Source organism: Mustela putorius, unplaced genomic scaffold (genome assembly GCF_011764305.1).
Source record: "Mustela putorius furo isolate JIRA1106 unplaced genomic scaffold, ASM1176430v1.1 tig00003867_pilon_pilon_pilon, whole genome shotgun sequence".
NCBI classification, from domain to species: Eukaryota; Metazoa; Chordata; class Mammalia; order Carnivora; family Mustelidae; genus Mustela; species Mustela putorius.
Genome location: NW_025422019.1, coordinates 24,067,352 through 24,211,530, shown reverse-complemented (window position 1 = coordinate 24,211,530; position 144,179 = coordinate 24,067,352). Strand labels below are relative to the sequence as shown.

Below are 144,179 nucleotides of genomic sequence, written 5' to 3'. Positions count from 1 at the left end.
TAAACCTAACCAAAGAGGCAAAGAATCTGTACTCAGAAAACTATAAACTACTCATGAAATAAACTGAGGAAGATACAAAGAAATGGAAAAATGTTCCATGCTCATGGATGGGAAGAATAAATATTGTGAAGATGTCTATGCTACCTAAAGAGATCTACACATTTAATGCAATCCTTATCAAAATCCCATCCATTTCTTTCAAAGAAATGGAACAAATAATCCTAAAATTTATACGGAACCAGAAAAGACCTCAAATAGCAGAGGAATATTGAAAAAGAAAGCCAAAATTGGTGGCATAACAATTCTGGACTTCAAGCTCTATTACAAAGCTGCCATCATCAAGACAGTATGGTACCAGTGCAAAAACAGACACATAGATCAATGGAACGGAATAGAGAGCCCAGAAATAGACCCACAACTCTATGGTCAACTAATCTTTGACAAAGCAGGAAAGAATAGGAAAAAAGACAGTCTCTTCAACAAATGGTGTTGGGAAACTTGGACAGCCACATCCAGAAAAATGAAACTGGACCATTTCCTTACACCACACACAAAAATAGACTCAAAATGGATGAAGGATCTCAATGAGAGAAAGGAATCCATCAAAATCCTTGAGGAGAACACAGGCAGCAACCTCTTCGACCTTAGCCATAGAAACATCTTCCTAGGAACATCGCCAAAGGAAAGGGAAGCAAGGGCAGAAATTAGCTTTTGGGACTTCATCAAGATCAAAAGTGTCTGCACAGCAAAGCAAACAGTGAACAAAACCAAAAGACAACTGACAGAATGGAAGAATATATTTGCAAATGACATATCAGGTAAAGGGCTAGTATCCAAAGTCTATAAAGATCTTATCAAACTCAACACCCAAAGAACAAATAATCCAATCAAGAAATGGGCAGAGGATATGAACAGACATGTCTGCAAAGAAGACATTCAGATGGCCAACAGATACATGAAAAAGCACTCAGCATCCAGGGTATACAACAAAACCACAATGAGATACCACCTCACACCAGTCAGAATGGCTAAACTTAACAAGTCAGGAAAGGACAGATGTTGGCAAGGATGCGAAGAAAGGGGAACCCTCATACAATGTTGGTGAGAATGCAAGCTGGTGCAACCACTCTGGAAAACAGCATGGAGATTCTTCAAAAAGTTGAAAATAGAGTTACTCTATGAGCCAGCAATCACGCTACTGGGTATTTATCCTGAAGATAGAAATGCAGTGATCTGAAGGGTCATGTGCACCCGAATGTTTAGAGTAGCAATGCCCATAATAGCCAAACTGTGGAAAGAACCTAGATACCTAGATGTCCATCAACAGATGAATGGATAAAGAAAATGTGGTATACACACACACACACACACACACACACACACAAAATGGAATACTACGTAGTCATCAAAAGAAAATCTTGACTTTGCAATGACATGGATGGAACTAGGGGGTATTATGCTGAGTGAAATAGGTCAATCAGAGAAAGATAATTATCATATAATCTCCCTGATATGAGTAATTTGAGAGTCAGGGTGGGGGAGTTGGGGTTAGTGAAGGAAAAAATGAAATAAGATGGGATTGGAAGGGAAACAAACCATAAGAGAATTTAATCTTACAAATCAAACTGAGGGTTGTTGGGGGGAGGGGGGTATAGAGAGGGTGGTTGGGTTATCTACATTGGGGAGGGTATGTGATGTGAGTGCTGTGAAATGTGTAAGGCTGATGATTCATGGAACTGTACCCCTGGGGCAAATAATACATTATATGTTAATAAAAATAATTAATAAAAAATTAACAAATGTTTTTACTCTAATTACTATAATAATTTCTGTAACTTTTATAACATAGGGGATGTAATTGAAGGAACTCAGTAGTTTAAGAAAAAGAAAATAGCTTCCTTTTTACTACTTGTGTGGTTGACTGCATTGTGATTCCAAATCATTTGCATCTCTTTCTCCTTTTGTCTTAGAGGTTTACATATCTTGGCACATTGCTATATGTCTTGCATTAGCTCACTGTAGGTAAAATGTATTTTTTTAAAGATTTTATTTGTTTATTTGACATGCAGAGAGATATCACAAGTAGGCAGAGAGGCATGTGAGGGGGGCAAGAAAACTCCCAGTTAAGCAGAGAGCCTGATGTGGGACTCAATCCCAGGACCCTGAGATCATGACCCCAGCCGAAGACAGAGGCCCAACCCACCGAGATACCCAGGTGCCCGGTAAAATGTATTTTCTTTCTTCAGTGTTAAGTGTGTCCATGTGGCTTACTTCAGCCAATAAAATGAGCTAGACATAGCACAAGTCTATTCTTAGAGGAAGCTTCATGTGCTATTGTCTGTTTCCACAAACTATCTTGTTCTTGGGGTTCTGGGGTGGCCAATTAGTTAAGCCTCTGACTCTTGGTTTTGGCTCAGGTCATGATCTCAGGGCCCTAATTGGTCTTCATGCTCGGCATGGAGTCTACTTGAGATTCTCTCCCTCTCCTTCTGCCCCTCCCCCTGCTTGCACACACACTCTCTCTCTCTTTAAAATAAAACGAATAAATAAAATCGTTTTTTTAAAAAAAATCTATCTTTCTCTTTTCCTTTTGCCATGAAAATAGCATGTTTCTGATGGGGCTCTCTAGTTAGACTCTGCTCTGAAAGGTGATGGCATATAAAGTAGAGGTTAAGTAGATGACAGCCATAGACATATCAAGCAAGAATCGAACTAATGTGATTATATGCTGTTAAGGTGTTAGGGTTAGGGGCGCCCGGGTGGCTCAGTTGGTTAAAGCCCCTGCCTTGTGCTCAGGTCATGATCTTGGGGTCCTGGGATTGAGCCACGCATCAGTCTCTCTGTTCAGGAGGGAGACTGCTTCCCTCCTCTCTCTCTGCCTGCCTCTCTGCCTACTTGTGATCTATGTCTGTCAAATAAATAAATAAAATCTTTAAAAAAAATAAAAGATGTTAGGGTTAGTTATCATCATTGCAAAATTTCATGAAAGTTGTCTAATACTAAAGTATATAAATGATTTATCCTAATACAAATCTATGCAAATTAAAGTTTTCCTTTTTTTAATCTGATGCTATGAAAATTTCTTGATAAGCAAACATGGTCTTTAATGTCACTTGCACCTGAGGGTCATCTTTATTCTTTTTCCTACAGGTACATTTTAGCCATTACCAGAGATTGTATTTGGTGAACTCGTCCTACAGAGTGCCCATTGTTATTTCTGACACAGGTGAGGTGAAATGAGGGGAGAATAAAATGTCTAGAACTGCTCCTCTAATTTCTCTCTTCCTTTTTAAATGTGAATACTCATCCTTTCTCTAAATTCTCCTATTAATAAAGAAACAAGAGATGAAGCGTAGTAGAAATCAAGCAGAAGGCATTCAAGTGGGACTTTCATTCTTTCAGAAGTATTTGAACTAAATCAAAGTTGCCCAAGGAAGAATAAAAATGAGGTATTCCTCTCCCTGTAACCCCACTACATTGTCTGCACATGCCCTTAAACATCTCACAAATTTTACTGCTACTAATTAAAAAATGAGAAGAAAGTTACTGGAATTTTTATTGCTTTTGAGGGGCACCAAATGAACTGATTTTAAAAATCTCTGCATAAGTTGGCAGGCTACATTTTTATCAGAATTCAAAACAAATGCATTTAACATAAAGAAAAGAGATTATTTTAAGAAAATACTTTTGGGTACAAGATTTAACTCTTGGACTTAGGATATATACACACACTTTTCCATCTTTTTCTCCCATCCTGATTCCACTTCAGTAAGTCAATCTTTGTGTAATTCAGATAGCTGGAGTTTTGTGGGGGGTTTTGTTTATTTGCTTTTTTATTTTTTATTTTTTATTTTTTCAGAAATAAGATTAGGCACAACAAAGGTAGAGAAATAGATCTAGGACTGAGTGATGTCACAGGCATTCTTAAAAAAAAAATAGCAGTCATCTGATCTTGAAAAGGAAAACATTTTAGGGAGAATGTACAAAGGAAAGAGTACCAGAACCATCAGAGGAGCCATAGTTTCCATGATGAAATACTGTCTTAAACAGAACTAATCACTTTCAGAAACTCAACTTCTTTGGGTAGAATTCATTAAAGAAATAATTTATACTAACTCTCATGAGATAGCAAGCTGTAATGGAAACAATGCCATAAGCTTGTTGTGGTGGCAGAATATTGGCTCTCCAAGTGATACATGCCCTCATCTCCTGGACCTGTAAGTATGTTACTTTACTTGGCAAAAGGGCCATGCAAATGTGATCAAATTAAAGGCCTTAAAGTGAAGAGATTGTTCTGGATTATCCAGGTAGGCAAATAGAATCAAATGGGTCCTTATAATCTTTCCCAACTATGGTCAGAAAGAGATATGACTGGAGAAGGATCACGAGAAAGATGAAAACTTGGAAGATGGAAGAATAGCCTATGAGCCAAGGAATGCACTGGTCTCTAGAAGTTGGAAAAGGCAAATAGATTTTCCCTAGAAACTCCAGGAAGAAACACAGTTCTGCCAACAGTTTGATTTTAGCCCAGTGGAATTCATTTCATACGTCTGTCCTTCAGAACTATAAAATAATAAATCTGTATTATTGAAGCCACTATGTTTGTAGCAATTTGTTGTAGCATCCTTTGTTTGGTAATATACTTACAAACTCCATCACTAGGTTACAACAGTTGAGAACCACATTTCTCAGATTCCCTGGAATTTAAGTGACACTTAGGGCCATCTACAAGAGCATGTGGACTATACAGTCTTGGATGATCTGCACTTAAGAAGGGCATGTGCTTGGCCTAATGCTCTGTTGTTACAGTTCATGAAATTCTCAATAATGTTTGACCAAGAGGCCCCACAGTTTCATTTTCTACTGGGCCCCCAAATTATGTAGATGTTCCTGTTGAAACTATAGGACCAGGGCCTGCCCAATGACTTTGAAAGAGATGATATATGCTGCTTTGGGGGATGGACACTAAAACAAAATAATTAAGTTAAGTTAAAAACTTCCCAATTCTTATGTTTCTCTTTTATCATTTGCTACCAAGAATTAGAGGATCCAGTTAGGATGCAGAGGTCCCAAGAAATGCTGGGCCCACTAAGCTGGGAAGGCTAACAGGAATTCTTTTTTTTTTTTTTTAAATTTTAAATTTTAAATTTTTTTATAAACATATAATATATTTTTATCCCCTGGGGTACAGGCCTGTGAATTGCCACGTTTACATACTTCACAGCACTCACCAAAGCACATACCCTCCCCAATGTCCATAACCCCACCCCCCTTCTCTCAACCCCCCTCCCGTCAGCAACCCTCAGTTTGTTTTGTGAGATTAAGAGTCACTTATGGTTAGTCTCCCTCCCAATCCCATCTTGTTTCATTTATTCTTCTCCTACCCCCTTAACCCCCCATGTTGCATCACCACTTCCTCATATCAGGGAGATCATATGATAGTTGTCTTTCTCCGCTTGACTTATTTCACTAAGCATGATGTGATCTAGTTCCATCCATGTCGTCACAAATGGCAAGATTTCATTTCTTTTGATGGCTGCACAGCATTCCATTGTGTATATATACCACATCTTTTTTATCCATTCATCTGTTGATGGACATCTAGGTTCTTTCCATAGTTTGGCTATTGTGGGCATTGCTGCTATAAACATCCGGGTGCACGTGCTTCTTCAGATCACTACGTTTGTATCTTTAGGGTAAATAACCAGTAGTGCAATTGCTGGGTCATAGGGCAGTTCTATTTTCAAAATTTTGAGGAACCTCCAAGCTGTTTTCCAGAGTGGTTGCACCAGCTTGCATTCCCACCAACAGTGTAGGAGGGTTCCCCTTTCTCTGCATCCTCACCAGCATCTGTTGTTTCCTGACTTGTTAATTTTAGCCATTCTGACTGGTGTGAGGTGATATCTCCTTGTGGTTTTGATTTGTTTGTCCTGGAAGCTTTTAATCTCTCCTTCTATTTTCAATGATAGCCTTGCTGGATATAGTATTCTTGGCTGCATGTTTTTCTCGTTTAGTGCTCTGAATATATCATGCCAGCTCTTTCTGGCCTGCCAGGTCTCTGTGGATAAGTCAGTTGCCTATCTAATATTTTTACCATTGTATGTTACAGACTTCTTTTCCTGGGCTGCTTTCAGGATTTTCTCTTTGTCACTAAGACTTGTAAATTTTACTATTAGTTGACGGGGTGTGGACCTATTCTTACTGATTCTGAGGGGTGTTCTCTGCAACTCCTGAATTTTGATGCTTGTTCCCTTTGCCATGTTGGAATAATTTTCTCCAGTATACCTTCTGCTCCCCTCTTTCTTTCTTCTTCTTCTGGAATCCCAATTATTCTAATGTTGTTTCATCTTATGGTGTCACTTATCTCTCAAATTCTCCCCTCGTGGTCCAGTAGCTGTTTGTCCCTCTTTTGCTCCGCTTCTTTATTCTCTGTCATTTGGTCTTCTATATTGCTAATTCTTTCTTCTGCCTCATTTATCCTAGCAGTGAGAGCTTCCATTTTTGATTGCACCTCATTAATAGCTTTTTTGATTTCAACTTGGTTAGATTTCAGTTCTTTTATTTCTCCAGAAAGGGCTGTTCTATCTCCCGAGAGGGTTTCTCTAATATCTTCCATGCCGTTTTCAAGCCCGGCTAGAACCTTGAGAATTGTCATTCTGAACTCTAGATCTGACATATTACCAATGTCTGCATTGATTAGGTCCCTAGCCTTCGGTACTGCCTCTTGTTCTTTTTTTTGTGGTGAATTTTTCTGCCTTGTCATTTTGTCCAGATAAGAGTATATGAAGGAGCAAGTAAAATACTAAAAGGGTGGCAACAACCCCAGGAAAATATGCTCCGTCAGGATTTTGTGCTCCATTGCTCCGCCGCTTGCTGGGAGCCGGCCCCTCCCCCTGGGGTCTATCTTCCCGTTGCTTTGGATTCACTTCTCCGCCAGTCCTACCTTTCAGAAAGTGGTTGTTTTTCTGTTTCCAGAATTGCTGTTCTTCTCTTCCATCTGCCGATGGATTTGCAGGTGTTTGCAATCTTTAGATTAGCTATCTAGCTGATCTCCTGCTAGCTGAAGTAGTCTCAGCCTGCTACTTCTCTGCCATCTTGACTCCTCTCCCGGCTAACAGGAATAATTCTGTGTTCCCTGGGCACTATGAACAATGTGTGAATTGAAAGGTGCTGCTAGGAAAAGGAAGAGGCACACATATGGTACATCAAAGCTCTGTCTGGGCACTTGCTCCACCTGCCCTTTGACTTACCTTATATGACACCAGACAAAATATTTAAAAATTTCAGGATGTCAAAAGCAGAACTGAGCACAGTGCCTTTTTGACTGGGGAGACTTCTCCATCTACATAGGTTGTAAGCCCATGAAGCTGGCCTAGACTGGTTTCTTCTCTTTTCTTTTCTTTTTTCTCTTTTCTTCTTTTCCTCCCTCCCTTCCTTTTTTCTTATTTCTTACCTTCTTTTTCTTTTCTTTTCTGTTTCCTCTCTCCCTCCCTTCATCCCTTCCATCCTTCCTTCCTTCTCCCTTCCCATCCCTTCCCATCCCTTTTCTTCCCTTTTTAAATGAATAAAGGGAGAAAGTTCATAATCCTGCTGACCATGGCCTGACACTGAAAATACAGCTGAGAAAAAAAAGAAAGCATATTTAGAATTATAGCATTTTGTTACAGAGCTAGATTTTTGGCTATCCTGATTATCAGATTGAAATAAGAAATAAACTATTTTAAGAACGATGTTAATGATCAAAACAGCTACTTCCCTTCTTCCCCTCAACCACTTTCAAAGATGTATTTATAAAAACAAAACAAAACCAAAACCAGATGAAAGAAAGATCCCCTGAATAACACAGTGGAGCAAAGCCCCATGATTAGGACTGTGATATTAGTTAGAAATAAATTCTTACTATATTATACTTTAGGATACTACTTTATATTATCCTAAAGTATATTATACTTTTCTCTTTGTATATTATACTTTAGGATAATATACTTTAGGATACTTTAGGATTGTTTATTAATAGTAGCTGGCCCCTCTGATTAAACACAGTTTATATGAAAACAAGAGGCTTTAGTGTAATTATTACCTGAGCAAGAAATAAAATTTCTAGATATAAAAACAGAGATAATGCCAAAAATAACAACTATTCATTAGTTGTTGTAGTTAAGAAATAAGAATAAAAGCCCTGGGGCACCAGGCCGCTCTGTCAGTTAGGCACCTGAATCTTGGTTTTGGTTCAGGTCACAATCCTAGGTTTGTGAGGCTGAGCCCTACATTGGGCTATGTGTTCAGATGGGTGTTGCTTGAGATTCTCTCCCTCTCCCTCTGCCGTGTCCCCCCCTTCACACTCTTTCTCTCTCTCTAAAATAAATAAATAAATAAATGTTTTTAAAAAAGAATAATCTTAAGAAATATTAGAATAACCTAGACACTTTTCCTACCCCACTCTGATTCCTCCAAACTATAAGGTCTACTGGCAAGATAAAATTAAATTAGGATTTTATTTTTCTATAATCCACACCATGGAAAATAAGCCATTCCCTGGTTTAAGGCTGACTTAGAGAGTTAGTTCTTCACAGTGATTTTATAACTACAAGATTATATTAACTTACTGTTTTGCCTTACACTTTTTTTTTTTTGAGAAACCTCACTTCCCCCCCCTCCTTTTTTTTTTTTTGTAACTATGAAGAGAAATAAGAGAAAGCTACCATGTCAGTGTTTAGTTACTCAAAGTCAAGCTGCCTTAACACAAAATTTCTGTTCTCCTCTTCCTTCACTGTTAATTAAATGTTAATAGTAGCTCTCCAAATGATAAATAAATTTATATGCTACCATAAGCCTTCACGAAAAGTGGTTAAATCAGGAGTGTATTTTTAAGTATACTCCTCGGTTATTATTCTCATCATTGCCTTTGTTTCCATCTTCTAATCAGGAACACAGTTATGCAAAATGGCCTCAGTGAGAAATAGGATGTCAGGAAGAAGGGGGAAAAAAGTACATAATTGAAGTTTTGTAGCTGTTAAGAGATTGAAGGGTTCAGAAGATATTTTGCTATTATGGGCATGGTTAAGATGACTTAGATGTTTTGGTTCTTGAGCTAAATGAAATAAATGTACAATGTGCCAGTAGTTCCAAACAATGATTCTCCTTTTACTTTTCTGCTCCAATGAGATGAGTGACTTTACTGTCAGTGAAACTTATGACAAGGTTGGAAGGGAGATTGATTTTGGGGTGGGAGGGATGATGCTGGAAAACCAACTGAGATTCACAGAACACAAAACTGCACATTAAAAATCACAGTTGTGCTTTTCTACAAAGAAGTATTAATTGATTGAATACTGCATGCCTAGCATTGACTTAGTAAAATACAATATAGGAAAGCACTTTTCTATAAATAAACAAAGCTCTTTCTAGTTAGGATTTTAAAACACTTTGGAAGAAAATGAATTTACTTATTTTAATCACAAAAAGCTAGTAGCTAAAAATCACATGAAACATGAATTGTAAAGCAGAAGAAATCCATGATTTAATTATTTGTTAGCTTGGCAAAATCTAATTATGGCTTTAGTTTTTGATTATATTTCTGTGGGTAAAGAGAAATTTTTATTGATTTTTAAATTACCATTGGTAAAATGTACAACAGTTATATTTTTTATGTCAAGACTACTTTAATGGTGACCAATGTTTGAAAATTGCAGACAACACAAATGCATATTTCCTCTTTATCTGGACACATCATTAAAATAATGGTAAAATACTAACTAGTATAAACCACTACAATAAAAATACCAAATGGAGGCCGTAAAAAATGAGAAATGCTAGTAAATTTCTAGAAGACAGAAAACAGTAGACATAGTATTGACTGATGATATGAGAAAGCCAGTTTAGTTGACAAGCAAAAAGGGTTGTAACTGATGAGCTAGCTGAACTGCCTTGCCAGGCTACAAAGGCAGGAGTACAAAGTAGTGTTGATTACAAGTTCATAGGAATGGTTGTCCCTGCCTGTCTACAGTTCCACCACACAACTGGGACAATCTAAAATTAGGTTTCATTGCTTTAAATAAAACTAAATTGGGGATGACTTACTTGGCATTATGATGACTTCATGGGCATTAGTGCCTCCATTCCTATTCTTGCATTTAAGTGTTCCCTAGCAAAATGACCTTGTGCCTAATCCTCATCCAGAAGATAGATTCTCCAGATGACAAAACTCACACAAGTATACATATCTGTAAATCAACCTTTATTTGGCTCACTTAAATATGAAAAATTAACTGTCATAAGATCCTAACATGAAAGACAAAGACCAAGATAAACAAAAGAAAACCAATTCTGAAGCAGATAAAAATTAGGAAACAGAAAAAAATAAATAAAACTAAATAACACAAACCAAAATTCTAATTTAAATTTTCAGATAGAGTGAGAGAATATATATTTGCGTCTACACATATACATATATATGTATATATTGCATCCAGTAAGAAAGGTACTATGAAAAAGAAATAGTTACAAAATAAGTTTCCTGGAAACTAAAAGCAAAATATAAAAAGACTAAAAAATATGTTTGAAGAAATCTCCCTAAATGTAAGACATAAAAACAAATTTAAGTAAAAATATCACATAAAAGATAAAAGATAAAAAAATTTCAACTATGAGATTAAGAGTCACTCTGTACCCCTGGGGATAAAAATATATGTTTATAAAAAATAAAAAATTAAAAAAATTTTCAACTATTAGAAAGGTCAGAGAAAATTATTAATAATAACAATAGTATCGATACAAGAAAATTTCTTAAATACTTTCACATTACGGAGGCCCGAATCAAACACAGTGAATGAAAAATTATCAAAACTTAGATACACAGGAAATCCTAAAATTTTGAGTTGGGGTGGGGGGACAAATTCACTGCAGGTGAACCCAGCATTATTCTTATAAGAAAATGAAAAAAAGAAAATGAATCAAGTTATTTCTTTGTAACACTAACTGAGCAAGGATTTCCAACCCAAAATATTTTTCATGACATGCCTTCTGGACTGACTTTTATATTCTAGTTTTAATTAAAACTTTTATTGAGATAATTGTGTATCTGCATGCAGTTACAGAAAATATACAGAGAGATTTCTTGAATATTTTGCCCAGTTTCTCCCAATGGTTGATGTGTTTATGTTTAGGTTCATATGACTTCCTGGTATTTTAATTATTTCATCAATATGTAATGACCCTCTTTGTCTCTCATACTTTTTTGCTCTGAAATCTACTTTATTATATGTTAATATACCTATTCCTGCTATTCTTGCTTAATGTTTGCATGAGGTGTGTGTGTGTGTGTGGAGAGAGAGAGAGAGAGAGAGAGAGAGAGAGAGAGATCTGTACTTTCAAATTACTTCTGTTGCTGAATTTGAGCTCATTTCTCATAAGCAGCATGTGTCCAGGTGTCTCAACACTATACCTTTATGTGATGATTTGTTAGCAGTATCCACAAGATTCAGCATATAGTCAGATTCACAGCTATGATATATTAGAGCAAAGCGTTTATTCATCAAAGGGAAAGTCACAAAGTAAAATCCAGAAAAAAATCAGGTGCAACTCTTGAAGAAAAGTCCTCTCCCAGTGGAGTAACACACTGGTTAGTTCCTCAAAGTGTTATGGTAACAAGTGTGGGAAGTTTTCCAGCAGGAAACCTCCTTAGAAACTCAGCACCCAGAGTTTTTTTATTGGCAACTGGTCATGCAGGCATCTTTTGCTGGGTGTGTACCAAAATTCCAGTCTCCTCCCACCCCTCAAAAAAGCAGATGTTTGGTACAGACCATATTGTTTACATAGTTTGAGCACAGAGGGACATTTTTATTAGAGAAAACCAAGTTTCCAGACATCAGGTAGGGGCCAGTCTTACAAGCTGGTTCTTTAAAGGATAACCACTTCAAACCTGCTCTTAGCCCTTTGCTGAAAAAACATGCATATAGTTCAAGTCATCCTTTTATGTGCATTCTGCCAATCTGTCTTTTGATTGTTGTATTTAGAGCATTTACATTTAAGATAATTATTGATATATCAGAGTTTCAATCTGCTACTTTATTTGCTTTCTAATTGTTGCTCTTGGTTCTTATACCACATTATTCTCTTCTTGCTTTACTGTAGGGTTGTAGAGATATTTTTTAAGATTCCATCTTGATTTATTTAAAATGTGTTTGAGAGTATCTCTTGGTATAGTTTCCATAGTGGTTACTCTGAGTATTAAAATACATATATGTGACTTATAGCAGGCTACGGGCATCAACATTACACCAGTTCAAGTGAAGTGTGGAAATCTCACTTCCATTTAGGTCTCAATTTTAAATATCATTGTTTTGAATATGAGATGGTATTATAATTTTTGTTTCAATCATCATATGTGATTTATAAATCTTGGGAAAAAAAGAATGGCTTATTGTATGTAGCCCTATTTTCTCTCTCCCCACTGTCCCTTCTTCTTGATGTTCCATGATTCCTTCTTTTATGGTTTCCTTACTGTTTGAAAAACTTCATTTGGCCAATCTGTCTGTCTGCAAGTGACAAATTTAGTTTTGCTTCATTTTAGAATGTCTTTATTTCCTCTTTATTCCTAAATTATAGTTTTACCAGATATTATAAGATTAGTAACCACAGTCATCTTCTTTCAGTACTTAGAAAATATTGTGGCACTTTCTTCTGGACTGCACATGTTCAGATGAGAAATCCACTCTAATCCAAAATGGTATTCCCTATGGGTAATATGCCATCCATCTTGGCTGTTTTCAATTCTTTTTCTTTTTCTTTAGTTTTTAAATGTTCAGTTATGATGTGTCCTGACATGATTTCTTTGGGTTTGCCTGTATAAAATTTGTTCAGCTTCTTATCTGTAGGTTTGTCTTTTACCAAATTTGGGGAGTTTTCAGCCATCATTTTTTAAAATGCTCTTTCAGTCCAAATTTCTTTCTCCTATTCTTCTAGGATTTCAGTGATACAAATATTGAACCTTTCATTATGTTTCACAGGTCCCTGAGTCTCTGCTTATGTTTTTGTTGCTGTTGTTTCTATTTATTTTCTATTTTTCAGATTGCATCAATTATATTGTTCACTCATGCTATTGTCTATCATCTCCACTCTACAATTGAGCCCATCCAAGATTTTTTATTCATTACATTTTTCAGTTTTATAATTTCAATTTGGTTTATTTTTATGGCTTCTATTTCTTTGTTGAGATTTCCTATTTTTTTTAATTTGTTTCAAGTTTTTATAATAGTCTGTTGAAATATTTTTATATGACAGCTGCCTTAAAAGTCTTGTCAGCTAATTCCAACATATGATATATTTTGGTGTTGGCATCGATTGATTGCCTTTTTTTACTCAAGTTGCTTTTTCTTGGTTCTTGCTATGATGGGTGATTTTTTTTTTAATTGTATCCTAGACCTTCTGTCTCTTATATTAGGAGAATCTGGGGTCTATTTGACATTTTATTTTTTTTAATTTTAGGGGACAGATTTAACACATGGGGCTTGGTCCATATTTGTGGACTTTGGTACCAATGTGAATTTAAGTATCAGAGCCTTTGTGGTATTATTTTGATCAATCTGGTTCAGCTGTTGCTACAGTGTCTCCAAGCTATTTCCTGTTTGTGCTGCCTCAGCAGGGGAAGAAATTTCCTTAGTCCTGGCTGCCAGGTATCTCTCAGCCGGGAAGGTATTGTGGGACTGTCCTATGGGGATTCCTCTATTCCAGGGTATTTCTGGATGGAAGAGGAAAGTCTTGTGCCTGCAGGGATATAGGTGCTTCTCACACTGAGCCCTTGATGTAGCTGGGTTCTTTATCCCACTAGCCCAACCCAGTGACTCTTGCAGAAAGAAAGAATCTAGGTTCCACTGAAGCAAAAAGACTTCCTGAAGGAAGGCCACTTACTGTGGCTACATCCATTTTCCCATTTCCAGTTGCCCATTCCCCTTTGCTGGGCAGAGAAGGTGAATGTGGGTACAGCAGGTACAATAAGGCTTCCTGAACCAGACCACCTGCAGTATATTGGCTCTCCTTCCAACTCTGCCTGCCCACTTGGTTACCTCTTGGTGGATAAGGGGAGTTTCAGGCCTAGTGGGAAATGAGAAACCTCTCCTGGCTATTTATTTGGGGTAGGGTTTCCAATTGGCCATCTTTTTTTAGTAGTATTATGCTTCCCTGCTTTTGTCAGAGGGAATTCTGTTTGGGGAGAAATGACTTGCCTTCTGTTGCCAGTTTAGATTTGAGAAATGCTGGGTCTGGGTGGCCTTCTTCTGTTGGGTGGGGAACCAAGATGCCTTGCTGCTGCTGTGTTTTTCCCCCAATCCCAGTGTCCTTCTTACCATTCTTCAGAGTTCATCTCATACCATTTCCAGGGTATAAAGTTGTCCTTAGAGGAGAGATGCAGGGAAAAACAACTGTAAACGATCTTGTCCAGATTAGAAGTCTCTTAATTGATTTCTTAGTATGTATTGATATATAATACTTCAGAAAAATCACCTTGTGAAAAACTAGTTGAATGACTTTTTTGGGAAGTAAATTAAAAAATTTTAACTTTGACCCTGTTTTAAACCATATAAGTTCACATGGTTTACTAACATCTTCCGGTACTTTCTTGGTTTAAAATTTTGTGTTGAAATAACGGCAACAACTATCATCTTTACAAAACTCATGCAGGTAAACAATGTTTTCCTTTTTGAAAGAGGAAAAAATCTGAGCCACAGAGAGATCCACTGAATGAGAGAAGTGTAAGGCTAGATAGTGTTGTCATGGACAGAGACTCAAATTTAGATTCTATATAGTTTAATAAATTGTTTCTTTCCTTACATTCTGCTTTTGTAATTTTGGACTCAGCCTTCTAAAATTCTATACCATTTTATAATAAAATGTTCACTTGAAAATCCTCAATATACATGAATTTGTTTGTTTGTTTTTAATTAAATCTATTCTGGAAATATATTCTGGAAATACAGACCTATAAAATGTGGTTTGAAGTCCGACTTTTCTTTCCACATATCCAGGTTTCTCCATTTATTAACAATAAAACCTTGGATAAATTATCTAATATCTCTGGTTCTCAATTTCTTATTGATAAATTGAATTTGATAATATTCATTTCATCATGCCATTCATTGTAGTAATAGTTTAGTGACAGAAGAACATTGTAAAACACCTAAAATGAGTTCTGACCCATAAAAGGTACTTAATAATGATATATTATTATTATTATTATTATTTTATTATTGCTATTGATATATGTTGATAAAATGGTGAAGAGGAGTAGGAGGAAGAAGAGAAAGGTTCTTCAAAAATACTAAGGCAAATAAAGGAAATAAATATAATTTTATAGAGTCAAATCAAATTTTTCTCATCAGCATTTGCTTTCCAGATAAAGGCATATTGGGAAATTCATATTGGGAATTCAAAGGGAAGGAAAATTATGCCTTGAACACATTTAAAATATTCACAAATTCTTAAAAACAATGAGTTAGAGGCTCAGAATAGATCACTGGCTAAACAAGAAAGGTCTCAAATACACAACCTAAACTTACCCCTAAAGGATATGTAGAAAAAACAACACATAAACCCCAAACCAGCAGAAGAAGAGAATTAATAAAGATTAGAGGAGAAATCAATGAAATAGAACCCCAAAGAACAGTAGAACAGATCAACAAAACTAGAAACTGGCTCTTTAAAAAAAATTAATAAGATCAATAAAATCCTGGCCAAACTTATCAAAAAGAAAAGAGAAAGGACCCAGATAAAGAAAATCATGAATGAAAGAGGAGAAATCACAGCCCACATTGAAAAGATACAAACAAATATAACAACATGCTATGAGCAACTTATATGCCCACAAATTAGGCAATCTGGAGGAAATGGATGCATTCCTGGAAACATGTAAACTACCAAAACTGAAACAGGAAAAAAAATAGAAAACCTCAACAGACCCATAACTAGCAAAAAAATTGAAGAAGTAATTAAAAATCTCCCATTAAACAAGAGCCCAAGGCTGGATGGCTTCCCAGGGGAATTCTACCAAACATTTAAAGAAAAATTAATATCTATTCTTCAAAAGCTGCTTCAAAAAATAGAAATGGAAAGAAAACTTCCAAATTCTTTTAATGAAGCCAGCATTATTTTGATCCCAAAACCAGACAAGGACCCCAGCAAAAATCAGAATTATAGACCAATATCCCTGATGAACATGGATGCCAAAATTCTCACCAAGATACTAGCCAACAGGATCCAATAGTCCATTAAAAGAAATATTCCTCACAACCAAGTGAGATTTATTCCTGGGCTGCAAGCTTATTCAACATCTGAATATCAATCAATCAATGTGATACACTACATTAATAAAAGAAAGGACAAGAACCATAAGGTCCTCTCAATAGATGTAGAAAAAGCATCTGACAAAGTACAGCATCCATTCTTGATCACAACTCTTACAGTGTAGGGATAGAGGGAACATACCTCAATATCATAAATGTCATATATATAAAGCCGACAGTGAATATAATTCTCATTGGGAAAAACAGAGATCTTCCTCTAAGGTCAGGAACAATGCAAGGATGTCCACTATGACCCCTGTTGTTCAACTTAGTAGTAAGAAGTCTTAGCCTCAGCAATCAAACACAAAAACAAATAAAAGACATCCAAATTGGCAAAGAAAAAGTCAAACTCTCACTCTTTGCAGATGGCATGATACTCTATGTGGAAAACCCAGAAGACTCCACCCCCAAATGGCTAGAACTCATACAGGAATTCAGCAAAATGGCAGGATATAAAATCAATGCACAGAAATCAGTTGCATTTCTATACACTAACACTAACTGAAATAGAAGAAAGAGAAATTAAGGAGTCGGACCCATTTACAACTGCACCAAACACCATAAGATACCTAGGAATAAACCTAACCAGAAGTGAAGGATCTTTATTCTGAACACTATAGAACACTCATGAAAGAAACTGAGGAAGACACAAAGAAATGGAAAAACATTCCATGCTCATGGACTGGAAGAACAAATATTGTAAAAATGCCTATAATATTTAGAGCAACCTATACATTCAATGCAATCCCTTTAAAAATACTATCAACTTTTTTCAGAGAGCTGGAACAAATAATCCTAAAATTTGTTAGGAAACAGAACAGAACCTAATAGCCAAAGGAATGTTGGAAAAGAAAACCAAAACTGATGGCATCACGATTCTGACTTCAAGCTCTATTATAAAGCTGTAATCATCAAGACAGTATGGTACTCGCACAAAAGTAGACGCATAGGTCAATGGAACAGAACAGAGAACTCAGGAATGGACCCTCAATGCTATGGTCAACTAATCTTAGACAAAGCAATAAAGAATATTTTATGGAAAAAAGACAGTCTTTTCAACTAATGGTGTTGGGAAAATTGGACAGCCACAAACATTCCCTTAGACCACACACAAAAATAGACTCAAAATGGATGAAAGACGTCAATGTGATCAAGGAATCCATCAAAATCCTTAAGGAGAACACAGGTAGCAACCTCTTTGACATCAGCTGCAGCAACTTCTTCCTAGAAACACTGCCAAAGGCAAGGGAAACGAGGGCAAAAATGAACTATTGGGACTTCACCAGGATCAAAAGCTTTGACACCGCAAAGGAAACAGTTAACAACTGTTAGAATGGGAGAAGATATTCGCAAATGACATATTGGATAAAGGGCTAGTATCCAAAATCAATAAAGAATTTAATGAACTCAATACCCAAGAATAAATAATCCAATAAAGAAATGGGCAGAAGACATGAACAGACATTTCTGCAAAGAAGACACCCAAATGGCCAACAGACATATCAAAAAGTGCTCAACAGGGGTGACTGGGTGGCTCAGTGGGTTAAAGTCTCTGCCTTCGGCTCAGGTCATGATCCCAGGGTCCTGGGATCTAGCCCCGCATTGGGCTCTCTGTTCGGCAGGGAGCCTGCTTCCTCCTCTCTTTCTGCCTGACTCTCTGCCTACTTGTGATCTGTCTGTCAAATAAATAAATTAAAAAAAATAATCTTAAAGAAAAAAAGTGCTCAGCATCACTTGACATCAGGGAAATACAAATCAAAACCACAGTGAGATACCTACCACCTCACATAAGTCAGAATGGCTAAAACTAACCAGTCAGGAAACAACAGGTTTGGATGCTGAGAAAATGAGAACCTTCCTACACTGCTGGTGGAAATGCAAGCTGGTATAGCCACTCTGGAAAATTATTAGAATTTCCTCAGAGAGTTGAAAATAGAGCTACCCTAAGACCCCACAATTGCTTTACTAGGTTTTTACCCCAAAGATACAAACAAACATAGTGATGTGAAGGGGCATCTGCATCCCAATGTTTATAGCAGCAATGTCCACAATAGCTAAACTATGGAAAGAGTCCAGATGTCCACTGATGAATGAACAGATACAGAAGATGTGATACATACATACATATATATATATATAGTCAGCCATTAAAAAAATGAAATCTTGACATTTGCAATGACGTAATAGAGCTAGACGTAGATAGATGCTAAGTGAAATAAGTCAGTCAGAAAAAGACAATTGCCATATGATTTCACTCACATGTGGAATTTAAGAAACAAAACAGAGGATCATGGGGGAAGGGAGGGAAAAATAAAACAAGACAAAATCAGATAGGGAGACAAGCTGCAAGAGACTCTTAAAGATAGGAAACAAACTGAGGGTTGCTGGAGGCATGTGGGGTAGGGATGGGGTAACTGGGTGAGCGACATTAAGGAGGGCATGTGATATAACAATCACTAGGTGTTATGTAAGACTGATGAATCACTGAACTCTACCTCTGAAATTAACACACTATATGTTAATTAATTGAATTTAAATTTAAAAAATAAAAATAAATAAAAATATGAAGAGTGGATTTGAATAATATTTCAGAAGTAAAATTAGCAGAATTTAGTAATTCATAAACTTAGATGTTAATGAATAAGACGGTCAATAAAATGTCATCCTCTGATTGATCTTCTATGGAACTGTGGTGTGCGGCATTGCCACTATTTATAATTTAAAAAATCAGATGTAATAACATGTTTGGGGAGAAATAGTCGATTTCATTCCAGGCATGCTGAATTGAGGTATTGATTTCTTCAGTTTTTCTTTGTGTTTCATGACATTGATAATTTTGTAGAGAACACGATAATTACCTTGTACAATATGACTTAATTCTGTTACATACATTTTTTCAGGAATAGTAAAGAAGTAATACTTTCTTCTTGGTGCATCACATGAAGATGCGCTTTGTGTGGATTTGTCCTATTACTGATAATATTAACTTTAATCAGTCCCTTGGTTAAAATGATGTCAGTTGGGTTCCTTAGCTGTGAAGTTTTTGATTTTTTTTCCTTTGAAGTAAGTATATAATGAAGAGATGCTTCCATTTAATTGATACTATTTCTTCCTTATATGTTTGGTTGAATTCATCAGTAAAGCCGTTTGGCATGGAGTTGTTATTGTTTTGGGGGACAGAAATCATAAATGTTTAAGGAAAAACGGAATTTACTTAAAAACAGAAGTAACTTGGGGTATCTATTTCTTCTTGTGTAATCTTTGGTAGTTTGTGACTTTCTGAAAATGTCTATCATCTAAGTCATCACATTTTTGACACATTTTTTAACATAAAAAACTTTGATTCGTAAATGTCTATGTAATCTGTAGTGACATTTCCTCCCCACCCCCAACATTTCATATTATTGGTATTCTATCTCTCTCTTTTTTTTTCCCTTTTTGGCCTAGTCTAGTTAGAGGCTGATCAATTTTGTTGTCTTACAAATAACCTGTGTTTTGTTTCCTGACTTTCTTTACCGGTTTCTTGATAATCTCATTGCTTTTTGATCCCATATTAATTTTTTTTAAAGATTTTATTTATTTATTTGACAGACAGAGATCACAAGTAGGCAGAGAGGCAGGCAGAGAGAGAGAGAGAGAGAGAGAGAGAGAGGGAAGCAGGCTTCCTGCGGAGCAGAGAGCCTGATGCGGGGCTCGATCCCAGGACCCTGAGACCATGACCTGAGCCGAAGGCAGCAGCCCAAACCACTGAGCCACCCAGGCGCCCCCCATCTTAATTGTTTTATTTGTTCTGCCTGTTTTGGGTTTAGTTTGCCCTCCTTTTTTTCTACTTTCCTAATGCAGAAGCTTAGACCTTTTTGTTTTCTAATATAAGCATTTAGTGCTACAAATTTTCTCTCTAAATTTAGCTTAGTCCCTCAAATATTAATGTCTTATTTTATTTTCATTTACATTATTTTCTAATTTTCCTTGTGATATATTATTTGATACATGCATTACGTAGAAGTGGATTTTATTTATTTTTATTTGAATACCATCAGTTGATTGTATGATTTATATCTTTTTGAATTTGTTGATTTTTTAATGTCCTAGAATTCTGCATATCATGGTGAATGTTCCATGTGCAGTTAAAAAGAATGCATATCCAGTTCTTGGTGGGAAGTATAAATACCAGTTAGATGACATTGGTTGATAGTATTGTTCAAGTTATCTTTATCTATATTTTACTAAATTTTCATAGGCTTTTGCAATCAGTTAATGAGTGGGGTACTGACTTAGCCAAGATTTGCCTATTTCTGATTTTGCTTTACCATTTTCAGTTCCAATATTTTGAAACTGTGTCTGATACACATTTATGATCCCAGGTATACTAAGTTAATTAAATTTTATATCATATAATGCCCCTCTCTATACCTGAAAATATTTTTTTGTTGTAATTTTACTTTTCTTGTTATTATTATAACCAGCCCACTTTGTTTTTAATTAATACTTACATGGGACATATTCCACATTTAAAAAAATTAACCAATCTCTATTAACATTTCAATTGAGTTTCATATAGTACAGATTTAGGTCTTGCTCTCTTTTGCAATCTGAAAATCACTGTATTTAAATAGATGTTGTTTAAAGCATTCAAATTTAATGTCAATTAAATCTCATCATAATGCAATTATATTTGGATTTGAATCTGGCACTTTACAAGGTGTTTTCTGTTTTTCCTATCCATTCTTTATTCCTCTTGTTCTCTTTTCCTGTCTTCTTTCTGGATTTATTGGACATAACTTTTCATATTCCATTTTATCACCACTATTGGTTTTCCATATATGTTACTTGAAAAAAAATTTTTTGGATGATAATTCTTGGACAGCATTTGTCACCTTATTACCAACAACATTTTTGAGTCAGACAATTCACTTTGTTGTAAGGTCCATCTTTTGTACTCTAAGATGTATAACACATCCCTGGACTATATCCAGTAGACACAGGAGCACATCTCAATTTCAATGACCAAAAATGTCTTCAGACATTGCTGAATGTACCCTGTGTACGTTTGTGTGAGTGTGTAGTGTATGTGGGTGTGTCAGGAGGTGGAGGAGTAATCATATTCATCTGACAAAAACTGTTCTGAGGTAATTATAGTGCAATTTTGAATAATACTATATTATTTCCATACAGTATAAGAATTTTAGAGCCATCCATTCCTGGTACTGTTGTTGGCATACCTTTTATTTTTACATGTGTATAAATCCCATAATACATATTTATAGTATTTGTGTAGCTTATCATTTATAGTATATTTAAAGAATATATCGATTATAATTATTTATGTATTTTTCTTTTTCTAGCTCTGCTCATTTCTTTCTATACATCTATTTAGCTTCCTTGATGATACTTCTGACCGATGAGCTTCTCTTATTAATTTCTTTCTTTCTTTATTTTTTTAGTTTTAAAAATCCTTATTACTTCCTACATATATTCCCACAGCAAAATTGAGGGAAAAGTACAGAGATTCTGCACATAAACCTGCCGTCACACATGCATAGCCTCCCTCATTATCAACATCCCCTTCTAGAGTGTTACATTAATTATAGCTGATGAACCTACTTTGACACATAGTCACCCAAAGTCAATAATCTGTGTTATTGTTCCCTCTTGGTGAATCCGTATTATGGATTTAGACAAATTTTTAGAGGCATGTATTCATCATTATATATCATAGAGTATTGTCACTGCACTAAAAATCCTCTCTGCTCTGCCTATTCATCCCTCCCTCCTCTACCTCCTCCCTGGCAACTACAGATCATTTTACTGTCCCCATAGTTTTGCTTTCTCCAGGAAGTCACATATTAGAATCATATAATATACTGACTTTTCATATTGGTTCCTTTCATTTTGTAACATGCATTTAAGGTTTATCCATGTTTTTTTCATGACTTGATTGCTTATTTCTTTTTAGTGCTGAATAACACTCCATTGTCTGGATGTACCACAGTTTATTCATGCATTTACTAAAGGGCATCTTGGTTGCTTCCAAGTTTTAGCAATTATGAATAAAAATGCTATAAACATCTGTGTTCAAGGGAGGGCTTCTCTACTCCCTTGGCTCTTCCATCATCTTAGACAGATTTTGTGTTCCTGGGTCTTGGGGTTGGGGTTTTGTCTTAGGTATCCCTGAGTCTTTCCTGTAATGACACCCAAACTCCGCCTTGGTTCTGTTTTGAGTATTGAGCAAGATATAGTTTCTTGACCCACCTCCAATACTGATAAACAGATATCTAAGATTTCCTCAAATTGAGAGGCAGAAACCTTATTTAGAGAGGTCTTGAGTTGTTCAATTTATCATAGCCACTTCCATTTACTTAGTGTATATCAGACACCCACTACTTGACATATTCTTTACTTTATTTGTCCTATTCTTCATGGACATTTCCATAAGGAAACCCAAATATAAATAAACCCATACCACTATAAAATTTTTCTAGATAAAAACTGCCATACCCAATACATTTCAATAATTAAAGAAATTCATAATGAGAGAGGAAGTATGGCATACTACTATTACTATTGTTTAGGATTAAAAAATAAACTCTAAAGCCCAACTATACCTAAGTCCCTATTAGTCACTGGATAAGTTGTTTAACTTGTTGGGACATAGTTTCCTTATTTTTAATTCAATTAAATTTTAAAAATTAGGTGCACTTGTGCAAGTACTGTATTGAACTGAAGATGAAGAAAATGCAGTATTTATTCCAAATGAGTTTGCACTCCAACCCATGTATTGTTTGGGTGTCTCTCTGTGCTCAACAATTATATGACTTTAGATTCTTATGTACAAGAAAAAATGAACTCAGATAAAAATAAATAAAATCATTTAACCATACAAGAAAATATTTGAAGTTAATAATACAGTATTCCTTAATTCAGCCTGACGGAATCCTATTGATTTTAGTTTATATGAGGAATTTGATTTATGTTCCTTTTGTCTCTTTTGATTAATACACTATCTCAGCTTATCCAAAGATTCAGTCATCCAAATTCCTCCTGTGTATTCCATTTCAAATAAATTGAAAGTTTTGTTCCAATGAAACTTGGTTTAATAAATAAAAGAAACTTTAAAAGCTAGTTTGGAGCACAGAAACTCCATATTTTAGGTAATAACTGCTTTTTCATATTATTAGATGTATTTTATAAAAATTTTCATTATCTTAGGTCTCTTTTTAGCTGGAAAGAAAATAAAAAGTATTATGGGCAGTCATAATCTACTACTTTTTGCTACAACTTAGAGTGAGATATTTTCTCAGTATAGTTTGTCCAAGATGTTACACTTATAAGACACCAAAATGACTCTTCATACTATCTTGAAATATAATAATTGACATTAGGTAATTTATATGTATTAATAAAATGACATCTTAGTCCATTAAAGAAAACTGTGTATTGACAATGAAAAAGTCTGTATGCTATAATCTCAAAGTATTTGTGTTTGTAAATGTGTTTGAAAAAAGAGTAAATATACAAGTGTATCTATATACCAATCTATGTATCTTATCTTAACTATCTGGGGTGTGAGAAGGATTGTGTTTCCATTTTCTGATTTTTCGACTCTCTGAGAGGTTTCTTTTTCCTCCTGACACCAACACTGATTCTAATAACAATTGAATGTCCTACAATTCAATTCTGACACTAACTATATGGAATTAGAGACAGACTTCCTAAGTTTAAGGGCTCCATCCCACAAAACTGCATCCTGCCTGAGATGCTGGAAGTACAGACACGATACTTCTGACTGGCTATCATTTGGAGACTTTCACAACTACCTCCTAGGATTTGATGACAAAAAGTACTTTACTCCCATTTACTGGTTTATTGTAAAGGATACAACTGAAGAGCCAAATGGAGGGGTATATAGGCCAAAGTCTGAAAGGATCCCAAGCACAGGAATTTTTATTGCTCTGAAGTTGGGGTGTGCCATGCTCCTGACATTTGAATGAATTTGACAAACTCTCTGAATCCCAGCCTTAGGGGTTTTTATAAAGTTTTCATTATATAGTGTGATTAATTAAATTATCAGCAATTGGTGACAACTCAATCTCCAATTTCTCTCTCTTTATTGAAGAATGAGGCTGAAAGTTTCAAACTTATAATCAAGCAAGACTTGGTCTTTCTGGAGATCAGCTACCAGCCTCAAGCTATAGTAGTAATCAAAGGAACCTCATCAGAACACAAGATCTTATTACCTTTTTTAAAATAAAGATTTTATTTATTTATTTGAGAGAGAAAGTTACAGGGAGTGTGTGTGTGTGTGTGTGTGTGTGTGTGTGTGTGAGAGAGAGAGAGAGAGAGATAGAGAGAGGAGAAGCAGGGGAAGAGGGAGAAGCAGACTCCCAGCTGAGCAGGGAGCCTCATGCAGGGCTGGATCCCAGGACTCTCAGATCATCACCTGTTCTGAAGGCAGATGCTTAACCGACTGAGCCACCCATGTGCCCCAGATTCTATCGGCCTTATCACTAAGGAAACTCCAGAGGTTTTAGGAGATGCCAGGAACCAGAGACAAAGACCAAATACCTTTCTATGAGACCACACCCTGTATCATTTAAAAAAATAGTGTATATACATATATGTGTGTGTCATTTGTATAAAAGAAAAATAATAAAACATAAAACTTGTTATTTAGCAAAATATGGTACTCAGATGAAATATCTGTTCAATAAATGTAGAAATTATAAATATTTGGTTCATGCAATGAATATCTCTGAACTGATTTATTTCTTAAGAAATGCTTAAAATATCTCAGAAGGATTTTAGGGTGAGTTAAACCAGGTTTACATGGTCATTTATGTGGTATGATCTGAGGGTCACAAAACCACCACTTCCTCATTCCCACCATTGCCATTGGCCTTGCCACAGAAGTTGAGTTACCACATAACATGTTTTTTCCTTAAGTCTGTTTCCTGCATGAGACAGCATACAAAAGGAACACCAACAGTGAAAATAAACTCAAGAACTCATTCATCTTTCACTTACAAGTGTCTACCCTTTAATAACATCTCCTCAGTACCTCCTCCCTCATCCCAGCCTCTGGTAAGCACCATTCTTTTCTCTGTTTCTATTAATTCAGCTTTTCAGATTTCACATTTTAGTGATATTATGTAGTGTTTGTCTTTATATAACTTGTCTCATTTACATAATTCCTTTAAGAACTATCCATGTAGTCCTAATACATCTTAACCACAACATTCATAAAACATTTGAACTAGAAGTAATTTGATAGATTACCTAGTATACTTTCTAATAAGTGTTTGATTCCCTCTAGACCATAAGTTGGCACTCTATTGTCCTTGGGCCAAATCTGGTCCACCTTCTGTTTTTTATGAATAAAATTTATTGAAACACACTCACACACATACACGGAACCTTGAAGAGAATGTAGTTCTTGACTTAAATTTCACAAATACTGAGAAAGATTCCACTCTGGTTTTTCATTGCTGTTATTATCATTTTTAATCTTTTAAACTCCACATAAAACCTCTTCAAAAGTCTGAATTTGCTGAGCATAGTAAGCCTATACTCCAGATCCCATAATTAGCTCTTATCTGTTAGTAGCTCTCAGATCTTACCAGTAAAACTCAATCTAGCCCATTTGAGGTCTTTTCAGTTAGACTCTACTCAACCTGGTCAACTCAACAATAAAATAAAATTTGGGATCCTAAGCCACAAAACATTTTTGCTTCTTAGAAGGCAAAGCAGTGGCTAAAGTTGTTACTATTCATAATTCTAGTTTTAAATTTACTTTTAATTGTTATTTTAATACTAAAGTTTGGTTCAGGAATAGTACAAGCCCCAGTGAAGTTCAGATGTTCAATTCAGGTTAGAATTAACATTTACCAAGAAACCAATTGCTTAATTTCAGTGACAGAAAAATAAATAAGACATAATTTTTCCCTCAAGAAACTCACAATCTGGTAAATAACAAAAGAGCACAAACATAACTTTAATACAGAGAGAATAAATGTCATAATCTATCATGCATCAATATCATAGTATATTAAATATATTTATAGGTTACTTGGCCTTGTACTAAATAGACTATTTATGGGATAAAAAAAAGATAATTATATTTTGTTTTCTAGGTGAGGGTGAGCAAGGACTCAAAACAGAAGGTGTTTTCTGAGAGGATAAAAACAGAAATTAGAAAGACAAAAAATACACTCTTTAGCTTGAGTGGAAGCTCAATGAAGGAAAGAGGTGAAAGAAGAGATGTCAGTGAGACTGGATAAAACCTTGGAATCCAGGATGATATGCCCAAGATAGAGATTGATGCATATGTGTCCTTGGATACTGTCAAAGTCATTTGGAGATAGTTGAGAGCTGGAGTAGAGTTCTTAAAATCACTCAGGTGTTCAGCTTCACTTGGTCACTAGAAATGGCAGACCATTTAGCTTCACAGTCTCAAGCTTTTTTTTTTTTTTTAATAGCTTTATCAAAGTATAATTGATACATAGAAAACTGCTCATATTTAATGATTTTGGACATACACTCATGAAAACATCACCTTAATTAAGGTAATAAACATATCAATCATCTCCAAAAGTTTCCTCATGCCTCATTGTGTATGTGCATATCTTTGTGTGCTAAGAACACTTAAAGTGGGATCTACACTCTTAACAAAATTTTAAGTGAACTATAGAGTATTGTTGACTACAGGTACTGTGCGATATAGCAGACCCCTACAACTTTATGCTTGTTGGAAAACAACTCATTTCCCTCTTCCCTCAGTTATTGGCAACCACCGTTATACTCTCTGCTTCTAGGAGTTGGATAATTTTAGATACCTCAAATATGAGGTATCTAAAATTATCCAACTCCTAGAATCATGTGATATTTGTCCTTCTAAGACCTGGTGTATTTCTCTTAGCATAAGGTCCTCCAGTTCATTCATGTTGTTGCATATGGAAGGATTTCCTTTTTTGAGACAATGATAGTTTACATTATCTGTATATGCCACATTTTCTTTATCCGTTCATTTGTGAAGTTTGATTGTTTCTACATCTTGGCTATTGTCAATAATGCTGCAATGAACATGGGAGTGCAAATATCTCTTTGAAATCCTGATTTTAATTATTTTGCATATATCTAGAAATGGGATTGCTGGATCATATGATTATTCTATTTTAAACTTTTTATCTCCATACTGTTTCCATAGTAGTCATATCATCTTACATTATCACCAACAGTATGTAAGGGTTCCAGTTTCTCCACATCCTTGACAATTATTACTTGTTTTTTTTTTAAGTAATTGTCATCTTAACAGATGTGAGGTGATATGTCTTTGTTGTTTGATTCATATTTCCCTGGTGATTAGTGATGTTGAACACCTTTACATATACTGAGCTTTCTTTAAGAAGTTGGTATATTTATTTAAATATTTCCAACAACACTGAGTAAAGCACAGCAAAAAACAAAGCAAACAAATAAAAATGCCAAAAGAACCCTACAGACAAAACAAAAAATAAAATAAAATAACAAAATTACTTTGTGATTTTCACAAAAATTGCTTTTCAGTGGATTATCACAATATTCACCTGAAATCTGGGACAAAATCACCAAGACTACTGAGAGGAAAATTCTGACTCCAAAATCTGGAACAGCCAGCACAGCTGTGAAGCCAAGTTTATGGGGCTTACTAGGGCAGCAGCTGGGCAAGGACTGAACAAAGAGAATAATTCCAGTGCTTTGGAGCAAAGTGCAATGAAAAGCACAGCTTAATCTTCTCTTGGTGAAGCAAGAAAATCACATTTTTTTTTCAAATCACAAAGTGATCAGCACATTAAATAACAATGTCATTTTTAAGGCACTCTGAAAAGTTCATATTCTTCATCTCCCCCACACTCATTACTGTCATTCACAAATCACTGCGAAGTCAAATTTTCATCTCCCTTTGATTTTTAAACTGGGCATTAGAGAAACTTAAACAATGTTTCATTTTGTTGGGAAAATTTGATTTAAAATAGAAAAAGCAAATGAGGTCCATGTTGACAGCATAACCTTTGGGAAAGAGGGATTAGAGGATGTGGCATTTCTTGTGTGTCCCTAACATTGGACTTCAGTGCAAAATGGTAAAAATAGACTGTGAGGAAGAAGTAGAAAGTCTGACAAAGACGTGTTAAAGTTTACCTTGGTTAAATTACCTCTTCAGTAGTTCTTTTACATAATATTTCAGCCTTCTGCTGATTATCAGAGGGGTCTTGAAAAAATTTAAAGTATTGCCATGTGATGTTAAAAATAAATCAGATTATCAATGAATAAAATCAGGGAGTATATGGCTTAAGAGCAGGAGTGGTCTAATAAATCCCACAGAATAGGCAAAGCTTCATAATTGTCTCACACCTCTCTTTTCTAAATCCCGTTTATATGTCTCCTATAATACTCCCTCCTCACCTCCAACTGTCAGGATCCTTATGCTTACTTGAAAGAATAATCAACAACAACAAAAAATTGAATTTAATTCTTTCAAAGAAGTAATACAATTCAAAACAGATTTGTATGTGTGGAAATAGACTCATCCATTTTATTGAGGTGTATAAGCAGTCTCATTATTTTTATGAGAATCTGATGGTTGCGTATATGTGGAATGATGATTTTATGCTTCATCTGGGCATACCAAAACTTCTGAATATGAGCTGATTAGACAATGGTAGAAACCCACACTTTTTTTTTCAAAGATTTTATTTATTTATTTGACAGAGAAAAAGATCACAAGTAGGCAGAGAGGCAGTCAGAGAGAGAGGGGGAAGCCCCTGATGCGGGGCTCGATCCCAGGACCCTGAAATCATGACCTGAGCCGAAAGCAGAGGCTTAACCCACTGAGCCACCCAGGTGCCTCAGAAACCCACACTTTGACCAGAATAACGAAAGAGGAGAATCACCCAGGATCCAGGATGTTCTGTCCTAAATGTCATGTACATGGAAGCTACTAGTCAAACTAATTCCACAAGTATTTCTGAATACAGTGAAAGTATATTTATATATTATGAGATATATTAACCACTGTTTACATGTATGAGATATGTGTAAGGTATGAGTTTGTGGGATGTCAATAAAAAATTGTCCAACACTCAGAATTAGACAAAAGAGATCTATTGTTAATATTAATGTTCTTCATCCCACGGGTTAGGTTTGGATGGAATCTCAGAATAACCAAAAATCTTCATAAAGATTTTGAGATTATTGCCTCAATGATCGTATGGAAAGAAAATCCTCATATTGGAAAGAAAACACTGAACCGAAAGTTACAGATCACTTTCAGTTTTTTCTCTTAACTATCAGAGGAAAAGGAAAGCATTAAAGGGTGGGGGATGGGATAGACTGATGTGTGTTTTGATAACAGACTAGCTCTCTGTGTAATTCTATAGTTGTCACTTTATGTTATCTTCTTTATTAAAGCTTGCTTTATTAAAGCCTGCTGGGACCAATATTGGTTGGACTGGGTGGTAACCTTCTCCAGGAAATGAATCTGATTCTAGAGGGATGATGGTATAGTGGAGAGAGAAGTGAGAACAATAAAGTACAGATATTGAGTGTACCAGGCTCAGGGTCTTTGGCTGGAAGATAAAGTGAGCTTCAATTCTAATGACTGAGAAGTTGACAGAAATTTATACCCCTTCTTAGATAAAGATTATCCCCATGTAAAAAAAATGAGATATATTTCTACTCATCTTAAAAATCAATCATTTGAAATTTTTATGCTGAATTATTTGAGTAAATGAATCATAAAAGGCAAGATTTGGGAAATTTCCTATGAGTATGTAGGTCAAAAACTTTAATGTCAATAAAAAACCCAAATAAGACACTGTGCCAAACACCACAAAGAATATTTTACTAATTTTAATCAGGAACTATTATAATTTTCTAAAGTCTTAAATTCCCAATAACAACATACCAAGTTCCTGGCAAGATGATCCACACCAGAGAATCTAAAACAGTTCAAAGTCTTAAAGAGGATGCATTTTATCTATAAATTTGAGCAGCAGAGCTCCCCTCAAAATAACTCAATGTTATTTGGAATCTACCAATCAAGTAGTTTCTAAGAGTGGTATTACTCTGCAATGGATGAAATAACTCACTTTCATTGTCATTTACTCTCCCCAACACTCAGTTTCTTCAGATATAAAGCAAGAACAATAACAAAACCCAATAAATGAGGCTGTTATAAATATGTGATATATTAACCTTGCCCATAGAAGTGTTCAATAAAGGGCATTTCCTATATAAATAAATACATGCAATTAATTGTGAACATCCAATGATGATATAAGTAGTAGAATACCATACTTAAGTTTTTATTTTATTAAGATAACTAAGGCATCAGTTTGCATGATAGTAGGCACAGAAATATGTTGAGAAGACTATAGTTTTGGAATGGTCCAGATAAAAGATTATGAAGCACCAATTTAAGGAAGTAAAGGTTGAGAAAAAGAAAAAAAAATTATACCTGTGGGAGTTGTTAAGAATCTAAAATTGCCAAAGTTTGATTAGAGATGGTAGAACAAATGAAGGGCATAGAGAAGTCAAACATATCCAGATTTCTGAAATGGAAAATGGAAAATGCTAATAGGGAAAATCTAAATACCTTACAGGTTCTTAATGATCTGCTTCTTTCCTACCTCTCTGACCCCCGTTTACAGCATAAATAATAGAACAAAGAGAATTTTTAAAAATATAAACCAAAGCACATCACTAATCTACTTAAATCGCTCCAATGAATCCCATTGCTTTTAAGATAAAGTCCAAAATTTCCATATGGTCTAGGATTGTCATGACTGAGTTCCTGTGCTTATATCTCTCGGATTATTTTATGCCTCATCCCTCCTGAATTTCTTATGTCTAAATCACACTGCTCTTTTCTCATTTGGAGAACACAGCAAGCACTCTCCCAACTCAGATTTTCCCACTTGCTGTCCTTGTGCCTTGAAGCTACTCTTCGCAAGCCTGCACAATTCTCCATTTGGCCTCACCTTAAATATTATCTCCTCAGAAAGAACCTCCTTGCCTACCCAGTTGTTGTTTTTCTTTTTAATTGAAAACTAATTTTGTTATTATAGCATTGTATTTATCTTTCTGAAAGGCATTGCTTAGAACATGTTACATACATTTATTCATTTGTTTGATTGTTTATTGTATTAGCACTTCCAAAGATTTCCAGCTGCATGAATGCAGGGACTATGTCACTCCGCGTTAGCCACTCTGTGCCTGTCCATTATCATGGCACCCAGCATGTAGTAGGCATGTAATACAAAAATCTCCATGAAAGGATGAATCTCCTTTTTCAAGCCATAGAGTTATTTGTGGCTTGAAAAAAATATCTAAATGGAAATATGGATTTATAATCATTGCCAGAAAGTAAGTAAAACCCTTGGATAAAACATGATGACTAAAGGAAAACAAAGAGAAGGAGATGTGAACTAGGATTAATTCTGGGGCATTCCAATACTTTTAATAAAAGCTTTTTTTTTAATTCATAAAAGAGACACATATTTGTTGGAAAAATAATAAATGTTCTACTGTGCACTACCCAAACTAGTCTTATAGATAGCTACTGTCAACTATTCTGTAAATATCTCTGAATATGTATTTTAAGAATATGCAAATCCATAGTTTCAATAAGTAAAGAGAAAATGGCATTTGCCGGAGTTTCAGGTAGATCAAGATTTTTGGTCTGGAAAATATCTTTCACTTGACAACTCACCACAGAAGGTAAGATCCCCTAAGAGACTGAAAGAACTGAAGTCTGAGCAAAATGAAGAAGGAGTTTCAGTGAAGAAGAGGAATAATTTGTGTGTGTCTCTGAGGAAATAAGAAGTTAAAAAAGTTGAGATAGAAACAAGGATGATGGCTAAAATTTCTGGGACCCTGGACTTAACATTTCTCTTTTTACCTCCTTTCAAACTTTCATAGTTTAAAACAAACAAAACAAAACAAAAACTTCACAGTGTGTGTGTGTGTGTGTTTGTACTTCAAATCTATCTTCATGCTTGGGCAGAGATTGGGGGGAAAAAAAACACATGAGAACTAGATAAAGTGGAGAGGACATTTATGTTCCAGATAACAGAATTAGATCATGGCTGAATTTTATAAAATTTTCTAGTAATAACTGGATAACTTACATATACTTTTGTTTACTTTCATAGAAGCATATTTTACTACCTGTTCTGCAACTTCCTTTTATCATTTTGTCACAAAATTCATTCCATGTTAGTAAAGGCAGATTTTATTAACCTTTTTTTTGTCATTTATTTTTTAAATTTATTTTTTATTTATTTTCAGCATAACAGTATTCATTATTTTTGCACCACACCCAGTGCTCCATGCAATCTGTGCCCTCTATAATACCCACCACCTGGTACCCCGACCTCCCACCCCCGCCCCTTCAAAACCCTCAGATTGTTTTCAGGAAGTTCTATTTTTAATTTCTTGAGGAATATCCACACTTTTCTCCAAAGAGGCTGCACCAACTTGCATTCCCACCAACAGTGGAAGAGGGTTCGCCTTTCTCCACATCCCCTCCAACACATGTTGTTTACTGTCTTGCTAATTTTGGCCATTCTAACTGGTGTAATGTGATATCTCAATGTGGTTTTAATTTGAATCTCCCTGAGGTCTAGTGATGATGAACATTTTTTCATGTGTCTTATAGCCATTTGTATGTCTTCATTGGAGAAGTGTCTGTTCATATCTTCTGCCCATTTTTTGATATGATTGTCTGTTTTGTGCGTGAGTTTGAGGAGTTCTTTATAGATCCTGGATATCAACCCTTTGTCTGTAGTGTCATTTGCAAATATCTTCTCCCATTCCGTGGGTTGCCTCTTTGTTTTCTTGACTGTTTCCTTTGCTGTGCAGAAGATTTTGATGTACAGAAATCAGTGGCTTTCTTATACACTAACAATGAAAATGCAGAAAGGGAAATTAGAGAATCGATTCCATTTACTATAGCACCAAGAAACATAAGATACCTGGGAATAAACCTAAACAAAGAGATAAAGGATCTGTATTCAAGGAACTACAGAACACTCATGAAAGGAATTGAAGAAGACACAAAAAGATGGAAGACCATTCCATGCTCTTGGATCAGAAGAATAAACATTGTTAAAATGTCTATACTGCCTAAAGAAGTATACTTTTAATGCCATTCTTATCAAAATTCCACTGGTATTTTTCAAAGAGCTGGAGCAAATAATCCAAAAATTTGTATGGAATCAGAAGAGACCCCGAATTGCTAAGGAAATGTTGAAAAACAAAAATAAAACAGGGGGCATCACGTTACCTGATTTCAAGCTTTACTACAAAGCTGTGATCACCAAGACAGCATGGCACTGGCATAAAAACAGACACATAGACCAGTGGAACAGAGTAGAGAGCCCAGATATGGACCCTCAACTCTATGGGCAATTAATCTTCGACAAAACGGGAAAAAATATACAGTGGAAAAAAGACAGTCTCTTCAATAAATGGTGCTGGGAAAACTGGGCAGCTATATGTAGAAGAATGAAACTCGACCATTCTCTTACACAGTACACAAAGATAAATTCAAAATGTATAAAAAACCTTAATGTGAAACAGGAATCCATCAGAATCCTAGAGGAGAACATAGGCAGTAATCTCATCGATATCAGCCACAGCAACTTCTTTCAAGATATTAACTTTTTTTAAAATACCTGAATCAGGTATTTTCAATACAGATTGGCCTCATTTCTCAAAAAAACTTCTGCTAACTATGGATTTCACACAGTATTCCATACAACACTACATCTAACCAAAAGACATGTGAATGTGTATATATGTGTTTGTGTGTGTGTGTGTGTGTGTGTGTGTGTGTGTGTGTGAGAGAGAGAGAGAGAGAGAGAGAAGAGCATGTGGCAATGACTCAGTCCTATGTAATATGTGGGCCTTAAGATATGTCCCATCATCCACATGCAACTGGCCTGGTAGAAAGTTTCATTGGGCTGCTGAAGGCTTAGTTAGATGACCCAACTAAGCAAGTTTGGGGTGAAATCCTAGAGACTGGAGTATATATCTCAAACTATTACTCAATATTTTGTGCCTTTCCCCTAAAACCCAGATAAAAGAAGCAAATGGTAGAGGTAATAATGGCTTACCAGAAGAATTTGTTCCCCTTTCCTCATGAGTTTTGATTCAATGAATTTGGCAGTTCTTATGCCCAAGGAAGTAATGTTTCTGTGAGTGGACATGTCCGTATTTTCCATAAATTGGAATTTGAGACCATCTTCAGATAATATAACCTTTCACAAAACTGAACCACTAGGAAGAGAAGTATTTTACTGGCTAAGAGGGTTGATCCTAATTATTAAAGGTCAATGAGTTGCTGCTATAAACTTTTTTGTAAGAGGGCTATGTCTGAAACTCAAGGAATTTATTTGGAGTACATCTTGATAGTTCCTTGATAAATAGTTCTGATCACTGGAAATCTGCAGCAATTCAATAGAGATAAAATAATCAAGGATTCAGATTCTTTTTTTAAGATTTTATTTATTTATTTGACAGAGAGATCACAATAGGCAGAGAGGCAGGCAGAGAGAGAGGGGTAGCAGGCTCCCTACTGAGCAGAGAGTCCATTCCTGGCCTTGATCCCAGGACCCTGAGATCATGACCTGAGCCGAAGGCAGAGGCTTAACCCTCTGAGCCACCCAGGGGCCCCAAAGATTCAGATCTTATAAGAGTAAATATTTGAGTCACACAATCAGGTAGAGAACCCATTTAGATAAACTGGGGACAGAGGATAAGATGACTTGGAATGAGTTGAAGAAATCAGCTATGCTATTTAACATAAATCTTATGATCAACTACAAAAACAGTTTCTCTATAAATTGTGTTTTATGGGGTTAAATTGTTTATATTCTCCCTTTTTTAATCCTTTGCTTTATTTAGGTTTTAGAATATGACTAGACTGGCAACACTTTAAAGGGGAACCCTCTTACACTGTTGGTGGTAATGCAAGTTGGTGCAGCCAGTTTGGAAAGCAGTGTGGAGATTCCTTAGGAAATTATAAATAGAGCTTCCCTATGACCCTGCAATTGCACTACTGGGAATTTACCCCAAAGATACAGATTTAGTGAAAAGAAGGGCCATCTTTACCCCAATGTTCATAGCAGCAAGGCCACAGTCACCAAACTGTAGAAAGAGCCAAGATGCCCTTCAATAGATGAATGGATAGAGAAAATATTATATATATATATATATATATATATATATATATATATAATGGCGTATTAAGCCTCCATCAGAAAGGATGAATACCCAACTTTTGTATCAACATGAACAGGACTAGAGGAGATTATGCTGAGTGAAATAAGTCAAGCATTGAGTGTCAATTATCATATGGTTTCACTTACTTGTGGAGCCTAAGGAGTAACACAGAGGACAGAGGACACCGAGATGGAGAGAAGTGAGTTGGGGAAAACTGGAGAGGGAGACCCCCCATGAGAGACTGTGGACTTTGAGGAAGGAAATTGAGGGTTTCTTGGAGGGGAGGGAGGGCAGGGAGGTGAGGGGTTGGGTGAGCCTGGTAGTGTGTATTAAGGAGGACATGCATTGCATGGAGCACTGGGTGTGGTGCATAAACAATGAGCCTTGGAACACTGAAAAAAAAAATAAAATCACAAAAAAAATAATAAAGTGATATTGCAGTATTGCAATTAATGGGACTTCATGCATTCCCCATGTTAGGGACACAAAGTTTACTGGGATGAAGGACAAGAATGGAGCATGAAGTGTAAGAAAGGAGTGATAATTGAGAGGCAAAAGACTGAAATTTACTGAAGATCTTTTGTTTTATTCTCCAAATACATGGTTCATCTTTCCTACCTTGCTGTCTGTCCAGAGATGATAACAAATATGGATTACATCAAAGGGATGGTCAGAGATATAGTGAGAGAGCTGCTAGGTTTTCAAGTGGCCTCTTAGGATAATAAACCAAACTGAAAGTATCAGCCAAGTCTTTATTTACTGAGATAGTATAAGAGACCATAAAGAAGTTGCTGGCTTCCCAGAATTCCATTTCTCCTCCACAGAATGACACTGAGGGGAAAGTCAGGTGAATCAATGCAGATGGAGGGATCATCTCATTGCCAAGGGAACCTCCAACCCAAAAGGCTCCTATCATTCTACAGACCTGGAGCAAGGGGAAAATGTCAGGAGTGGAGAAGTACTGGGCACTGAGTAAGCACAGATGAAAATGTCTTAAGGCCTTTGCCAGCTTTAGAGGTCTCCAAATGTAGGCACCTGAGCCAGTAATGCAGATATACATGAGAGCATGGATGGCTGACCCGTGGGAGTTGGCAGGGAGGAGTAGGTCCTTTACTGTAATTCCCTCCAGAGGTTGCAATGTAACCGGTTGTGTACAAACTCTGGTATGAGGTGGATGGCTTCTTCCCATGATAGCCAGGGAAAGACTTTATAAGTGCCCATTGTTGGGCCTGAAAGATGATATAATGGATTCTGGTTTTCATCTGGACTCCTCAGAGATCTCATATTCTCTAGCTTCTCACTGAATTGAGCTAATCGGGCCTCAAAGGAATAGGAAGGAAGGAGGGTAAAGTCCAGTATTTATTCCCTGGTAATCTCTTTCCCTACCATGAGGCACCTTAAGTCAACTGTGCCCCTGGACTGAAGGTTGCCCTTCTTTGAGAGCAATGGAGCTCTCACAACTAACTCTCTGTCCATCCAGGTTCTGGTAACTATTATTCCTGGTCTCAATCCTTAGAGCCTGGGATAGGGACTAACTGAAATTTTATTAAACCTGGGGGTCTGCACCTTTGTCATGTTTTTCCCCTACACCTATACCTCATAACAAAATCCTTTTTGTGGGTTGCCTGAGTGGCTCATTTGGTTAATCGTCTGCCTTCCGCTCAGGTCATGATCCTAGGGTCATAACATCGAGCCCCACATTGGGCTCCCCACTCAGCAAGAAGCCTACTTCTCCCTCTCCCTCTGCCTGCTGCTTCCCCTGCTTGTGCTCTCGGTCTAATAAATAAATAAAATCTTAAAAAAAAAAAAAACCCTCTTTATTATTGTGACATCTTGAATGTCTTGAATGTTTTAATTACCTTGCCTGAGATAGCTTTACGGACATTCCTTCAATTTTCAAAAATTCACCTTTTTTCCCCTCATTTAAAAAAATAACTCTGTATTCATTGATTTATTACAGAAATATTTATTCTCCACTTACTTTAGTCAGGCTTTGTTCTGGGCTTTATAGACTATGTATGAACAATCCAGCAAACGTGAACTTACATTTAATGGGGGGAAAGGGGGCAGACAGTAAATAAATAAACATATTATATGCAAGAAGAACATAAAGAAGGTCAGAAGTAATGGTGATGGAGTTGTTGTTCTATATAAGGTGGTGAGATAAGCCTTCATCTATTTTGCCATATTTGAGCAGAGACTTGAAGAAAATGAGGTAGTAAGAGTCAGGCAGGTAACTGGAAGATTATAGGAAGAGCATCACAGCAAGTAAAATGGCTCTAAGGAGGAAATTGTGCTTGGCATGTCAGAGGAATAACCAAGAGGCCAACATACTGTAGTGGAACAAGCAAGGGGAAGAGTGGCTGAAAAGGTAGCCAGAGTGGTGGCTATGGGATGGGCCATGGGACAGTTGTTTTCACCTTAGGGTGCATAATCTTAAAAAAAAAAAAAATCAAAGCTTCATATCATTCAAATTAAATCAGAACCTGTGGATGAGGGCTCTAAAATTCATATATATTTTGAAGGCTTCCCAAAAAATTTTAGTGTATAGCCAGAATTGAGAGCCACAGGTAAAAAGAAAAAATATATATATCGTATACTCCCCCCCAAAAATACTTTGGCTTTTGGGACACCTGAGTAGCACAGTCTTTTAGGGGTCTGACTTTTGGTTTCAGCTTAGGTTATCAGGGTCCTGATAGAGCCTTGAGTCAGGCTCCATGCTGAACACAGAGTCTGCTTAGACTTTCTCTCTTCCCATCCCTTTGCTACTGCCCCTATTCTCTGTTGCTTTCTCTCTCTCTCTCAAGTAAATAAATAAATTTTTAAAAAAAGATAACTTGGGGTTTTACCCTTAGAAAGACAGGAAGTCACTGAAGGGCTTTGAAAAAGGGAGAGATGTGATCTGATTTCTGTTTTCAGAGGATCTCTCTGTCTCCTGTGTTTAAGATAGACTGTGCTGGAAGGTGGATAGGAAGAGCAAAGCAAGAAAACCAATTAAGAGACAATTGCCACCCACATGCCCAAGATGATGGTGAAAGTGAAAAGTGAAAGAGACAGAAGTAGTGAGCTTCTAAGGGTATTTTAAAGGCAGAATTAACCTAATCTGCTCCTAAGTTGTCTGTGAAACATCAGATAAAGAAAGGACACAATAGTATCTGCAAGGCTTTTGATCAAGGCAAATAGGATAACAAAATTCCTAAAATTACTGAAATGAGGAACATTACAGGTGCAAATTTGGGGATAGAATGGGATTTTTACATTCAATTTAATACATATTTTAGCTTTTAAATTTACTTCTTTATTGAAACATCCATTTAAGTTTGAGATGTCACTTAGACTTCAAGTGAAGATTTCAAATAGGCAATTTTATGTGCAAATATGAAATTGAGAACTGTTGACCACCAATGTAACTCATTATGTCTTCAGCATACAAGCAGTATGCTATTACCTGAGTGGTGATGGAATGAGGAAGTGCAGGTCCACAAGAAAGCAGACACCTGAGGACTGAGCTCTAGGACACACCAAACATGAGAAATCTTAGAGTTGAAGACAATCCAGAAAAGGGAAGTGGGGTGGGGGGTCACATGGGAAGAGGAGAACCTGCAGAACGTGCTATCCTAGGAGCAAAGTGAGGAAAGTCTTTAAAGAAAGAAGAGTGAGTAACTATGTCAAAGGCTGCTTATAAGTTACAAATAATAAGGACTTCAAAATCTCATTAGATTTAGCAAGATAGAAGGCATTGACCACCTTTTGGTGAGAGCTGAATGGTGGAGTGCTATGGACAAAAAAATGACAGAAAAGAACTGGTGACTGCAAAATAGGCAACTACACATTTATTCTAATGGCAGGAAGAGAAATGCTCTGATAATAGCACAAGAGCTGTGAGGTTATAGAAGGGTTTTGTTTGTTTGTTTGTTTGTTTTGTTTTGTTTTGTTTTGACATGAAAGATGTTACGGCATGGCTGATGGAAAAGATATATTTAGACTTACTCATTTGTCATCAATTCTGCAAATATTAATGTCAGTGTTTGTCTTTTGATATTGTTGCTGAAAGCACTAATATTTAAAGGGAAGAATATGAAGAATTAAACAAAATCTGAGAATTCATTAGCCACTACACAGAGTAAGACAGAAGACTGCCAAAATCATGCATCTGGAATATATAATAGTTTTTTTTTTTTTTAAAGGAAGAAGAATGCAGAATAGTTTAGGAAGTCAAACCAAGACAGGGCCAAGGGATAGAAGCTATAAGAGATTTATATTAATTCCAGGGGGATTTCATGAAAGTAAGTATTTGGTAGAATTCTTAAATCAATCTCTTCTCCCAGGCCACTTGGATCTTCAGGGTAGGGTGTGTGTGCCTGTACATAAACTGAAGAGGAAAGAGAAAAGGAACCTTAGTGCTTGAAACTGGCCGTGTTTAATCTTTCTCTCTATAAGTGAGCTTTAATGCTCTTCGATCACCTGAAGAAGACGCCAACATGTATATCTCTTTTAAGACAGAAGTGGTATATATTTTGAAGATCCGATATATAAAAGTAGTAAGTCTTTAAAACCATTCTGCATTCTGTCATTTTACAGAAAACATGTATATTTCTAAAAATAAGACAAAACCTAGGTTATGGAAGTCCTTAGCCAGAAGTTTAAAGGCATTTACATATGCATTTTAATATAAAAATGTAGTCACTTAAATGCATACTGTATCCATCACAACTCAGAGCCCTCTTAAACTACATAATTGCAACAACTCTTCTATTGCCATCTGCCATGAAGACAGAATTCACTGAAAAAGAACCAGATGTGGTAAACAAATTAACACGTGCACCATTGTCAAATGCTGCTGTTCTAAAGCGTATAAGTGACATGGCAATTAATGCCTGTGAACAGCTGGTTTTAAAGAGTATGAAAAGTGATTACTTTGTCCCATAAATGGACAAATCCACAGATGTTTCAGGTTGTGCTCAGTTGTTGGCATTTGTAAGATATATTTTGGAAAACACTGTGAATGAAAGCATGCTATTTTGTAAAACTTTGTGGGATCGCATAACAGAAGAAGAAAACTTTCTGAAATATTTCAAGTGACAGCACAGATTTTAGGGTAAGTGGAATCCAGTTTGCAGTTCTTAATATGGACGCCAGCAAATCAAAGATTAGAGGTAAAAAAAAATAATCTTTCTTTACAAATGCCTTCTGGATATATTATGCTATCCACCACAATCATCTAAATGACCATGTCTCTGCAGAGATGAGAATAAATTCCATCACTTCTTGAATCTCTTCAACTTGCAGATCTTCAATGACAATGATGGAAAAATTTTAAATCATTGCTAATTAAAATGAGCTCATATGTTGCCTTTCTTTCTTGATCAAAAATTAAACTTGGTCAGATTCCTGGAATATCCTTCCTTTCTCACCTTTTTTTAAAATTTATTTTTTATTTATTTTCAGCATAACAGTATTCATTATTTTTGCACCACACCCAGTGCTCCATGCAATCCATGCCCTCAATAATACCCACCACCTGGTACCCCTTTCTCACCTTTTGAATGATATAAACATTTTTGAGCAAAGGTAATTGCATTCAATTGCTGACACAATTGAAACTGCTATAGAAGTTAGTCAATAAAATTAGAAGGCAAAATTAGGTTTATCTTCTGTGGAAAAATATATATAACCACCCACCAGATTGATCATTTAATAATCACTCATAAAGCAAATTGGAAAATATTGTATGGTAAGAAAATAGAGTTGAGTTTCTCAAAATAATTATATTATTTTATTTCTAGAATCACTTTATAAATATGAGGTTACATTCCATATTTATCTTTAAATGTGAGTTCTTTATTATTTATCAAAATAGAGTCTCAGCCTTAATATTACACAGCATCACACAACAATTTGATTATTGATTGTATTTCAAATGCATCAGAAAATATATTCAGATTATATATATAGCTAATTTGAGAAAAAACAATATAAGTCAACTGTTTCACATGTCGAAGAATTATTATAATTATGGTAGTTGAGTGGCATAAGTTCCTACTCATGGTTGTAAATTAAAAATAGAAGAGTGCAGCATTAAAATCAGAGAAGAATGTGGATTGTTTTCTAATTCACCAAGAACCAGAGTTCATAGATATAAAATGACTCACTTTCAATCAAACATTCTTAAGTAATACAGTTAGAGATAGTGATGCATGAAGAAGCCGATTCAAAACCACCCAAAACAAACCAGAGTCATATCTTTCTACTCTTCTCCCACATTGACAATATCTGCACATTCCTAGCCACCCTGCTATATCAGCTGCTTTCTCTTAAGATTCTAGTTTAAGAAAAAAATCACATTGGGTCCCTCTCTTATTTTATGTGTCTGAAAGAAAGAATAGACATCAACTGATTGAAAAGAAAAGTGAAAGAAATGGATTAGTTGTCAAATACATCTAAAGTTTTTCTTTGTATTAGTATGAAAAGAACTAAAAGAAGAACTAAAATCTCTCTCTATATATTTTCTTATGGACACAGCAGAATAACAGAAACAAGATTTACTTTTCTACTTTAAAGAATTAAAAAAAAATCTATAAAATGACGGACACTAGACCACAGGCATAGCAGGATAATAATCTTGGAGAGAAGGAAAACAAAAAGAAGTGAGCTCTTTGATAGCTCTGGGATACTATGTAGACAGCATATTTAGAAATGTGAGTTGAGAGACACAGTTTGGATTTCAAGAAGGCCAAGGCAAGTAGAACTGCACGACGGAATATCATAGGGACAGAGCTGAAGATGGAGGGCAAGGGAGAGGGAGAGAGATCTAGAGAAATACAGTTTTCCGTTGAGACTTCACCTGAGTATAATCAACTCATGCTGGGAAAAGAACTTAACAGAACATTCTCAGAGTTTACACACAGAGAGAAACAGTTAGTTTTAATTAGAAAATAGTTTAGTCTCACTAGAAAGATCTTCAAATGATGTGCTTTGAGTAGAATCTTAGAAAATTGTTGTTTCATTAATAAGGCCATATTAAAACAACATCATTCTAGATCCACCTAGCATAGTGAATTTCAAAAGAATCAAATTGCTTCCAACTAGCTTAACTGCACACAGAATAAGATTTTAAGATACATAAAGGCACAGAAAAACTATAGCACCCCAATCATGAAATCCATAACTGGCATAAGAAAGAGAAGGACGGAAGCAAGGAAGGGAGGTAGGGAGGGAGGGAAGGAATAAATTACCAGGCATATGAGGAGGTCAAGCAAATATAGCTCATAACGAGACGAAAATTTAACCAACAGAAACAGAACAAATGAAGGAGAGAGACACAGATAGTAGATAAGGAAAATAAAGCTACTATTATAAATATGCTTCACTTATGCAGAAAGATAAAGAAGGAAGCATGAATATAAAAGGGAAGGGCAGGTAAGATATAAAAATGGCCAAAATTAATTTCCAGTTATAAAAAATTACATCTGAAATGAAAAATGCATTGGATAGGATTATAGTAGATTATATTCTGCAAATAAAAGATAAAGGAAGTTAAATACACATGAAAATAAACTATATAAGATGAAAAACATACAGAAAACATAACTTAGTACCATACTAATAATGTAAGATGTTAATAATAGGGAAAGCTGGTTGTGGGGTATAGAAGAATTCTCTGTACTATCTTTGCAACTTTTCTGTAAATTGAGAATTATTCTAAACTGCATATTGCATTTAAAAAATTGAATGGGGGCACCTAGGTGGCTCAGTGGATTAAGCCGCTGCCTTCGGCTCAGGTCATGATCTCCGGGTCCTGGGATCGAGCCTTGCATCGGATTCTCTGCTCAGCAGGGAGCCTGCTTCTCCCCCCACTCTCTGCCTGACTCTCTGCCTACTTATGATCTCTCTCTCTGTCAAATAAATAAATAAAATCTAAAAAGAAAAAAAAATGACAATACAAAATTTTAAAAAATAAATAAATTAAAAAAAAATTGAATGGAGAATAGTGAGCTGAGGGAGAGAATCAAGCAGCCTATATTTATGAATTAGGGTCCCAGCAGAGGAGAAAGAGCTGTCAGAGGCAGGAAAAAAATATTTGAAGAAGCAATGGTCAAAGCCTTTCTAAATTTGATGAAGCTACAACCTACATATTAAAAAAGCTCACGGAAACCCAGGTGAAGAAACATGAAGGAAACCACTCCAAGATGCATCATAATCAATTGCTTTAACTGTTCATGATCCATGTGACAAGAAGAATGTTGTAAATTCCTTTTCATTTTCTGCATATCCATTCATACATTGACCTCTGACTTCCTCTCTAGAGTCTTATCATACACTATTGTCTAGATTTTTTATACAACTAGAATATTCAGGAAAACTAATTTATAGTTTCATGTGTTCACTTCTGCATTAAATGCATTAAATGATTTTCCTGTTCTTATGCAATCCAGGACCACATACTTTTTTCTAAACATTCTGCTCAAATGTCACTTCTTAAAAGTCTTCCCCAAGTTTATTCCATGAGCTCTGTAGGTCCTCTGGGAACGTTTGCTGAATGAATGAGAAGATGGATGTCTAAATGGAGTTCTCTAAGGCTTAAAGCAAGGAAAAAGGACACAGAAATTGAGAGGAAGTTAGATCATAAATCTAAGCCAGTACATTGGTACAAATGTCCTTGAAATTCCTTTGAGGAATGAGCACCACTGGATTAGTGGGTGATTATTGCAATTTAACAGGAAAAGATGGATTCTTATGGGAATGCTTTCTCAGGCTCTTTGCATTCAGTTTCATCTCTCTTATGATTGGGTGAGAATGGAAACATTTTCTTACAGTTCCTTCAGTTTCTGCAGAGGAATCCACACACAAAAGCATGCTGATGCCTGCATAGGTTTCAGCAGCCATGGAGATAATGACGTCAGGGTGCAGTCAGGTCTCATGATACCGTTTTGAAAATCTAGATTTCATGGAATAACAATAGTAACACACAATTTGTTTTGTAACCAAACTTTTTCAAGGGCCGAGGGTGGGACTAGGGTGATAACAATGATGTTACTTGTCTCAGCACAAAATTTAAAGAGGCACCAAAAATCTCAGTAATCATACTCATTTTTTTTCTTTTTCCTCAGTCCTTAATATGTCTCAGAATGATGCATTCACTGGTTCTGGATAAAAGTTATGATTTGACAAAAAAAAAAAGAAATGAAATGAAAAGAAAACAGAAACAAAAAACTATGTCCACACCCTTTAGTTGTATACCCATTTAAAATGTATACTTGTTACTTAGCTGGGAGAGTTGCCACTTCCTTTAGCTCATCCCCTGCCCCCGCTCCCCGCAAAAACAAGTTGGAAACAAATGCCACACTGAAGTCCACCTTCATGGTCAGGTTATAGTTGGCCAGTCCAAACAAATGCCTGAGAGGATACAGACTCTTGTCTGACTCTGAGTTTCCTTAGGGAAACCAGTTGTCTTCAAGATCTTAATCTTTTAAATGGATAGAAATAGTACCATGCAAACAAACAAGAAATACAAACAAAAATGCCCGTGTTAATCTTAGGGGGTTACCACACTGTGAAATTTAAAAATATATATATATTGCCTGACCTTTATTGACTTCAAATATAAGTGTCCTTAATTTCAAAGTTAAGATGAATTTTCCAGTAAAAAGTTTGACCTTAGCTAGCTCACCGATCTGAAAGCAAATACTTGCAGAAATACAGCTTTGCTTGGCTGAGTTCGTGCACCAACATCCGACAGTAAGAGTGAGGCAGCTTTAGTGCACTGTGCTGAACAGAACTGCAAGGAATACCACAGCCTCAAACTTACAGCCCCCCTTGACCAGATGCCACAGCTGTGGAGTGTGATCTGTGTCAGACCAACAGAAGGGACAATGGAATCAGAATTAAGTTGATGGACTTTGAACTTGGACTTAGAGTGCAATACACACTAAGGCTATAGGCTGAGCACAGCTCAATCACACAGCTCTTAGCTACCAAGAGCTGACTCTTCCATGCTGCTTTACTGTTTATAAAATGTCTTCATCAACAACTCCTTTGAGCCTCCTAGCTCAAATAAAAGAACTGATGTAAATAATGTAAGCATTGATATCACATACTACATGAAGAAACACGAGACCTGAAGTAGATTTGTTCCAATTTCAAAATGGTAAGATTTGGAGTAGTTCCTGAAGCTATCTGGTCCAAATTCAGGATATTTAAAATTTTACATCCTTCTCTGCATTACATTGTCATATGCAGAGTGGAAAGAACATCAAATTTCTTTTTCCTTTTCTCATATCAGTATATGTTGAAAATGCCTTGCCTTTATTTTTGTAAACTTCAAATCTTTAATTTTGAAACAAACTCAAAGGTACAAAAAATTGCAAGAGAATAAACAAATAATTTGCCCTTTATCATTTGAAAGAGTTATTTACAATGATCCCCCACGTGTGTAGTTTTAAAACAAGAACACTGGGGCACCTGGGTGGCTCAGTCTGTTAAGCATCTGCCTTTAGCTCAGGTCATGATCCCAGGGTTCTTGGATCAAGCCCCATGTCAGGCTCCCTGCTCTGTTTTTCCCTCTGCCTCCTGCTCCCCCTTCTTTTGCTCTTACTCTCTCTGTCAAATAAATAAGTAAAATCTTTAAAATAAATAAATAAAACAAGAACATATTTTCTATGGAGCACAACAGAATCATCAAAATAGAGAAATTAACATTAACACATCACTACCATTTACTCAACAAAGTTGAATCCAAGCTGCCATCTGAGTCTTACAAAGTGTTCCAGAAATGTTCTTAACTGCAAAAGAATACAATTCAGAAAACTGCGGGGGGTGGGGGGTAGGGGGATGGTGTTTGTATTTAATCTTCCTCTTCAATATGAAACTCTTTATCAATCTTTCATTAGCCTTCATCACACTGCATCTTCACAGATACAGGCCCAAAATTTCATAGACCATACCTCAATTTGAGTTTCTCTGATGTTTCCTCACAACTAGATTCAGACTGTACATTTTAGGAATATCACAGAAGTAATATTGTGTTCCCATGGCATCTTATTAGATTGAACAAGGTTTCAGTTTGCCTTATTACTGGTAATGTTAATTTTGATCACTTGGTGAAAGTGATATCTACCGTGCTTTTCCACTACACAAACTTACAGTTTATTCATTATTTTTGTGTATCACTATGAGTCATGGTTCCCTATTTTATTCAGTAGGCTGTAATCCACTAACATCATTATTTATTTTGATATTCAATTGTCCAGTGGAAGTCCTTCAAGCTGCCTTCTATGTTCTTTTGTTTATGCCCCTTCATTGTTTGAGACTTTTATTATTCCTAGTACATGGTGTTCTAGACTCATGTTGTCCTTTTCTGGCCTACCTCTGGGATGAGATTTTCTGCAAGGATTCCTAGTTATTTTGGGGAAGAACAGAATTTAGAAACAACATCTGGGCTCAGAATGTGCTTATTTTTTTTTTAAAGATTTTATTTATTTATTTGACAGAGAGAAATCACAAGTAGACAGAGAGGCAGGCAGAGAGAGAGAGAGGGAAGCAGGCTCTCCGCTGAGCAGAGAGCCCTATGCGGGACTCGATCCCAGGACTCTGAGATCATGACCTGAGCCGAAGGCAGCGGCTTAACCCACTGAGCCACCCAGGCGCCCTCAGAATGTGCTTATTAAGATTGGGATGCCCTTGTTTCCGGACTTTCCACATGAAAAAAAAAAAAACTAAAAAGAACATATATGAAGACATACAAATTTACATCTCTATTTATTCCTATATTTATTTCTATACTGAAAATTGCAGGTTTGCGTTAATGTCTTTAATTTCAATATAATACTGCTAAGTTCTTGTTAGCTTCCCTATTTCCATATTTGTAATTTCCATCTCTGATGGTGAAAAATCCAGTTCTTATTATCCCTACCTGATATATTTATTTATGTGATCAATCGCCCTCTGTGCAATTGATCTCCTAATACTGCTGCCATCTTCTTTATGCACAGATTCCTCTCTCATCCCCCTTTGGCTCCAACGCTTTGCACCAGGCTGCACTATTCCCACCACATATGAATACCTTTCTCTCCATCCTTTGCTCCCATTTCCTGGACAGGGTTTCCCTATTATACAGAAAATGTTCTCACTCCATCCTCCTTACCCCACTTAGGGTCCAATACCTCCTGATGATTTGGTCTTCTAGGTAGAAATACTCTCTCCTGGCTACAGTGATGATAACTATGTTGGACAGTCATTCCACACAGATGCCCTTCTCAACCCACTTGGACTTGCACACCTAGTGAAGAGATAACCCTGGGGATGACATCTTCAGACTGTTCATAATCTGATCCTTCATGCCAAGATTCTCTCCTCCTACACAAGCTGGAATGTTCTCCTTAGGTCACTCAAACATTGACACTGCACTGGATTAACCTCTTCACATGCCCCTCAGGCTCCAACACCCATGCCAGGCCATGCTGTAACTCCCACATTTACATGTGCTTTTCTTACCTTGCTTGAGCCCTGAAGACTCCCCACCACCCTCTGCCCTGCTTGAAATTCACCTCATTACTTTTGAGATTCAACATCTAGCATAGGGCCAGCCTCTACTCACCACATGAACATCCTTCTACACTACTTGTATCAGAAATCCTAAAATATCAGCCATATGTTCATGGGGACATGCTTCTCACCATGTTTTGGCTCTCACATCCCAGGTCAAGCTGCCTCTTAGTGGGCATTCCTAAAGAGGTTTGGGTTTTGATCCTCCCCATTGGACCATCTCCTCTTGGAAAATCCACTTTATTCACACTGATTATAACACCCCACACTGAGCACTGTGCCCCCACCCCTGGCATGGACTTTTATTGTTGGAAGACTGAACTTTTCAAGATGAATCAGAAAATGGAATGGGAAGAGGAAGAGTAAAGCTTTGTGTCGAAACACAGATAGGATGACTTTCTCTTTTACCATTGCCCTCTTTGTTTTTCAATAGGCATTTTATTCATAAAACTGATTTCCAAGTTCTTTCATCTGATCAGAAGCCATAGTCTCAGGTTGCTTACTAAGTCACATCAGGAAATGATGTAAATGAACTAAGTGTAGGAACCACATTCTTTAATAAATCAGCAAAATAAGCACATGTAGGAAGAGAAATATTCTTTTAGAGGAATATATTTTAAAAGATGCCTTGGAAAGAATGCTTTTTTTATGACACCAAATGATTAGGAACCATTTTCCATTATCTTAATTCTTTTGAGAGAATAATTGTCAGCTGACAATAATTAATTGGAAAAGTTTTGTTAATTGGACAAGACTGACTTTACAAATGAATAAAACCAAATGATTTTTTGATTTATTAGAAAAAATATGAAAAATAATAGGAAAAAAGCTTTCAAGCTGTAACATCAGCTGGGAATTATTTTGACAGCACACTTTATAGGGAAAAGTATGTTTGAAATATGCTGGCCTAGTTGTTCTTTTTCAGAACCTTATTTCATTTTTATTTTTAGACTCTTTCCTTACTGAGTATGTTCTTGGCCTTTGAAATACACTATATTGCTTTTTAAAGTGTGTTTATATGTACCTTACTTTAAAGAAACTGGACATATGTGAGAAACAGAGCTCAGAGTGAAGACTTAAAGCTTTCTGGGTTGCAAAGTCTGATGAACTCATATGGTTTGTAGGGTCAGATCAACTAAGGTCATTTTTAGATGATGCATGGTAGCTAAGTAGATCCCTATTACAATGTCACCAAGACTAAGATGGCTAACCTGCTTCATTATTAGGTCACTCTTCACACTCTGAGCAGCATATCAGAAAGGACAAGAAGTCTAAAGTGGGATGTGTATGAAGACAATCTCAGCATCACCTATCCATACACACTATTTTTTTCTCCCACATCAGCACCTTTAGATCAAGGCAAAGAAATCTGGAATGAAGGAGGCTGAGATAGTTAAAGTACTGTATAGCTAAGTCTTCTGAATAAAACAAAGGGCACAAAGCATTGCTGCTTTTACGATCAAACATAGAAAAGTACATTGTAGCAATGGTTACAAAGGAAATGCAAAATATTTATATATACAATGGCAGAAAATGTGCCTGGAAACCAGGACAGACTAGCACTGCATTCATGCCACTGCATATGGTACATGAGGTTTGCTGCAGAGGCAGCCGTAGAAAAATGTGCCACCTAAAAATAATTGCAAATGGTACAAACCCAATACTGCTGTTCTGATCTTATACAAAAATCTTCACAGCACTTTTTCTACATACAACTCTGAAAGACTTAGAAAGACCTACATGTAAAGATTCCAAGTTAAGGACATGTCAGAGAGTTTCAACTTTATTCATGCTCTTGAGTTTATTGTTTACTGGTCACTTTTACTCTAATTATATCACACTTAATTTGTTGTGGACCAAGGAATCCTTTTTTTAATATATGAGTATCCAGATTTATTCAAAACATAAATTCATGAGTTTATAAAATTGCTATATATATTATATACATATTATATGGTTTTCCCCAGTAACATATATGGTTATATAAATTGCCATATATATGTTTTATATTATGTATTATATATGGTTCTCCTAAGTAATGAACTTCCTTTTGATTTCTCACATTAAATCACCGTACTCTGATCCAAACTTTGACAGCAGTTATCTCCCACTATCTCTTCTTGCTTTGACTGCTATCTGGCCAGACTCTAGACCTCAGCCAATCTTCTTGGCTTGCTTGATTTGAAAAGATCTGTCGGCTTCACCACCACTCAAATCCTCCTGAACTACGCCTGGTGGGACTTCCCCTCTGTGCTTCCCTTGAAGGACAAAGGAGTGGAAACTTTTAGTGCTGGCTGTACTTCTTATTAATGTCAAATGAGGCTAAGTAGGATTTTCCTTGTCTTCCAAAAGTGAGACCCAATCAGAGGAGATTGTATAATAAAAAACTAAAATGAGACAAATCCTTAGGGAATGCTGTGAATATTATTAGAGAAAATTATTCTCCTTTTCAAAGCCAAGGGATCACCCACTTAAGAATGGATGCCCAGAATAAAGGGAGAGAGTTTTGTTCCCCAATGGCTGTCTGCTTAGGCAGTTAACTTGCCACAGTATGATAGAAGCAGAACGAGAGAATTAGAAATATATGCTAGAGCTAAGAAAGATGGAGCTGAATGGAGCTCCTTATCCTTCAACAGTTGTCAATGTGTGTTGTAAACAGACAGAAAGAAGTACATCAGTAAGAGATCTGGGGTAGATTGATGTTAGTGGGAAATGAGTGGCATTGGAATAGGTCTAGCCAGAGCCTTATTTCTGGTATCAAGAAACTGCTATTTAACACCACTTTGGAAGGGAATCTTTTTTTTTTTTTTTTAAAGATTTTATTTATTTATTTGACAGAGAGAAATCACAAGTACACTGAGAGGCAGGCAGAGAGAGAGAGAAGGAAGCAGGCTCCCTGCTGAGCAGAGAGCCCGATGCGGGACTCGATCCCAGGACCCTGAGATCATGACCCGAGCCGAAGGCAGCGGCTTAACCCACTGAGCCACCCAGGCGCCCCTGGAAGGGAATCTTAACATCGAATAGGTGTCCTTCCAAGAAAGCCAGTATTTAAGTAACTGCTATATAAAAAGCAAGAATAACCAGTTTCAGTTTTCTAGAGAAACAAGTATAATCAACCTAGCCAAATTGCCATCAGCCCTGGTTAAGTACAAGGAACACTCTCATTTCTCTCTCTCTATTCCTCCTTCTAACTAGCCCTAGAAAGGGAAGTGTGTAAATAGTGATCCTGTCAGATTTTCCCTCTTCCTGCTCCTCTTTCAAAACACTGAAGTCATAAGAGACTTTGCCTGGGATGGTGGGAGGAAGAATAAAAGTTTGATTCTAATTTAATGTGAATGCTTATTAAATAATGGGACAGCATACTAAATACTGAAATGAAACTCTTCTAATTACTGAGAAATGACTAAGTTTATTGAAAATCCCAAGATATTAATGGACTCACTGCATAGTAGTATTTGGATACATAAAACTGTTACTTGTTTATATCATCAAAAGTTGATATTTCTTAATAAACTGTTTTACTAGGTAAGTGACCCTGACTATTCATTTACACTTTTTGAATTTTGGAGTTGAAAGTGTGACTTTAAATTTGGACAGCTAAAGTTATAAACAATGGAAATCCATGAAGGAGAGCAAAGAGCTGACAGGGTGGAAATGCTTTTCCTTCTGCCTTTAGTCAGTAAGAAGAAAAAGGGCTCTACCGCATGGATTTGAAGGTCAACATTGTATGGTAAAAAGATTTAACTGAATTTAGGACAGAAGGAGAACACTGAAGGAAGACCTATCTCAGGCATTAGGAGGTAGGAAATGACATTAAATGTCCAGAGCTGGGTAAGACAAGCCACAGAAAGGGAAAGAGGGGTATGACAAACCTAAAGCCAAATGTCAAAGCAAGACAATTTTTAGAATTAAAAGCAAACAAAAAAATAAAACTAAAAAACGCAGAGGCACAAGTCTTGAGAGGCCCAAAGACAATTAAATTGAAATACTCTTTAGGCATATTTTCATTTCACTAAACAAGTATCAATGAGTATCAAACCTGCTAATTAATGGGACTTTAGGAGTGAACATGATACAGTCATTTCTTGTCCCCAAATTGCTTATAATCTAGATAAACTGAAAGAGCCTAATGTTTTCTCTCTCCCATTTCTTGCCAATTAAAATGTTTTATAAATTTTATATTAATAAAGTATTTTTGATTCTCTCAATGTAGATTATTTTTTAAAATTTCATTACAAATTCACTTTTTAATCCTGTTAACAGCTGAATTCTATCAAAATTCTTGTCACTGGGGCAATGGTTTTTGCAGGCAGTCAATCTAGACAGAATTAAGCATAAGACTCGCTTGGAAAGCTATAACTGTACATAGAGGCCACTGATTTTGTCTATCTGGACCACAAAATACTGGTTGCCACAACCAGGCAGAGTTGGCTTAGCAGGGTTGCTAAATATAGGTATTCTATAGTCATTCATTAAGTTGAGGATTGTTCAGTATGGATATATGATGATAATTACACCTGTCCAAACGGTATGGGTGGAAGAGGACTGTAATCATTTCTCTTTGGTTATATCCTTCAGTAAGGTTCTTCTGATTTCTCTTTCACAAAGTATATGGTGAGAGCTCTAAGGGTTGCATTTCTTTAAAGTTTTTGTTGGGCTACCTTTTCTCTTTGAATTGCTCAAGTCTATTATTTCATCTCTGGTATATGTACTCTTTTATCCTGTCATGTACAAGACATATTACTACTTAAGACAACTTTTGGTTGTTATATTTTGCATTTGTTCACAATAACATTCCTTAAGTACAGAAGTTTTGCTTTGTATAACAAACTTTAAAATGTTACTGTTTTTTCTTTACTTATTAATGGGAATGGCCACAGTTACTGTGATCTAACTCTAGTTTAGTTAAACATGTTATCTGTACTCTACTTCCTACATATTTTCACTCTGCCACCATCACCATCATGCATATCTGTGAAGTCTCGGCCTTGTTACTACTTGGGAAAATTTTGAGGGGACAATTCATTCCATAGATGCCCACGGGGATGGCTGACTTCTGTTGCATCTACATTACAATTCAACTTCTTCCTCTGTCCTGTCCTATTCCCTTCATATTCCTACAGCTGTTGTTCCAGTATGTCTTCCCCAGTACAGTTTCTGCACACAAATTCCTATCCTAGATACTGTTTTTGAAGACTGTGATCTAAGCCAATTGGTGTCAAGAGCGCTTCTAAATAGTGAACTATAAAATGGGATATTAGAGCTAGGCGACTGGCTGGCCACCACGGTGAATCCTATTACTGATAGTACAGGGGGTACTGGTAAGCCCTGGTATGCTAGAGCAATGCAATTCACCAGTAGTGAATAAGTGAAAATAACTGCATTAGGTAATACGATATCTCAAACATTTCAGAAATAAAAAATAAGTAGTCATTATAATGTAGGAATTCAGTGTCTCTCATGGGGAACTATCAATGTACTAGAAAAAGACAAAGACTCTTGATTGATCACTGTTGTAAAGCAATATGTTAAAGTTACAATGTCTCTTCAGAAATACGCACAAAATATTCATATTTTCTGAAGCTAGAGAACATGGGTTTCGATAGAGTAGAGTAGAATCCTGAGATTAAGGATGTTGATATCTGCATCAATGGTCAATGATCCCTAGAACCTTGACACTTCAGAGAACCTTAAACTCTCTGAGCTTTCAGAAATGTCTCACTCCCCCCTATTCAAAAACTACCTTTTTATCTATACTTCATGATGATGCAGACACCTCTGCTTGCAAGACAACGCATTCTCTTCTCAGGTTATGCCTCCACTTCTGCTCCTTGCTAGATTAAGTTGGCTGAGGAAGTGCTGGGTCTGCTTAAGGATAAAAAAATCATTAAGTGCCAAAGAAACTGTAGGACCTAGCCAAGATTACAGACAGGACCCTGGAAATTTCACACAGGATTAGATTGGAGGGTGCTAGAGCAAGGATAACAAACGATATGGTTAAATCAGGGACAGTTTCCTCATATAGGAACATTTTTTGTCACATAGAATTGAGCCCTTTGACAAGGACAGGGGGAGATCGTGCTAGTTACTACTGGGTGGCTTGTGAAAGGCTGGAAAAAGTGTTTGCCTTTCACTAAATAAAGAGAAATGCAGAGATACCTTGGTAAACAGTGGGGAAAAGATATAATGTTCACAAACATGGGCAATAGGAGTACCTAAAAACATAAACCTGTGAAACCTTATGGGAACCCTGAATGCAACTCATTTAGCAAAGTGGGAAGAAAAGTGTTAGTGAGGGGTACACCAGTACTGTAAATATCTGTGATGGCTATCCCCTGTAGATTAGGAATGATTTTAAAAGATGTTATTATCTGATTGAAAGAAAGGTGATGGAATGCCACATTAATAGAGGCCAGGTGGCAAGACTTAATTGTCAGGAGAAAGATGAGTGAAATTATTGAAATATGTATCAAAGAGTGGAAGCCAGGGACTGAATTGGCCATCACTATGGTAACTGTTTATAGAACACAGTGCTTTTGCGAAAAAGCTATATGGTAGCCAACAGTGACATTGCTTGATTTACAAAATAAAACAAAGCAAAGCAAGCATTATCCATACTGGTTGAAAAGGAAATCAAGAAAAGCAGCCCTAATGAAAGTCATGATGCCTTGCCCAGTTTGTACACTCAAGTCAGTTTATAGACTTGGAACTCACAGGGTGAATGGGAGGCTGGGTCTCTAGCACCCTGTAACAGCATAGGAAATGTGCAATGGTTGTCTTAGTTCTTCCCCCAAATAATTTCTGAATATTAACTCAATAATCATTTCCTGGCAGTATATGGCAGAGAAATAATAAATGTATAATAAGTGAATCTGGCTCAGGTTCATTTCACTCTGGCTTCACTTGTTCCACAGACACTCCAGTTAGTAATTTTCTAAGTCCTCAAACATACAATCAAAATGCGCACCATATTTGTTAGTTGATAGAATCCTTTCTTCTGGTTACTATTGCATATCACAAATTATCCCAAAGCTTAGTGGCTTAAAATAAAAATTTTGTATATCTCATGTTTTGAGGATCAGGAATTCAGCAAGAACTTGGTTGGGCAGTTCTTACTCAAGACTTCTCATGCTGGTGTGGTCAGATGTTGTCTGAGACCATAGTCATCTGAAGACTCAAATGGATTAGATATCCAAGATAACTCACTCACTTGGATACCATCTGATACAGGCTGTTGTTTAAGAGCTCAGGTGAGGATGTTATCTATAATAGTATATGTTAAGTCTCTAGGGTATTTGGAGTTCTTACATGAAAGCTGTTTTTTCCCAACAAGCATTTCATGGGAAATAGGTGGATAGTGCATGGCCTTTTCTGACATAGCCCTGAAAGGCATATAGCTTTACTTTCACTGCATCATCTAGTGATCAGACTACCAAGATTTAAAGGAGACAGAATAGGTGGAGTCTGAAAGATTTTTGAAGCAATGTTATTAGAATTGCCATGCCTTCCCATTGATCCTGTGAGGTAAATTATAATAGGAAAGGCCATAGCAAGTTCCTGGAACTGTCCCTTCAACAACTTGACCAAGACAGTAAATTAAAATCTAAAAGGAATGGTAGATTAGTGTCACCCTTGTAGTCTTAAAGGACATGGGAGTGGTAGTCGTTATCATGATCTCATTTAATTTACTAGGTAGGGTAGTCACTATAAAAGCCAGAGGGATCCTGAAGTTTAATAACAGACTATCAAAAATTCAACTAAGAAATAGAACCCAACTGCTGTTTTCCTGGTAGGAGTAGTTAAAGCACATTAGTGTAAATTTAGGTAAATGAGATGTAGTCATTATTTGAAGAAAATATTTTATTCCCTCTCTATCAGGAAGGTGAATCAGAGGTCGCTAACAATCACATAGAATGAAAAAAGTATGTATTGTGATATGTATGTTAACTCTCCTTCTTTCTATAATATGATAGTCCAAAAGGACCAGGATCCAATGGATATTCTGTAGAATTGTAGTAATATGGTTGGCATTGTGTTACTTGGACATGATGAGTAAGAAGTAGCATGCTGTCTACTTCGGTGAAAAAAAAAAAAACACATGGTCAAGAAATAGGAGTTTAAAACCTAGAGAGATTTAGGAGTTACCGATATTAGTGAAGTGTTTATGTGTCCAGTGAACTGGAATATACCAAAATATGCCATCCATAACAAAGAATAAATTATTGCAACTAAGATCTCCCATTACCAAGAAAGAAGGACTGCCTTTATTTGGTTTCTTGAGGCTATGGAGACAGCATATTCCACACTTGGGAATATTGTTCTTATTCATTTAGTTGGTGAGGCAGAAGCCAGCTTTGGATGAGGGGCTGTGCAAGAAGGACTTTGTAACAAGGTCAAAAACTGCAAAGCAAGAAGACTTGCTAGTTTGGCCACTTAACACAGCAGACTCAAACTATGACACTCAAGACAAATCTTGCCAGCTGTTTTTGTAGATAAAGTTTTGTTGGAACACAACGGTGCCTATATAATTACACATTTTGCACAGCTGCTTTCACCCTGCAATGTCAGGGTTAAGTACAGGCAGGCCTTGCTTTGCATGGTTCTGATGTGTACAAATTTCAGCGACCACAGTTTATTTAGATAACACCAAGCTCCCAAGAACATGGTTCAAGTTTCAGTTACCATGTTATAGTAACTGTAATTCCATCAAGCACAAACTTTTCTGCTAGCTCTTCAGTCCCCAAATCACTGTATAAATAACAAATACATACCATAATCAATGACCAATCAACAAATTATCTTTGAGCATCAACTATTCAGTTGATACATAGATAGAAAGCATATTGTTGTGTTACTACCTACTTTTCTAGTGATAAACTCATGTGGGATTTTTTTTTAAATGGATAATCAAGAGAGAGAGAGAGACTTAGCCAAAAAAGATGAAAGTGTTTGAAGAAATAGAAACTAATAATGCTGATGTGAAATTTGAGTATAACAAATAAAACTAGAGAAGCAATAGAGGACCATGAGAATGTTAACATTACTGTCATTAGAGATACTCTAGATATAGAGTCAGAGACGAATTTGATGAAGGAGAATTTATCAACATAGTAAGTAAAGTGGGTGTGATGAAAATGATGAAGATGTCTCAAAGGAAGTGATGTTGGCAAAAAACTCATAACCAAAGAAAATTTGGAGATATTTTATTGAAATTGAAAGATCAAAAGATAAAATATTGGCAGCTGATGCAAACTTAGAAAGAAGTATGGCAATTTACCAAGGCACAGAGAAAATGTTCATTCCATATATTTAGTTATACAATAAGAAGAGAGCAAGTATTGTTCAAACTACTTCTAAGTTTTTTTATTCAGTCTTTTCAGAGAATTGTAAATTCACATGCAGTGCTAAAAAATAATCAGACGGATCCCATGTGCCCTTTATCCAATGGTAAACATTTCCAAAACTATAATATACTATCACAAACAGAATAATAATTTTTTAAAAAATGTAATTGTCCACATTTTCAATGTCTGAAGTCACAGTATTCTAGATAAACATTGGTTCTACTATTTTTTAGAATCTCCTGTACATTTACAAGTGGCTATGACTATTTGGTGTTTTGACAAAAATTTTAAAGGCTACGGAGCAATCATAATTTACCCATTAATTATTGAGATTGCTTTGCAGTCTCATAGTCTGCATAGTTATTGTTTTCAGGACCTTTTACTTTTTAAGTTCTTTTTACCCTGCAAAGAAAGGACTTCTGAAGGTCTGACAGAGTCTGTATGATCCATACAGCCTAAACTATTTACTACCAGGGTTTGTACAGAAAAAGTTTGTCAACCTTGAAGTATGCTATTAGTAGGCCTTTTATGTACTCTAAAATATTTCCATTTAGCGGGGTATGTTATCTGAAAGAATCAGATGATTTTTGGAAAAATCATTAGGAACTGTCAAGAAATTCACATCTAGAATATAAATAAGAACTTAAGGTATTTGAAGCTGTAAAATGTCTAGCATTAGAGAGCATTATAGCATTCATTAAAACGGGGTGGATTCTATTGAGTGGCTGAATGATTTGCATCTCGCCCACCCCACATACCTCCACCAGTATATGTCTGGAATTATTTTATTTTTATCGTTCCTGTCATGTCTTTATGGGAAAAAAATGGTAAGATAAGAACTGCATGGTACTGAGATTTCAGGACAGCTCTTTTAAACTTACTTCTTTGTTGATCTGTCTAGTTTAATAAAAGTGATTATATTTTACTTGTACAAATGTTCTAAGACTGAAAGGTTTATGTTTTCCCTACTTTGCCTATACAATGTCTTTAACAAAAAAGTTCATTTTATTCACTTATATTAAGATATTGTGAGTAATTTTAAAAGTAGAAAAAGAGTCACTTCACAGAGCAGTTTTTTTTATTAGCTCTTGCCTTTCAGTAATTAAAAAAAAGAATAATTAATTACATATGAATTTGCATTATTATTTTGGAATTTTGAAGAGCACCACAAGTGATATTATTAAATAGTTTTACAAATCAAAAAAAAAAAAGGAAATCAGAGCATTAGGACAGGAGAGATTCGGATTCTGACTGTGTCACCATCCGTGTACTCTTTATCCATGATGACTTACTGTCACCATTAGAATGTCAGTGCTCAGGAAAGCATAGGATACAAATTAATCACCATAAAAAGTGTTACTCAGGCAACTCATCTTGAACAATATTGAGTTGAGTCTGCAAAAAAATGATGAAGACAAAGGGGAGAGACTCTACCAATATGCTTTTTATACCCTTAAAAGACCTACTGAGACTTTTGCTTTTCATTTATTTTCACCTTGCTGTGTGACTTTGGCCAATAAACTTAACACCTTTAGTCAGTCGTTTTCTTATCTGTAAAAGAGAGGTAATAATAGTACTTACCTCAAATGTTAGCTTGAGAATTAAAAGAAATACTGCTTGTGAACGCTTAATACAAGGGTTGGCAAAAAGAGTTCTGGTAATTATCGCAGCCTATGAACAAGCTCTGAGTTCAGCCAGCAGTCGCTTAAAAAAAAAAAAATAAGCTAACTCTAATGTGATATGATAAGTATTACAAAACCCATTTGATGTAGTACACAGTCAGAAGCCACTTTACCTATTGACCATGATCTGCTTTCTGAGGCAGCCAAGTCAATAACCTCTCATCTTGTGCTTTTTAAAAAATCAAATTGGTGCCCACATATCATAATGATGCAAAAAATATCAGGGTCAAAATAACAGAGGAAAATTATAGGTTGGGAAGTCATTAAGAAAAACTGCAAACACAGATAAAAGCCAAGGGAGTAGTATACTCTCTGTGTGGCAGCTTTTCAAGCACAGTGCCTAGCGAAGAAAGACCTGAAAGACTTATTCTCAGTCATCAGTCCTTGGAAATAGGAGCCCTTTCCTCGATCTAACAGAATCATCATTAGAGCAGAAAAATTTGGTCTGTGGTTGTTTCCCTCAATGTGTCCTTTTGCTTACAGTCTGAAATGTAGGAGACTGAAAATATTCAATAAACATTTGCCATATGGGCTTTAAGAAGCATTATCAGCCTAAAATGTGGGGGAAAGTACATGGCATTGAAAAATATTCTGCTAAATAATCTTGGCACAAGGAAAAAAAGACAAGCATCATTTGGAACAGTATTTTGTTATTAAAGAAGTAAATATTTTAAATCACTTTTTTTCCCTTTTCAATATATTGAATTAATTATCTTATCAAATAAGAGATGGAAGGTGAGATGACATAACTTAATGTAGAAAGAAATGTGACTGAGGGAGTGAGATGGATGAAACACACTTATTTAAGGAAAATAAAATAAAATAAATTAATATCCACATTATAGTTAAGAAAGTAGAGATTAAACTAAATAAACATGCAAGTAGTATGGAAAACAAATCTGACATGCTCTCCCATAAAGATAAGTAATAGGCTAGAGATACTTCAATGATCAGAGAAAGAATGGAGAACTTCTATAAATTAGTAATAAAAATACAGACATCCCAAAATGATCAATACATGTTTGAAAAGGTGCTCAATATTATCATTCATTAGGGAAATGAAGATTAAAACTACAAAGAGATACTACAGCATACCTTTGGAAATGACTAAAATTTATAAAGACTGGCCATACTAAATATCACCACTGATGTGAAGCAAATGTAATTCTTATATATTGCTGGTAAGAATATAAAATTTGTAAGACTATTTGACATTTTCTAGTAAACACAACACATACGCTGAATGCAATATCTATGACATAGCAATTCCATTACTAGGTATTATGAAAAAATACTTTTACATACGCAAAAAGCTGTGTACAAGAATGTCATAGTGACTTTATTCATAATGGTTAAAGATTGAAAGCATCCTAAATGTCTGCCAAGAGAAAAATGAATATCTAAATTGTATTCATAAAGTGGAATACCACTTAGTAGTAAAAAAATAATAAACAGTATACACAACATGAATGAGTCTTCAATATGTCATGTCAAATAACATAAGACAGTTATAAAAGAATAAATGATATATGATTTCATATATAAAGGTCAAGAACAGGCAAAACTAAGCCATGGTGACAGAAGTCAAAATAGTGCTAACTTTTATGGGTACAGTTGGGATTGACTGGAAAGGTCATGAGGGAACTTTCAAGTATGATGGAAATATTGTACTGTGATTTGGGTGGTCTTATGCTGAGTATATTATCAAATTTAAGCACATAATTTGGTAAGTTTTGACAAATGTGCTAGATCATATAATCATCACCACAATCAGGACTTATATCTATTCTGTTCTATATGGTGGCCAATAGCCACATGTGCTAATGAGCACTTGATACTAAGAGATGCTGTAAGTATAGACTACACTCTGGGTTTTAAAGATTTAGTACAAAAAATGTAAAATACTCATTAATTTTTACACTGGTTACATGTTAAAGTGTTTAATCCTTCTCTGTTCTTACCTTTTGTTCTCTGACTAGTTTCTTTTCCTGGTGCCTTGGTGTGGTTTTCTTTATGCTTATTCTGCTTTGGGTTCTTGGAGTTTCTAGGATATTTGGTTTTATAGTTTCCATCAGTTTCTTTTCATTTTTTCAAAAGATTTTATTTATTTATTTGACAGACAAAGATCACAAGTAGGCAGAGAGGTAGGCAGAGAGAGAGAGAGAGAGAGAGGAGGAAGCAGGCTCTCTGCTTCGCAGAGAACCCGATGTGGGAATGGATACCAGGATTCTGAGATCATAACCTGAGTTCAAAGGCAAAGGGTTAACCCACTGAGCTACCCTGGTGCCCTCTTTTCATTTATTTTTTAGTTTTTAGTTTTTCGTCAAGATTTTTCTTCTCTTTCTTTTCTTTCCTCCCCTTAGAATTAAATTATGAATATTACAGTACATTTAGTAATGTTCCTCAGGTCACTGACCTGCTAATTGCTTTGTTTATATTTCTTTTCTATGTGCTTCATACTGGTAGTTTCTAAGTCCTTAAGTATATTGATTTCTTCAATATCTAATCATCACTAATTTCATTATTTTTTCCACTATCACTATTGAACTTTATCTCTCTAGAATTTGCATTTGTATATTTTGTTTGGTTTTTATTCACTTTACTCTCTTAACAGGTTTGTGTTTTCCCTTCAATTTTCTGAATATATGGAACACATTTTATTTTTCTGGATCTGTTTTACGTAAAATTATAATTAGAATTTACAATTTAAAAATTACCTCATCTATGTAATTTTTTAGTTTGCATTGATTGAGTTTTATCCTCCTTATGAGACCAAATTTCCTGCTTCCAAGCAAGTTTGGAAATTTGGATGTTCAACGGTATGAATTTTACATTTTTGAGTTCTTGCATTCATGTAAATAGTGTTGGACTTTTTTTTACAGGTAGTTTAAGTTACTTGGAATTTGTTTAATACATCTGACATTTACTTTTAAGCTTTGCTGGTCATTGCAGAGCAGTCTAATCCAGGGCTAATTGAGCTTTATTACTAAGGTGATTTTTTCTGAGAATTCTGTCTGATGCTTTATTTATTGAGATTTTTCAATTTTTGGCTGGTGGTAATATGAACTATTCCTAGCCGTGTGTGAGATTTGGAAATTGTTCAGTTTTCTCTTTTCTGGAAGTTCTTTCCCCAACATTTGTAACTTCCTTTTATCACATGCATTGAGTTGTACTCAGCTGAAGAGTTGAGGGATCTTCAAATCTCTTTACCCTTCCTCTGTGCAACAACCTCTCTTCAATATTGAGTCACAAATTATAGGCACCATAGCTTCCATAAACTTTGATCTATGTCTCCTCATATTAATGACCACCACATTCTTTGTAAGCTTTTTTTCTTTTTCTCCCGTCACAACCCCCAAACTTTTTCTAGGCAGGAAGCTGAGGTGATCAGAGGGTTTACTTCATCTGTTTTCTGTCACTTAGGATCAGCATCCTATGCTATCTGTTGCCCAATATCTGAAAAACATGGTTTCTAATATTTTATCCTATTCTCCTGTGGTTTGAGATAGGGACATAAGACTTTTTATTTCATACAGATGTAAAATTAAAATCAGTAATTATCTTTGAATTGACTTGTTTCCATATTTAGCAGATTATACATTCAGGTACTCTTTAAGAGGCTCAGAAACCCTTATTAATTGATTCAAAGAATGCAGAAAAATGTGCCCCCAAAAAGTGTAAACATTAAATAGAGAACCATGAAAAGAAATAAAAAGTTGAAAAATAAGCTGGTAAATATTTCAATATTTGTATGGATAATTTATCAGCTTGTCACTCAGCAAAATTTTGGATTCAAAATTAGGAAGTGCCTCTTGAGAATAGAGATTGTTAAGAGATAATATAGGTTACTAAGAGAAGTTGTTCTAATGTTATTTTCCCCTGGAAATAAGGAAGAAACTTTTCCTCCATAAATGTTTTAAATAAAGTTTTCTGGAAGAATAATGCTGAACAGGATAAATGATTTTTTTCCAATTTCTCTATTTTTATAACATGCTTTCTCTCAGTCATCTAAGAATGCTTAATCAGCTAATTTCTATTTTCACTGATTAGCCTTCTGTGTGCCTGGCTCACTAAATAATCCAGTCACCATCTACACTTTGAGAATGATGAATCATGACACATATTCTTCCTACCCTTCTTCTTCTCCAGAATCTCCTTTTCATCAAAATCCTCTTAATGAAAAAAATAACTTATTTATCAAGGAATGGCATTATATAAGATTTTAGTAAAAATGAATATTCTGTATGACTGAAAGTTACCTCTTTGTTTATCTACACTTTAAAATGTTAAGCAGCTGTGTTTTGCATGTTTTTTTCTATTTGATTCTTAAGCACAATGCTATTTGATATCTGTAGTACCAGAGTTACTCATTTGTGAACACCAAAAGCTGTGTAATATTCTCACATACAGTGTGTGTGACTCTTGACTCTTTTCCAGAGGGTTAAGATTATGGAAATTAGACTCCTGGATGAATGACTAATTACTGCCGAGGTGGATGCCTATGAAACTATATACAATGTTTTTATCAAGGAAACTAAGGATGATATTAAAATTTTTATTCATTAATTCATGTGTTTGATAAATATTTATTGAATTCTTATTATGATTCAGAGACTACATTTGAGTATATAATGATAAATATAAATATTACAATTTTTTTACAATATATAATTACAAAATGCCAATTACAAATATGAAACAAGATGGGATTGGGAGGGAGACAAACCATAAGTGACTCTTAATCTCACAACAAACTGAGGGTTGCCGGGGGGAGGGGGTTTGGGAGAAGGGGGTGGGATTATGGACATTGGGGAGGGTATGTGATTTGGTGAGTGCTGTGAAGTGTGTAAACCTGGTGATTCACAGACCTGTACCCCTGGGGATAAAAATATATGTTTATAAAAAATAAAAAATTTAAAAAAAAAAAAAAAAAAACAAATATAAATATAAATAAGTAAAAATAATTAACATTAACACCTTTATTCTCTGCATTTAACTTTCCATAATGGGTTAGCTACACTCTATTTAATATGTAGTAGTGAAGTTGAATTTTTTGTCAAGAACTCTTTACTACTCTAATTTACTGTATTTACTCTTCTAATCCTAGGTATAAATTATCAAAGTGCTTGAAGTTCTGGGTAGTTTTGAAATAATACCTTTAAATAGTGATAGAATGTAGTTTACCCAGTATGGTTTAAAAAAATAAAATACATTTCGAATTTATCGTTGTGTACCGTGTAAGAGAATGGTCGAGTTTCATTCTTCTACATATAGCTGTCCAGTTTTCAAAAAAAAAAAAAAAATAAGCATGATTGATCTGACTGTGGCACAAATAAGCCTCACTTTTCAATTTCCTAAAGTCCTAACTTTACATTGGCTCTCTGGATAGTATGTTTGAGTCCTAAACCTCACACTAGAGTAATACTAATGATTTATAATTATATCTACAGTGAAATGGGATACTCAGAAGCTTCTTTCAGCAAACGTCCTCCTACAGATGTGATCTGGTTTATGGTGGCTATTTGGTATTGCACATTTTTTACTACAAGTCTCAAAAAAAATCTTGATAGAGTATTTCTGTAAGTAGTTCCAGAGGATTATTGATGACTCTGCAAGGATGCCAGATTGCCTCATTTTGAGACAATTAAAACAGGACTTTAGGCAGCCATTATTTGCATCTTCAGGAGAAAAACCCATTAGCACAAGGCCAGGGGTTCATTGGGGCCTGGAGAAGCTACCTTGAATAATAATCCTGGACCCCAGTAAACTTGAGCAAGCAGAGCTAGTTGATGCCTGTTAGAGCAGTCTGCATGTAGACAGACGGGCACAGAAACAGAAGCTGGGAGTCTTTTAGGATGATAACTAATATATTTTTTATGAGGCCAACTGAAATGAGACTCCAGAGAGAGCAACAGAAAAGACTGATCAGAAAGAATAAAATTGGTGACAAGAAGATTGGAAAGTAGAATTCATTGTAAAACATATAAACCATGGGGAAGTCTGTGCACAGAAACAGACTAAACTTCAGAAATCCATATTTTGCTAGAGGTCAGCTTAATGAATTATCAATGTGAATACTTAAAATCTTTAATACTTTACCAGATATGGGAGAAGACCAGTTGTTGACTAGAAAGAAAATACCATCTCTCTGTCAGGGGGGTCAACATCGTATTAGGAAATACCCACGCACAGATTTGGAATAAAGAAGACAGGAAGAATTCTTTCAAAGGTACACTTACAAAACAAAACAAAACAAAAACCCCAAAACAAAAGACCACAGTTCTTGGTCTCTGTGTTAGCAAACAACATACAAACTGACCCACTCCCACAGTCAATATTGACACTGATATTTCCTCTTCCTGAAGTAGACTTAACTAATGCTAGATGAAATGCAACCAATGTATTTTAACAACCAAGGGCTAGGTGTTCTAGTAGGGATAGACATGGTGAGGGGGACAGATGAAGTGAAGTCACCGTTATTATTATTTTTTTTTTGATGTCCCTAGTTCTTGGCCTAGCCACCTCTTCTCATATAAAGTTTTACAAATAAACTACTCCAAAATCCACTATGTTCAGGTACTATGCCAGGCACTGGAAAAACAAAATTATTAAAAATTTGGTCTTTTTCCTCAAAGAACTCATAAATGAGGAAACAGATAAACAGTGGGAATTGTGTTTGATAAGTATATTACATATCTTGGGTTTCTATGCCTGCAATATAGTGGTGAAATATGAGATAATTACATTTCATTTCCTTCTTCAAGAGTTGGAATACTTGCCTGAAGAAACAGAATGCTAGAAAATTTCATCGCGCTAGCCAATACAAATGTAAAATAAAGCCTAAAAGACTAGTTTTATTTCCAGCAAAATTCAGAGAAAAATGTGACAACTTACAAAGCTATTTATTCTAAAGACTATACATATATATTTTAATTAGGAATACTAAATCTCATCTACTGTAACAGGTTCATTTCATGCTGTTCAAGCTTCATTAAAAAAAAAAAAGGCAAAATGAACTAACAATAGAACACTTGATTATAGCTGCAACTTAGATGGAATAGGATTTTGTAAATAGTTTTTATGGTGTTTTCATGGATATTTAAGACCCTAATAACAAGTATCTTACTAGAAAAAATATATGTAATATTAGTTTTTCTATTTTGAAACAATGTAATATAAGCTATGTGTACAGTATATGCACAGTACATTCATATATAAATATGTATAATGCATATAACATACACACATGTATACACAGGCACATTTATGAAATAAAAGGCTGACTCAGAAAACTAATGAAATTGCTCATACCTATCAAAATTCAAGGGGCATTATTCTTCACAGAGCTAGAAAAAATAATTCTAAAATTTGTAGAGAACCTCAAAAGATCCTGAATAGTAGAAGTAATCTTGAGAAAGAAGAACAAAGAAGGAGATAACATACTCCCTGATTTCAAACTATACATAAAAGCTATAGTAATCAAAACAGGATGGTATTAATATAGTAACAGACACACAGACAAAAGCCCAGAATTGAGAGCCCAGAAGTTAACACATGAGAAAAATTAATCTATGACATGAGAGCCAAGAACATACAATGGAGAAAGAGCAGTTTTTTTAATAAATTTAAGGAAAAGTGGACATTCACATGCAAAAGAATAAAATTTGACCACAATTTTACATTATATACAAAAATTAACTCAAAATGGATAAAAGATTTTAATGTAAGTCCTGAAACTATAAAAGTATTAGAGAAAACATGGGTGGTAAACTCATTGACATCAGTCTTAGCAACATATTTGTGGATCTGTCTCCAAAGTCTAGGGAAACAAGGGCAAAAGACAACAAATGGGCCTACATCAAACTAAAAAGCTTCTATATAGCAAAGGAAATACTCGTCAAAACAAAAAGGTAATCCACGAAATGGGTGAAAACATTTGCAAGCCATAGATTCAATAAAGGGTTAATATCTAAAATATGTAAGAAATTCATTCATACAACTCAACACACACACACACCAAAAAAAAAAAAAAAAAAAAAAAGAGTAAAAAATGAGCAAAGGGGGAAGCCTGGGTGGCATAGTTGGTTAAATGTCTGTCTGGCTCAGGTCACTATCTGAGTCCTGGGATCAAGCCCTGCATTGGGCTCCCTGTTCAGTTTCTCCCTTTCCCTTCTCCCTATTCCTCTGCCACCCGCCCCCAACTCTCCCTCTCATGAAAAGATGCTCAATATCATTAATTTTCAGGAAAATGCAAATCAAAACCAGGACGCATCACCTTATACCTGTCAGAATGGCTGTTACAAAAAAGAAATAACAAGTGTTGGCAAGGTTGTGGAGAAAAAGGAAGCCTTGGGGAACCTGCGTGGCTCAGTAAGTAAAGCATCTGCCTTTGGCTCAGGTCATGATCTCAGGGTCCTAGGATCAAGTCCCACATTGGGCTCTCTGCTCAGCAGAGAATCTGCTTCTCCCTCCTCCTGCTCCTATGCTCCCACTCACTCCTGCTCTCTCTCTTTCTCTTCTCTCTCTCTCTCTTCTCTTTCTCTTCTCTTTAAATAAATAAAATATTAAAAAAAAAGATAAAGATAAAAGAACCCTTGTGCACTATTGGTGGGAGTATAAATTGTTACAGTCACAGTGCAAAACAATATGGAGGCTACTCAAAAATTAAAAGTAAAACTTTCTAAATAAATAAATAAATAAAACTACCATATGGTCCAGTAATTCCACTTATAGGTATTTACCCGAAGAATACAAAAAACAAAAACACTAATTTGAGAAGACATATGCACTCCTATGTTTATTGCATCATTATTTTCAATAGCCAGGATGTGGAGATAACATAGTGTCCACCGATAGATGCACGGGTAAAGGAGATGTGGTATCCATATATACAATGGAATCCTGTGCAGCCATAAAAGAGGATGAGATCATGCCATCTGAGTTGACATGGAAGATCTAGAGGGTATTATGCTAAGTGAAATAAATAAGTCAGGCTAAGAAAGAGAAATACCACATGATGTCACTCATATGTAGAGTCTAAAATCAAGCAAAGGAATAAACAAACAAAAATAAATAAAAAGCAAACAAAGCAAGTGAATAAACAAAGAAACAAAAGGCAGGGTTATATTACAATTATAGAGAACAAACTGGTGTTTGCCAGAGGGTGGTAGGTCCAGGTGATGAGCAAAACGTGTGCAGGTAAGTTAGTTGACACAGTCTTCTGGTTACAGAATGAGTAAGTAACGGAATAAAAGACCCAGCATTGGGAAAATAGCCAAGGACACTGTAATAAAGTTACATGGTGACAGATGGTAGCTACACTTGTGGTGAGCAAGGCATAAAGTATAGAGGGGGTGAAGCATTATGTTGTATACTGGAAACTAATGTAACATTACATGTCAACTCTACTCAAGTAAATAAAAATGAGTACAGAGTATATGTAAAATGCAATGGTATAAACAGCTGATCTTTTAAAATATTTTATTTATTTTTATTTGAGAGTGAGCAAGCAAGAGAACACGGAGAGCACAGAGAGAGAGGGAGAGAAGCAGACTCCCTGCTGAGGAGAGAGCCTGATGCAGGGCTCAATCCCAGGACCCTGGGATCATGACCTTTGTTGAAGGAAGACACTTAACTGACTGAGCCACCCAGGTGTCCCAAAAGCTGATTTTCTTTTTTTTAACTGAATCCATATTCCATAGTTCTCCATGTCTTCTTGCTCACTTTTCAGTTTCTAACCTCAAGTCCTTTAAAAAAAAAATTCTTCTGCCTTTTTGATATCAACTACCAAACCAAACCTGTTCAGCTCTCTATGGCTTCTAGATACAGTACACTTTACTATTTGGGAGTAGTAATATAAATCCAAACGTTTTGCCTCCAACACTAAGGCTGAGAAGATTTTATCAAGATGACTGCTGATACCCTGATCTCTGTTCTATAATAAGCAGGACATACTGAATATCAATAGCATTAGAGAAGGGAACAACAACAGCACTATGAGCCAGAGACCCAGATCCTAGTGGGAACCGATGGCACAGGCAAGCAAGATCCAGAATCAAAAGAAAAGTAATGGAACAAACATCAATCAGCTTTTATCATAGAGAACAGAAGTTTTCTTTCAGACTTGTTTTACAGCCAAACTGTGTCTGAAGGGCGGGACCTGTACACCTGTGCCTTAAGATAATTCTAACACTGTCCTACAGTACTGTTGATACAATATAAAATAGAACAGGTATAGATATTAGAGTCAGGGTTCTTCACATAAATTTAGAAAACAATTCATTGAAATCAGCTTATTTTTTAATAGGCAAAATCTCATCAGATTGTTATGACAATCAAAAGGAATATTGAAAGTAAAATAAGTTATCAGGGTTTAATACATTCTTTGTCTTCTTTTCTAATAAATAATATATAGAAGAAGGAGTGGGCTTTTAGGAGCCTCCTCTAGCTACTAGCTGCTGATTTACTGATGTGCTTAACAATATTCAAAATATTGTGTTAGAGAAGTAGAGGCTGCAATAGGTCCACAGAATCTGGTTACAAAGAAATAGCATCTGGGATGGATTGCTACATCACCCAGCAAGATAATCTTATTTGATCCTCAATGTTTGTGGGTTTCACACTTGTGATTAAGGGGATGAGAAAGTGCTTTAGAAACAAGGAGAACGCTTCTTAGCACAGGTAAAGAACACCTGCCTCATGGTGCCACCAACTTGCTTGCCTCACTCATGCTACCTCTGTGGTTCCTGACATCCTTATTTAATACACTTCAGCACCTCATCCTTCCCCGCTGCAGGTAAGAAAAATGTTTTTTGTTTGTTTGTTTATTTGTTTGTTTAAATACCATCTTAAGTAAATTAGTGTGTATAAGCATGATTTGTATAATTACAGCAGTTAGTAATTAGTCTAAGTAGAGATCATGTCACTGCTAGTAAACATCATTAAAGCATACAAGCATAGACAAGCCTATAAGTTTTTTGCAAGAAAAAAAGTGCATTACGTGACTTTCCCAATCACCTTTTGGAACAAACTTGACTTCAAACATACTGTACTTCTCTCTAGGTAAAAATTATTGTATAGGAATGTTTCTTAGGAGTACTTTTCTTCACAGATTTTAAATAATTTTTAAAATCAGAAAAATAAAATACCAAAAATATAAACTTTTTCTTTCCTTTTTTTCCTGCTTCCATGTGAAAGAACTGTCACTTATACTGTCTCTCGGTGGGAAGTTTTATTTAAGGTTTCACCCTTCTTAGTGCCCTAATGGAAACTGACTTTTTGTGTTTATCATTTACTACTTTGTATAGCTATTAAAATGTATGAATGCTAAATTTTCCCACCTACACTACAAGCTCTTTTGAGTATAGGAATCTTAACACTTTTACATTCCTTATGCTCACAGCCCCAAAGATGATGCCTTCCAAATATCTAGTAGCTGCTAAGTCAATTTAAAAAAAAAAACTGAGTAAAATGTGTATGCTAGTAGTAATTATTTAAACAAGTTTAATTTGTCTCAATAGATCAAATCTATACAAAGAATAAAAATTATTTGTTCAGCATATTTAAAGTACAAAAAATGTTTTGTTTTACACTAGCCCTTTGTGTCTTTATAACTGCCTCATGAGGAAATTATTTATACAAATGAAGGTAAAAACTCAAAGAAGTTACAGACAATGTAAAGTTATAGCATGTCATTTGGAATGCAACTGGTGGAGATATAAATTAAATTCAAGAACTTCAACTAGTGAATACCTAAACCTGAATCTATTTAATTACATAATAACTAAAATATATGAAAGAGAATTTATGTAAAAAAGTAAATCTAACTAGCTTTGTGAATAATAAATACATCTTTGAAAGAACACTTTTTCAAGAAAATATATACATTTGATTCTTATTATTCATTATAGCTATGTTCTGTAAAGTTGCTGTAAACAGTGAGATAGCAAACCCTGAATCATTGCTCCTTGAAAAAAAAAGCAGTGCTAGATACCTATAAGACATAGCCACAACATTTTCCACATGTAACTTTGTTTTACATGTCTTTTGTTTAGACACCTTATTTAATACATATTGTTGATTCATTAATATTGAACCCACAGTCAACAGCACTATACCTCATGCCTAAATAAAGCTTGCCCAACACACACAGTCTCAGTAAGGCACAACACAACCTTTTGTAATTAGGAACAGTAGACAGCACTGAACACTCTGCTCGGTGGCCATTTTAAGCAATGACATCAATACTAAAATATGAAAAGATGAAAAATCAGATGTCAATAAATAACTCATAAAAGTATGCTTGTTTATAGCGGGATAACCAAAATAAGAAGGCAAATTATCTCCTGATTTGATCTTAGCTGGGAAAGCACATTTTGGGTGATTCATATTTCTCACCTCTCTGGACATATGCATGTCTCCAAATTACTGTGAAAGTATTATGAGCATTGATTTGGGGATTGCAAATAAATTTTAGTCAGTAGGCAAATTTGTAAACAGAGTCCATTAATAATGAGAATCAACTATATTAAATTCCCAAACAAGAAATATCGTGCTATACATTAAGGAAGATGAGTAAAATATTATTGCTGATTTTGAAAAGTTCAAAGTCTCTCTGGGGAGATGGAATATTAACAGGTAAGGCCTGTTCAACGTAATTGTGTTCTTATCATTGGAGAATCACAAAGGAGAAAACAAGTTGATCTCTAGTTTGCATGTGACTATGTCCTTCAGTTTTACATATACGGAATAATGGGGTCAATGCCCACTGCAGTTCTTATCATTTTCAGTCTATGAACCAGCTCTTCCTTGTTGATATGAAAGAAACCTCAAAAAGCACTGCCTCATTGTTTTTCTACCCTTTTGGTGCTCAGTAAGGCAAATTAAGGTCTCATGGAAATTTGATTTTAGAAAAGTGAAACATTTCTTATATCCTTGTATTATATATCACTCCTATACATTTTCCCACTGAACTGGTTCTATAAGCATTATTAGAGAAAAACGCCAGTACCCTCTTTCTCCATGAAGACAGTGGTACACTACTATAATATAATTACCTCTCCTTTCTTCTTCAAGACTTATCCAAATGAGATTTGTGTGTTCCATAAAAACCTCAAATTTCTTACCTTCTGCAACTTAACAATTGATTATATTTCCTTGAGTAACATAGTGCTTTCTAAAAATAACTTTTTAAAATTATTCTAGATCTGAGAACTAATCCCCTACATATTAATAGATTTAATACCTGTATACCTGAAAATCTATAACTCCAGGTATGTTTCCCAATTTTCTGGCCTGGGCCTGTACCCTGAAAAATAAAGTATAATTATTTTGCTATGTTATATTGTTCCTATGACACACCTATTTTACTCTGGGATCTAATTCTTTTCCTTTCTTTTCTTCACTTTTCTTCTTTCTTTTTCTCTCTTTCTTCCAATTTTCTAGAGAATTATTTTGCCCTTCAACTCATCCTTTACACTCTCTACCCCATCTATAAAAAGACAAGACCAATAACCTTAATATTTAAACTATTGTTCATGTAAATAAGACTCGATCTTAATAATCTTTAGCAAAACTCTATCTTTTGTTGGAAACGTCTCATTCATTTAACCTTGCACTTAACACCAGTGCCTTAGATGGCAAAACATGGTTTAAACTCATCGCTTCCAATTAATCATGTTTAAATTTCACACTGAACCATGGACGCCTTTGGTCTGTCCCAATTTTCAACTGCCTCTCATACTACAGTTGTGCAGATTTCCATCCTCTTACATTTTTGTACATCTGTTAAATTAGCTCTTTATTTCCACTCCTCTACCATGAAACCTGAGTTTGCATTCTCTGAATTTGAAATTAACTTTTAGCTAATATTTGAAAAGTATTTATTTAGGTGAATTTGAGATACATATTTACTTTCTGTACTAGAACACTGAAACTCCAAAAGAAACCATTTTACCAGGATGCCTGGGTGGCTCAGTTCCTTAAGGGTTTGCCTTCGGCTCAGGTCATGCTGGGATCCAGTGCCTCATGGGTTCCGTGCTCAGCAGGGAGCATGCTTCTCCCTCTCCTCTCTGCTTGTCCTCTCTCTCACTATCTCTGGCTCTCTCAAATAAATAAATAAATAAAATCTAAAAAACAAAAAAAGAAAAGAAACTATTTTACCCCCAAGACTGTATGTTACCTAAAGCATTTTGAACATTACTCTCCTCCAGTGCTATATCACTGGACCTCATACACTTGTTGAAATGGGATTCATTTTGGTCAGATCTAAAGTTCTTTTAACTAGTATTTTTATAAATTTTCAATTTGATTTGATCTCCTATGATCATCCCTGTGACATAGAAAGAGATTATGCACTTTGGTGAGGTTTGTTCTGTAAAATCTCACAGATGATTATCATTACTCTGTCATTTAGAAAATTGAAAATTATTCTGGGATGTGTTGGCAGCAAAAATATATTAATATTTTACAGTTTTGTATCATTAGAGGAAATAGAAGTTTTTGAAATATCATCCTGTTAATCAGTTGATCTTTCCCCTCAATAATTGGGTCTTTCAATATATTTCTAAAATTATTGGTTATGGTTTTTCAGGTAATATAAAGTAAAATTCATTTAATAAAAAAATACCACTTGAAAATAATGGCTTTTTTTTTCTTGTATTGAATTCAATTCTCTCAACACTCTTGGTGGCTAATTCATTGCGACTATCATTTAAAAGTTTGGTCTTCTAATTGTTAACGTTTAAAATTGAGATAATTAGAAATTACATGATAATGACTAATTAGAATATGAAGAGCACTATGCCTGAAGCACAAATAATGAGTGGGAATGCGTTGTATTTTTTTAATGTTTGGAATTATATTGGTATTTGAGACATGCAATTATCATTTTTAATAGCAATTTTGTTCATACAAAGAAGTTTTAAAACAGAATTATAGCTTGAAACCTCCCAATCTGTACAAATTTGTTAAAATCTCACTTATGTCCTTTTAATTTTCATATATATAAACTGTGAATTTGAAGCTGAGATTTTCTGTCTATTTTTAAAAAGAACATTTGGGGTTACATTAAAATATGTGTCTCATCTCATTTTTGAGATATATTAGACAGCAGGCTAATTCATTATGGGCCAGTTGGTTGGCAATGGTGCAGCTACTCAATGAATAAATCCAACCTCAGCCCAAAGTCGTTCAGTGAGAAAGTAAATAGAACTATAATTTAGTTAACCTCTCACCAAATAACTTTGAGCTGAGGTTGTATTTATACCAGCTATATTACATACTTATGTAGAGAGATTTTTTTAAAAAATATTTTATTTATTCATTTGATAGAGATCACAAGTAGGCAGAGAGGCAGGCACAGAGAGAGGAAGGGAAGCAGGCCCCCTGCTGAGCAGAGAGCAGAGATGCAGGACTCAATCCCAGGACCCTGAGATCATGACCTGAGCGGAAGGCAGCGGCTTAAGCCACTGAGCCACTCAATCTCCCCAGTAGAGAGATATTTTGATAAAACTGTAAGAGTAAGGAATATGGCAAGATTTTTGGATGAATTATTAGTTATTAATAAGGATGGCTTGGGTATTACAGTTCGATTGTGATGATTATTTTGCCACTAATTCACTTAACTTTTTTTTTTAAGATTTTATTTATTTGACAGAGAGAGAGATCACGAGTAGGCAGAAAGGCAGGCAGAGAGAGAGGGAGAAGCAGGCTCCCCGCTGAGCAGAGAGCCTGATGCGGGGCTTAATCCGGGACCCTGAGATCATGACCTGAGCCGGAGGCAGAGGCTTAACCCACTGAGCCACCCAGGCGCCCCTTAACATTTTTTTTAAATTTTTTATTTTTTATAAACATATATTTTTATCCCCAGGGGTACAGGTCTGTGAATCACCAGGTTTACACACTTCACAGCACTCACCAAAGCACATACCCTCCCCAATGTCCATAATCCCACCCCCTTCTCCCAAACCCCCTCCCCCCAGCAACCCTCAGTTTGTTTTGTGAGATTAAGAGTCACTTATGGTTTGTCTCCCTCCCAATCCCATCTTCTTTCACTGATTCTTCTTCTACCCACTTAATCCCCCATGTTGCATCACCACTTCCTCATATCAGGGAGATCATATGATAGTTGTCTTTCTCCGCTTGACTTATTTCACTAAGCATGATACGCTCTAGTTCCATCCATGTTGTCGCAAATGGCAAGATTTCATTTCTTTTGATGGCTGCATAGTATTCCATTGTGTATATATACCACATCTTCTTGATCCATTCATCTGTTGATGGACATCTAGGTTCTTTCCATAGTTGGGCTATTGTGGACATTGCTGCTATAAACATTCGGGTGCACGTGCCCCTTTGGATCACTATGTGTATCTTTAGGGTAAATACCCAATAGTGCAATTGCTGGGTCATAGGGCAGTTCTATTTTCAACATTTTGAGGAACCTCCATGCTGTTTTCCAGAGTGGCTGCACCAGCTTGCATTCCCACCAACAGTGTAGGAGGGTTCCCCTTTCTCCGCATCCTCGCCAGCATCTGTCATTTCCTTCCTTGTTGAGGAAGACACAAAGAAATGGAAAAATGTTCCATGCTCCTGGATTGGAAGAATAAATATTGTGAAAATGTCTATGCTACCTAAAGCAATCTACACATTTAATGCAATTCCTATCAAACTACCATCCATCTTTTTCAAAGAAATGGAACAAATAATGCTAAAATTTATATGGAACCAGAAAAGACCTCGAATAGCCAAAGGGATATTTAAAAAGAAAGCCTACGTTGGTGGCATCACAATTCCGGACTTCAAGCTCTATTACAAAGCTGTCATCATCAAGACAGCATGGTACTGGCACAAAAACAGACACATAGATCAATGGAACAGAATAGAGAGCCCAGAAATAGACCCTCAACTCTACAGTCAACTAATCTTCGACAAAGCAGGAAAGAATGTCCAATGGAAAAAAGACAGCCTCTTCAATAAATGGTGCTGGGAAAATTGGACAGCCACATGCAGAAAAATGAAATTGGACCATTTCCTTACACCATACACAAAAATAGACTCAAAATGGATGAAGGACCTCAATGTGCGAAAGGAATCCATCAAAATCCTTGAGGAGAACACAGGCAGCAACCTCTTCGACCTCAGCCGCAGCAACATCTTCCTAGGAACAATGCCAAAGGCAAGGGAAGCAAGGGCAAAAATGAACTATTGGGATTTCATCAAGATCAAAAGCTTTTGCACAGCAAAGGAAACAGTTAACAAAATCAAAAGACAACTGACAGAATGGGAGAAGATATTTGCAAACGACATATCAGATAAAGGACTAGTGTCCAGAATCTATAAAGAACTTAGCAAACTCAACACCCAAAGAACAAATAATCCAATCAAGAAATGGGCAGAGGACATGAATAGACATTTCTGCAAAGAAGACATCCAGATGGCCAACAGACACAAGAAAAAGTGCTCCATATCACTCGGCATCAGGGAAATACAAATCAAAACCACAATGAGATATCACCTCACACCAGTCAGAATGGCTAAAATAAACATTTTTTAATTAGGTAAATTTTTATTAGTTCTGGGTCAAGAGCAAACTCACTAGAAAAGCTAACTCTCCAAATTGCTCAAACACCTCAGATGTTTCTAATTTAGAATAGCTCAATTTTCGAAGTTTTTCATATGATAGCTTTTTTATCTTCCCAATTTCACTTAAGTCATAAAATACAATTGGAATTATCTTAGAAGAAAATGTAAGGCTCCAAACTCCAGACAATTTGGTGTACATGGAAAAACTAGATTATTTATAAAATATCTGTAATACATGGAGTAATCCTAAAAAACATTTACTAAAACCTGTGTAAAATATATATATATATATATATATATAAATTTTCAAATAAACTTCAGTTATACAGAATGAAGTAACTTTAGTTTGTCCAAATATGAATCTCAAAATTAAGAAGAGTATTTTCTGAATTGGCCAGATAACATTAAGTTTCATACCCCATTTCAATTTGCAAATTGGCCACATTGCCTAAATTGTGTGAACGTGAAGAATTTTCATGAATCTTAAAACAATGAAACATGGAATGTATACTACAGAGCAAACGGAGGAAAAAATGATAACATCATCACCTCTGATTTCTTACTAAGTTCTAGCTGAAAGAAAGGAGGGAAAATGATACGGAATCAAAGAGACGTTCCATGCTATAATCATGGTCAAGAACTATTACAAGGCTCATTGGAAGTTACTACAATTTCTTGGAAATGTAAACATTCGATTTCTAAAACGTATGCATACTTAGTGTGAAATTTTGAAGACATGACACGTCAAAGATAATACAGTTAACACGCTGTCTATCCAGTCTCACTGCTAGAATGAACAAAGGAAATCAGATTGATAACCTAGATATACAGGCTTATCTCACATCCCCCAAACCCATGGAAACTATAGCTCTAAAAAGTAGAATACCTCAGAGCAGTGCTGGAAAAGAGGGAGAGATCTACAGAGAAAATATAGATATCAATAGGGTACCTGAATATAATTAATAATATCTGATTATTACTTATCTAAGTAATAATATATTAAAATGCAGATTATCTAAATTTATTCACGAATCAAGGAAAAAATCCATATAGCATAATAACCATAGGGGGAAAAATGTAGTTCATGTTTTATGCAAAATATACACTAGTCCCCAAACGTTATGTGGCTGAGTTTACAAAACTTTGAAGGAACAGAAAATTCCTGTGTTATATAGCCTTTTCCAGAAAAACAAGGGAATTTGCTTTATTATAGGGTTTGTGAAACTTCAGCCTGATGAATCAAACCCATATCACTATCTCCCTATGTACACTATCATAATCATAAATAAAAATTTTCATTTCATAGTTACCCATCAATACTCCACTCTTTTCTTCCCCTGATATCTATGAAAGAGTAAATTCAGCACCCTATTTATTTGAAGCTCGTCCATGTGATTTGTTTAGCAGTAAAATATGGATTGAAGTGAAGGTATATTAACCCTGAGGAGAAATTCCATATTTCCAATCACCTCTCTGGGAACTTCCATTTCCTCCATGAAAAGAAAATGTTCCCAATTTCTGCTGTCAACTCAACGAAAGCCCAAAATCTGTATGGGTGGAATGGACCCAAACTCAATGGCAGCCTTTATTACAGCTGACCAAACCACCCCTTAGATACATGAGCAAGAAATCCATATTATATAAAATAGTCCTGAAAATCAGTAGAAAAAAATAACATGGGATATAAACAAACACATAACAGAAGACAAAATATAATGAACACCAAAAGAAATGCTCAAATTTGTTAGGAAAATACAGGGGAAAAAATCAAGGAAGTTATAATTAAAATGCCAAATAAACCAGCACTTTTCTCTTACCACACTGGTAAAATCATTAGCTTGATCATATATAGTGTTAGTGAGGGTATGGGGAATTGAGCATCATATACCTTTGCTGGAAATGTTAATTATTATAGCATTTTGGAACACAATTTGACAGTACTTATTAACTTAAAAAATATACAAACATAGAGCCTCAAAATTTCTACGTCTACAGATCTGTCATAGAAAAGTATTATCTACCTAATGGAGAGCCATGCAAAACTCTATTTATTGCAGCAGTATTAGTGAGAAGTTAAATGTACCATCCTGTCCTGTTGTTAAACAATATCAAGAATAGGCTAAATAACTTAGATACTTGTTCCAAGAAGATAAGACAAAGAAACAGTTATATAAGCTTACTCATCAAGAATAACATTTCGTGTCAAATTGTTTCCAATACCTCACTTTTGTTCCCACCAATCCAAAAGTGTTACACATTCTGCTCAATCCCACTCAGTTCTTTACCATGTAAGATTTTCTTAAAAAGTTACCCTCTTAAAAACTTACTTAAAATCCTGATTCCCTTTTCAAGTTCATCCTTAAAACCATGTCAACTTGATATTCTCTCTTATTACAGTCAATCTAATCAACCTGCCAGATTTTCCTGGTGATCTTTTGAAAACTGAAGACCAACATTTGAAACTGCAGTACCAAAATCCACAAAATAGCACTAAAGAGCACAGTTCTGGGGTAAGATTTCCTGAAGCTGAATCCCTGAAACCACATCTTACCAGCAGTGTGACCTGGAGGAGATCATGTTCTCTCTCTGGTCCTTGTCTGGAAAGTAGGGACAATAACAAATTATTTACTGAATTTTCGTGAAAAATAAATTATTTACTTAGACCATATAGGGTGAGAGCACAGAGAAAGGCCTCAAAAACTGTTAGACATTAAAAAAAAAGTATTAGGCAGAAACAACAAGTAAATAAATGACCTAAATCTTTATCAACAGAAGAATCACTAAAAAATCTACAATACATTCTTATTTACAGTTTAAAAAAATATTAATTGAAGAAAATCAAATTGTGACACAAACCATATCATGTGACTACTTAAGGAAATTATAATATAGGCATAGATTTTACGTTTAATCAGTATACAAAATTATTTTTGGAGGATGTCATCAATCCAAAACTGTGTTCATTTCTGGGGGAAAAGAACTGGATTGCAGATATTGAAAGGGATTATTGCCTTTTTCCCCCCAAAAAACATATTTATGTATTAGTGATTTTTCTTGCAAAGGACATATTTTCATTGATGATTTTTTTTAACAGTGTGGTGATGAGAAATTGTATATATAGTATATGGAATTGCAAAAGTATATATAAAAAGCCTACCTTTTGGGAATGAAACTTCTAAATAATGTATAAATGAATATACAAAATACTTTCAAATACTGCTCCATTTACAATTTTGAATAGTCGCTTCAGGAAAGAGACTAAGCAGATGTTTTTACTGAAGCATAAGCAACTTTGAGTCGTGAAGTAAGAAGTAATTCCTTAACCAATGAAAACATCAAGAAGAGTTTAGGTAGGCAAATATCATCCTGGCCAGATGGTTAGATTGAATATCGCTTCATTTAATTTTTGGCAAATTGATCCATTTTGTTTTAGTGAATACATTTCTGGAAATCATAGGATATTTTACATTAGCTCAGAAGGAAATATTTTCCTCAATAAAACCAAGCAGCATATTTTATCTGGTTTTTACTCAGAACAAAAAGAAAGAAATTTCAATCATTGAGATTTAAGGACTAAAACAGAACTCCCTCCTATACAACTTTTGTAAGTATCAACCAAATGTAGTGGCTAACAGCTGCCCTCGAAGACAGTTAAAAAATTTATTTACAATTTTGTTTTTAAAAGTGATAATTTATTGCTTTAAAGTGTATGGATCTCATTCAGAAATTTGTCTGATTGGGGCGCCCAGGTGGCTCAATTGGTTAAGCACTCCTCTCTTGACTCGGCTTAGGTCATGATCTTCGGGTGGCGGGATTGAGCCCCACATTGGGCTCTGAGTTAAGCAGGGATTCTGCTTGGGATTTTTTTTCTCTCTTTCTGCCCCTCCCTCCCAAGCTCTCTCTCTAAAATAGATGGATAAATCTTAAAAAAAAAAAAAAAAAAGTAAAGAAAAATCTGTCTTATTTTTAAATATACGTAGTGCCACTAAAACACATTTACAAATATAAATGAGTTTAAGAAAAAGAATACTGACTAGGGAACATTAAATACTTTATTTTATTCTGCTAATTACTAGCTCTAATATTTGATTAATACTCTTTTCAGTGTTATTGACATATAATTGACACATAAGGTTATATTGCTTACGAAGTATAGCATAATGATTTGCTATATGTTTATATTGTGAAATGGTTAACACAGTAACTACAGTCACCATGGTGTACATTTTATTTCCGAGACTTATTTATCTTCTACCAGGAAGTTTGTACCTTTTGACAACCTTCATCCATTTCCCCCATAAACTACCCTCCCAGGCTCTGACAACTGTTGTTCTGTTTTCTGTTTTTATGAGTTCAGTTTCTGTAAATTAGTGTGATCATACAGAATTGGTGTTTCTCTAACACATTTCACTTAGCATAATGCTCTCAGTCTGACATATTTCACTTAGCATCCATGTTGTCAAAAATAGCAGTATTTCCTTCTTTTTATGGCTGAATAACAACAGTAACCAAACTTTATTCATTCACTGATGAACACTTACACTGTTTCTTTGTCTTGGCAATTGCAAATAATCTTTGATGAACACAGGAGTATAGATGTCGCTGCAAGATAGTGACTTTGTTTCTTTCAGTTATGCACATAAATGGAATTGCTGGATCATAGGTAGTTCTATATTTAAAATTTTGAGGAGCTTGAATGTTGTCTTCCACAATGGCTGCACCAGTTAAGATTCCTACAAACAGTGCACAAAGGTTTCCTTTTCTCCACATCTTTGCCAATAATTACTATATCTTCTCTTTATAACAAGTATGAAGTGGTATCTCATAGTAGTTTTGATTTGTTCTTCCTTGATGGCTAGTAATGCTGAACACCTTTTTATGTTCTTATTGCCCATTTGTATGTCCTCTTTGGGAAAATGGCTATTCAGATCCTCTATTCATTTTCTAATCATATTAGGTTTGTTTGGGTTTTTTTTTTTTTGTTTTTTGTTTTTTTGCTATTGAATTTTATGATCTTTTTATATACTTTGGGGGTTAACTCCTTATCATACATATGATTTGCAAATATTTTCTCCCGTTCTGTAGGTTGCCTTTTCATTTTGTTGATGGTTTATTTTGTTGTACAAATACTTTGCTGATGTTTAAGTTTCATGTGGTCCCACTAGTTTATTTTTGTTTTTGATGCTTTTGCTTGTGGTGTCAAATCCAAAAAAATTCATTGACAAAACCAATGTCAAGGAGCTTACCCTTATGTTTTCTTCTAAGCATTTTATGGCTTAGGCCTTTTGTTCAAGTCTTTAATCAATTTTGAGTTAATTTTGTGTATGGTGTAAGATAGTGCTCTTATTTCATTCTTTGGCATGTGGCTGTTCAGTTTTCCCACTCTCATTAAACAGACCATCCTTTCTCCATTGTATATCCTTGTTTCTTTGTCATAAATTAATTAGCTATATATTAATGGGTATATTTCTGAGCTCTCTGTTTCATTGATCTACATGCCTTCTGTGTTCTCTATCCTATAGTACTAATCCAATCCATGGTCTACTTTTAAGCTAATACCATACTGTTTTGATTACTGTATCATTGCAATATAGCTTGAAATCAGAAAGTTTAACACCTCTGGTTTCTTCTTCTTTCTTAAGATTGCTTTGGCTATTTGAGGTCTTTTGTGGCTCCATACAAATTTTAGAATTGTTTGCCCATTTCTGTGAAAAGTGCTATTGGAATTTTGAGAGACTGACTTGACTAGTATAGACATTTTAACTCTTCCAATCCATGAGCATGAAATATCTTTCCATTTATTTGTGTCTTCTTCAATTTTTGTCATTGATCTCTTAGAGCTTTTAGCATACAGATCTTTCACCTCCTCGGTTAAATTTATTCCTAAGTATTTTATTCTTTTTGATGAAATTATAAATGGGTTTACTTTAATTTCTTTTTTTGATAGCTTGCCATTAATGTTAGAAACACAACAGAATTTTTTTATACCTGAATTTATATCTACAACTTTACTGAATTCATTTATTACTTTTACACTTTTTGGTGGAGTTCTTGGTTTTTTTAATATATGATAATATTGTCCTTCCTCAGACAGAGACACATTTATTTCTTTCTAATTTGGAGGTCTTTTCTTCCTTTTTATTGTCTAATTGCTCTGGTTAGGAGCTCTTTTTTTAAGATTTACTTGTTTATTATTTGAGAGGAAGAGAGAGAGAGAGAGAGAGGGAGAATCTGGAGCCTGATGCAAGTCTTGATCTCACAATGCTGAGATCATGGCCTGACCCAAAATCAATAGTTGGACACTTAACCAACTTAGCCACCCAGGCAACCCTGGTTAGGACTCCTAATAGTATGTTGAATAAAGTGGCAAGAGAAACATTGTTGTATTGTTCTTATTCTTAGAGAAAAAGCTTTCGACTTTTCACCACTGAGTATGATATTAGCTGTGGAATTGTCATGTATAGTCATTATGGTGTTAACATAAGTTCCCTCTATACCCAGTTTGCTGAGAGTTAATATCATGACTGGATGTTTAATTTTTGTCAAAAACTTTTTTGCATCTTTTGATATAATCATGTGATTTTCAACCTTCATTAAGTTAACGAGGTACATCACATTGATTTGTTTTTCTTGAACCTTGTTTGTATTCCTACAATAGTTCCCACTTCCCACTTGATCTTTTTAATGTATTATTGAATTCAGTCTGCTAATACTTGGTTTAAGACTTTTGCATCCATGCTCATCATGGATGTTGGCCTGTATTTTTTATCTTATAGTGTCCTTGTTGGTTTTGATAAGAGGATGCTGATCATAAGATCTTCTATTTCTTGGAAGAGTTTGAGAAGAATTGGCATTAATTCTTCTTTAAATGTTTGAATTCAGCAGAGAAGCCATCAATTCCTGTTCTTTTCTCTGTTGGACATTTTTGATTATGGGATCAATCTTATTAGTAGTTATTATTCTGTTCAAACTTTCTACATCATGATCCAGATTCAGTGGGTCTATTCTTGGTTGTTCAATTGCTGGCATATAATTGTTAATAGTAGACTCTTATGGTCACTGTATTTGTGCACTAACAGTTGTAGTTTTTCCTCCTTCATTTCTAATTTTATTTGAGCTCTATTTTTTTTTCCCTTGGTGAATCTGTTTGTCAATTTTGTTTATGTTTTAGGTATTAGTTTCATTGATCTATATTTTGGTAATTGGTCCTTTTTAGTCTCTAATTTATTTCTGCTCTAATCTTTATTTCCTTTCTTCTACTAACTTATGGGCTTTGTTCTTCCTTTTCTCTTTCCCTGAGGGGTAATGTTGAATGTTGTTTATATGAGTTTTCTCTTTCTCCTTTTTTTTGAGAAAGAGACAGAGAGAGAGAGAGAGAGAGAACATCTGTGAGATGGGGTGGAGGGAGAGGGAGAGAAAGAATCTTAAGCAGGCTCCTCATCTGCATGGAGCCTGATGCACGGCTCATCTCACAACCCTGAGATCATGACATGAACCAAAATCAAAAGTTGGCTGCTTAACCAGCTTAGCCACCCAGGTGCTCTTTTTTCTTAATGTAGGCCTTGATCGATATAAACTTCCCTCTTAAAACTGCTTTTGTTGCATCCCACAAATTTTGGTATGTTGTTTCACATTTTCATTTTTCTCCAGATCTTTTTTTTTAGTTTTTTATTATTTATTTGAAAGAGAGAGAGAGAGAGCACAAGAAGGGAGAAGAGACAGAGGAAGTAGGAGAAGCAGGCTCCCCGCAGAGTGAGGAGCCTGATGAGGGGATCAATCTCAGGACCTAGAGAGCACCACCTGAGTAAAAGGCAGATGCTTAACTGACTGAGCCACCCATGTGCCCCTCTGCAGATATTTTTTATTTCTCTTTTGATTTTTTCCTTGTGTCATTTATTGTTTAGTAGCATGTTGTCTAATCTATACGTTTTTTAAAATCTTCCAATTTTCTTCTTATAATTGACATCTGGTTTCATAAGATTGTTGTTGGAAAAGGTGCTTGATAATATTTCAATGTTCTTAAATTTATTAACTCTTGTTTTGTAGCCTAATATGTGATCGATCCTGGAGAATGTTCTATCAGCATTGGAGATGTTCAGTAAATGTCTGTAAAATTCATCTGGTCTAATGTGTAGTTTAAGTACAATATTTCTTCATTGATTTTCTATCTGAATAATCTAGACATTGTTGAAAATGGGATACTGAAGTTCTGTATTATAGTTATATTGCTGTAATTATCTTCAGATCTGTTAAAATTTGCTTTATATATTTATATATTTAGGTATTCCTAAATACCTAAATATTGGGTGAATAAATATTTATCATTGTTATATCTTCTTCTTTAATTAACCCCTTTATAATTACATAACAACCTTCTTGTCTCTTACTACTCTTTTTGGTTTAAATCTACTTTGTCTGATATAAGTACAGCATTAGGTTGAGAAAGATGATTTGGGGAATTTTCTGAGACCAAAATATAGACTAAATGAGGATTGAGACAATGACTGAAGATGAGGCTGAAGAGACAGAGTATAGCTAAAGTATTACGGATCTTTTGCACTTACACAAACTTAGAAACGAACAAGTCACCAGAAACCTATGGAAAAATCAAATGTTTTTTTTCTTTTTTTCCCTTTTAAGGAATATCCCAGACAACAGGATGGATGAATGCAAATGAGACCAAATGCAGACAGACTGCAAAGGAACTGAGAGGTATGAAATGGGCCCATGGGATATAGAGTTAATCATATGCCTAAAATCTGAATATAAACTCTGAATATAAAAGTAGAACTATATGTGGACTTTAGACTTTTTTCTTTTTAAAGATTTTATTTATTTATTTGACAGAGAGAGACACAGTGAGAGAGGAAACACAAGCAGGGAGAGTGGGAGAGGGAGAAGAAAGCTTCCGACTGAGCAGGGAGCCCAATGCAGATCTCAATCCCAGGACCCTGGGATCATGACCTGAGCCGAAGGCAGACACCTAATGACTGAGCCACACAGGCACCCCTAGACATTTTGAAAAAAAAAAAAAAAACAGAAAAAAATAAGAAATATATCTTTAATCTTACAACATAGAAATTGGTAGTTAGGGGCACCTGGGTGGCTCAGTGGGCTAAGCCTCTGCCTTTGGCTCGGGTCATGATTCCAGGGTCCTGGGATCGAGCCCTGTATCTGGCTTTCTCCTCTGTGGGGAGCCTGCTTCCTCCTCTCTCTCTGCCTGCCTCTCTGCCTACTTGTGATCTCTGTCTGTCAAATAAATAAATAAAATCTTAAAAAAAAAAAAGAAATTGGTGGTTAACATTTTAGTATATCCATTTCCAGATTGTTTTCTCTACATATGTATATATTTTAAACAAAATTTGTGACATCAATATGAAATACTTTATAGATGAACAGTTTCTGAGCCATCAAATAATAGGCAGATGTGATTTATGTAATATACCATCAGTTACTCCCATTATTAGAAATGTAGAGATTTTAAGATTTAAAAAAACATTTGTAAATGTGATTGTGCCTACATATTTGTGCCCTTGTATGATTATTTAGAAAAAGCTATTAGATGTAGAATTTCTAGGCAAAACAGAATATACAATTAAAGGTTCTTAAAAATATCCATTCAAAATTCTCTTTAAGAAAGCAATTGATATTCCTACCAGCAGCGTTTTTCCTTGAAGCTTTTAAAACAATGAATATTTTTATTTTTTCCTGACAATAGGTAAATGTGATATCTCACTGTTTAATTTGCATTCCTTTGATTACTTATGAAGTTAAATCCTTTCATGTTTATTGTAACTTGCCTGTTCTGTCAATTTTTCTATTGGGGTGTTTGTAGTTTTATGTTTGATTTAAAACGGCTCAAGGACCTATCTGTTCAGGCAAAACACAGCATAACAATTAGAATTCATTATTCAGCCATAGAGAAACTGTAAAAGCATCTCAAAAATTCAAAATGTGTGAAAAATAAGAACACAGCAAGGCTTCAGGTAAACAGAAATGCATGTAAATATTTGGCAGAATAGTCATAGTTATGCAAACTTACTAGCTACATGCCATAATTAAGTTAAGACAGGAGAACTGGCTATTTTCAAGGTCCCGGAAGAATGAAGCAATGGAATTAAGTCTTTGTCCACGTGAATGCAAAGAAATCCCCTTCGGTTTTAGAGAAGAGGGCTACACTGAGGTATAAATGACTGCTAGTTAGCAATGTCAGTTGGTTTTTTTTTTTTTTAAGTGTGCATGAAAGTTAAAAAAAATGCCAAATTTCAATAACCTTGAAAACTGGTAATAGGTATCAGCAACATATTAAGCTTCAAAGAAGACAGAGGAAAACTAGTCAAAGGAAAACTGTATAAGACTAACTCACACTATCTGAATATTAGTCCCTTAAATGCAGGCACCCTGCTCCACAAAAAGTGAACAGTCTGTCCTGAAATTTGTAGAACAATTTTCCTGACATTACTAGGACAATATAATAAAATGGACTCACTTGTGTAACCACCATTACTATCAAGATTTAAAATATTTTCATCACACCAAAAGCTCTCTCTATTTCTCTGTTTTCTCTTATACATTTTTGTAAAATTTCATATAAATGGAATTACAAAGGATTACTACTGATATCTACTTTACTCAATGCAATGTGTTGAGTACATGGAGATTCATCCATGTTGCCACATACATCAGTAGTATGCAGCAGAATTATTTTTCATTGCCATATGGCATTCCATGGGAAATGTTACTTCATGTGGATATACCACAAATTATTTATCCATTAATTTGTTGATAAGCATATGGGTGGTTTGCAGCTTGGGGGTATTATGAATGAATTTGCCGTGTAAAAGTTCCTATTTACAAGTCTTAGTATGGATATACGTTTTTATTTTTCTCAGGTACTTGCCTAGATGTGTAATAGCTAGGTCCTGTGTTAGGTATAGGTTTCACTGTTTAAAAGATACACTAACTTTAACAACAACAAATAGTCTTTTTAATCATACCCATTCTGTTGTCTGTATAGTAGTGTATCATTGTGGCTTCAAATTACATTACCCTGATGATTAGTGGTGCTGAAAATCTTTGTTGTATAAATTGGCCATCTCCGTATCTCTTTACGTATTATTTTCTAAACCATTTGCCTACTTCTTTATTTTTTTTGTTTGTTTTTTATTATTCAGATATGAGTTCTGTATAAAATCTGGAAAGAAGTCTTTCATCAGATATGCATATTGCAAATATTTTCTCTTAGTTTGTTCCTTACTTTCATTTGTTGTTGTTTTTTCATTTTTTGTAATTGTGTCTCTCACAGAGAAAAATTTTGTTTTCATTTTTAGCAGTCTTCTCTTTCATACCTTTTACTTTTGTGTTTAATCTAAGAAAACTTTCAGCTATATAGGAGTTTGATAGTTTTACATCTTTACTTGTAGATCTATAATCAATTTTGAGTTATTTTCAACATATGGCATTAAAATTCAATACTTGTTTTTATTTTTATATTTAGAATATCAGGGCTTTGAGTATAATTTTTTAAAAAAGACTAACATTATTCCCATTGCATAGCTTGGTGCCTTTTTCAAAAATTAAATTGATCAGTTACATGTTAAGTCTATTTCTGAAACCTTTATTCTATTTCATTGATATGTACCCTTATGCCAATACAATGCTGTCTTCATTATTACAGTTGTATAATGATCACAAACTTAGGTAGCATAAGTCTTTCAACTTTGTTCTTTCATTTTAAATTTGTTGAACTATGTCACATCTTTCATGTTTCTTATGAATTTTAGGATCTTGTCAATTTCTAGGGGGTAAAAGAGTGATGGTTGGGTGTTAAATCAGATTTCACTGAGTTTATACATAAATAGGAGGAATAATCTTAACAATTCAAGTTTTTAATTCAGAAACCTTACATATTGCTCCCTTTATTTTGCTGTCTTTAATTGTCCTAAGCGACATTTTACTTTATACAAAAATTTTGTTAAGTTCATTCCTTAATATTTAGTAATGTTTTAAATTGTGTTTTCTCATTGTTATTTAGAAATAAAATTGAATACTTTTTCCTAAACTTCCCTGCAATCTGGAAGGTGCCTATAGGAAGATAGTCCTGGTTATCATTGAGCTCATCTATTTTGTATTTCTCTTCTCAGGGATAGCAACAATGGGCTGATTTTTGACCAATGTAAAGACATTTGTTTCATCATTTTTCTTTTAGTGTTCTACTTGTTCATTGTGGGGTAGCAAGTTTAGCCTCAGTTACTGTATCACAGCCAGGAATGGGGTTCTTTAATTTAGTTATTCTTAATGGGATGCATTTTCAGAAAAGTAAATAGGCAGCCATGCTCTTTGCATTCAAGAATGGGAAGATTATGGTAGGAATTAGGAGATATTGGCAGATTCACAAGAGTGGTGTAGTATGAAAGGGATGTACTTTTACATGTATTTTTCCTGACAAAATAAAAACTACGAAACTCTACAAACTATTAAGTGATAAATTATCTCCCGCATAGTCAGATAAGCACAGGACTGCTATAGGAGCTCCATCTTTTAGCAATTATAAAACCCCGAGACTTTACTAAAGGTTTTTCTCTTCAACCTCTATGTCAGCATAAGAGCTAAAAGGATATGAGTAAATGAGGGGAAGGGGGAAAGGAAATATACCAAAGTAGCTGGCTTTGCTAGAATTTTCTGTACTTAACAATTAAAAGCAAAACCAAATTTCTTAGGAAACCATGAATAAATATTGTAATATAGGGAAACTTAGTATTGTATCATGGATACAGAGAAAAGAATATTGTTGAGTATAGTTTTATTTGAGAAAGCACAAAATAACTTCAGAATTTTCTTTAACTTTTAAAATAAAATTCAAGAAATCTTGGACTATAAAATAAAGTGAGATAGGATACAAATTCAAGCAATTTTTAAAAAGATTTTATTTATTTATTTGACAGAGATCATAAGTAGGCAGAAAGACAGAGAGAGAGAGGTGTGGGGGGGGGAGCAGGCTCCCTGCTGAGCAGAGAGCCCAATATGGGGCTCCATTCAGGGAACCTGGGATCATGACCTGAACCAAAAGCAGAGGCTTTAAGCCACTGAGCCACCCAGGTGCCCCAATTCAAGAGACTTTTAATAAATGGGTGAGATAGAATAATATATAAATTAGAAAAAAAAAAACCACAAAGATCTCTGCAAGAAATAAAAGCAAGTCTAGGAGAAAATTCTGAATAGTTTGCAAAACATTTAGAAGAAAGATGCTAAGATATTAGGACAAAGAAAAGATAAACATTATGGAAAGTAAACATGTACTTTATTTACAAGCAGAGTATTTAAACAAACAAACAAAAAGAGTTATATCATATATATATGACAACAGGATAGAATTAGATATTTGTGACAAACAAATAGAAGTAATAATTAGAATCTGGAAAGGATAGCTTACCTAGGCTTAAGGAGAGTTAGAATCTGGGTTTATTAACGTAAGTATACCAATACCTAGAGAGCCTGGTGAATTTTTTTAAGTGCATGGATTAAGAGAATTCCAAAGGATATTCAGGCAGAAATCAATAAAGTTTACATACAAAGAAATAATATCAGTTTGACATTAAACTTTTTCTATATCACTACCTCTTGAAGACACTGAAATTAAGAGAGTTTTGAGGGAAAACATTACAAAAAAGAACTCTATAACTGTGTAGTGTTTGAAGGAAAAAGAAGAAAATTCTCAGACACACATGGTTTAACAGTGTAATTTCCACACTTATAACATGGAAAAAATCTTCACAGACATATTCCTGTTTGAAATATGCAGTGCTTTGAAAGCTGAATCAAAATAAAGAAGTTAAGAACATTTATAAGAAAAATCTCATGGTCAGCATGATGTCAAGTGAACACTGAGTTAACATAATGAATGGTTAAAACAAACTAAATACAAATGCCATCTTAATTTTTGGACAAAGAAACACATAATTTAAAAATAAAGTAAATCTGAACTGAAAAATTTTAAATTATATTAAAACTGGAAAACAACTATGATTAGAAAAAAAAACAAACTTGCTAAATTTTTCTTCTTTGAGAAGAATCAATATATAACATATGAATGTAACTGATAGTAAGAGAAATACAGTTCAAGTTTGTTATATAAAAAGGTTAAAGTAATCTCTAGTAGGACAAAGATTTTTTTAATAGCTATCAAATAGTGAAGAAAGAAAATAGAATTATACCTTACATATCCAAAAAAAAGAAAAATAATAATAACAAGATATTGGAACAATATTATAAGATTAAGTATATAAATTTGACAATGCAAATATGCTAAATTACCTTAAACAAAAAAAAATACACAAGGATTCTCATATTTGTGTACAAAATTCAAACACATTCTGATGCACTTGCCTAAGATTTGGGGTTATTTGCATTTATTTAAAATTTACTTTTTTTTTTTTACACACATAATAAAGTATTTAACAAGAAGACTACAATACAGTGTCCAATCGTCTTGTGTCACCTGCTAGCTATTTGCAGTAAACAAGTTAGAATACTTTTCTGTGTTATAGTTTCTTTATCCGTAAAGTGAAAATAATAATAGTATCTACCCAACAGGATGTTCTAAGGATCTCCTGAGTTAAAGCATACAAAGTGCTCAGAACCTTGCCTATTTTTAGGAAGTATTACTTCAATATTTTTGTGTATAGAAATTCATCAGGAGAAAAACTGGAAAGAGGAAAGTACTTTCAAGTGTGAAAATATCAAAACTTTGCTTGAGTTGGGGCTGACTGGGTATATAGTTTCAGACACCAGGTGTAGACACTTGCTACCAGGGTTTACAGCTCCAGATGCCCACCAAGTAGGCATCTAAGGCTCTGATAAGATAGTCCCACACTTATTGGCCATGCACCTGAAAAAGCGCCAAAATTCAAGGGTTCAGAAAGGGAAGACATGAGCTTAGAAGGCATCATTTAGCATCATTAAATCCTGATTATGCCCAGAACTGTTGGTCTGTCCCACTAAAGAACTTTTTAGAGTAGAAGCAGTTAACTTTCAAGGACAAAAACAGAGCAGTTCAATTGATTGATGGGAAATCTAAGTTTTTTTCTAAGTGGGAACAGAGAATGGCTATTTATTATATTTGAACCCTATATGTTCTACTTAAGAAAACACAAAGCTTTGCTGAATGATGTCCTGGGTGCAAAAATGCTCTGTTTGCCAGTGTAAAAGGTGTTCTGCATCTGAATGTGTGGGTCAGGAGAGAGATAAAAGCCACTAGGGGAGTGAAGTTAAGCAGCCATTTAACTTCTCCTGTGACTAGAGATGGAATGCTCCTTCTGGGGGAAATGCATTCCACACTGGAAAGCAGTATAGTGCAAGATGAAAAAGAAAAAGTAATAAGCCAGGTATGTTCATGATAAAGGCCTGCTTTTGTGCTGACAATTCTCTAACTAATTAAGAAAAAAAGGAGAAAATATTTAAAATATCTAAAAAATCAGAGAATTTTGAATGAGAGTCAACAGAAGAAAATGCAAAGTCAGAAATTTGATCCAGTAATTCGGTGAAGTCATCAGATGTATTAAAGTTGAAGACAAAGCAGTAAAAATACTTGTCATACATGTTAGGAAAGGTTTACCAGATAAATTTGGAAAAGAAAAGCATGCTGATCTGCGGAGCTTTTTAAAACTGGTGTTATCACCTGTGGCTCATACACACAAGTATTAATTGTCTTGAATATTAGTTATGGATGATGAGTATCAACCCCATGCAAGGTACTTCAGAGTCTCCCTTCTGGAACATCAGAAGAAAATCAAGCAAGCTGCAGCTTCTGTGCCTGACATCGGAGGTTCTGTCTGTGTAGCTGGCACTGGTGGGACAGGGTTGCATGCCTGACACGGAAGGTATGAGGTTAGGCAGTATCAATAGACTTCTGTTACAGTTGGTTACCTTTCCTATTTCAACATTTAAAAGGAAGATAACATTGGCTAAAGGGTAATTATCTCATTCTTGCTGTTCCTGTTGAGCCTCTGGTGATGATAGTACACTCTGCTGAAGGCAAAGTTCAGAATGCAAGGAAGCACAGATCTTCAAAACGGTTTTTGTAAAGATGAGAAAGTAAAAGTTAAAGGAAGAAAGAAGTGGACACAATTTCTATATTGGCGGTGATGAGGAAAGAATCGTGTGGAGGTGGAACTTTAAAACTAAACTAAGAGGAAGAAGGAAATCAAAACTAAAACCGGGCTTCTTCAAATCTTGCTGAAGCTGATTTTAAAGAGAATGTATAAGCTTCAGAGAAAGACAGCAGGGAGTAGATGGGAGAGGGGATAAAGCAATTCTGCCTCTGAATGTGGTAGCACAGAAGACTTTAGACCTACTAACTTAAATGGAAAAGAACAAATAAACTACACTCACAAAGAAAAAGTATTTAAGGAGAAAATAAGAATATGCTAATTATAATTCAAAAATATATACTCTGAGTAGCATATACATGCAATAAAATGCCTAGAGACAAACATCCTAGAAATAAATTAATTAACTAATAGAACAGAACAGGAGAATAAAAAAGGTAAAGGGAAACAAACTTTGGGCATACAGTTATTCAGGTTTAAGTAATTGATATTCAATTTCTGTAGAAACTTTGTTAGACTGGCTTGTGGGAGTTGGATTGTAAATATGTATAATATGTAAATAACTTTTAATATACTTGAAGGATTTAAAAAGAGGGATAATAGATACGAAAGTGCTCTACAATGAATATCATTACAGACACTGGGAATGTTGAAAGGAATACCCAAAGAACATTTCCAATTCTTGTCTCATATCTGCTTATATGTATTTAATTTCCTGCATAGGGTCACTTACAAAATATAAGCCCTTCCTTATTGAATTTATTTTCTTTCAACTTATCTTCTTTCAAGGCATTGCCTCTCAGAATTTCTATATGGTGGAGATTCATTTGTCTGCTTTTCTATGTTTATTGTTTCTGTCATCCATTTTAGGCCCAAAGATTCTCAAAGTCAGGAAACAGCCATTTACATTATTTGGTCCGGAAAGAGTAAATATTATATGATAATGCTTTTCAGAGATAAATTCACTAGGCAATATTTAAAACAATTTCATTTTGGAAAATAAATTCAATTTTAACTTTCTGACATACAGCTTATATCTTCTACTAAAATTCATGGTGAAACTCGGTAAGTCTTTTTAATATATAGCCAACTTTCAATTACTAGGCAAACCTTGTTTGCAAATATTGGATGTTCTTCCAAAAATGTCACCTTCATCATATTTCGAGAATCTTAGTTCCCGGTCACATAAACTATGAATCCAGCATTTATAGTTTTTAAAAATGCCACCCAATATCACCGTAGTATAACGATCAAACTCCTTTTTTGGTTCTGCTTTGGTTAAATGTTGCCAAAACTACATATCACAAATTTTCTGCAGTCTGAAGTACTTCCTTAGTTTTGCATGCTCACATTTAATACCAAGTCTTTACTTTGTGCAGAATCCACTTCCTGGAACAGCACCTTAATGCAATATTTCTGTGTCAGTGATAATCCAGATTTTCAAAAGGCTAAGTATCCATTTACATTTATATTTTGGAATAAGTTTAGTAGTAGTAGTAGTAGTAGTAGTAGTAATAATAATAATAATAATAATAAATTTCAAGGTGATTTTAAATGAATTTAAATAATAAATTTCAAGGTGATTTTAAATCTTCATCATGGAACTAAGGTTCCAAGGAAGGATGAGAGAAGAGGAAATATTCTGAAATAGAACCTGAGGATAATAAACCAATCACCAAGTTTTAGCAATTAAACTTCCTAAGAATTCCTCTTTTCTCCCATTTGTCTAGATAGCCATGCCCACTGTCTCAGTTTACACCATTATCATCTCCTGCCTGGATTTAGAAGGAAAGATTTATAAACCAAAAATTAATAGGAACTTCTTAGTCTAATTTTCCAGTTTTATGGCTCTCTGCAACCAATTTTCCATGTTTTTCAAGAAAAATAATAGCTCTAAAATATAATCTAATCACGTTATCTCCTTACTTTACAAACTCTTCAATGGCTCTAGATTATCTTCAAGATAATTACGATTTCTCTCCAAAAGTCCTCCACCCCTTGCTGGTCCCAGTTACTGCTTCAGTTCTTTTGCAAATGTTAAGCCCCAGTGTCTTGAATCTATCAGTAGGTATATGAGTGATGAACCATTCCCAGTGTCCTTAGGTTTATTATCCTCCTCCCGCACACTACTCCTTCTTGAATTGTGAAAACGCAAGATTTATTTACCCTTTTAACAAATTTTTAGGTATTTTTTCTTTTTTCCCCAGTTTTACTGAGACATGATGGACATAAATCACTATTTAACTTTCATGTGCACAGCTTAAAGGTTTGACTCATATATATTATGTAGTGATTACCACAATAAGTTTAGTCAACATACATAATCTTATGTAGAAATTTAAAAAAAAAAAAGAAATGGAAAAAAAAAGAGAGAAAAAATTTCTCCTTTTAATGAGAACTCATAAGATTTACTCTCTTAACAAGTTTCATATATATCATATATGCTACATGTTATATTCTGTATAGCAGTGGTAACTATAGTCATTGTGTTGTACATTATATTCCTAGCACTTATTTATTTAACAAAATCTTAAGTGTATAATATAGTATTATTAACTAGTATACAATGTTGTTAACTATACACACAGTATTGTTTGGCAGATTCTAAAATTTATTCATCTTGCATAACTGAAATTTTATACCCACTGAATAGCATCTTCCCGTTTCTTTCTACTCCTAGCCCCTGGCAACATTCTTTTTACTCTTTTTTTTTTTTTAACATTTTATTTATTTATTTGACACAGAGCGAGCACAAGCAAAGAGGCAGAAGGAGAGGGAGAAGCAGGCCTCCTGATGAGCAGGGAGATGTGCGGCTGGATCCCAGGACCCTGAGATCATGACATGAGCCCTTCAGAGACAGACGCTTAACTGACTGAGCCACCCAGGCACCCCTACTCTTTGTTTTTTTAGTTTGACTGTTGTAAATACCTCATATAAAGTAGAATCATACAGTATTTGTTCTTTTGTGACTGGCTTATTTCACTTAGCATAATGTTTTCAAGGTTCATCCATGGTGTCATATATGGCAAGGTTTCCTTCTTTTTAAGACAGTAAAATCTAATCATAAGTATATACCACATCTTCTTTATCTATTCATCCACTGATGGACATTTAGATTGTCTTTACACCTTTTCTATTGTGAATAATAATGTAACAAACATGGGGATGGAAATACTTTGAGATTTTAATTTCAACCCTTTTGCATAAATACCTAAAAGTGAGAATGTTGGATCATATGGTAGCTCTGTTTCTAATCTTTTGAAAAAATTCCACATTGTTTTCTATAGCTCCTGCACCATTTTACATTTCCACCAACACTGTACAAGGTTCCAGTTTTTACACATCAACACCAATATTTTTTTATAATAGCTATCCTAGATGTGAGGTGATATTTCATTGTGATTTTCATTTGTATTTCCCTTTTGATTAATAATGTGGGTCATCTTTTCATATTCTGTTAGCCACTTGTATGTCTTTTTTGGGAAGATGTCTGTTCAAGTCCCTTTCTCATTTTTTTAATAATTATTTGTTGTCTTGGTTTGTTTGCTATCAAGTTTAGGAGTTCCTCATATATTTTGGGTAATAAAACCTTATCTAATATGTGGATTGAAAATATTTTTCCCATTTTGTGAGTCACTTTTTCACTCAAAAGATTGTTTCTTTTACTGTGCAGAACTTTTTTAGTTTGCTATTATCCACCTATATTTTTACTTTTTTTTTTTTAATCCTTTAGTGTCATATCCAAGAAATCATTACCAAGAACCAAGCCATGAAGCTTTCCCCTTGGGTTTCCTTCTAGGAGTTTTATAATTTCAGTTCTTATGTTTAAGTTTTTAATCTATTTTGAGTTGGATTTTTTTTGAAGATTTTTACTTATTTATTTGAAAGAGAGAGAGCACAAGCAGGGTGAGGAGGGCAGAGGGAGAAGCAGATTCTTCAATGAGCAGGGAACTTGATACTGGGCTTGATCCCAGGACCCCAGGATCATGACCCAAGCCAAATGCAGCTACTCAACTGACTGAGCTACCCAGGGGCCCCCTGAGTTGAGTTTTTTGTGTGGTATAAAATATAGGTCCAATTTTATTTTTCTGCATATAGATACCCAGCGTTCCCAACACCACTTGTTAAAGACATAGTCTTTAACCCATTGCATCGTTTGTCAAAACCAACTGACAATACATATGTGTGGGTTTATTTCTAGGCTCTTTATTCTGACCCAGTCTATATGTCTGACATCATGCCAGTTCTTTTTTTTTTTTTTTTAAGATTTTTATTTATTTTTTCGACAGTGAGAGAGGGATTACAAGCAGGGGGAGTGGGAAAGGGAGAAGCAGGAGCCTGATGCAGGGTTCGATCCCAGGACCATGACCTGAGCTGAAGGCAGACCCTTAATGACTGAGCCACCCAGGGGTCCATTATGCCAGATCTGAACTTAGGCAGATTTTTTATTTTAAGATTTATTTATTTATTTATTTATTTGAGGTGGTTGGAGGAGAGAGGGAGAGAGGGAATCCTGAAGCAGACTCCCACTGAGTGTGGAAGCTGATGCAGAGCTTGATTCCACGACCCTGAGACCATGACCTGAGCCAAGTCAAGAGTCAGCCACTCAAACCGCTGAGTCACCCAGGTGCCGCGCGACAGATTTTTTAAATCTGTTTTTGTAGCAATAGATCTATATGGGAGTAATTTCTTAAGATTTAATATTAATATTTTGCTCTGTCCATAATCTGCAACAACCTAGTCCTTTCAAGTAATGGAATCACAGAAAAGGAGAGTTATCCAATATTTGACCAGTGCTATTCAGCTAGTTGGTGGTAAAAGAGGAGTAAGAACCCTGGTCATGTGAGATCTTGTCCAGTGTCCTTATACACATGACTGACCACTCTTTCTTAAGATTATGAAAAATTTACTATAGTTGTAAAATATTGCAAAATTTTCCATTTTTCTGGACCAAATTTCATAATTAAAGTGTAAAAATAAAAACAGCAGATGGGAGAGAGAATGCAGACAGCCTACTTCAGCAGCATTCCTTGGACAGCTGGATGAGCAGATTGTGGGAACTGGAAAACAGTGATCAAATTGCTAATGACGAAGTCACCGATCAGTCATAATCAATTGGCTGTCAAACCACAGTCTTGTTCAGATTTCTCATAGGCTTCAGTCCCTTTCTTATTTTTGTGAATGAAATACACAAAAGTCAAAATATTTTTTGAAGATTTTATTTATTTGCGTGCGCGAGAGGAAGAGAAAACATGGGCTGGGGTGGTTAGAGGAGGGGGACAGAGAGAGAGAGGCAGTTTCCCTGCTGAGCAGAGAGGCCACCACAGGACCTGTTCAACCCCAAACCCTGAGATTATGACCTGAGCCAAAGGCAGATGCTTAACCAACTGAGCCACCTAGGCACCCTTCACAAGAGTCAAAATTTTTGAGTAGAACAGACTATAAGTCAAAGATTTAGAAATTTCCTTTTATCTCAATATTTCTCAGTGTCTTCAATCTCTTGTCTTTATACTTTATATCATTCTTGCCTAATTAAAAATTCAAATATTTATAGTTTGGAGAAATACTGTTATTGAGTGTAATTTAAGATTCACAATTACTGTGGTAAAGGAGAAAATTAAATTTTTTTACCTAAGAAAGCCTACAAAAATTTGCATAATATGTAAAAGAAGAAAAGGTAGTAAAGTATAGCCAACTGCCTGATCCTAAGACTTATAAGGAACAAGTTCTTTTAATTATATATTTTTAAATATATAAATATGCTTTTGAGATTGCTGAAGAACCAGGTTAAGTACAGTGTATGAATAGAGATGGAACTGATACTAGAGCTGATTAATAAACATCAGTATGGGAGGAAGGTGGGCAGTAAAACCAGAAAGCTAGACTCAAGAAGTCGTTTGTGAATTTCCATTTTTTGGAGTTGAACAGAAGATTGGATGTCTTCTCCAAAAAATTTTTTTTGCTTCCTTTTATGGTAAGATTATCTTTAATGTGTAAGCAACACTACTGGGTTTCTTTTCCAATAATCTACAGTCTCTGAACTGCCCTTTTGCTTCCCATCTTGCCAACAAGTTCTTCATTAGTGTTCTCTATAATGCAAAGATCATAAAAAATAATTTACATGAAGTATGCCATATTAAACACAAGCAACTCTATTCAGAATTCTAAAAATTCTCTTTGCTTATAGTGATGTAGATCACAACAACAGAATAAGAGCTTTCCCTTGGATAATGAAATAGTTTTATTCAATTACCTGGTTTAGCTGTCTAACCACTTAGGAAAAAAAGTCCTTTGGAATGCACACAGAATAGATGTCTCAAAAACGGCTAATGAATAAATCAATAGTTGAACAAATGTATTTTTTTAAGATTTTATTTATTTATTTGACAGAGAGAGAGAGATCACAAGTAGGCAGAGAGGCAATCAGAGAGAGAGGGGGAAGAGACTTCCCACTGAGCAGAAAGCCCGATGCGGAGCTTGATGCGGGGTTTGATGCGGGGTTTGATCCCAGGACCCTGAGATCAACTGGAGCTGAATGCAGAGGCTTAACCCTCTGAGCCACCCAGGCACCCCTGAACAAATGTATTTTAAAAAGGAAACACTTACTTAGTTAACCTCTCAGAGCACACTCAAGATAATGCATGCTTTCCTTGATTAATCAAAGTCTTTATATTGCAAAACAATTATTACTCATTTAAAAAGTGTGTCTTATTGTACTGCTGATATGCATGTATGAACCAATAAGAAATTATAGTTGCTAAAAAAAAAAGGCTATTGCAATCATAGGATGAATTATCACAAGCATCAAGATATCTAGCAGAGGAGGAGATAATTCTATTTTTTCTCTGCACTAATCAGACAACATATAGAAGGATATATAAGATGTGGGTTAAATTTTGATTATCATATGAATTTTTTATTTAGTGTAAAAAAGGCACAGAGAAAAAGGAAAAAGAGGGGGAAATTCCTACTGAAACTACGTTACAAAAAATAGAAGGTGGTATTTGCAACAGATATCTTAATGCAAAATCTACTTATTCCACCTTATACTCTAGGGGAGGGGCAAGGGTTAAGAATAACGTAAATCAAGGATATCTAAAATGCATTTTACAAAAAATAAAAAAAAACACTCTCTATTTGTAAATGGAGAAATGCATACATGCTTTGCATTTAGAAGAACATATTGCTTTATAGCTGCTTCATTTTAAGAAGGGATTTTTAAAAAGTGTAGTATGTGAAAGTTAACACAATCATGACAATATGGGTCTTCAAAAGTTACTCATGCAAGGGTACATTGAAAGGATTGCGGGCCCTGTGGTGAGGAGAGGAGAGGAAATGGGGAGCCACTCGAGTTTCTGCTCATTTTGATTATGAAAGGGGAAAGATCTTGTTTGAGCTATCGATTCCTTACTGCAAAAATTATGCTATGAGTTTTACATTGATGTCCTTCACCAAATTAATTTTAAATATTAGTAGCTCAATAACCACTGGATGGATGCAGGAAGTGTACATTTAGAACAGATTAATTTTAAGTAAAAAATAAGTATGAGAACTATTCTATACTTCTAAAGGTAGAAACTTCAGTTTGTGAACAAATTTCAGCGGAGCTAAAAACGTTTTTTAAGGCTGGTTCTCAAGTATATTTTAATAGGTAGACAACTGTGGTCATTTAATTGTGGGCAGAATTACATAACTAACTAAATTTAATCTGCAGGGTAGCAGAATAGTTTAGTTTTGTTTCCAAAAAAAAAAATTCTGTTGCTGAAATTTACTCAAAGGATTAAAGTTAGAAAATTTATGAAGTCCAAAGTAGCTTCATAATATGTGAAAAATATAAATGTCTCATAAATGTTGAGTATTATTCATTTACTCAGTCAAAAAAGTTTATATGAATTTAGCATATGCTAAGCTCTATTCAAATAATATAACAGTTAAAAAACTGTTTCCTTCCAGGTACATTTCATTTTTAAAGTGTTTATGTAACTAAATAATTATGGGAAACTGATAACTTGATGGAATAAAATTGGAGTAAGGATACATTAAAATTTGCTGGGTTAAGTCAGCAAAGGTTTCCTAGAGGGGACAACATTTAAATGAAGTCCTTGACCACAAAGAGTTGGGTGTTCACCAGATGGACAATTGAGAATAAGAAGTCGAGATAGGAGTGAGGGTAAGAAGTAATTGCTTTCTCAGTGGTGGAAATGGCATGACTCCCGGCAATGGATAAGAAATTTGGGCTTTCGGGAACCAAGGCAAGTGGAAAAGAGGAGAACAAGAGTGTACAAATGCAATAAAGAGCTAAGTGAACAGATTGTGGAGGGCTTTGCTCAGGAGTTTTATTTATGCTAGTAAAAAGGCAATGAATGATTTTATTTATGAGAGTAACCTGGTCAGATCTCTGTTTCAGAAAGATAAAACAGTGCAAGGGTAGTGGTGAGATCACATGAGCAAAGAATCTTATTAGAAAGCTCTTAAAACAGTCCAGATGAAGAATGCTCGGGACTGAGTCAAGCTGGGTAAACATGTCAATTTCAATTGTTTCTGTTCTCAACAGTAAAGTTAGAGGAGATATGAAAACTTTTGCAGGTGTCTCTCCTAAGTAGGGAAACTGTGGCATTCACACTAAAGAATAACTAAAATACAGTCTTTTAATTATGCCCGTGTGGAAGCCAGATTCTTCTGCCGTATCTCGTAGCTAAACATGTGATATTGGGTTCCAGATATATCTCTATTTTACAAAAGAATGAACTTCAGCAGTTGGACTATTCTAAAGGTGATGTGCTCAATGCTCTTATTATAGGGAAGAGGAGCACCTAATTACATTAATCAAAACAGATACAGTTTCTCCTTTCAGAGATCAGTCAATACATCTTTTTGTTCCTATGACCTTTTTCCTCACCAGATTGAGTTCCTTTGTTTCTGCCAATTCCAAGTGCCCATTCCGCATAGCTCAACATTGGTCTAAGAAGTGTTTCCAAAGTTTCTGAACATCCTTTTTTAAAGTTTTTGTAACTCTTAATCTTCCCTATCCACCTACCAAATATTCTAATTTTCATAATTATCAGGAATTCAGCCTATTTCTTCCTTTGCACAGATCTGATTTTACAAAGTATAAAAGAGTCTTTACCTAAGAATGTGTTTCCTTGGCTCAGTCAACTAGTATTTGTGGTGCCCCTAATCCCTGGTAAAATATCATTTTTGATGTTTAGCATTTATAGCCTGCCCATAAAACTTATCAGGAAGAGTAGAGTCTGGATTTATTGCCTGTTCTTACTTTAAAATTGCTATCAATGAAATTAAGTCTTAACTACTAGATTCAGTGCTACCTAATTACCTACCCGTTTCTTCATTTTATAACTTTATTACACTTAATTTTACTAATGGGGATTCAAGATGTCATAATTATAATAGAACATGTAGAAATGTCTATTTTTATATGAAGTAGGCTAAGAATTATAAAGTATATCAATATATATTAGTTAACACCCTGCTTATTATGAAACAGTACCTTCTAATGAATACCATGGTGGATGATGGGCATTTATAGATTTTATTTGTAGATACTAGGGAGATAATCCACAAATTCCTCCATAGTTAACATTTTCTAAGAATTCATTCTTTGCTCAATATTTACTTTTATAATCACAGAGTCTATAGCCCCTTAACACAGAAATGTGGTTTTAAATATGTCATCTCATTACTTTCTCATTATTATTATTATTTTTAAAGATTTTATTTATTTGACAGAGAAGAGACAGTAAGAGAGGGAAAACAAGCAGTGGGAGCGGAAGAGGGAGAAGCAGGCTTCCCACAGAGCAGGGAGCCTGATGTGGGGCTAGATTCCAGGACCCTGGAATCATGACCTGAGCCAAAGGCAGATGCTTAACGACTAAGCCACCCAGGCGCCCCTTATTATTATTATTTTTTAGTTAAAGGACAGTTGACATAATGTTACATTAGTTTCAGGTGTACAACACAGTAAATGTGACAAGTCTAAAAACCATTAAATGCTTCACAAATTTGCATGTCATCCTTGCGCAGGGGCCGTGCTAATCTCTGTATCATTCCAATTTTAAAATATGTACTGCCAAACTGAGCACTACTTTCTAATTGTTTACTATAAATATGGTGACAAATTATCTACATCAAAAGTATTCTAAGAAAAGATAACAGGTTATTTGTGTTGAAAGACCCTGAAATAATAAAGACATAAAATGACGGGCCACACTGAACTGCATAATCAAAATGGGAAATAATAGTAGATAAGGAAACCGGAGAAGAGAGGATAGGGCTAGGAGAATTATCAGGAAATATGTGTTTTCTGAGGCTTTGGCACCAGCATTTTACTATTGCTTTATAAGCTAGTTTTATCATGATAGCAAAGATTTTCTGAAAAACCTCACTGCTTTTTTAGAAATGCATTTAAAATATTTAAATAATAGGTATTTCATTGGTTAATGTCAGATATTACCATTTAATACAAAAAATATTTTTAAACTTAATTGCTTCATCTGTATTTTGTTTCTAATAGATGTAGTAACCCAAATACCTACTATTTGAATATTAGTAGATCAAATAAAAATGAACATTTTATTTATTTTCCTGAGTATTTAAATATAGTCTAAGTAATTTAAGTTAAAAGGCATACACTTTTCTTTATTGTGTAAATGTTTCCTTTATTAAAATTGTTAATTTTCATATAAACTAGATCTTTTCTGAAATATATAGTTTTCTTCCACTGTATTATTTTTCAGTCTTTGCCCCATTTCCATATTGCTTAAATTATTGTATGAGCTGAATACCTACAAAAACAAGCAACTTCTTCTTAAATACTTTTCTGAATATTCATGTCAACATTTAACAAAATTCCTTCCACAAACCCCTCATCTGTGGAAATGCTGCTGGGGTTTGAGCTGGCCTACAATTTTTATATGACATACATATATGAGACATATATATATATCTCATATGTAGGTTTGCATTTTAAAAAGTATGAATATCTGTGAAAAAGCTGGTAACACATGAGTTTTAAACATGTTTTCCTATACAAAGTGATTATAATTTCTTTTCAACTCCTTTTAATATCTGATTCTACCAGTGTTGCAATGAGCTTACTTCAAGAGTTTATGAAACAGGAACTATTAGTATATTTTCTTAAACCTAATTTCCTACATTACATTAGTGATTTCAAAACATATAAGGATATTTCTTCAATTTTTCAAACAATTATTATAATTATAATTATCAATTATAAGTGCAGTGTCTATATATTTTTTGAAATAACCTTTTTTTATTTTAAATCAATGAATATGCTAGAATGTTTCTTATAACTTGGTATCTTTATTTGCATACCTCTAAACTAAGCTAGGAACTACTTTTTTTTTTTGCATTGCTTTGGTACTTTGCAACATGTGGCCTAGAGCATATTTTTTAACAGTATTTAAAAAATATATATTCATTTATTTGAGAGAGGGGGGGAGGGAGAGGAGGACTGAAGCGAGGGAGGGAGAGGAAGAGGGGAAAAATCCTAAGCAGACTCTGTGCTGAGCATGGAACGCTCAAGGCAGGGCTCAATCTCAAGACCCTGAGATCATGACCTGAGCCAAAACCAAGAGTTGGAGGCTAAGTGACTGAGTCACCCAAGCACCACTATTTTTACAGTATTTCTGTTTTGCAAATCAGTCTTAGACATGCTTTCTATAAACAGACTCGGTTCTTCTCTTAAAGAACATTTTTGTGGGTGGGAGGGAAGTTGTTCTGGATGGCCGTCAAATCCAAAGTGGGCTTTATAATGTAATGTTTTTCATGTGGGAATATTTAATTATTTAAAAAAATAAAAGTGCCCCAGAACTGAGGTCTGTTTACTTGCTCATTTGTTTATTTTTGAGAAAAGTTTGGGGGGATAATAACCTCTTCACTGTGAAGTCATGATTCACCACAAAACAATAACAATGCATTGTATTTCCCATTTGAAAGAAGTAATCAGTAAGTTAGTCTCTGTATTTGAAAGTTTGATAGAAACATTTGTCATATCACACAACAGAAATTTAAACCTGAGCCGTCAAGTGCTAGTTAGTTAATAGCAATTCAATAAACTCAAACAATTAAGATAAGCTTATCATAGGTAAGACTATAAATTTTGGAGTCCAACAGACCTGCCTTTCAGTTATAATCCTGCCATTTACATGCCTGTAACTGCAAACCACTTACCTCAAGCCTGTTATTCTTAATTCTATTCTCTTTAAAATGTGGTTAACAACAGCAATTACTGAATTCAATTATTGGACTGATAAATGAAATAGTTAACGTGAAGCAGAACAATGCCTGGTGCAGAATAAAAGCTCACAAATGTTAGTTAAAAACAAGATGAGATAAAGTCGTGTATTTTCCCATAGTTAAAATTTCAACACAAAAACCATAAATTTGAGTGTTAAGTATTCTATATTAAATCCAAAACAGTTTAAGTAGAAATATCCACAGGGGTGCCTGGATGGCTCAGTGGGTTAAGCTTCTGCCTTTGGCTCAGCATGATCTTAGGGTCCTGGAATGGAACTCCTACCCACCCCCCACACCTATCCTATCCGCTCTCTGCTCAGCAGGGAGTCTGCTTCTCCCTCCTCCTCTCCCTCTGTGTTCTTTCTCTCAAATAAATAAATAAAATATTTTTTTTTAAAAAGTCCACAAAATGCTATCAAATTCACCACAAGTAATTTTTTTACAACAAAAACAGTGACAAATCAAAAACCAAAACAACAAAATACACAACCATAAGTTAAGTATGCATTTGCAACTTAAATTTCAATAACTGTTTTAAAGTCATACAGTACTATTCATCTGACTGAAGGAAAAGGTAGTTATTTCTCTACATTTTAACTCAATTTCTAAGAGTAGTTGTTCTTGTGCTTTGGTGAGTTGAAGGAGCTTTGAAAGTTAAGGATAAAGCACAAATATTTAAGACAAAGAAAAAATTTGCAGGTAATTGCAGACTCTATTAAAGCCTTAATTAAAGGGCACTAGGAACATGAATTAGCACATCTGAGATTTTAATCAAACTGCTATTTCAACCAATTTATTAATTGACTCCAGGATTAGGCTGTAATGTGCACTGTTAAGATTATGTTCGTGATCTGAAAACCCTACGATTATATCTCACTATTCTTATGTCAGGAATAACCAGGTTGAAATGTGCATTTAGAAGGGATCTCCTTGTTTTATAGGGATACTAGTAGATCTTGTAATAAACATTGATCATTCTATGCTTACAACAGCTAAACCTAAAAAAAAAAAAAAAAGCATGATGCAGAATTCAACAAACATTTTTTGTATGGCTAAATGTTTATAGATATTTTGGTTCATCTAAACAGAAACTAAATTCTTGATTTAAAATATAGTTCAAACAAGAGTTATAGCAAATGGTGTATTGTATTATATAGCACTTATAGTTAACAATACAGTATGGTACACTTCAAAATTTGTTAAGAAAAAAAGATTTCATCTTAAGTTTTCTTACCAGAAAAAAAAAAAAAAGCTAAGTAACACAAGGAAACTTCTGGAAGGGATGGATATGTTTATCACCTTAATTGTGGTTATGGTATCATGGGTATATTCATATGTCCAAGCTCATCAAACTGTATACGTTATGTAAGTGCAGTTTTTTTTAATGTATTAATCATACCTCAACAACACTATAAAAAATTAAAGAAGAATGTCTTTCTGCGTTCTTGGCAGGAATAGAAAAAAAAATATTAGATAGATAAAAATAAAATTCACGATTTTAAAGATATTTTATTTATTTGAAAGAGAGAGAGTCAAGGGCGGAGGAGGGAGAGAAGGAGAAGCAGACTCCCCGCTGAACAGGGAGTCAGACGTGGGGCTTAATCCCATGACTCTGAGATCACAATCTGAATCGAAGGCAGAGGCTAAAACAACTGAGCCATCCAGACACCCCCTTTAAAATAAAATTCATTTTTAAAAATCCTAAAGATAATCATAGTAAAACTAAAAGGTGTTTTCAAACTGTACAGAGCATTCCTATAAATTTCAAACTCAAAATTGTGTCATGGCCTTGACTTAGTCTGTTTGGGCTACTATGACAAAACACAATAGATTGAATGGTTTACACATAGTAAACATTTATTTCTCACAGTTTTGTAGCCTGCAAAGTCCAAGATCAAGGCATGGGCAGATTTGGGGTCTCGTGAGGGTTCCTTACTATCTGTCCCTCTTTTAGTGATAACTTCACATGGCAGAAAGGATGAAGGATTCTGCTGGGACCTCATTCATAAGGCACTAATCCCATTCATCCTCACGATGACTCTGCCCTCATGACCTAATCTAATCACCTTTCAAAAGTGCCACCTCAGGGTACCATCACTTTGATGATCAGATCTCAACATAAAAATTTTGAGAGGACACAAATACCCAATCTATACTGGGCCTAGCTTATCCTGAAGTCTTTAATCAGTTGATTGCCCTTCTATATTTTTGGTCATAAAATAGAGATACATAGTCTCATATAGTCTTCTGCATATATATGTGTATATATATATATTTTTTTAATTTTTTATTTTTTATAAACATATATTTTTATCCCCAGGGGTACAGGTCTGTGAATCACCAGGTTTACACACTTCACAGCACTCACCAAAGCACATACCCTCTCCAATGTCCATAATCCCACCCCCTTCTCCCAAACCCCCTCCCCCCAGCAACCCTCAGTTTGTTTTGTGAGATTAAGAGTCACTTATGGTTTGTCTCCCTCCCAATCCCATCTTGTTTCATTGATTCTTCTCCTACCCACTTAATCCCCCATGTTGCATCACCACTTCCTCATATCAGGGAGATCATATGATAGTTGTCTTTCTCTGCTTGACTTATTTCGCTAAGCATGATACGCTCTAGTTCCATGTTGTCGCAAATGGCAAGATTTCATTTCTTTTGATGGCTGCATAGTATTCCATTGTGTATATATACCACATCTTCTTGATCCATTCATCTGTTGATGGACATCTAGGTTCTTTCCATAGTTTGGCTATTGTGGACATTGCTGCTATATATATATGTATATTTTTTAAAGATTTTATTTATTTATTTGTCAGAGAGAGAGCAAGCGAGAGCGAGCACAGGCAGACAGAGTGGAAGGCAGAGTCAGAGGAAGAAGCAGGCTCCCTGCGGAGCAAGGAGCCTGATGTGGGACTCGATCCCAGGACACTGGGATCATGACCTGAGCCGAAGGCACCTGCTTAACCAACTGAGCCACCCAGGCGTCCCTATATATGTGTATATTATAATAAAGTTGTTATCTGCTTCAGAGTGAAATGGATCCCCTCAGGGGCGCCTGGGTGGCTCAGTGGATTAAGCCTCTGCCTTCTGCTCAGGTCATGATCTCAGGGTCCTGGGATCGAGCCCCATTTCGGGTTCTCTGCTCAGTGGGGAGCCTGCTTTCCTCCTCTCTCTCTCTCTCTCTCTCTCTGCCTGCCTCTCTGCCTACTCGTGATCTCTGTCTGTCAAAGAAATAAATAAAATCTTAAAAAAAAAAAATGGATCCCCTCCTTCTGTAAATAGGTTATGTATTATTCTGCTTGAAGGCAAAAGTAGCAAACTGAATATCCTTATAATTTTTTTTCTCCCAGGTGATTTTTAATACCAGCTTATATTCTTATCTCACCAAATAAATAAGAAAAGAAATACTCCTTTACCTTAAATATAGTTTTTTTGAATTCATAACATGTTTTTAAAGTCTTTGGAAAACAAAAGCAAATGGCAGTTATGAATTTTCTAGTAGCTACACTTTTTTAGCTTTAACAGTAACAGTAGTACCACCTCAGAAGTCTAGTTGTGGGACGCCTGGGTGGCTCAGTTGGTTGGACGACTGCCTTCGGCTCAGGTCATGATCCCGGAGTCCTGGGATCGAGTCCCGCATCAGGCTCCCAGCTCCATGGGGAATCTGCTTCGCTCTCTGACCTTCTCCTCGCTCATGCTCTCTCTCACTGTCTCTCTCTCAAATAAATAAATAAAATCTTTAAAAAAAAAAAAAAAGAAGTCTAGTTGTTAGTGAGACTAACGAGTGTAAGAACAGATTTTGTTTAGCTTTTTGTTTGTTTTCTATTTTGGGGTGAGTTAATATCAAGACTTTGACATTGACAAGTATATTAATCATGCCTCTTTATTTTATTTATATATTTATTTTTGTATATTTCTGAAGCTTTGAAGCCTGGGGCCTTGCTGACCCTAGAGAGACTACTCCCAAGGGTGGCCAATTCCTAGAGGTGATAGTAAAGGATTCACTGGTAAGGGTGTCTTTCATATGCGAACCACCAATCCAATCCCACATCCCAATACCTCTTCTATCACTCTCCAGGGCTCTTAAGCTCCAGGCTACTAGCTCCCAGCCCCTAAGCACTCAGGGCCCGGTACCAGACATCTAGAAAGAGCTGCTAGACCCCAGAGTCCACTGGAATTATGCAAACTTGCCAATTCTAAACCTGCTTACCTGCCTTGTCCTTTTCTTCACATAGAAACCACAGTAGAGGTTTTTGTCCATGCTTTCCCCCTGTTCCCTTTGCCTCCTTACTGACCCTGGGACTTCCCCATGTGACACCTACATATGTGGTATGCCTCCTCCCCTTAGAAATTGGGAGTAAAAAGTTATCCTTTCAGTGGCACTTGTCTCCTGATCTGTTGGCCTCACTATATCTGATTAATAATAATGTCTAAATTTTAAAACGGTGAGCATAAAATGGTTGTACTGTTAAGAAAACATATATATGCTGCCATTTCTAGACATGGTGTGACTTTCTAGTCATGCCTAAGTGTGAAGGAAAAAAATAATGTTGCTTTAAGTAAATATTTTTAAGTGTCATGCTTTCCATCAATCCATCAAGGGCTAGAAGGCCTGCTACCAGTAGAGTTAGTTTATGAAGCAACAGTTCAAGTTACATCTGGCCAGAAGCAGCCTGATGAAAATACTCTCTCATGTCCCCCAGTAACCAATCTTTTTCAGGCTCTTACCTTACAAATTAAAGGTTCCTCACTTTTACCCATAAGGAAAAATGGCTGAGGCACACAGGACCAGTGTTTATATATAAGGATTTTTTAATTCACATTGTAAAAATGTTTATATATAAGGATTCTTTAATTCAAAATTGTAAAAATAACAATTTATAGACTTCCTATCTGTCAAAATTCTTTAACATGAAAGTAAACCTGATGTTTCATTTTCACTTCACTATTGTAAAATCTTCCCCTTTCCACCTCTCTCCCATCCAAGCTTACAACCTTTCTGCTTTTTAAAGCTCTACCTGGTCCAACAATATTCAGGTGCAGATTTTAATAGAATGCATGAGCAAAAATGATTTTCTCACCTCTCAATATGCCATCACACACTAGCATGATAAAACAGATCATTAAACTTAATATAGGAGACATCATGGAATAGCCTATTTTATTTATTATCTTTTCAATAAGTTTAAGTTCAAGACCTGATTGACACTGGACAGTGGCTGACATTGATGGATACAAAAACTACCTATGGATTATTTTAAGTACTTTTATAGCCACCATTTCTCTTAATCAGTAACCACTCTCTGCATGACCATCCATTTCTATATAGTCAGTTAAATAAAGAAAACTGCATGTGGTTGAGTAGATCAATATTATTGACTTATCAAATAAGATTGATATGTCCATAATGAGTTTAAAAATGTTTTAAGACTAATATATTATGAAAATAATTGCCTATCATCATTACTTTGGCTAAATAGCACAATAATCATCAACCAACCACCTATTGATAGTGATGTGATAATTGCTCCTTCACTTTTACCATTTTTATCTTAAGGATTAATCAATTTTTAAACTGTCTTAATTCAACTTCCTCAATTTCTCTTCTTCTAATCCTTCCCTTTCTATTAGGAGGTCAGGCTGTCTTCATGCTCCTCTGAATTGCTGCGGGTAGCTTTCTAGTCACTCTACCTGTACTTTCATCCCTTAATAAATCATCCTCCAGAGTGCTGCCACAAAAACAGGGCTCGTGGAGGAACAAGTCTGTCCCATGCACAATACTCTTCGGTGATTGCTATTACCTAATGGGTACCATAGTAATTTACTAACATGGCATAAAGTGTCCTCCAGAATCTACTGTTTTCACACATTTTATACAACATGGTCCAACAATCTAGACTATTGCAATCTGCAAACATGGCATGCTCATTTACATCTCTTGCATATATGGTTGACCCTTGAACAACACGGGTTTGAACTGCAAGGGTCCATTTATACATGGATTTTTTTAAATAAATACAGTACTATAAATGTATTTTATCTTGTGATTTTCTTAACATTTTCTTTTCTCAAATTTACTTTATTGTAAGAATATAATATTTAAGATATATTAGATACAAAATATGGTTTAATCAATTCTTCATGTTATTGGTAAGACTTCCAGTCAACAGGAGGTGATTAGTAGTAAAGTTTTGGGGGAGTCAGATGTTATACAGGAATTTTCATTTGTGTTGGGGGCATTAGGGCCCTAATTCCTGCATTATTCAAGGATCAACTGTTTTATTTTTTCCTTTTCAAATGCTTTCTTACTAAGTTACCCCTGACTCAAGAAGCCCTTCCATGGCATTTTTCATGATTTGTCTATGCACACATTGGCATGCTCTATACTTCCCTTGCTACCTGAACATACTGAAGTGTAAGTATTAGTTTCATTTTTTCTTATAATTGTGTGCATGTGAGCCTCTCTAGTAGGCTATAATCTCTTTGAGGTCAGAAAATATAAATTATCATATATATGACTCAGATAGAGTCCCGTACATACAATGTGTCCTTAATTTACACAGTCATCTATTCCAAGTAGTTGAATAACTGAGTGGATGTGGAGCCCCTGAGAGTCATAGTAGAAGGATAATACTGGATATAATTTTCCATCACTTTAAGTCTGATAAACTGCTATCTAGGTAAATGTTAAGATACTAACTTCTAAGTTCCTTAAAGGCAGAAACAATGTGTGAACAGTTTACTCCCGTGAAACACCACCAGACAAACCAATTGTTTCAGGAAAGCTATGCTTATGTTTATGATACTCAATGCAGTAAGGGAGAACATCACCTTTACTGAGTCTTAAACTATCTTAGAACAAAATTGTTTCATGCAAATACTATAACAGGTCCTTGACCTATCTGAAATGTCTGGACCTATCTGAAATATCCATATGTCAGCTTTCACAGGAAATCTTAAGAGATTTTGCAATGTTCATTTTGATTACTTAGGCATCATATTGTGCACTGAATTTTCAAACATGAAAACAGAATCCAATTAAATTGAAGAAGAATTATTGTGCATCATCCATGTGAAAGACAATTTGTTATATTCTAGGGAGTTAACATAAATAAAATAATCATTTCTTTCGAAGGTTAATAAAACATGCAGGGCCTTACCATCTAGCAGAGAAGACATCTATTTATATAATTAAATAATAAAATAGATACAGAGTTGTATCAAGTATGTGTTGTAAGAGCTTAAAGGAGGGAAAATGTACTTCTGTGTGGAGTCTACTTCAGAATATAATTTTGGACACCATTCCTAACTTCAATCTCACTTTCCTTCACCTTTTCATTTGTTCTTATCAATTGATATGCATATATACATATGCACAGAAGAACTTTTCCTTTCTGAATGTACTTTAAAATTTTTATATTCTCTCTTTCCTTTGACAGGGGATCAAAACTAGAGAAATGTTCCCGAGTTTTAGTCCTAAAAGACACTTGCAGGATTGATCTCAGAAAACAAAGAACTGTCATTCTTAGCCAAAGCTAGCATGTAATTTTTCCTTGTGGCCCCTCCTTAGCCAGCTGATGATTGGTAAGTCTAACCAGTGAGGACTTGTAATTGGTCATTCCAAATGAGTTTGGCCAGTCATCCTTTTTGCTGCCATGGCATCCAAATCAAACTCTCTTTCCACTAAATAAAAATCAACCAAATATCTAAGTCATTACCTGTGCCCCCAAATGCTTTCTGGAAACTGCAACAGTATGTCAAATATATCAAATAGCCAGCAGCAAATGGGGCTGAGTCTGTGTTTATGTTGGGGTAGAAGTTTGAAGTTTATGCACATTTTGAATAGTAACCACTTAGTTTTGCAAGACTTTGAAAATGACACGAAAGATAATGATGACTTTCCCAGGTTAAAAGGGTCAGGCAAGATCCTTTTGCATTGAAGTTAGTAGAACACAAGATGCTGATTGCTTTTTTCCTAGGTGTATCCAGAGGTAGAATTAAGTAACTCTGATGAGTGCATAGCATTAACTTAAAAAATAATGTCTGTTTTTGGGAGAAATTAAAAAAAATTACAAATGCACCAAAAATAATAAAATACTTAGGAATAAACTTAACCAAAGAGGTGAAAGACCTATGTTCCAAAAACCTAACAATAATGAAAGAAAATGGTATGAAGATGACACAAGCAAATGGAAACATATCTCATGTTCATGAATTAGAAGAAGTAATGTTATTAAAATATCCATATTACCCAAAAGAATCTACAGATCCAATGCAATCCCTGTCAAAACACCAGTGGCATTTTTCACAAAACTAGAACAGATAATACTAAACTTTGTAAAGAACCACAGAAGACCCTAAATACCCAAAACAATCCTGAGAATGAAAAACAAAACTGGAGGTATCACAATACCAGATTTGAAGATATACCATAAAGCTGCAATAATCAAAACAGTATGGTACTGGCACAAAAACAGACATATAGGTAAATGGAACAGCATAGAGACCCCAGAAATAAACCATGATCAATATGGTCAATGAACCCATGATAAAGGAGGAAAGAATATATACTAGGGGGGAAAAAGGATGAATCTTGCCATTTCCAACAGTATAGACAGATCCAGAGAGTAAAATGCTCAGTGAAATAAATCAGTCATAGAAAAACAAATACCATGTGATTTCAGTCATATATGGAACTTAAGAAACAAAACAAAGAAAAAAAAAGATAAACAAAAACCAGACACTTGACTGTAGAAAACAGACTGATGTTTACCAGACAGGAGGTGGGTAAGGGGATGGGTGAATGAAGTAGGTAAAGAGGGATGAAGAGTACACTTACCATGATGAGCACTGAGTAATGCCTAGAATTGTTGAATCACTATATTGTACACCTGGAACCAATATAACACTGTATGGTAAGTATACAGAAATAAAATCAATAAAAAGAGAATATATAATGGGGGAAAAGACATCCTTTTTAATAAATGGTACTGGGAAAACTAGACAACTACATGTAAAAGAATGAAACTGGATTACTTTCTAACACCATACACAAAAATTAACTCATAATGAATTAAAGATTCAGACATGAAACCATAAAAAGATCCTAGAAGAGAACATAGAGAGTAATTTCTCTGATATCAGCCATAAAAACATTTTTTAGATATGTCGCCTAAGGCAAGGGAAATAGCAGCAAAAATAAACTATTGGGACTAAATCAAAATAAAAATCTTTTGCATAGCAAAAGAAACCATTGACAAAATAAAAAGACAACCTAGTGAATGGGAGAAGATATTTGTAAATGATATATCTGATAAGAGGCTAATATCCAAAATATATAAAGAACTCAAACAACACAACACCAAAAAAAAAAAAAAAATTCTATTTTAAAAAAAAATGGGCAGAGGACCTGAATAGACCTTTTTGTTTTTGTTTTTATTTCCCAAAGAAGACACACAGATGGCCAAGAGACACACAGAAAGATGCTCAGCATCACTAATCATCAGGGAAACGCAAGTCAAAACCATGATGAGATATCACCTGTTAGAATGGCTAAAATCAAAAATATGAGAAAGGTCAAGTGTTGGCAATGATGTAAAGAAAAAGGAACCAGCATGCACTGTTGGTAGGAATGTGGAAAGCAGTATGAAGGTTTCTAAAAGTGTTAAAAATAGAAATATCATATGATCCAATAATTCCACTATTGGGTATTTATCCAGAGAAAACAAAAACACTAACTCAAAAAGATACATATATTTCTTTTATTTCAACAATATTTACAGCATTATGGAAGCATTATGGACGTGATCTAAGTGTCCATCAACAGAAGAAAAGACAAAAGAAAAAATACACACACACACACACACACACACACACAAATAAACAAAATGTGGAATATTACATAGCCATAAAAAGGATGAGACTGTGCCATTTGAGACAACAGAGACCTAGATGGTATCATGCTAAGTGAAACAAGTCAGACTGAGAAAGACAAATACCATAGGATTCCACTCATAAATTAGAATCTTAAAAAAAAGAATAAATAAAAAGTAGAATCAGATCTATAAATAACAGATAACAAACTGAGGCTTACTGGGGGGAGGTGGGTAGGAGATTAGGTAAAATGGGTGGAGGGGATAGGGACCCTCCTGTTGTGGAATGAGTAAGTTTTGTGAATAAAAGGCAGATCATACAGGCAATGATATTGTAATAGTCACATAATAGGCCAGATAGTAGCTACAGTTGTGAACATACCATAATGTACAAACTTGTCAAATCACTAAGTTATACACCTGAAACTAATGAAATATTGTGTGTCAATTATATTCAAATAAAAAGAAGTAATGAAAGAGAAAAAATAAAGAAGCCAGAAAGGCAAAATCCACATAGTTTACATACATACATACATACATACATACATACATACATAATAAATTTAGAGCCGTCGGTAGATAGAACAAACAGAACTGAATTATCTTCTCATGCTGTGAGTGCTCATTCATATTGTGTTAAATTTTCTCTTGTTTAGTTACAGTAGATAGAGTTAGCTAAATATTTATAACCTAAGGTGGTCCAGCTTGTCTCATATATTTATCATTTGAATAAATTTATAAAAAATTATTGAACTTCTCAAGTCTTATTTTTATGGCCTAGGAAAAGGGAGTGTTACCTGCTTCATGATGTTATTATAAGAACTGAAGAAAGAGTATATTGCATATAGTAAAACCTTACTGAGTTTGATCGGGTATCAAGGAGCAAACTGAAGAGATGGTGATTTGGTATTTGGAAAGCGGTCTGTGACTTTTAGAAAGGAGTTCAGTGGGATAATACTGACAAGAGGAAAATCCCTAGGGATTATGGAAGAGTCGTAGTGAGAATATGTGGATAGCAACTCTAAGCTGATTTTTCAGGAAATTTGTTATTTAAAGGAAATATATGTTTGAATTAATGGAAAGTCAGACAGACAAAAATTGGTTTAAAATATGGCTATAATGGTTATAATGTTTTCAATGATCAGTTAAAAATGATTATAATTTTTGACACATCTCCCATTAGGACATGTAATCTATGTCTCTAGCCTTGAATCTGGGTGGTGACTGCTACAACCAATAGAAGATGATGAAAATGACAACCTGTGACTCAAGGTTGGGTCGTCAAATATCATGCAGCCTCAGAGCACCTGGGTGGCTCAGTTGATTAAGCAGCCAACTCTTGATTTTGGCTCAGTTCATGACCTAAGGGTCCTGGGCCTGAGCCCTGTGTGGGGCTCCCTGCTCAGTAGGGAGCCTGTTGAGGATTATCTCTCTCCCTCTGTCCCTCCCTGTGCTTTCTCTTTCTCTCTCACAATTTCTTAAATAAATAAATACTTCTATATGTTTAAAAAATCATGTAGCCTCTGCCTGGGTCTCTCGGACTGTCATTTTCTAGACACTCATTCTCAGAACCCAGCTGCTATGTTATGAGAAGCGCAAGTCCATAAGAATGACAAGTATTCATGTTTCATTTGAAAGTTTCGGCTAAGCCCAGGCTTTGAGCCAAGACGGCACCAGTCATGGGAGCGGGGAAGAAAAGCCTTCCAATTAATTCTAGCTCTAGAGTTTCAAGCTACCCTGAGATATTAGGACTTCCTTGCAGAGGCCCTGACACCTTTGAGCAGCAAGTCATGTCTGCTGTGCTCTGCCTAATTCCTGACTCATGACATCCAACAGCAGAATAAAATGGTTGATGTTTAGGTCCCTAATTTTGGACTGGTACTGTTTAATAAATAGCATCAGATAACTAGAAAAAAAAATGTTTATTAAATCATGAAGAAAGTTTGAGGTTGTTTGTAAGTCAAGGAGACAAAAAACAAACAAACAAACAAACAAACAAAGAGTTATAAGGAAATAATTAATAATAGACCAGGAAAGGAAAACAGTAAGGCTCTAAGGTCTACCAGAATAGAGGGGATTAATGGGAAGAGAAAAAGTTGGTAATCAAGTCTCTCGGGCTCTACAGATGGCTGCCAGAAGAAGAAATTCAGGACAAATCTGTGATCAGCAAGAGTAGCAAAATCATGCACAGCAAGTACTTACTGAATACCTAGTATGTTCCACATACAAATTCTCCCCCGCCCCCTGTCACATGCACACACAATTTCAATTTTTGTCACCCACCTTAATATTCTTTATTGTCATGTTCTAACACTTTCTTGACAATCCTTTGCACATTTGAAAAATCTTTTCAAAAGAGAGCTTTTATAATATCTTATAATTATTATTCAAGACATTGTTCCATTTGATTTTTTTAAAATTGTACTTAATGATGTCTGATTTCATGATGCACTCATTGCTCCTTTCTCATAGACAGAATTAAATCTGGCTGCTGGTACTTTACAAAGAATATTTGAGAAATGTGGCAAAATCTTGCCATCAACCATCTGTTTGGGGAACTGTTTCTTTTCATAGAAAACATAGAGCTTATTAACAATTGAGACTTGTGATTTCTTACCAGAGGAGACTTAGAAGTGTCCAGCAAAATACAACCACTTGCTCTTCTAATGCATTCTCCAAGTCAATCAATAAAGCATGGTTAAAAACATCTTCGAAACATTAAATCAAATTCATTTTCTACTTTTTTAAATATGTGGATTGTAGATTGTAGACCTGTCTACCTAAAAATACAAACAATCAGTTAAATCTTCTAAGTCTTTGTTTCCATGTTGTCTTCTTGTAATGGATAGCAACATGAGAATTACAAAAAACATCTTCAGGTTTGAGAGGAAAATTATATATATTGAGCAGAGTCTACAATTGCAAGGGCACTGAGCTCTTGTAATTGAGTGGCAGCTACTCCCTTTGGAAGGGCATATTTTTACAGTGTGCTCTATTCCCCACATCTTTATTGTTTTGAACATAGACTGTCACTTCAGTAGTCCTTATAAGCATCTGAGTTTGCAAGCCCTCTTCTAAGCCATATCTTAAAAGCAAAAGATTTAAGCCTGCATTTCCAGCTGGCAACTGCAAAACTTAATTCCAAACAGCTTGCATTGATCCTTAAATATAAAACTTTCCTAACTTGGTCTGGTAAAAATCCTCCCAAATACTGCAGCTAGAAGCTATGTGCTTTATTCTTCTGTTTCCTTGTTCTCTCCCATTATCATTGATTAATAATGAGGACAGGTCTTATAGATTCAGCTTTTATAATATATTCCCTCTCCTAGTCCCTCATTACCTCTTACCTAGGAACATTACAGACTCTACATAATAATTTCACAAAAATTCATCCTATATATCTCCACTAGGTTAATCATCCAAATGTATAACTTTAACCATACAACTATGTTGCTAAGAAAACTTTCAGAAATTTTCAGTTGCCAACAAATTAAAAAAATAAAATTCTCAACTTAGCATTCTAGGCCATTCAAAACAGGAACCAATGTGTTCTTCTTAGATCAGAGCATTTTAGAACTGGCATGACCTTAATGATTTCTAGTGCAATTCCCTGTATGTGTAGCTGAGAAAACTGGGTCTCAAAGGGCTAAGTGACTCATCCATAATTCAATAGATAGTTAGCTGAGCAAAGATAAAAACTTAACTCTCCAGAATAAGTTCTCAGGACTACTTCCACACTCATCAACCGAACTACCTGTTCTAGCCAAAGCCTGGTTCATGGTCTTTATCGCATTCATCACTACCAACATCTGACCCAGTGCTGTTGAGACTATCTCAAAGGTAATTCTGTCCTAGAAAGTTTTGCTTAACTCTCCTCCTTGCTCTCAGAGTGAGACCTTTCCATATTTTTAAAGTACATTATAAATTGTAATTTTGCTACGGCATTTACCATGTTCTCTTTTACATTTTAGCAGTTTGCCCCATCTACAGTCTTGTAAGCACACTGGGGAAGAGACTGAAGGAAGACACTACACTCTTACAGCAGCTGGCACAGTGTCTTGAACCAGACAATCTGAATGGTCACGGAATTCCCAACCCAACTGATGTGGGAAACAGAGGCAGAAGAAAAATTATTAAATATCCGTACCCACTGACAAGCCCTGTAAAAGGCAGAGTGACATTCCTCTAGGGACTCAATTTCCTCCACCTGGAGGCTTTGCTTAGGGCAAAAGGCAACCCTAGCCTGCCCGACCTACCCCCTACCAGAATTCTGAAGTCTACTTTAACTATTCCTTCGAAAACTATCTCTAAACCCTCCAGATAAGTGTTGACAATCATTCCCAAACACATGCCCCACTGATATACATTTAAAGGGTCTCACAACAAAGTTTTTATTACTGGTAATGAATAACCTTTTCCCAACAATAGCTAGCCCCTCAAGGTCCTGGAAACCCTCCTTCCTAAATTCCTTAGAGACTTGGGCCATTATATGCTTACTTGTAAGCATGTAATGGGCCACTCCTCACAAGCCCTGGACAGCAGCTCTTTCTGCCTACAGGGCCTGTCCCCAACCACCATTTTGCACCAAAGATGTCTCAAGAATTCTTTCTTGGTCTTTGGCTCTGGACCTCACTCCACCGAACCTCACTTATACCCTAAGACTTCATCACAACCTTTCTCCCTCTCAACTTTGTCTTTCGGTAACAACGTCTGTTAGGAACTACTAATTAGGAATTTCTCCCCCTGACTCAGGATGCTTCTTTTCCAAATGATTCCCATGGATTTGCTTCTTTCACATTTGCAGATGCTAGGGGTTATATTTTATTTTTGTGTATCTTAAGCACATAACTGATTTTTTTTAAAAAATCTTAGAAACAGAGAGAGAAAGAGACCGGGAGAGCATGCAGGGAGGGGCCAAGAGAGAGAAGCAGGATTCCCACTGACTGCAGATCCCCAAAGTGAAGCTCAAACTCAGGAACCTGAGATCTTAACCTGAGCTACCCAGGCACTGCCCCACATAACTGATTTAAATAACAACTTCCCTCCCTTTGGCCTATCAGTATCATCAATGATTTGCAGAGCTTTATAAAGCATCATTACAAGTCTGAAGGGCTGTACCAAACTAAATTTAGACTGAGAATTGTCCACTCACACAGCCCCAGATCTCTGAGTCTATCTGGATTGTGTGTTTGTGGAAAATCTAAATCAGGACTCTGGTCTCTGCTATTACACCCTAAGAAATAAGCAGTTTAATACTTACTTAGCTTAATATGTATTACTAAGTAATTTTAATTTCATCAAACTGTTCATTCCAGTTATAGCTCCATGCTGTGTTGTGAAATTTAATCAAATATTAATTTGAATTCAGGTCATAACACTTCTAGTTATCTCTTCATAATTAAAAAAAATTTAATTAATTGAAGAAAGAATGTACTTATGTCTAGAATTGCCTGTCTGCTACTTCTTTGTTTTGCTGAAAAATAAAATAATTAATGCTAAATGCAATAATGATCTGTCCTATTTTTAGATATACAAATACGGTTGAGGGTATTTTATTTAAGATGACTGAGGCTGATACAAATTAATCTTCTTTTAACTTTAACCTATGCTATCTTCTTGCTGTACGTATATGTGAAGCCTTATTTAATCATTAAACTTAAAATTAAAATTATCACAACTACCCATTCACTTAACATTTAGAAATACTTAACTGTCAACTCATTTCATAAGCCAAGGTAAATACTGTAAAATATTTAAATGATTGCTTATTTTCTTCTTGGTTTCTGTATCAGTTTTGTATTGCCTGCCAATGTCAGGCCTTTTTAAACAAACTTTCTTATATTTGAAAAGCCAAATTTCACTCCCTATCAGTTTTCTTTAAGTACACTGAAGGGAAAGACTAAGTTCTATTAGCAATGAGCACATTGCTTTGAAGCTAGCAGGTGCTCAAGGAATATTTTTTGAATTGCTATTGAACCCCAAGCCCTATCTTTCCTTTATTTCAATTTCACCTTCCTCTGCATTTTTCTATCACCTTAGAAATATACTCTTTCCCAAGCACATAAATTGAATTTTTAAATTAAGAATAATAATAAATGTATAATTTTAGATTTTTGGAATATCATAATTGCTATGTATAGTCTAAATTAATCAAAATGTATTAGATCACATTAGTATCTACATGATTCAATGGACACCTATAATGTGCTTACATGTGGTACCAGTAACTAGAGCCCTAAGGGATCCAAAAATGGGTAAGACATGGTCCTAATCCTGAGGAGCTCATGATATATAAAACAGATTTTTAAAGAATGCCACACTAATCCATGTGGAAGGTGAGAACTTAAACTGGGAAGATTTGTAGTGTTTATTTGCTTTAGATTAGGAACAACAACAGAAACAGACATGTGTGAAGACATTCAAAAACTGCTCAAATTCCTCTTTTTGTATCCAGAGGTTTCTTTATCTACATAGAGAAAACCTTCTCCATATAATCACTGATATTTTCAATAGGTAGTACACATCCAATAACCATATGCTGGTAAGTGAATGGGCTCTGAGTGATAAGTAAATGAGTTAAGTGTTACTATAGGGAATATATTTACACCTACCTCCATATGGAGACATTTGTTTTGATACTTCCCAATTATGCTAATAAGCACACTGAAGTATAGTCCATTTAAACCTGCTGTCTGCCAAATGGTTAGGATATAATGCCCAGCATCCCCCCTTTCTCTTTGTGATTATATTAAGAATTGATAATGTGATTTTTTAATTCTACAATTCCTGTTCCTTAAAATGAACAGTAGTTCATGTTCTTCTGTCTAATGTGATTAAGCTAGAGAAACTGGAGTCCACATTTGGTATGAAGCCATCATATTGTTCACTCAATGTGGACACCCCCAAAAGCGTATTTTCTCAGTGTCTACATAGTACTTCCTGTTTAACACCATTATCCATCTCTAGCCAATAGTAACTTCAGATGGCAAATAAAACTAAATCGCTGATTTGGCAGAGAATATGACATCACAAAACAAGTATAAGAATGCTTCACATTTTAACTATGTGCATGTGGACTTTAATAGCTTTAAAAATCACCGTTAGTTTCGTAATGTTCATTGCACGTTTGAGAAGAATTATATCAAGCTTTTAGTTTTCAATATTTCGGTAGTCAGTCAACAATAAAGCTTCTGGCAAAGACAGTGGTAAGAGATAGAAGGCATGTTTTCTTCCTTGAAGTTACTTACATGTAGTCAGGAAGCAGTTTAAGATAAATATCAGAACACTAATTACTAATTATATATTTTAAATTTATTATTGAATAATTAGATATTAATTCAAAGTAATACATGTATATTAATGCATACACACACATACATACACACAGATTACTTAGTCTCAGCTCTTTGGAATTTGCCCTTGGCTAGAGAGAGCTGTCTTACCAAAGGAACTCTTCCTTCTCAGGAGCACCTAACTCTAATGACTGTTTGATAAGGATGAAACTCAACCCCCTCTATGCATCATGGTAGAACTCCGAAGGGACTATTCAGACTTCAAGGCTCACTGGGGCTTTGGCTAAGACCTATTTTGAGACTGCATTTTCACCAACTCCTTTCTCTAATATTTCTTCCTTCCTTTTCCTTATACAACTGTTGACCCTAATAACTTATAGTTGATAAAATTATTTTGATGAAGATGCTGATTATTCACCTTCAATCCATGAAAAAGCATAAAGTAGGGCACGAGTTGAGTCAACTATGATGAACATAGCACAGAAGAGTGAGAACCTTGGTTTTCATCTATTATTTTAAAGAACTGAATTCATTTTAGGGTTAACCATATATACTTAAATATGATGATATGAGGACATAGAGTAGATACTTTATTCATTAATTAAAAACTTATTCAGTATCTATCATATTCGGCATGTCTGCTGGGTGCTGAGGTTAAAAATAACAAATGGCCGCCCCCCCCCTTTTTAATGATTTTATCTTTAAGTAATCTTTGCACCCAATTTGGGGCTCAAATTTACAATCTCAAGATCAAAAGTCTCATACTATACCAATTGTGCCAGGCAGGGCCCTCTTACATGGCTCTTTCTTAAAAGAACATGTCCTCTACAGGAGTCAGCTTATTTTATAGAAATCTTTAAATTAACAAGCTGAGTATCATATAACTTAGAGCACTTATTCTCCAAGTATGGTCCCAGATGAGCAGTAACTTGTTGCTGAAGCAAATTCTCAAGCCCCACCCTGAACCAACTGAATCAGAAACTCTCCCATGAAGCCCAGCAATCTGTATTTGACTAAGATGTGAAGTGATTCTGAAGCTCACTAATATTTGGGAACAAATCTCTTATTTTATTTTTATTAAGTAAGCTCTATGCCCAACATGGTGTTTGAACTCATGACCCCAAGATCAAGAGTCTCATACTCTACTAATGCAGCCAACCTGGGGCTCTTATTTTTAAAAAATAACAGCAAAAGAAGTTTTGAGAATAGTAATTTAGGTGCAGTTTTTCTCTATGAAGGCAAAACCAATTTGGATTAATTCCATCCTGTATCAATGCAGTATATAACTTGGTTCTTAAAGGAAATTGGATAAAATATAAAATTGAATCACTTAATAAAACACCCAAACTTTAAAGGTACTTTGTAAAATATTTAGTGAATTATAAATATAGAAAGCAAACAAAGAACAAATGAACCCCATCAGTCCACCTTAATTTGCTGATATCATCCTAACCCAGTTTTTATTATCATAAGGCTCTTCCCACTTCTGTAATACAAGCAGTTATAAAAATAATCCACATATTACTCTATGCCTGTTACTGTGAGATGGATCCTTTTCAGTACTATCACTGTTGAGCTAATCAGTGTATTTAGACTGAATTTACAAAGCTTGGGTTCCTTGACTTCAGTTACAAAGCCTGGAATTCACCTTGGTTCAATTCAATCACTATCAGGGAATAATAATTTTGTTGTGTGGATAACCGAAGACATTTGCCTTCCAAATGTATTTTGTGACTTTTATTTCTTTGGTAAGTCTTAATTCAAATGACTGAGGAAAATCTAAAAGACCCTACTCTATTCGTGATTTATTGGCGATGACTTATTTTATTAAATACTATGGCATTTGTGGTTATAAGGGACCCAGTATGGCACAGATTATGGAATGGACCAAGTGCTCTGTATGATTCCATATACATTCTACTTTCCATTATAGTTAAATTGGTACTATGGATTAGTTGTAGATAGTGGAAGGAAGTGAAGTGTATCACTTCTGATCTTAGGAATGAATCTTCCACATTCTTTGTTTCTTTGCCCCAGCAAATCTTTAATGCCCCGTAGATGCCGTCAAAATATAGAAGACATCTGAATTCTTGAGTAACCATGTGGATATTTAACCTAAATTGTTACCTAATTCACAAGAGATTGTGAATGAGAACCACATCTTTGCTACGTTAGGCCACTGAGCTTTAGAGCCTCTTTGTTTCTGCAACACAGCCAAATATCCTAATTATCCTGAGTATCTTTTGTTAGCCATTTTCTCAGTAATAACTAGTAGGAAATAGACCTTGCTCTTGCTTCCAACCTTTTTATAGAGTTTTGTTTTTTAACTTTTGAAAAGGTAACATATTCGTCTATGGCCATACCACCCTGAATGCGCCCGATCTCGTCTGAAAAGGTAACATATTCATGTGGTTCACAAACTAAAAACAGATTTTCCCTAAAAGTCTGGTCATTTGGGCTATATTAAACATGAGTGTGTTCCTCTCTGTGGCTGTGCTGGGGATTGTTATAAGATTACCCTCTTGGGGGGCACCTAGGTGGCTCAGTCATTAAGCGTCTGCTGTAGGATCAGGTCCTGATCCCAGGCTTCTGGGATCGAGCCCCACATCAAGTTCCCTGCTTGGCGGGAAACCTGCTTCCCCCTCTCCCACTCCCCTGCTTGTGTTCCCTCTCTTGCTGTGTCTCTCCCTCTGTCAAATAAGTTTTAAAAAATCTTAAAATCCCTGGGGATAAAAATATATGTTTATAAAAAATAAAAAATTAAAACAAAAAAAAATCTTAAAAAAAAAAAAGGTTACCCTCTTGGGTCTCATATCAGGAAAACCGCTCATGTCAGAATCTTTAGGTTGCCCAAATATCAGAGAAGCAACTACTATAGTCTCCTATACAATTAATGGGAGTTAAATTAGAGAAGTATATAAGCATTTATTTTAATGCTTTCGTTTTCACCAATGAGTATCTTATGGACTGAATGGTGTCCTTCCAAAATTCCAGTGTCTATATCGAAGCCCCAATCCTCAATGTGACTGGATTTAGATATAGGGCCTACAAAGATAATAAAGGTTGAGTCATAAAGGTAAGGCCCTAATCTGATAAGACTGATACCCTCATAAGAAGAGAAAGAGACACCAGAGATCTCTTTCCTTCTGACTGTGCGCAGAGGAATTTTGATAGCCATTTTGTTACAGAGATCTGTTTTAGGTCATATGTAGTATCTATACATATTTTTTTCAATATGTTGGCTTGAGGGTAATAAAATATGATAACAACTCACCTATAGTTCTTTTTTCACAGATTACTTCAATCCCTTTGAGGCAATTTGAAAACTATTGTTTGAAATAGATACTAAGTTAGAATCTTTGTATTCCCAGTACCTGAAGCAGGGCTCTGATTGTGCAGGAGATTTCTGATGCACTTTGAGAATACACGGAACACTCTGAGACATTTTGAGGTCCCAACACAATCAGTGTGTTTTTTCCCGAAACGATCCATCTTGAAAATACAATTTGGAGTCTTATCTGAGGCACCTACACATTTTTCACAGACAAGAAGTTCTTGCGTATGGTTTTGTTTTCATCAAAATAACTTTGAGATGTAATACTTGTAGTATAATCATGATATTATGATTACTATTCATTACCTCAAAAATATTTATTGACCACCAATAATGTGTCTGAAAAATACAGCAGTAAAAGAAATAGGCAAAAATTCTGATTCCTGGGCCTCACATTTTAGTTGAGAGAGATCAGCAGCAAAAAAACACAAAATATGTACCCACCAAGTGTGGTAGGATCTATAAGTAAGGTGACATATCATCCCCTCCATAAAAATATATGCCATTATTTAAAGACAAAATGCCAAAAAAAAAAAAGATTCTTAATATTTAGCAGGGTAAGTAACATGGCCAGTTGTAATTTTATATCATCAACAGAATTTTAGAAGAGACTTTTTGAAGTGGGGTAGCTTATAAGTACATTACCCAATGTACCCTCCCCTGCTGAGTTTATGAGATCTCGTCTCCTGCATCTGAGGCTCATGATGTCTCCTCTTCCTCAGCTAAGGATCATGAGGGCCCTTCATCTTGGAAAATCACAAATCAATTCTTGGAAGCTTCCTCTTTTTATTGTTAGGAGAAAAAAAAAAGTTCCTTACCTCCCTTTGAATGTTCTCTCTTTCCTACCTTCAATGCAGTTTTATATTATAAAGGGTAAAGACTTGCTTGTAAGTTTGAAATCTGTGTTGTTTTGTTTTTTGTTTTTTCCTAAAACAAGTGAGATTGACAAAGCAAAGTAATTCCTCCAAATAATGGTCCTTTCTGGCCAGATAACTCATCTGAGAGCTTTTGGGAATACTGTGAAATTATCAGGTGGTATCTTCATTGACCATTTCTCCCTTAACCATTTAAAGGTCCATATGAGTAAACTATTAACTCCATACAATTAAATAAATGATTTAAACAGCACTGAGGAGTTATGCCATAGAAAACTTTGACCATTAACACTTGCAGCAGAGGGCCAAAATATAAAGTGTAAAAGGATTAAATAAATATGACATAGCATCACCATTTTCCCTCTTGCCTTCTAGCTCCCCCAGCTCATGTGCATCTGCACATGTGTGTGCATGCATACACACTGACATACACACTTTCTTTTCCTTCCCACCATCTCTCTTCTCCACCTCAGGAACCTTGACTATCTCATACACCGCAGGCTTGCAAAAGTAAGACCATGCCAATACTGTTCTCATGGTTATTGTAACCCCAAGCAAAAGGCATGACCCCCAAACATGAGTTCCCTTACAGTCAAAAACTGCTGCCTAAATCAAAACCATGAGTTCAAGTTCTCAACTGTCCCTTATCCTATCAAAATGCTGACTCTATTTCAATTAGGATGCTACTTCATCTTCAGATGCTCTGTTTCACACCAGCTGAATAAATCCTTTAACCTCTATTTGAGTCACTTAAAATTTCTTTTGAAAATTTAAGATCAGGGAGTTCAGGGAATAGGCACTAAAATTTTCATTTGGGCTTAAGGGAAAATGATAGATAAAGCATTAGACTTCAGCACTAAATTATGTTATGTATTAATTTAATTTAATATGTATTTATGTTCTTAGAAAAATTCCCCACATTAGCTTAGGATCAAAACAAATTATAAGTATGGCTCTAACATGCTTATAGAAATATTTGTGGAATTCTGATCCCTGGTTAGAATAGGAATCCTCTATTATTTTATGCATGGCTTTATAGTTGGTATTATGGTAACTGATTCCTCAAATATACGATATGCCTTATTGATCAGTACACACAGCTCTAACACTCCAGGAAAATGTATCAATGTTATGAAATAAAGGTCTATCTTTATTATAGAAAAGTGATGTAACCACTGAGATGGTAAGCCAGGAAGAGTTTTTTACTGCTTTTAAGTCTAATACTATTGGAAGATCCTTTTCTAGTAAGCAATGTAATTGATCAACTGTGGAAAAAGCTGTGACAGATAATGAATAATTCAGGAAGATTTAGAGATTGTAAATGTATTTATTTCAGTTATAATTATCTTAGAAACAATGTTGGAATGTCCATTTTATCATTTCCATGCGTGTATGGTTGTATGTCCTCAAATATTTGTCCTATGTACCGAACTGACTCTAATTTGTTCTCTGGTTTAAAATATCCAGTTTTGAACGTGTGAACATGTCATCAGAACATAACGTATAGTGACATCTCTATGTACTTAAAAGAGCCAGTAACATGCCATTTAGAACTACAAATGTAGTTTCTTTTCTATAGAGAAAGACACGGAAAAGAGGAAGGAGGGGAGTGAAAAAGAAAGAAGGAAGGACTGAAAGGAAAAAAAAAACACAAGAAAGAAAGGAAGAGGAAATACTTCTAAAGATAGAGAACATCTAAACAAATATAGGTCTCTTGATCCAATTATAAATTTCAGGTGGGCTGAATTTTTCATGACTTTTAAATTCTAATGATAATGGGACCATTCTGTAAGAGCTACAAACTGTAGGGAGTTTTATAGCCCTGTGATGTATTTTATTTGGCCGTTTTGTGATGCCTGCACAGAGTTTTAAAATCGGTGAGATTAGGTATGTACTCAGCTTGCCATGACACAAACATCTCAGGTAATGCATACACATATAGCACGTTTAAGATGCAGCACTTAAACAGAATCTATAACCAGTGGCTATCAAACATACATTGATTTTTAACATTAGGTCAATTGAAAAATCCTAGAATCCTAGAGGCCAGTGTCTTCTTAAAGAATTGCCCAAAAAGCAAGAAAAAGTCTGTGCCAGGACTGAATTTGTCCAAATTGAAGATATTAACACAACAGAAATAGTCTGTGCTTAGACTCAAGCTGTGTTAATTTAGGAGAATAGGTTTAAAAGAAAAAAAAAAAAAAAAGACAGAGCACTTGCAAATTTTTTTTGAAAACTATTACAAAATCTTTTATTACAAGAGTGTAACAATTGTAAAAATATTTCCAAATTGCTTTAAGATTAAAAAAAAATAGGAGTGACTCATGCAAAATGAATGAGATGAGACTGTTCTAGCTTGACTTAGAGTTATACTCTCAATGTGAAGTACTGCAAAAGACAGCTAAATATATTCAGGTTAGAGAAAAAAAATCAGCAGCTAGTATTATTTCTTTAGAGGGGGAGTAGGTGATGGAGATAGAATGGCCATCTGGGAGCCAAATCTCTGTAAAGGGACATTTATCATTGGAACAGAAGGACTTTAGCTCTGCAATCTGCTTGCTATGTTTGTAGAAAAAGCACCATTTAAAAACTTAGACAGCTTTTCTATTTCATGGGTCTTTTTTACATAAGAAAAATTACTCTAAAAAATTAGAGTAATACGTTACTCTAAAAAATTGTTGCTTCCTATGTGTTTTACGTTCTTCTACACTTAGAACTTGCTAGGTTAGATGTCAATAGATTAACCTTGGAAGAGAGAAGATGTCAAGGAAGTAAAATATTTTAGCATGGTACAATTTCTCTTCTTGTCCATATTGCACACACTAAATTACACCCACCTCCTTTTCTCACAACGCCCCACAATGGCTACTTTTCTCTTCTTCCCTTCCCCTACCATATGGTCCTAGCATTGCTTGAAAATGTTTTCAATATGTTCCTGCTCATCTTCTGAAGTAAAGGATGGTTTGTCTTGGTCCAGCTTGACTCAGTACATTTTGGGAACACAGGTGAACCTTAACAACTAATTTTCACCTAAGGAAATCAGGCACAGGGAAACTAAATCAGCAAACATTATTTACAAAAGCTTCAATAAATTAAAATTTGGGGGGTTTTAATTCAAGGGAAAGCTAGGTTTAGAAGTGTTTTGTTTTGTTTTATTTTAAACTATAGATCTATACTAATCAAGGGAGTATTGTATTGATGAAAATACAGATACACAGATCAACCAAATAGAGTAGAAACAGACCGACATAAATATCACCAACTGTCCTTTTTTTGTTTGTTTGTTTACAAAGGTCAAAGGCAATTCAATACTGAAAGTAGTTTTTTCAATGAATGATGCTGTAACAATGGAATATGCATGTGCAAAATAAAAATCAAACAAATCCGGGTCTATTAGGACATCTTCATTATTCCTTTCCCACAAAAGGTTTTACATATGAGGTTCCTAATAACATACAAGCCAACTGATACAGACCTGGGAATCCTGGATTATGTATTTCTACTCTATTAGATCTATTATGTAGATCTATTCTACATTGATCTATAACTTTCTTTCTATGTTACCTAGCTTTAGAGATTCTTTAAAAAGGTTTATTTATTTGAGAGAGAGAGAGATAGAGAGTGCAAGCAGCAGGGAGAGCAGAGAGAGAGGGAGAGAGAATCTCAAGCAGACTTTGCACTGAGCCTGGAGCCCCAAACTGGGCTCAATCTAATCACCCTGAGATCATGACCTGAGTTAAAATCAAGAGTTGGGCACTTAACTGACTGAGCCGCCCAGGTGCCCCTAGCTTTAAAGTTTTAACAATGGCTCTGAACTCAGCCTGGACCAGGGCTTAAAGTCAATCATAATGAGTTTGTTTGTTCCAAACTGGCATTAATAAAAACTTCTTTAAAAATTATTTTTATTTATTTGATAGAGAGAGAGAGCGAGCGAGCATGAGCAAGAGGGAGGAGCAGACAGAGAAGGAGAAACAGATTCTCTGTTGAGCAGGGAACCCAGCATGGGGCTTGAACCCAGGACCCTGAGATCATGACCTGAGTTGAAGGTAGACGCTTAACCAAGAGAACTACCCAGGTGCCCTTTTTCTTTCTTTCTTTTTTTTTAAGTTTTTTTTTTGGGGGGGGGCATTAACTTTAGAGACAATTTATCTTTGTGAGTTTTGGGCAAGCCAAACTAAGGGAAATGGGTCAAAAGAGGAGTGTGGATAGAATGCATAAAGGGGCATATAACGGGGAGAAGCAAGAGTAGTTTAAAGGGTATTAGTTTCAAGTAACACTGTGGAAGAATCTGAGAGAACAAGTTTTAAAATGTTTGCAGATTTGACTCATTTTGTGCAAGGGAAATTTTAAAGATACAATGTTGTTATCTAAAATTATTTTAGAAGCTTCCTCATACAAATTTACAAAAATGGGCATCGCTAGATGTTTGGAATTTTATTCCCTTTTTGTTTTAAAACACCTCTCAAATGAACAATTTGTGTCGGAAGTTTCCCAAAGTGGCTACAGATAATTTTAAATTATCTTTGGTATAATTTTTTCACTTAGAAAAATAGATCTTGGGGCGCCTGGGTGGCTCAGTTGTTAAGCATCTGCTTCAGCTCAGGTCCTGATCCCAGCATCCTGGGACTGAGCCAGGAGATGGGCTTCCTGGCTGCAGGAAGCCTGCTTCTCCCTCTCCCACTCCCCCTGCTTGTGTTCCCTCTCTTGCTATGTCTCTCTCTGTCAAATAAATAAATAAAATAAAATCTAAACAAACAAACAAAAAAGAAAGAAAGAAAGAGAGAAAAAAAATAGATCTTAAAGTTAAAATGAATATGAATAAATTTTTTTAAAAGCTGGAATCTGACCTGGAGCAGACACAGACTTTAAGAGGAAATAATCACAAAAGGATTGCAATGGTTGATTAATCCATGTACCTCATGGCTCAGGCTCTCCCTCTAATGGTGGGTTGTCTGCAACTGCAGACCCAACAAACCCAGTGGGTGGAAGTTTTGGAAATAGAATTCATTCCTGAATCACACTCTCACAGACCAGCCGCACCCCCCCCCAAAAAAAACCTGCATCCCCCCCCAAAAAAAATCCAGAGGAAAATTATCATAAAAATTTAAATGGAGGACCTAAGACAACGTTTGTCCCACAAGGACTGCCTACTGCAGAAAGGCAGAACTGATAAAGTATTAGTAGTTTCTTTCATTTCTTAAAAAGATTTTATTTTTATTTTTGTTAAGATTTTATTTATTTATTTGACAGACAGAGATCACAAGTAGGCAGAAAGAGAGGAGGAAGCAGGCTCCTTGCTGAGCAGAGAACCCAATGAAGGCTCGATCCTGAGATCATGACCTGAGCCGAAGGCAGAGGCTTTAACCCATTGAGCCACCATTGAGGTTAAGAAACCCCAGTATTAGTTTCTTAAAGAAGGTAGTCAGTGGATAGTATTTACAAGGCTTGGGGGGTATATTTCCTATGATGGTTTAGATGGATCTTTCTAGGCATGAAGTTAACTCGCTTGAGGAAAATCTGTGATATAACTGTTTAGTATTAGAGTACACAGCATCCAGAGTCTTGAGGAGACTAATAAATAAATTTGTGTGTGAAAAATGAATTGTCTGACCATGTGAGCAATATATTATTGTCCTGATAGGAGAGATTTCTGCCCAGAAGCAAATAATTTGCCAGACAATTTGGTTTACAGTAATTTCCTGAAGTAAATAGTTAAGCCATATCAATAAAGATAGTCTCAGTTCTCAGTCCTAACAGTTAAACTTTTGAACAAGGGGATCTCAATTCTCATATTTAAGGGAAATAAAGCCAAAACAAAGGAAAACCACATACTTTGAAATCTTAGTTCACATTCCAGTTTTTCTTCCTCCTCAGTGTCTAAACATGAACAGATTCATTAATATTCGGAGGCCATACATATAATGCATATTGTATCTTGCATTTCTTTTTTATCTATATCAATTTAATAATGCATGTATAGCATCTAAACCAGTACTAATCATATAGAAGATGCATGCTAAGAGTAAATTTCTTCCACCTGCAGAGGATTAAAGCAATAAGGTCCATAGTGAAAATAGTATTTTAAGTCACTTGAATGTAGGGGATAACATGATGCATTTTCTTTTATGTTCACAAGGCAAACTTTTTTTACAGATACATTTGTGGTATGCATTAAATTGTGTTGACTGATTTTTACCATGTGGGAAAATTTATTTGTTATAAACTTAGAATGTTTGAGGAGCACATTAATGGACAGGTTTATTGAGCTAAATCTTACTTTTAGTTACACATCATAAAATTTACATGCTATAAATTTATAGTTAGAGGAGCTTCACAAAACGTAAGCCATTGTTCAGTCATTACCATAAGTGAGTTTTAAAATACTTAATGATCCCAAAATATCTTTCCTGAAATTTTGCAATCCATCCCCACTTCCATTTTGGAAACAGGCAATGATTCATATGTTTTCCTAATTTATAAATTTTGCCTTTTCTAGAAATTTCCTATAAATGAAATCATATACATTATGGTAGTTTATGTTTGCCTTGTTCTACTTAACATAATACTTTTGTCAATCATCCATGCTCTTGAATGTTGAGTTAGAATTTGTTTCTTTTTATTGCTTGGTAATATTCCCTTCTATGCATATACCACACTGCATTTATCTATTACATAATGATTGACGTTTTGGTTGTTTTTAAGTTTTGACTATTAGAAATAATGCTGTTGTAAATAGTCACAGAAAAGTTTCTCTGTGGATGTGTGTTTCCTATTTCTTGAGTATATACCCAGAGATTAAATTCCTGCATCATATAAGGATTACGTTCTTTATTTTAAAAAGTTACCATCTTTTTTGAAAGTGGTAGTATAATTTTATATTCCCACCAGCAATATATGAAGACTCCACATTCTTTTTTTTTTAATTTTTAAATTTTAAAAATTAACATATAATGTATTATTTGTTTCAGGGGACCCTCCCCAATGTCTGTCACCCAGCCACCCTACCCCACCCACCCCTCTCTCCTCCAGAAACCTCAGTTTGTTTCCTGAGATTAAGAGTCTCTTATGGTTTATCTCCTTCCTCCGCCCCATCTTGTTTCTTTTGTCCCTCCCTTCTCTCTCTTCCTACCACAAACCCCCAGCCCCTCAAATCCCTCATATCAGAGAGACCATATGATCATTGTTTTTCTCTAACTGACTTATTTCGCTTAGCATAATACCCTCCAGTTCCATCCACATCGTTGTAAATGGCAAGATTTTGGGGGGTTTTGATGGCTGCATAGTATTCCTTTGTATATAAACCACATCTTCTTTATCCATTCATCTGTTGATGGATATCCAGGCTCTTTCCATAGTTTGGCTATTGTGGACATTGCTACTATAAACATTCGGGTGTATGTGCCCCTTTAGCCCTTTACCTGATAGGTCATTTGTAAATATTTTCTCCCATTCTGTCAGTTGTCTTTTGGTTATGTTGACTGTTTCCTTTGCTGTGCAAAAGGTTTTGATCTTAAAGTCCCAATAGTTAATTTTTACCCTTGCTTCGCTTGCCTTTGGTGAAGTTTCTAGGAAGAAGTTGCTTAGGCTGAGATCAAAAAGGTTGCTGTCTGTGTTCTCCTCACGGATTTTGATGGATTCCTGTCTCACACTGAGGTCTTTCATGGTGTAAGGAAATGGTCCAGTTTCATTCTTCTGCATGTGGTTGCCCAATTTTTCCAACACCATTTGTTGAAGAGATCATCTTTTTTCCATTGGACATTCTTTGCTGCTTTGTCAAAGATTAGTTGACCATAGAGTTCAGGGTCTATTTCTGGGCTATTTCGTTCCATTGATCTACGTGTCTTTTTTTGTGCCAGTACCATACTATTTTGATGATGACAGCTTTATAATAGAGCTTGAAGTCCAAAATTGTGATGCTGCCAACTTTGGCTTTCTTTTTCAATATTCCTCTGGCTATTTGAGGTCTTTTCTGGTTCCATATAAATTTTAGGATTATTTGTTCCATTTCTTTGAAAGAAATGGATGGGCTTTTGATAGGGATTGCATTAAATGTGTAGATTGCTTTAGGTAGCACAGACATTTTCACAATATTTGTTTTTCCAATCCATGAGCATAGAACGTTTTTCCATTTCATTGTGTCTTCTTCAATTTCTTTCATGAGTACTCTATAGTTTTCTGAGTATAGATTCTTTGCTCCTTTGGTTAGATTTATTCCTAGGTATCTTATGGTTTGGGGCGCAATTATAAATGGGATTGATTCCTTCATTTCTTTTTCTTCTGTCTTGTTGGTGTACAGATATGCAACTGATTTCTGTGAATTCATTTTATATCCTGACACTTTTACTGAATTCCTATATGAGTTCTAGCAGTTTTGGAGTGGAAGACTCCACATTCTTAGCAATACCTGGTATTGTCATTATTTCTGATTTTAGATAATGAGTTTGTGTTTTGTTTTGTTTTGTTTTTAAAGATTTTATTTATTTGAAAGAAAGAGAGAGACAGTGAGAGAGGGAACATAAGCCAGGGAAGTGGAAGAGAGAGAAGCGAGCTTGCCATTGAGCAGGAAGCCTGATGCAGGGCTGGATCCCAGGAAACCTGGGATTATGACCTGAGCCAAAGGCAGAGGCCTAACAACTAAACCACCCAGGTGCCCCAGCTTAGTGCACTTTTATTTTGTATTTTCCGAATGACCACTAGTGCTGGACATTTTTTCATAAACGTATTGCTCACTTTCATAACCTATTATGTTTAGTGTCTGTTTAACTCCTTTTGCCCATCTTTTAATTGAACTGTCTTCACCTTGTTCAGTTGTGTGCTTAATATATTGTAAATCCAAATCTGTTCACCTTCATTACGCAATTAACTTTAGTCAATCTTTGATTTGTCTCTTTGTATTCTAAGATGTTTCTTTCAAAGAACAAAAGTTGTAAACTTGACATTGTCCAATTTGTTTTTTATATAGTGTAAGTTTTTTGTGTCCTAAGAAATCTTTGTATAACACAAAGGTACATCTATTTTTTCATTTCCTCTAGAAGTTTTATAGTTAAAATTTTACTTTTAGGCCTGTGGTATATTTTGAGGTTAAGTTTTGTGCACAGGAAGAGGAAAAGGTGAAGATTAATTATTTTCCATGCCAACAGCCAGTTACTGAACCAGCATTTACAGGCACACTTCCTTTTATTGTGCTTCACAGATACTGCATTTTTACAAACTGAAAGTTTGTGGAAGTACTGCATTTAGTAAGTCTACTAGTGCCATTTCTGCAGCAGCATTTGATCAACTTGTTTCTCTGATGAATGTTGGAATTCTTGCAATATCTTAAATTTTCAATGATTAGTGTATTTGTTATGGTGATCTGTTTTCAGTTATCTTTGATGTTACTATTGTAATTGTTTTGGGGTGCCAAGAACTGCATCCGTATAAGGTGGCAAATTTAGTGGGTAAATATTATGTGTGTTCTGACTGTTAAACCAACTGGCTCTTACCTTGTTTCCCTCCTTTTCTTAGGACTCCCTATTCCCTGTGATATAACAATATCAAAAGTAGGCCAGTTAATACTCTTACATTGGACTCTAACTGTTCAAGTGAAAATAACAGTTGCACATCTCTCACTTTAAATTAAAAGTTAAAAATGATTAAGCTTACTGAGGAAGGCATGTCGAAAGCTAAGATAGGCCAAAAGCTAGAGCTCTTGTGCTGAACAGTTAGATCAAGTTGTGGCTGCCAGAGAAAATTCTTTAAGGAAATTAAAAGTACTACTCCAGTGAACACCCAAAGATAAGAAAGCAAAACAGCCTAATTGCGGATATGGAGAAAGTCGGGGTGGTCCGGATAGAAGATCAAACCAGCCATACTATTCTCCTAAACCAAAATCTAATCCAGAGCAAGGCCCTAGCTCTTTTCAATTCCATGATAGCTAAGAAAAGTGAGGACGCTGCAGAAGAAAAGTTTTAAGCTAGCAGAAGTTGGTTCATGAGGTTTTAGGAAAATCAGCCTTCTCCATAATATAAAAGAATAAGGTAAAGCAGCAAGTGCTGATTCGAAGCTGCAGCAAGTTATCCGAAGATCCAGCTAAGATAATGAATGAAGGAGGCAACCACAAACAATAAATTTTCAATGTAGATGAAATAGCCTTCTATTAGAAGAAGATGCATCTGGAACTTTCACAGCTAAAGAGGAAAAGTCAATGCCTGGCTTCCAAGCTTCAAAGAACAGGGTGATTCTTTTGATAAGGCTAAGCCAGAGGTGACTTAATGACAAAGTTGAAGCCAGTGCTCATGGACCATTCCAAAAATCCCAGGGCTCTGACAAATTATGTTAAATCTACTCTACAGAGAGACTCTGCTCTATAAGGGGAACTGCAAAGCCTGGATGGCAGCACTTATGTTTACAACATGGTTTATAGAATATATTAAGCTCACAGGTGTGACCTCATGTTCAGGAAAATAGATTCCTTTCAAAATGTTACTGCTCACTGGTAATGCACCTGATCACACAAGGGCTCTGATGTAGGTATCAACAAAATTAATGCCACTTTCATGCCTGCTCACACAACATTCATTTCTGCAACCCTTGGATCAAGGTATAATTTTAACTTTCAAGTCTTTTTTTTTAATTTTTTAAAGATTTTGTTTATTTATTTGACAGACAGAGATCACAAGTAGGCAGAGAGGCAGGCAGAGAGAGAGAGAGAGGAGGAAGCAGGCTCCCTGCTGAGCAGAGAGCTGGATGTGGGGCTCCATTCCAGGACCCTGGGGCCATGACCGAAGCCGAAGGCAGAGGCTTTAACCCACTGAGCCACCCAGCACCCCTTAACTTTCAAGTCTTATTATTAAAGAAATAGATTTCATCAGGCTATAGCTACCCATAGATAATGATTCCTCTGATATATATATATATATTTTTAGATTTTATTTATTTATTTGACTGATAGAGATCACAAGTAGACAGAGAGGCAGGCAGAGAGAGGGGAGGAAGCAGGCTCCCCGCTGAGCAGAAAGCCGGGTGTGGGGCTCCATTCCAAGACCCTGGGATCATGACCGAAGCCGAAGGCAGAGGCTTTAACCCACTGAGCCACCCAGCACCCCTTAACTTTCAAGTCTTATTATTAAAGAAATAGATTTCATCAGGCTATAGCTACCCATAGATAATGATTCCTCTGATATATATATATATATTTTTAGATTTTATTTATTTATTTGACTGATAGAGATCACAAGTAGACAGAGAGGCAGGCAGAGAGAGGGGAGGAAGCAGGCTCCCCGCTGAGCAGAAAGCCGGGTGTGGGGCTCCATTCCAAGACCCTGGGATCATGACCTGAGCCGAAGGCAGAGGCTCTAACCCACGGAGCCACCAAGGCGCCCAGTTACTCTGATTTAAACCTGGGAAAAGTAAGCTGAAAACTTCTGGAAAGGGGCGCCTGGGTGGCTCAGTGGGTTAAAGCCTCTGCCTTCACCTTAGGTCATGGTCCTGGGATCCTGGGATGGAGCCCCGCGTTGGGATCTCTGCTCAGGGGGGAGCTTGCTTCCCCACCCTCCCTCTGTCTGCCTCTCTGCCTACTTGTGATTTCTGTCTGTCAAATAAACAAATAAGATCTTAAAAAAAAAAAAAAAAAAAAAACTTCTGGAAAGAATTCACCATTCTAGGTGCCAGTAAAAACATGTGTGAATCAAAATATCAATATTAACTAGAATTTGGAAGAAGTTGATTCCAACCTTCCTGGATGACTTTGTGGGGTTCAAGACTTCACTGGAGGAAGTAACTGTAGATGTGGTGGAAACAGCAAGAGAACTAGAATTAGAGGTGGAGCCTGAAGGTGTGACTGAATTATTGCAATCTCATGATAAAACTTGGACAGATAAGGAGTGATTATTATAGATGAGCAAAGGAAGTGGTTTTCTTGAGAAAAATCTACTCCTGATAAAGATGCTATAAAGACTGATGAAATGACAAGAGATTTAAGGCGTTACAAAAACTTTGCTGATAAATGAGTGGTAACACAGAACATTGACTGAAATTTTGAAAAAAAAAATTCTTTGGGTAAAATGCTATCAAACAGCATGATATACTACACAGAAATGGTTCATGAGAGGAAGATTCAATCAAGAAGGCAAACTTCATTGTTAGCTCATTTTAAGAAACTGCCACAACCACCTCAAATTTCAGTCTGATCAGTCAGCACTCACCAACACTGAGGCATGACTCTCCATCAGAAAAAAGATTACAAATCACTGAAAGACTGGATAAGTATTAGGTTTGTTTTTTATTTTTTAAACAGTGTTTTTAAATTAAGGTATTTACACTACTTTCTTTACACATAATGCTGTTATACACCTAATGGGATATAGTAGAAACACAAGTTTTATATGCACTGGGAAACCAAAATACTCATTTCACTCAGTTTATTGTGATATTCACTTTATTGCCTATCTTCATTTCAAAAGCAGTTTTTACCCTTTGTAATAAATAATACATGAATTGATGCTTTGAAATCTTGTGAATAACCTCCTCCACAACTAACTGTATCCAATGATTTAGCATCTGTTGTTAATCTTTCCTGAATGAGATATCTTAATGCTTTCTGATTTTCTAGGTGTTAGTCTTTCTTCCTTCCCTTCTCCCTCTCTTCCATTCTTTCTTCATTCATTTCTTTCTCCCTGTCTTCTTCTCACCCCTCTTTTCTCCCCCCTCCTAACTTTCCTTCTTTTGAAATACCATTATGCATTCATGGGTTTTCATTTTTCTTTATGAATTTATCTGGTGGGAAACCTTTCAGTCTAGATATAAATGTGCCTATTTTCCTTGGTGTTTTTTTGCTTCCAGTCCCTTTCAGTGAGCAAAACTAGAAAATGTACATATGTGTGTGTGTGTGTGTGTAGATACATGATATTACATACACTATAACTATATTATTATATGTAAGAACATTATATATGCATGTGAATACATAGCTTTGTTGAGTATAAATACTTCTATAAAAGGTGTTCTGTTATGAATTCCACCAGCAATGAATAAAATACAAGAGTTCCTCAAAGACTCTTCAGGGGTTCTGATGTTTTTTGTTTTTTTTTTTTCACATCTGATAGATAAGAAATAATATTAAGCATAGTTTTAATTTTATTTATCTTATTATACGTGAAGTTGAGTATTTTTATACGTTTAAGTACCATTTTATGCACATTTTTAAAATATCTGTTCGTGGTTTTTTCTCCCTCATTTTTCTATCAGATGTTTGGTCATCTGGAATTTTAGAGTTCTTCAGAATGTTAAGGAGATTAGCCTTTTATCTTTTATATATATATATCACAAATATTTTCTTCTAACTTGTGATTTGTCTTTTGTTTTTGCCCATGTTGTCACTGTATATATAATGGAATAAGTTTTTTTCTTTTTTATTATTTATTTATTTTGCTGTTGTTTGAGTAAATAGTTTTTTTTTTCTTTTAGTATAGCTATCATAATTAGAGGTTTTCCTCTGTTTTCTTATGGTTCTTGAATGGTTTTCTTTTTGGACATTTAGTTCTCTGATCCCTCTGGAGCTTTTGTAGGCAAGTGATTTGAAGTATGGGTCCCTGTTTATGTTTTTCCAAACTGCTATCCAATGGTCCCAACACTTGTCCTTAATGCTTCTTCTCGCTCCCAGATGGTGTGAGATGTGACTTTCTTCATATTACTAAAATTTTATTATATGCTGGAATCTATTTTTGAATTTCTTATAATTTTCACTTGTCTATTTATGTGTCAGATTCATACTATGATTTTTGGCACTCTAAACTATATTTTCAGTAGCCCTAGTTACCTCTCACTGATAACCTTTTTAGGGCCTTCTTAATTTTTCTGAATATTCATCCCATACCTATTTTAGAATCATTTATGTATATCCAAAAATCATGATTTTATTGAAATTTTATATTAACTTGGAGATATTTGCCATTTTTAAATGTTATGTTGTCATATGGAAGAACATACTCTTTAAATTTGCTTTTGTGCCTTTTTCTTGTTATTTTCAAATATCTCCCCTTGTAAGTTGCTATACTATCTTAGTAAGCTTTTTCCCAAGTATTTAATCTTTATTTTGTCTTATGAAGGGGATTTTCTTTTCCATTACACTGTATGTTCTATTAAATTTTGTTGCAGGTATAGATTTAAGTAACCATTGTCACATTCAACATACAGAATTGGTTCATCATTACATGGACCCTTCATTGTATTACCCTCTTGATGGTAATACCCTTCCTTTTAATCCTAACCTGGCAACAATTTATCTGTTCTCATTACCATAATCTTGTTCTAGAAATGGGATCATATAACATTAATTCTTCGTTTTGATGGTTCCCTCAACTGGGCTTGCTCAGTGCTTCCTCATGATTGGGTTCCTACATTTTAGCAGAGATACTACAGATGTAATATTTTTCCTTGTCAATTATTCTTTTTTTTTTTTTGTAAATATTTTATTTATTTTTGAGAGCAAGTGAGAGAGCACATAGAGAGACAGAAAGAAGCAGACTCCCTACTGAGCAGGGAGGGCTATGTGAGGCTCCATCCCAGGACCCAGGGGATCAAGGCCATGAGCCCAATTCAGAGGCTTCACCGACTGAGCCACCACCCAGGTGTGTCAGCCTGTCAAGATTTCATGTGGTTAAGCAGCCACATGATGCTGGGTCTGGCTGAGTATTAGTAATGTTAACTTTATTTACTTGTTTAATGCAGCATTTTCCAGGTTTCTCTACTCTACAGATAGTATCTTTCCCTGCTATTAATTAAGAAAAATGTTCTTGAGGAGACATATTGTAATTACATATATATCGTACACCTCATCAAATTTTCACTCATTAATTTAGCATTCACAAATTTTTAATATGTGAATTAAGCACATCTGTATTTATTATTTAATCAGAATTTTTATCCTTAATTCTGTCCTATCATCTTTAATATTTTTGTTTATTATATTATTATTTCTCTGTTATTTTTATTTTTTTAAAGATCTTATTTATTTATTTGACAGACAGAGATCACAAGTAGCCAGAGAGGTTGAGAGAGAGGAGGAAGCGGGCTCCCTGCTGAGCAGAGAGCCCAATGCAGGGCTTGATCCCACGATCCTGGCATGACCTGAACTGACGGCAGGGGCTTTAACCCACTGGGCCACCCAGGTGTCCCTCTCTGTGTTATTTTTAACTTAAAAATTATTTTGATATTTTCAAAGATTTGTACCTATGTCTGGGTAGTTACCAATGTAATACTGTCTTTTATAATGCAATTAATACCCTTAGATATCTATTATTTGACTGAATATCTTTAAAAATACACTTTGATGTCAACTTATTGTGTTTTACATACTTTTAGAAATTAGCTTTTTCTAGTAATTTTCCCTAATATTTAAAGACACTTATTTGGTTGTATTATTTTTTTCTTGTCCAAAACATAGAAGGTTTACATCCTATTCTGCCATTTTTATCCCATCTTTGATACCATATTATGTATATTCCCTTAATTCATCACAGTGAATTTTCTCATCATCCTTTATTGGATGATTTGTTTCTTCTAGAAGACAGAAGTACAGTGTGTGAGTACAGTGCTCTCTGAATTCTTCCATATTTAAACTGTTTTACTATAAGCTGTATCCTTAAATGGCAGTTAAAATGGATGTATTTTGGCTTTTCTTAAGACAACTTTTTGTTGCATTTGATAATGGGAGTTAAAATTTGAGTTTTTATTAGATTGGGAGATTAATTTCAAAGATGTGGACCTCTACATATACACCACTCTGATAATTGGAGCTTCCTAGATTATAGAATTAGGGAGAAATTTTATTTAAAAGGGGAAAAAAGATACCCATTTTAAAAAGAGACTTTGAGGGGCACCAGGGTGGCTCAGTGGGTTAAAGCCTCTGCCTTCGGCTCCGGTCATGATCCCAAGGTCCTAGGATCGAGCCCCACATCTGGCTGTCTGCTCAGCAGGGAGCCTGCTTCCTTCTCTCTCTCACTGCCTGCCTCTCAGCCTACTTGTGATCTCTATCTGTCAAATAAATAAACAAAATCTTTAAAAAATAAACAAATAAATAAAAGAGACTTTGATATAGGAAATTGAGGTACTCAGGATCTGAGGTTATTATCATATATTAATGAAAGAGAGAGTAGTTTTTAAATCAATTTTCAGTGTTTTTATTTTCATATAAAGGATAATAGCAGAAAAGATGCAGATAAACATTTCATCTTTTGGATGGGATTTAAGCTCAGCTGATCCGGAGACTACAGAAGATGAGAAATGTGAGGAGCTCTGGCTTACAACCCCAGGATCCATCACAGTCTCTAATCATTCAGTAATCTACCTTAGACTTTCCTTTAGGAAGGGGCTAAATTCCAAGAGACAGAAGTGAAAGCTGCCAATCCTTTTAATGTTTGGGCTCCATAGCCCCAGAATATCTTATCTGTTGCATTCTCTTTATCAAAACCAGGCAAGGATCAAAGAGAATAAAGTCCACCTCGCCATGTGAAGAATGGCATGCGCTTACAGGAGTGAAGTTGCGGCTTTTTCTGGAAATAATTACATAGTGTCATTGTCCCTAGAAAACTGACTTGACGTTTTTTTGAAGGGCAAGATTTTGCTTTATAGTTCTTTATATTCTCCAGAGTGCCTCCAATAGTATTAATAAATAATATTTGATTGTTGCTTGGTTTCTAAAGGTACTTAATTAAAATTTTTGTCTGAATATCACGATGAATTCTGGCAGTAAACTACAGTACTCAAATAGAAGGCAAATAATTTACTGATCTATTTAACTGCTGTGACTTAATATGAATTCTGCAGTTTCCACATGGAGAGATATATGTCATTAGAAAGACAATGTCAACAGTGTTGGATTTATTAACTTACCTTACAATAAGAGTTTTTAGTTAAGGTAAAGGTACCAGAATTTCTTTTTCACCCCATGCCCAGATTGCATTTTACATGGAAAGTTTAAAAGAAAAGAAGAGGTCAAGAAAGAACTGAGAAGGTCAGACAATATGTTCTTTGCTCTAATAACCATTTAAATTCAGTCATCAGAAAAAGGTACAATCAGAGAAAGCTATGCCCACGGTTAAAGATAAGGTCACCTACTCCTTTTTAAAAAATAATGTTTAATATGTACTGCTCTCTGATAATAATTTTTGCATATCAAAGTGGCCTCCTAAGAAATTTTACTTTCACTGATGAAATTCATACAATGCTGTAACAATACAACTAATGATAGTCAAGATTTGTTGAACTGTACAAATAATATTCAATATAGTGCAACTGAATGCTTCTTTAAGTTAAAGTTTTTATTGTATTTTTTTAATCCCTTTGCACCTCTTCCAACAAATGTCACAGTTCTTAGACATAATAGATACTCAGTAAAATTCAATATTTATTGACTATTAATATGTTATTTATTAAATGTGATTCCTTAAGTAAAATCTTTAGATAAAAAGCCAGATTTAATTAGGTATTTTAAATCCTTGGTTCATGCTGGATGAACTAATTCTTCTTATTCTTTTATAAAATTAATCCTGAACCTTGGTTTCTCCATTTTTATGGGGGGAGGGCTAAAATGGCATTTAATTTGTTATATTTTCTTAAAAAAATTATATATAAAACCAATATATTCTATAAATATCTGTAATAACAATCTGTGTAAGTGAATTACATAGTAG

At 35.2% G+C, this 144,179-nt stretch overlaps 1 long non-coding RNA gene and 1 other non-coding gene across 3 annotated transcripts; one reads left to right on the top strand and one right to left on the bottom strand.

The window, feature by feature from the left end:
- The first annotated feature begins 25,313 nt into the window (after positions 1 to 25,313).
- On the top strand, positions 25,314 to 95,655 carry LOC106006356. Of its 2 annotated transcripts, XR_006602404.1 has the most exons (5): positions 67,278 to 67,533; positions 69,839 to 69,958; positions 79,144 to 79,256; positions 85,387 to 85,458; positions 95,597 to 95,653. It is a non-coding gene; the product is annotated as an uncharacterized LOC106006356 (long non-coding RNA). The 2 variants fall into 2 exon arrangements; XR_001180348.2 differs by lacking the exons at positions 67,278 to 67,533; positions 69,839 to 69,958; positions 79,144 to 79,256 and adding an exon at positions 25,314 to 25,415 and having other exon boundaries at positions 95,597 to 95,655.
- A 7,193-nt stretch (positions 95,656 to 102,848) lies between these two features.
- On the bottom strand, positions 102,849 to 102,952 carry LOC123387959. Its single transcript, XR_006602448.1, has one exon. It is a non-coding gene; the product is annotated as a U6 spliceosomal RNA (small nuclear RNA).
- Positions 102,953 to 144,179: the final 41,227 nt, after the last annotated feature.